Source organism: Nuphar pumila, chromosome 13, assembly GCF_984573655.1.
Source record: "Nuphar pumila chromosome 13, dmNupPumi1.hap1.1, whole genome shotgun sequence".
NCBI classification, from domain to species: Eukaryota; Viridiplantae; Streptophyta; class Magnoliopsida; order Nymphaeales; family Nymphaeaceae; genus Nuphar; species Nuphar pumila.
Window position 1 is genome coordinate 90,180,958 of NC_143261.1, and position 144,179 is coordinate 90,325,136.

At 37.1% G+C, this 144,179-nt stretch overlaps 4 protein-coding genes and 1 long non-coding RNA gene across 7 annotated transcripts; 2 read left to right on the top strand and 3 right to left on the bottom strand.

The window, feature by feature from the left end:
- The first annotated feature begins 3,156 nt into the window (after nt 1-3,156).
- On the top strand, nt 3,157-15,074 carry LOC149819112 (uncharacterized). 2 transcript variants are annotated; one of them, XM_089984651.1, is made up of 4 exons: nt 3,157-4,092; nt 4,270-4,402; nt 14,097-14,355; nt 14,494-15,074. In XM_089984651.1, exons 1-4 carry the CDS (start codon nt 3,555-3,557, stop codon nt 14,671-14,673), a joined length of 1,110 nt encoding a protein of 369 aa, XP_089840777.1. In that variant the 5' UTR covers nt 3,157-3,554; the 3' UTR covers nt 14,674-15,074. The 2 variants fall into 2 exon arrangements, with proteins under 2 accessions (XP_089840777.1, XP_089840776.1); XM_089984650.1 differs by having other exon boundaries at nt 3,157-4,402.
- Nucleotides 15,075-18,144: 3,070 nt separating this feature from the next.
- LOC149819113 (metacaspase-1-like) lies at nt 18,145-45,362 on the top strand. Its single transcript, XM_089984061.1, has 5 exons — nt 18,145-18,748; nt 21,881-22,211; nt 31,305-31,425; nt 44,650-44,856; nt 44,963-45,362. The coding sequence occupies exons 1-5, from the start codon at nt 18,379-18,381 to the stop codon at nt 45,020-45,022; spliced, it is 1,089 nt and encodes a 362-aa protein (XP_089840187.1). The 5' UTR covers nt 18,145-18,378; the 3' UTR covers nt 45,023-45,362.
- A 3,525-nt stretch (nt 45,363-48,887) lies between these two features.
- On the bottom strand, nt 48,888-75,516 carry LOC149819114 (eukaryotic translation initiation factor 4G-like). Its single transcript, XM_089985998.1, has 10 exons — nt 75,394-75,516; nt 74,968-75,202; nt 73,534-73,667; nt 73,229-73,369; nt 66,138-66,205; nt 65,940-65,996; nt 64,328-65,851; nt 60,919-64,253; nt 50,118-50,312; nt 48,888-49,496 (listed from the first exon to the last, which is right to left on the bottom strand). Exons 2-10 carry the CDS (start codon nt 75,159-75,161, stop codon nt 49,166-49,168), a joined length of 5,979 nt encoding a protein of 1,992 aa, XP_089842124.1. The 5' UTR covers nt 75,162-75,202; nt 75,394-75,516; the 3' UTR covers nt 48,888-49,165.
- A 21,517-nt stretch (nt 75,517-97,033) lies between these two features.
- Nucleotides 97,034-117,252, bottom strand: LOC149819115 (uncharacterized). 2 transcript variants are annotated; one of them, XR_016427438.1, is made up of 5 exons: nt 116,865-117,252; nt 113,361-113,423; nt 113,207-113,247; nt 99,469-99,550; nt 97,034-97,363 (listed from the first exon to the last, which is right to left on the bottom strand). It is a non-coding gene; the product is annotated as an uncharacterized LOC149819115 (long non-coding RNA). The 2 variants fall into 2 exon arrangements; XR_016427439.1 differs by lacking the exons at nt 113,207-113,247; nt 113,361-113,423.
- Nucleotides 117,253-138,259: 21,007 nt separating this feature from the next.
- LOC149819116 (FCS-Like Zinc finger 2-like) lies at nt 138,260-140,366 on the bottom strand. The gene is made up of 2 exons (XM_089985574.1): nt 140,087-140,366; nt 138,260-139,082 (listed from the first exon to the last, which is right to left on the bottom strand). Exons 1-2 carry the CDS (start codon nt 140,221-140,223, stop codon nt 138,893-138,895), a joined length of 327 nt encoding a protein of 108 aa, XP_089841700.1. The 5' UTR covers nt 140,224-140,366; the 3' UTR covers nt 138,260-138,892.
- Nucleotides 140,367-144,179: the final 3,813 nt, after the last annotated feature.

Genomic DNA, 144,179 nt, shown 5'->3' on the forward strand with positions numbered 1-144,179 from the left:
AAAAGATTGAATATTCATGCACATAATCACTTAATTGCTTCAAGGAGACCGTGCTCAAGATCACCCAGTGATGGGGTGCAGACTGAGAGTTATTTGAATGAGTTAGAACAACCTTATGTTATAGAATCTCCTCATGTGGAGATTTGACTAGTGAGCCTGGATGTGTGTGTCGAGTGCACATGAAATTAATTGATGAGCTTAATAATTAAATAACACACATAACCCATTCAAACTCGGGATCACTTTAGAGAGAGTGGTGGTAGACACGATCGATTGACCGTTGTTGCTTTTGGAGAGTGCAACGACTCTTTTAGTCCCCAGTCTCCGATTGAAGGCGGCCAGATTACCTCGTATCCTGGGCGATATGTCCTAAATCTCTGCAGAGTAGGAATCAATTTCGTATGAACCATTTGGTGATTCTCTTCATCGTGGATCGCTCCAGTAAAAACTTTGTGAGAGTTTCCAGATTTTTCAAATTGATGAGGCTAATAAAATACACGACAAAACATATAACTCATTGGATTGGTGGAATCAAAGTTAAGAACCTGAGAATGTACATTCAGGACAGAAAAAGAGAAACAAAAGATCAAGAATGGAATCATTGCATTAGTTTGGTTTGTGCATTAATTGTTATTACATTGGCATGATGCATCATACATATTTATTCTGAAAATGTAAATGCAAGCATGTTTGATTGTGTAATTATAAATTATGCTTATTTTGATATGTTGTGTTGAATGATTTAGATGTCTATATGAAAATGTGTCAATGCTTATTTCTATTATTGGAATATATCTGTATTCATGTATTTTAGTATAACCTACTGAGGTTGTGGTCTAATGCCTCTACTTTTATATATTTCAGCTAACGAGTAAGTTGGAGGTTGATGACAAGAGGCTCGAGGTGACACCAAGAGGATCACACTTCTTTAGGCCATTAAGAAGACTTGATACATTTTATTATTTAATCATTTCATTAAGTCCCGTAAACTCTAATAATTCATGAGATTAGTATTTGATTTATTTTAATGCAAATGATAGTTTGATTTAATTATTCTAGTCTTACATGTATGTATTAAAAACGGTATCCCGCTCAAGGCTTGAACTGTACTTTAAAAAGAGATTTTGTTGTTTTCTTGAAATTTGTGTAAAAGAGATTTACAAAAAAAATCCTAAATTTTTTCGATTTAAAAGATTGAGGGCATTACAAAACTAATCTCTTAACCCTCTGGAGCCCAATTTTGGATAGGATCAATGCCCACCTAAGGAGTGTATTTGGAGGACTGAGCCCACACCTAGATCAAGGTTGTTTGCATGGTTCGTCATCCTCGACAAGTCTCTTACTATGTTACTCACGATGACCTTGGGAAGAGAGGTTTTTGCATTGTGAGCATATGCTGCCTGTGGTTTCAATGTGGAGTCTTGGTCTATATTTCTTGGCAATGCTCATTTTTCAGGCCATCTGAAAGGGCCTCATGGCTACATGAGAGGGAATCATGCATTCGAGAATCATCTTTTGGCAGAGATGTTGCTTTTCCCGCGATTCTGTTGACAGAAAGACCGCTGGTATTTTATCTATTGGTTGTTTTTAGACATGGTCGGTGATGTGGCAAGATAGAAATGCACGGATTTTTTAAGGCCAGGTCCATGTAAGTGGATGTCTTGATCTAGCATATTTTATCTGATGTTTCATATCTCAAGTTGAGATCAAATGAGCAAACTACAGAGTGCAGGCCCCACATGATGCGATTGGCTATGTCAAATAGCCATGGCACTTAGCCGATCTCTGGACCTCTGCTCACTTGCTGGATTGAAGGTCCAATTCTCATTGGCCCAATGTGTATCTTCTTGTTTTCGTGTGACGTTTCTTAATCAAAATCTGTTTTGTCCTCTCTCTCAAAAAGAAAATCTCTTGGTTGACATATCATTAATGACAAGAGGGACCCTTATTCTTCTTTCTCTAGTCAAAAAAATGTCACCTACTCTCACTCTTTCAGTCTTTCTTCCCAACTACCAAAATTTATATGATGATGTTCTCCATTTCAGTCAAATAATTCTTCTTTCTCCATTGCTAAACCCAACTTGCCTATGAAAAAAAAAAAAGTCCTAAAATCATTCAGTTGACTTGATGCACAATGCATGGAGATAAAGTAAGATCTTGTGAGGGCTTCTGCAAATAGATGATAAGTTAGGCAACTGTTTGTAAATTATTTAACTGCTGTCTTAAGGTATAAAGCATGTCCTCGAAACAAAATTGAAAAAGTTGAAGGTGTCAGAGGCAACATTCAAAACGTAGGACCGTTTATTATAAATAATCAACAATCGGGTGGCTTCTTGTAATTTATTAAAAAAATCAAATATTTGAATGTCCAATGTGGCACTTCTTGAAATATTCTTCAAGAAGAGGGGAGTTTGTTAAAGGGGAGAGGGTACGGCCGTGCAGGGGACACTTTTTTTTTGTTATTTTTATTTAATATTAAAATAGACAAGGGCCTCGTGAGGTCTGATTGCGTGGGAGAAACTGCCCACAGTCATGGCTTCCTCGATATTTTCTATAGGAAAAAATCTCTTTTAGTCTTGAAATTTTGGTTAAAATACCCCCCGTTTCATGGTAAAATTACAAGATAAACCATAGGGTTCGGACTACTTCCTGGATTACCAGGGTCTCCTCCAGAGTCCAGACCAAGGACACTTCACCAAGTTCCGCTGGTGTCGTGTCTTCTTATGTTATGTTCTTAATAAAAATTTGCATGAAAATGGCGTGTCTCGTGTCATGTTTACGTGTTCATGTGACAGTTCTGGTGGGAAGCAGGGCAGTTCTGAGGTATAAGGGGAGGAGGTGTAGTTTGGACCAAGTGGAGGGAAGGGGTGGTCAGTGTGGGAGGTTGTGAGGAGGTCTGGTCAGCATAGAAGGTCAGGCCCGTCAGGGTCTGGGTCTCTTTGGAGCTGGTGCATCCTTTCCCTCTGGATGCAGCGGAGAGAGAGAGAGACAACAAAGGAAACATTGTAAAAAGCAAGAGAGGCTCAGGTTGGGGCAACCATATAACCAAGTGGGGGCGGGGAGTGAGAAAGTAGAGAAAGAAACACTGGAGAGAGAGAGAAAGAGGGTGGCGGGTGATGATGTTGGTGAGAGATCCTAGTGGTGGAAAGAGAAAAGAAATAGAAGTAAAATTCAGATTCAGATACAGAGGGAGGTTGGGGAAAAGAGAAGTGTGATAAACAGAGAGAGAGAGAGAAGTGTGACAAAGAGAGAGAGAGAGAGGGAGATTTCCATTCCTGGAAAAGACGTGGAGAAAAAGAGATCCCTTCTCTGCTGTGCTGCTGGTCAGAAAAAGAGAATTAGAGCACGGAGGGGGGGGGGGGGGGACAATGTGAGATTTGGGGCCTGGAATGCATCAGGAGAAGTCTGAATTGCAGATCGGAACGGAAAGCAGAGGTGTCTCCTCCGATTTCAGACGAGCACCGCCTCTCCACCACCACTACCACCTCCTCCACCAATATTACCACCACCAATAGCAGAATGATGCCCTAATCTCAACCCCCCACAAGAGGGCCATGACCAACTCCCCTTCTTCCTTCTCTCGGTCCCCCACCCTCTCCTCCATCCTCCCCACCACCACCACTTTCTCTTCCATCCGTTCGCCTCCGTTCTGCTCCTCGTCGGCGTCCTTCCTGCGCTTCCTCCGCCGCTTATCCTCCCACCACCACTACTACCACCACCATCTCAAGCCTCGGTTGCTCCTGCCCCCCTCCCTCATCGTCGCAATCCCCACCTTCTGGTGGTTCCTCAAGACCTCTCCTTCTGAACTTGGTCTCTGGTTCGACTTCTTCTCTGCCCTCGCCTTCGTAGCTGCGCTCCTCCTCTCCTTCCGCTTCTCCTTCCCCCGCCTTTCCCTCATCCGCCTCATCAAACCCGTCTCCTCCCTCCTCCCTTCCTATGAACGCCTCAAACCCAAGTCCTCCCCTCACTCTCCTCACGTCCGGTGGACCATCGGCTCCAAGCCTAAATCGGAGAAGACTGCGGCCGTCAACGCGAAGGAAGGGGTGATCATTTACAGCAGTGGAGACGTCTATGAAGGCGAATTCCACCAGGGTAAGTGCTCCGGGAGTGGCGTCTACTATTACTGCATGAGTGGTCACTATGAGGGCGATTGGGTCGATGGGAAGTATGATGGGTATGGGGTAGAGACGTGGGCAAGGGGGAGCCGGTATAGAGGGCAGTACAGGCAGGGGCTGAGGCATGGATATGGAATTTATAGGTTCTATACAGGTGATGTGTATTCTGGGGAGTGGTCCAATGGGCAGAGCCACGGCTGTGGCGTCCACACCTGCGAGGATGGCAGCCGATACGTTGGGGAGTTCAAGTGGGGTGTCAAGCATGGCCTCGGCCATTACCATTTCAGGTAGAGCAAGGAGCTCCTTTCTATCTGGTTGAAACTTCCCCATTTCACTGAGTGGCTATTGTCAATTCTTTGATGCACAATTTCTGTTTTGATTCTTTGATCGAGTATTGGAATGTTCTTGTTGATGTTCACGCTCTTCTGTTGTAGTGTTTTGATGCTGTTTATTTGGTTTTCTTGCAATATTGAAACTAACGAACAAAACTTTGGTTTGAATCATACCAGTCTCTATTGGGGGTTATTACTCATTTTTGTGCTTGCTGTTTTATTTTCCAGTTATTTGTTCAATTGAGAGAAAGAAAGTAAATTCTATTATCACTTTCAGAGGGATATCATGCCTATAACTATCCTTAACTGTTGATGTCTCTACCCTGACCTTTGACATTTGTATAATGCATTGTTCTTGTGAATCCATGAGTTCAATTGATACATCACAATCACCAAGATTGTCGTTAATTCTGATATGATATCTAGATCTACACTCTAATCTTTCTATAAAAAAAGGTTTAAGATCAATACCTGTGTATTCTAGAATATCTGATGATTGGAGATTATGGTAATCCACCATTGCATGGTCAAGTTGATTATGGCAAGGTTATAAAATGCGTATAAGAGCCTGCGCTGGCTGGGCCCGAAATAAGATAAGTATTGTATCATATTGTATGTAAAAAATCACATTTTTAACAAAATATCAAAAGAATTCAAAAAATTAGAAAAATTCTAAAAAATGCAAGATATTTTTTAGAGAAATAATGCAAGAAATACTGATATTAACTACAAAATAAAGTCATAATATTGCATATCAAATAATTATGAACTATATAAAACATCAAACATCCAATAATCATGAAAATATATTACGAATGACATGCATATTTCACAAGATAAACAAAGGTGTATTGCACACTATGTATCATAATGTATCATATGATACAGGTGAAATACACACTCGTATTGCGATATGAGTGTGCATCATATCACATGGGGCCACAGTTACGACACGTATCTTAGCATATCATATTATACGCTACACTACTTACAACATTGGATTAGGGTTTCTCAAGTCTTTCTTGATAAAGGAGGCTTCTAAAATATTGCCCGAAGAGGATGATCCACTCCAAAAACAATAGCTTGAAGGCATGTTTTTCGAGGCACTCAAAAATGAAAAAACACACAATCCTTCTTCTTCAAACGAGGCTCTGATACCATGTGAAAGTATCTTCAACAAGATACTACGATCAAGACCTTAATATTCTTGATAACAAATATGTGCACACATGCACAATAAGAACACTTAGAACACTTGTGCATAAAAGCACCAAATCACAAACTCTCACAAATGCACCAAAGGCATAAAAATACATATTCAAACTTTATTAGAGGCTTGGGCTTTGACTCAAAGCCATAACAATACAAGAGGGGAGAAGCCCTTATTTATAACCAAATAAGGAGCCACATAGGGGGCTCCCAAGAGAGTCGTTGGGAGCCCCCAACAGTCACATATGTGACCGTTGGAGGCTCCCCAGCGACTCTTTGGGGAGCCTCCCTATGTGGCACAAAATACAAAAAATAAAAAAGAAAGAAAGAAAAAGAAGAAAAATAAAAGAATTAAAAAAGTTACAATCATATTCCAAAATGGAATATGAGTAAAATAAGTATTTACAGAAATACCATTTTCGGGTGAACAATGAGACAAAAAAAGAAATATATATATTTATATATATAGAGAGAGATACATATACATAGTACATATGTATATGTCTCTCTCTCTCTCTCTCTATATATATATATATATATACGAGATTACAAGGTTGATACATAATTTAACAGTATGTACGTAACTTCACTAGGAGTGTATAGAGACTCTGCACCTGATTAGCAATGCAGTCAACTTGGGTGATAATGATTTTGACTCTATTTTGCTATGTTGTTTTGCATCAACTATGTGTTGCTGTGGCTTTCATTCCTTTTGGCATCTTGGTTGACTTCCTTTTTTTTCTTGATCACTTTTTTGGGTAGGAGGCATGTTTAGATAGATTTGTGTGTTGTATTTGCAATGCAACCCACTCAGATATTAATGATGTTGACTGTGTTTTTCCATTGTTGTTGTTTTGCATCAGTTATATGCTTTTGTTGTTTTCATTCCTTTTAGCATCTTGCTACACATCTTATTTTTTCTTGATCACTTTGTGAATGTGAGGGACGTGTTGAGTTCCTGTTCATCTTAATCCAGCTCTCCTATTTTGCTTCTTTGTCATTTTATGTTATCTTCGTTTGGATATGTTATATTTGAAATGTTTTAGTTCTATGTAAATTACTAAGTATGGTCTATATTTATCAGTCATTCCCAATATGATAAGCAAATTTTTCTTATCAGGTTTTACGCTTTTCTTTTGGCATTATTACTTTCACGTACTTAAAAGCGAAGGCCCCCGTGACTCACCCCGGTGCTCCCCAACACCAAAGGCTGGCCTCTCAAGTGCGCCACAAATGCATGCAAGCAGTCACTTGGAGGGCGTGCGGGTGCAATAACACAATCACGTGCGTGTACAATCACATAAAAAGATAGAAGGCAGAGAGCAAAAGAGAACAATAATGCAAGAACTTCATATAGCAAAAAGAAAGTGTGTACAAAGGGGTCCCATATCTCTTCGTACACAAGGGATCTTAGTGCAAACCCCATTGCAACACTTAGAGAGGGCAGAGAGGTATTACATCAAGTAAATAAATTAAACAACTTGGCAGTCTGGAACACACTTCCCTACCTAAGTTGGCACCTCATGCGCTTCATCGCCTTGATACGCTTTCGCTAACTCCGTCTGGTCCTGCCAATTCCTGACGAATTGATATGCATAAGGCACTTTCCCTTGTCCTTGAGTAGCAAGAGAGTAAGGAGTCAGCAGTTGTCCTGTTGCAACCTCAAATGGATTGTGGTCGGATGACTCGCTCTTCTGGAGATTGTAGCAGAATTAGGCGATATCAAGCAAATCCACCCAATCTCTGTGGTTGGTACTAACAAAGTGTCGAAGATATTCCTCCAGCATGCCATTGATCCGCTCAATCTGCCCATCAGCCTGGGGATGGAAACTCGTGTTAAAGTACAACTCTGTTCCCATCAAACGGATTACCTTTCGCCAAAGCTTTTCAGTGAAACAAGCATTGCGATAATTGACAATGCTTTATGGGATTCCCCAATGCTTGACCATATGTCACACGAACAACTTCGCAGTGTCAACAGTTAAGCAAGTGACATGAGCAGGTTTGAAGACAACATACTTCAAAAACCTGTTCACAACCACAAGAATTGAGTTGCACCCCCTATGCAGAAGGCAAGCTGACAATGAAGTCCATGGTGACACACTTTTGTGGACGACTCGACACGAGTAATGGCTCTAACAATACCGTCGTTCTCTGATTCATGGCCTTGTCTTGTTGACAAATTAAGCAATTGCGCAAGCATCCATCAACATCATCGCGCATTTGCGACAATAGTATGCACGCTCCAATAACGCCAATGACCTTTGCTCCCCTGAGTGACTAACCCAACACTTGTCGTAACACTCTTGCATCAAGATCCTTTGCAGTGTACCCCATCACGGGATGTACAAATGGTCTGGGTTTTTCCTTCCATTCACTAAAGTGATAAACTGTTGAGTCATTAGATCATTCCTCAATCCTTCTCGATCCTGTTGGAGAAGACCGCTCGTCGATTGGCTAGTGTTGTCTTTCCTTTCGTGCAGTGTTGGAAGTTTTGCCTTTCGACTCAATGCATCAACGACATTGGTCTTGCTTGGTTTGTACTCCAAGACCATGTTAAATTCTGCTAGAAACTCCTGCCATTGGGCTTGTCTCTGACTCAGTTTCTTCTGGGTCTGGAAGTAACTTGTCGCAACGTTGTCAGCCCGTACAACGAACTGTGACCCTAGAAGGTAATGTCTTTACACACGGAGACAATGCACAATAGCTAACATCTCATGCTTATGCATTGTGTAACATCACTCAACATCATTTACTTTCAAAAGCGATGGAATGTCCTTGTAGCAACACCTGTCCTTGTAGCAACACCTATCCAATCACGAAGTCAAACACATCAGTTTGCACTTTGATTGGCTTCTGACAATCAGGCAATTGCAGTAGGGTTTTTTTCATAAAGGTATGCTTCAACTTCTCAAAGGCCACCGACAAACATTAGTTCATAAACATGGTTTGCCTTTCTTCAGCAAATTAATGAGCGGGGTGACGATCAGTGAATGTTCTTGAATGAATTGTCGATAGTAATTGACAAGCCCCAAGAAAGAGCACAACTCGGGAACCTTAGCAGGCGGCTCCCACTCTTGAATGACCTTGACCTTCTGGTGATCCATTTTCAGCATGCCTCCTTCCACGACATAGACAAGAAAGTGTACCTCCTTCTGGCCGAATAAACACATGTCCCGCTTGACGTACAAATTGTTATCTTTCAGAGTCTGAAACACAATTTGAAGTTGTTGAACATGTTCCTCCATCGAGTTGTTGTACACAACTATGTCTTCCTGGTAAACTACGATGAACTTGTCAAGAAACAAGTAGAATATATTGTTCATCAGGGTAGAGAAGGTTGTAGACTCATTCATCAAGCCGAATGACATCACAAGGAACTCAAACGCCCCATAGTGTGTCACACAGGTGGTCTTGGCTTCATCTCCATTAGCAATCTTACCTGTCAATAACCTGATCTCAATTCTAACTTCGAGAAGATCCAGGCTTGTCCAAGTTAATCAAACAAGTCTCTGATCAAAGGAATCATATACTTCTTCACCGTCAATTTGTTCAACGCTTGGTAGTCAACACACAAGAGTTTTGACCTGTCGCGGTTTGCTTGAAACATCACAAACGCTCTAAGGGTATGTTTGACGGCACGTCCCGCGCATCGCGCAGGACAAAAAACACAAAAAGTACCCCTTTTTTAACAGACGTGGGACGTGGCGGACGTTGAATGCCATCCTCCGCATCCATTTTTTATTGTTATTTATGTTCCAGGTAACCCCCTGTTACAAAAACTACAGGAACGGGAAACGATTAAAAAAAAAAACATCGACGGGCGGGTTGCGCCCATCGATATGTCTCTCTCCACAGTGAGAGTGGCTCCTTCCATGGCAGAGCTCTGCCACCAGTCTTCCAACGTCGATGCGTCTCTCTCTCTCCACAATGAGAGTTTCTGAAATAACGCTTGCGAGACCTCCAAAGTTTAATCTTAATCTCACACGGCAGAGCTGAGAGAGAGAGAGAGAGAGAGAGAGAGAGAGAGAGAGAGTCTTCTCTATTCCTGACCTTGTTGAGAGAGAGAGAGGATGGACAATAGTTCTAGGGTTTCTGAAATCGAAAAAGGAAAAAGAGCGTGAGAAATTGGATCTCATCATTTGGGTTTTCTCCTTTTCTTTTTTCACCGAAAGTTGGGGTTTAGTTTTTGTAAGATCACGGTCTTTGGAGGGAGCTTTGGTTTTTCGAGAATTCAAGAAAGGACGAGAGCTCGTGATAGGGGATCGATGTTGTGCTTCGTTTCGAATCTTAAACAAGAATTTTGCTAATTATCACAACTGATTGTTTGATCATAGACCTAAAATTTGCCCTTTTTATGTAGTTTTGGCCATAAATTGCAAGTTGTATAATACAATAGTTTAGTGGAGCCATTTTGGTGGATTTATTTATCGGAAGATCAATTTTTTTTCTTTTGTGGCTTTTGGGGTATTGGTATTAGGATTAACGTTTTTAGGGTGTTGATTTATTTTTTTTGAGGAATATGGATTCTTGATGAGTTATTTTGTGGTTGTGGTGTGTTTTGGTTATTGGGAAAATCTTGATTTTTTGGCGTCAAACTGTTTATCTTAATGATTGGGAAAGATCGTGAAGTTGGTCGCAGAGTTCAGATTTCTGTGAATTGTTTGTGATCCTATTGCTGCTCTTGTTGGATTAAACATTGGGAGATCTCCAATTCGCAACAGAAAACATTTAGATCGTGGTTGTCAATGTATGTTTGGCTTGATTGGAAGTGTACAAAATTCTTGAATTTGGAAGCTGGGCGATGAAGAAAGTAAAGCATTTAGGAGGTGTCCCTGGAAGGCAGTGATTTTTTGGCATTTCTTCTTGGGTTGGAACATGCCCGAATTTGGTACTCGTGAGCAACGTCTCTAAAAAGTCGAAGTCTTCTGGGAAGAGTCTTGATTTCTCATTCTGAATGGCTGAAATACTAGGGTCCCGATCCTAAGGGGATGAATTGGTGAGCCTTGTGGATGATCCAGGCGTTTGGTACGTGGGAGATGGATTTGAGAATGGTAAAAAGAAGAGGATGGATTTCAGGAGTATCAACGATGTGTTCGACCGTGAAAGGTTCGAAGAGAGCCTGTCGAATCAGGTGAAGGGCTTCTTTCAGGCTACGACAAAAATGTTGCACGAATTCGGCATTGGCTATAAAGATATTCTGCAACAAACGCTTGGCGATAAGGACTCTTTCATAGTGAGGAAGTTTGGAGGTCCTTGGGCTGTAGTCTCTAGCCAATTAAAGTTTCTGAATGACTACTTGTCGGAAGATAAGGACCCCGTGCACGCATGGCCTGTCATTTTCTTTGTTCTCTTTCTTGCTCTTGCAGGTATTGATGAATTTAGTCTTTTGCTGATTTCAAGTTGCAATTTTGGGTACATGTGCCTCCGTATTTAATTTTCTTCATCACTCTTCTAAGTTTTTAGTATCCATGACTATCCAAGTTATCCGCACATCGTCATCAAATAACGAATATTTGGAACATAGCATTTGAGTACGGTCCAAACAAGCGTTGGACATGGAACAGTTGTTACGAAACAAACAAAACCAATATTTTGTTTCATATTTTTTGTTCATTTTGTCCAACCCTGGACAAGCCATCAAACATAGCCTAAAGGGTGCTTTGGATGGTCGAATAATTTCGGCTTCAAGCATGCGATCTAGTTACTTTCGTAGTCGTCATGCGGTACGATTTCATCGTGTGTGGTCGTGCACCTGACACCAACTCAATCTGGTGGTCTACCTCACATCGCGGAGGTAGCTTCTTCGGTAGTTCGACAGGCATCACATCATCAGACTCCCTCAATACGGACACTAAGGCCCCTTGGACATCAACAATATGTTTTCTATTTTTCGGATTGTCACCAGGAAGGTCGCATCACCACTCTTCAGACCTTTCTTCAGTTGGAGCGCGAACACTAAATGCTCGCAATCATGCAAGGTTGTTTCCCATCCTAAAAATTGACAGCCTTCAGATAAGGCATTGACACCGCCTTGTTGCTTCGCAAAAATTTCATTCCAAGGATAACCTTGAAATCATCCATCGGGGTTACAAAAAAATGTGGCCTTTCTAGACTAGCTCAGGATGCATACTTGCGCATCGCGGACAACCCCATATATAGACTTGTCTTTGGAGTTGATCGCTTTCATCTAGCTCCTTCTTTTTCAAGTCGCTCTACTTTTTCAAGAGAAACAAAGTTGTGCTTAGTACTCGTGTCTACCAAGGCCTTGGTAAGTCTCTTGTTCAAGACTTTCAAGTACATTAACTCTTTGCTTATGGGTGATTCGACGATAGGTGTCACCTTCATGGCGTTCATCATCTGCACGGCTCCCACAGTTGGCACTTCTACAGCGGCACACCCTTCTTAAGCTTGAACGATGTTCGCAACTCTGAGTTCGCGGTTATATGCATTCCCTTGACCACAATTCTTGTTAGGACACTCATTCGTCCAGTGATCACTGTGGCAGTGATAACAATCACGACGATGATAGTTTCGCCCTCTGTAGTTATTCTTGTGCCGATTGTTGTTCTGTCCATCTTGCCAGCCCTGATTCTGATGGTTATCACATTGTCGGTTCCCATTACCAACATTATCCCTATGATCATTCCTTTTGTTATCCCTCCTGTTGTTGTTACGGTCATTTCTGAATGGTTTGCCTTGAAATGCCGTGTTGCATCGATCAATCTCAGTCAATCACTCGGCAACAACAAGCTCCAAAATGAGATCTAGAGGGTCTTATCGATTCAACTCCGTAGCAGCCCACCTTGTAGTCCATGTATGAAATGATACTTACGCTCTCCATCGATCATATCCTCGATGTTCAACGTCAATGAGGTGAAAGCCTTGACATAGTCATGAATTGACCCTGTTTGCTTCAATAACAACAACTTGTTACAGGTTATTTTTTCCTCAATTCTTTGGTAAGAAATGATTACACAATTCTCACTTCAGATCGTCCCATGAATTAACCACAACGAGACCATGCCCAACATCACCTAGGCGGCATCTCCACCACAACATTGCATCATCTGCAAGGTATATTGTTGCGGTCCACAATTTGTCTGCATCTTCCTCGACTCCGGCAACATCGAGGTACTGATCCATCAGGTAAATAAAGTTCTCTAGGTCTAGATAGAGTTGAGGATTTGAGTTAGGATTCAAGTATTTATTGACTCACACCTCACACTATTTTGACAGTGCTTTAGAGAAGGATGCATGAATTTGTCATATTGAATCCATTTCTTAAGATCAAGAGGAAGTGTCACAAAGAGGCATCCTTGGATGCTGTGTTATGGTCATCAAGTCATGAAAACACCTGGCTATGCAGTTCCTCGGTTTCTTTTTCAGAATTTTCAACTTGAATCCTATCTGCGTGGATTCTTTACTTTTGCTCCTGGAATTCCCCTATCCTAATGGAATATACAGCAAAGCCTGTCATGCAGTAATATCTTGGTCATGGTTCAAGTCCTAGGGTCTCACTGTTGTGCGTGTGCATGCATATGGGCATGTGGCAACCTTGTGACATCAATGCCAGTCAATGTTGTGATAGTTTCCGTCTAGTTGGTTCCATTTTCATTGGATTTCTACTTGCCTGGACATTCAGCACTGAATGCAGCTAAATTGATGGATTTAGATTCTTGATGTCAAAAATTCCAGTAAGTTCTGGATCTCAAACAATGACTTGTTTATAGAAAAAAAGGTTCACGCTTGCTTTTGGAAAGTTTAGCTCGAGGTGGAATACTTACCATAGTGTGCTTCTATAGAAGAAGTTCCTCTTCATCTAAATGTCATTCAGATGCTTCATCAATTGTTAGTGTATTTTTCTTGAATAGTCCCTTGTGCTTGTCCTGGCAAGTTACCTCAGCAGCTTTGTGTGAAGGTTTTAGCATTTCTGTTATGAACATGCATGTTTATTCATCTTTTTCTCAAGCCAAAACTATGATATGTAGTCTTGGTTATTGCAGTATTCTTTTTCCTTGATATATTTGCTTTTGATCTTTGATATTCCTGTTGTAAATCTTCTACATGAATTTCTGATAGCTGATTTAAATTTCAGTTTAGCCTTCATAAATGGTTCTGATTGATTCTTCTATAAAATAACTGTCCAATGTGCCAGCATAAACATCTTTAGCATTTCTGTGTATTGCCTTTCTTGTGTTTTATGGTGTCATTTTTTTGATGTTTCAGGCTGGCTCTTCTTATTCTTCAGTCCATATGGTCTTCATTTATCTTTTATTTCTTGTCATAATCCTTTTCTGTGACATGGATGGCAAGATTTTTGTTTATTTATTTATTTTTATTTTATTCCATTCTATTATTGTTGTGGCCGTTGTGTGCTTGCATTTATTGTACATGTAAATAACTGTGCAGTGTGCACTGACCCACGCCATTTATGTAGAAATGGGGACACATATGCCGGAGAATATTTTGCAGATAAGATGCACGGTTTTGGAGTTTATCGTTTTGCAAATGGTCACCGGTATGAAGGAGCCTGGCACGAGGGTAGAAAGCAGGGTCTCGGGATGTACACGTTCAGGAATGGGGAGGCACGGTCAGGGCATTGGCAGAATGGTACCCTTGAAACACCAAGTACACAGAGCATGCATCCTGGATCTCCTATTGCTGTTAATCATTCGAAAGTGCTGAATGCAGTACAGGTAAAGAAGTAATGCTTATTATTATAATTAGAGAATAAAATTATACAAAATGATGAAAAGATTGGAAGCCCTGAATGATCAATAATGTGTGCCTTTTACTGCTGGAGTTGAATACGGGTATTGATTTCTCATTTTCAGGAAGCACGGCGAGCAGCAGAGAAGGCGTCTGAGGTGCCAAGGGTAGATGAAAGGGTGAACAAGGTGGTTGCCGCAGCTAATCGGGCAGCTAATGCTGCTAGGGTAGCGGCAGTCAAAGCTGTGCAGAAAAGAATGCACAACAGCAGCAATAATGATGATATATCAGCCCAGATGGTGTGAAAATTTTTCTCCTACAATATCTTCATCTCATCAAACAGTTAAACATTTTGTTGGGGATAAGCTTGGTGAGGGAGCAGTGGCAATCAAGGTTTTGCATGTGCCTTCACAAACTTCTTCAGAGTATGCTAACAAGAGTCTCTGCTAGTAAGCAACCCTCTTTTTAGGTGTTGTGCAGGTTGGTCTCTTTTCTTCCTTGTATAAATATAATGCATGAATGAAGCGAATGAGCAACTGAATCGCGGCATGAATGTGGAAGGTTGGGCACTTTTTCCTTTTTCTATCTTTATTTTTCCCTTGTAAAGAGTAGTAGATATATGCTGGCGCCTGGTAAACCCTTACCCAGTTATTATGTTGTATTGTACCAAGTTTTTCTCAAGAAGATCAAAAGTGTTGATTATCGATCATGCATTCCCTAATCACTGTTGTTGCTGCTGCTGCCATTTTTTTTTTGCGTTTTTTCCAATAGTCCCACCTTTTCTATATCTCTGACTTTTGTAGTCTTGCAATCATTCACAAATGAATAAGGAATGATTGGCTGTTTGCTGAGATATGGGTTTGGATGTGTGCGTAAGCTATCTGATTGAATACCCAATTCTGATAATGAGGTAGTTAACGTTCAATGGTTCTCCCCTGCTAAGTACTGCTCTCTCTCTCTCTCTCTCAAGTATGTTTGTGCCTATATGCATTCAGGTGCTAAAAACACCTCGTTATGTTGGATTAGTTACCAAACCTGTGTTCTTCATGTTCTCAGGCCTTTTAGGCCCGTTTGTTTCAAGGGAAGTGCCTTTCATATGAATGGCACCTAGGGCTGGTAAATGAGCTGAATGAGACGAGCTTGTGACAAGCAGAGCTGAGTTCGTGCTGGCTTGTTTATAGGAAAAATACACTGTTTTAGAGCTGGAAGAAATAGGATTACAAAAAAATATGTAAAATATATTTCTTATTATCTACCGAGCTTATATGAGCCGAGCTAAGTACCTATTGTTCATCTTCAGCTTGCCAAGTTACTTTACGAGATTAATGAGCTCTTTACGAGCTGAACATGAGTTGAGCCACAAGCAGCTCAGCTTGTTTCCCAGCCCTAGGCACACCGTTAGAAAGAGTCGTGCCAGCATGGACTGGGCGTGTAAAATACTCTCTAGTAGTGAAGGTGTGAACTTATTTACATATGAATTGGATATGGGCGTCGGAATCACTGGGGCATATACCTGTCAGGGTGGATGATTCCTTGGGGGTTCTGTAACTGTTTGTTTCACCCATGGTGAGAAAGGAATCATTTTCATACAATAAGGTGTTGTCTTTCTGTGAAACAATGGGCCCTTAGGTTGTCCAAGAGGACCTGAGCATTCATCGGAGCTTCAAGATCTGCATTTAGCTGTAACAAGAACACTGTAACAAGAAAACGAAGACGGGCAGTGACTTAATTGGTTAGTAATGTGAGACTGCATATCACGTGTTGAGCTTTTAAAGAAAGAGATATATGTTTCTCAAAAGAGGCAATTAGTTTTATAAATTAATAATGACCACTACATGAAAGTGACAAAGTGACAACTTTTATAATTCCACATTTCAAATTAAATCACAATTTCAAGTTTTTTAAGTAATATAAGATCAAGTTTTTTTGGGGGGAGTAGGGATGGGAGGGGGGTGGCCTCTTGTGAAACTAAAAGTGTTGGAGCTTTGTGGGTTTGAATTGAGCAAATACTTTAGTAGCTTATGTTTGCATTAATTAAGGATTGAACAAAACAAAGTTGTATTCATAATTCTACATTTAGCTAACTTAGATGGATTTTTTTCCCTTTGTGATGAGGAACCTGCTGAGGACCAGGAGTCACTCAGTGAGCCCACTTCAAAATAATAAACCTTGGGTGAGTGCAAAGGACATCCACCCAGAAAGCCATCAATATGGTATCGGAGAATCAATTCTAGGCAAGGCAGGGTTCAACTGCCTTTTCCAGAACTGCCCCTATCACTTTTTAAGCACCTAGTTTTATTCATAATTTAAAAAGCTTCACTCAACAATGAAAAAAGGACTTTTAGAGCGGTGGCAACAACCACTAAAAGTCCTTTTTTGCCCAGGGCATTACCGACGGCCAGAAATCGTTGCTAATGGATGTTTTCTTACAGACATCAACTCGTTCAACGATTGCCTGTTTGACGTTACGGGCAATCGTGTGTGTTAATATATATAGGGTTAACTTAATAGTTGCTCCAATGTGCAAACGACTTGGGAACTTTCACTTTTTTTGGGTCAAACTGATCCATGTATGTGATCTACATTGGTTTTCAGTGGGAACGGGCGTTTGAATTGTTGGAATCTGACCTGTGTCTGGTTTTTCTGGCTATGCAAAAATCAATGGTTTTAGGCATCGTGAGATCCCAACTAGATTGTCCCTATAATCTATTGTATTAAATATACTTATATATATATATATATATATATATATATATATATATATATATATATATATATATATATATATGAGTTAATCTAACATTAAATTAATTGTATTTAACATTTACTTTTTGTGGTCAAAAAATAACTTTAATATATTCATAAAATTCTTTTTTGAAAAGTTGTTTGACTTTTTATTTTTTTCCATGTTCAAAAGACCTATAATGCCCAATAAAAATAAACATGCATTTTCAAAAATATTATTTTAAAAATATTTTTAGTTATTTTAATACGATTGAATCCATCTAATGTTGAATACAATAAAAGTTCTTAAGAAGTTCATGAAAAACACATATCTTCATTTGGAAGAAGTTTTTTTTTATAAAAACATGCCTAACTTTTTGGTTTATTTACAAACACACATCTAACTTTTTAAAAATTGTTTGATAACTAGGCATGTATTTGTAATATCTCAAAAGTTAGACGTGTGTTTGTAAATAAGCTGAAAGGTGTGTTATTGTAAACTTTTCCAATTTTGTTTTATATTCAGCAGAGCTGATGACCATCCATCTCTAACATTTTTCTAGATGGACACTATACCCATATGGAGAAATGCCAAGATGTGTGGCTGTCACAATGTTGTTAGGATCTTTTGCCTGATGACCATCCATCCATCTCTATGCAAGCCTACGCTCAGCATAATCCCCTGAGCAGGAGTCCTAGTCTTGGAGTTTTACGCTGAGTTAGTGGGAGCAGGTCTTCATGCTGGTTGCTGTTTTTTCGGGTTATAAATAATAAAAAATACAGTTTTTAATATGCGTTCCGTGGGCCCTACCCCTACAGAGGCCAACGGAAACGCTGAAGCCTCTTTCCGCGTCGCCCCTCATGCTGCAAGAACTTTTTTTTTCGGTGGGGGGGTAAAGAGTGGGACCCACCTGGCTTCTGCCGAAGAAAAGTCCACGGGCTGCTACCCTTTCGCGTCACAGATACAAACGCGGGCGCGCGCGCGCGCGCGAGAGAGAGCGAGCGAGCGAGAGAGAGAGAGGGAGGGGGGTTTCCCGACGTTACCGACTTAGGCCGCCTTCTCATCGGCCTTCCTCTCCACGGTAATTCACGCGGCATCTCTCTCTCTCTCTCTCTCTCTCTCTCTCTCTCTCTCTCTCTCATTTCTCATTGTCTACAAAGAAGAGAATTCGTAACGAGAAGAAAAAAAAGGAGAAAAGGGAGATCACAGGCAAAAAACAAGGAGAAAGAGGGATCACAGGCACTAGCCAGTCGAGATCGAGAGAGAGAGAGAGAGAGAGAGGGAGATGTTGATGCTGGTGAACTGCTCCAACTGCAGGACGCCCTTGCAGCTGCCGGCCGACGCCCGCTCCATCAGGTGCGCGGTCTGCCACGCCGTCACCCACATCGCCGATCCCGGGGGCCTCCCCAACCCCCACCCTCCCTCTTCTTGGTCATCCGCCCCACCACCACCGCCGCCGCCAGCCGCCGTTGGCCCGACGCAGTACTCGCCGGTGCCACCGTCAGCCCACGGGCGGAAGAAGGCGGTGATCTGCGGCATCTCGTACCGGTACTCGCGGCACGAGCTCAAGGGGTGCATTAACGACGCCAAGTTCATGAAGTACCTCCTCGTCAACCGCTTCCACTTCCCGGAGTCCTCCATCATCATGCTTACCGGTTCGCCCTCCACCCTCTGTGAAATTCTTTTTTTTTTGTTGGTTGGTTATTGATTCGTCAATCTTTGTTGGCTCGTAAGATTTTTTGATGATTTTTAAGGTTTGAGTTTTGTTGGTATATTGAATTTTAGGGTTTTGAGTTTTGTGGAGTTGTTGAATTTTTTAGGTTTATCACTTGAATTGGATTCATAGAGATTAGGGGAGAGATAGGAGAATTTGGTTCAATTTGCTCGAATTACGGCACAAATTGGGTTTTAGATTCCGTAATATGCTTCTAGGATTCGTGATCATTGACCCAATGACTATAAGAAAAATCCTTGAGATGATACGAAAAGATGTGTTTTGTTTTGTGTTTTTTAGAATGGATGGTATTTCGGGAACAAAGGGCAAGACGGGGAGAGAGAAGTTCTTCTTACGGATTGGATTGGGTGAAATGAATTAAGCATGTAAAAGATGTTTTTGTGTTGAACTAAATGAGAAAATGCGGCTTTTGAGGGGGATTCAGAGATTGAATTTTGATATATTGTTATGGATGATGAGGATGACGAAAAGAGCGCCTTCTGGGGACATGACGCAAATTGTGGACAGATTTTGGAAATGGGCCTTTTGTTGGCAGAAGGCAACCTACTTCTTGTGGGTTATCTGTTCCTACTGGGGACATCTTGATTGCAGTAATTACTTGAATTTTTTTTACTAATTGCTAGGTCCCACTTGAGGAATGCAGTAATTTTTTTTTATGATTCTTGATGCTTATATGGTAATAACTAAATGACACCGGCTGGATCCAGTTATACTATTAATAATATCCCTACAACAGCATACAATAGCATAGCTTATATTACACAATAATGACAATAAAAATGGAAATTAACTGCTTCTCTAAACTCAGATAGTTTGGAAAATGCTTGTTCACTCTAAGCTTCCGAGTTAGCATATGAACCCTTTCTTTCTTATTTCTGTAGCAAATATATATCCCCTATTTGGTTTTCTTGTACATATGTCAGTGACCGTCTCAGTAACGTTTTTCTTCATAAATTATGGAGTTTTCACATGCATGTAATGTGTTTCCCCTATTTATCACATCATTTGTAATGAGTGGAGGTCAGTCATCCTTTCTTCCACATCTTCTCAAAGTGGTTGAGGAAAAATTTTAACAATTTAATTTTCCGGAGGATATCAATATATTAGTTGCTTCTTGGCTTTCTGTATTTATCCCTTTGGAGTTTGAGATCTAGTCAGCCACCATTAATGTATACAAAACCGTACGAAACTTTGATTTGGCTTCACTGTTTCGTTATAGCTCCCTTTCCTAGGCTCAATCACATAGCCTAGGATCTTAACTCACAATATGTTGTAACAGTTCTCTTAGTTTCATGAGTTAATGATTCTGAGGGGTTCTTTGGTGGCCCGTTTCCAACGTGATTTAGGATGGTGCGGCCACAAATCACACTGGGGCCACCAAACAAGAGACACGAACGGTGTTTCACCATTCCACCCCCTTGTTATGCTCAGAACAGGACAAGGGGAGCATACATAAAAAACGGCAGAGGGGTCTCTCTCTCTCTCTCCTTTATTTGTTCCTCTCTCTCTCTATCTCTCCGCCTTCTTCGTTCTTCTTCTTCTTTTTAGGGGTTTTTTTTCTTTGATTTTCTTTGATTAGGGCTTTGATTTTTCTTTGATTAGGGCTTTTGATTAGGTCTTTGGTTAGGCTTTTTTTCTTTGATTTTTATTGATTAAGGGGGTTTTCTTTGATTGTCATTGATTAAGGTTTTTTCTTTGATTTTGTTTGATTAGAGCTTTGATTTTTTCTTTGATCTTTTTAGGGTTTTTTTTTAAATAATTAGGGTTTTTTCTTTGATTTTCATTGATTAGGTTTTTTTCCTTTGATTTTTATTGATTAGGTGGATTTTTTATTTTATTTGATTAGGGCTTTGGTTTTTTCTTTGGTTTATTTATTGTTTAATTATGATTTATTTTCTTGAATTTTAGGGTTTTATGATTTATTTATGATTCTTGTCCAGTCGAAACTAACTTTGGACGTAGTACAGTTGTTACAAAACAGACAGAACATGTGTTTTGTCTGTTATGTTCGGCTGTTCTGTCCAATCTTGGATGAGCCACCAAACATACCCTCAATGGACAATATAGGACGGCTACATCACAAAATGGAAGCATTGCTATGGAATGTATAGTATCCTAAGAGCATTTGTAATTTTTTGTGTATCTCTTCCCTCATTTTCATCTGAAAATGCAACAGCAAACAATGACTGAACCTCATGTTTTTATTTGTCCATTGTGTCAATTAGGTTATTTGCTTTAGGCTATTTTCTGTATCATAATCAGGATATACTAGGGTATGATTAGCATCTGATTTACCGTAAAACTTCTATTGTACCTTGTGAATGTTCATAGTAGAGATCATCATGGTCCTGCTGCACAATGGTTCTGCATGAGCTCTTCATCTTGATACAGTGTTTTTGTGATAGTTAGTCATCTTGTAGATCCATCACATAGTTGAGCTGGTAATGAGTTTGCTTGTCATCTCCTGGGTTGTTTTTGGGAAATACTAGATTGGACCTAAGTTCATTTGGCTTCAGCCTCGTGTGCTCATGTACATTGGGTATATTGAATTTATTTTCTTATTGTAAATATTCAATTTCTTAATTACTGAACTTGTTTATTGTAGCACTGTAGCATGGGCAATGCCCTTCTCGGTTGTGTTTTCCTCATTTATTTTTTGCTTTTCATGAAAATGTAGCTTGCCCACAACTTTTATGTTAAAGGATAAACTAAGTGATTGTCATTGTATTTGCTATGTGAATTTTTCTTTTTGTATCCTTCACTTGATTTTTCTGTGGTAACAGTTGTTACTCTGGATGGTAAACAACCCCTAGTTGATGCTATTTGAAAGCTTTTTAATTGCCTAATGATGTTGTTGACGATTTCTTTAATTTGAATATCCATGCTAGCTTAAGCTTTTTGTGCTTGGCATTATGTATGAGAACTTGAATTAAATACTTTGCTGACATTTCAAATGTTTCATTTTGGAGGGAACATATTATTTGTAGTTGACCCATCCTTGTCTTTTCCTTTTCTTTTTCTTTTTCTTTTTTTTTTGAAAGCTGATCTGCAGAAGAAGCAACAGATCCTTTTAAAATACCAACGAAGCATAACTTGCGGATGGCAATATATTGGCTTGTGCAAGGCTGTCAACCAGGAGACTCATTGGTATTTCACTACTCTGGGCATGGTTCACAGCAACGTAATTACAATGGTGATGAGGTTGATGGATATGATGAAACACTTTGTCCTTTGGACTTTGAAACACAAGGAATGATCGTTGATGATGAAATTAATGCCACACTTGTCAGACCACTTCCTCGTGGTGCTAGACTTCATGCGCTTATTGATGCTTGCCACAGTGGCACGGTCTTGGACTTGCCTTTCCTTTGTAGGATGGGCAGGTGAGTTTCTAATATCTTCTGCATATTGCATTTAGTTTTGATACTTATTTGTACCTTCATATCTTCTTGCTTTTATTTTATCCCCTTCCTCTTTTTAACTTAAGCCTTTAAGGTTTTTTCTCGGCAAGGGTTTTTCTAGGAGAGATTTTCAATAATTTGTTTTTCTTGGGAAAATCTTGAGAGTTTAAAAAATATAAAAAATAAAAAGAAATATAAGGAAATAATAGGTATTCTAGGAAAATATAAGGAAATAACTTTGAAAAGATTTCAAAATATAGAAAGAAACAGAAAAAAAGGTTTAAATATATAAAAATAATTTTTTTTTAAAATATTGTGATAATATTGCAATATTATCGTGATATCTTTGTTTTGACGATATTTTGAAAATATCATGATATTCAGCTGACCTAAATTTGTCAATATTATTGCAATATTTTCAAAATATCAATGATATTGGTGACATGTATATATATGTATGCAAGGTTGTATGTATCGTGCCATATCGTACGATACATATCGTTACTTTTGGGGTTTACAATACAATATATACTCGTATTGCGATATGAGTGTGTATCCTACCTGTATCAGGTGTATCGTACGATACACCCATGTATCATGTCATGTCGTATGATACAGTGTGTGTCGTACGATACAGGGTATATCGTATGATACACTTTTGGCATACTTTAAACAGGCCAATTTTTTTTTTCATTTTGGGTTTTAAATACCATTTGAGGGTCAACTTCTCCATTTGTTTAGAGGCTATTAAAAGTGCATTTCCACTGTTTTTTGCACCCAAAGAAGTGGGTTAAGATAAAAAAAAATGCATTTCCACCATTTTTCACTTAAGAAAATGGGTTAAGATAAAAAATCTTTATTATGAGTAAAATTAAAGATTTATATCAAGATAGAAATCAGGCTCCACACTCCTCCAACAAAGATTGTTAAAATATTATGTCTCTTTTACCTTTTACTCAATAGGTGTCAGCCACCCTAATGGGCTAACATTTTTACTTTTCCTTTTTTTATTTACTTTTGCTTTTTACACTTTTTTTCTTTTTGACTGTTGTGAAAGGGACAACTCCATATAGTTGTTGGAGCTGCCCCCAACAGTCACAAATGTGACTGTTGGGTGCAACTCCAACAGTCATATTGAGCTGCACCTGTGGCTTCTTTTTGCATTATAAATAGGCCTTAGTGGCCCTTGTAAACATATTTTTTTTTGTGAGTGCATATGCAATATTGTAAAGCCCCTCTTGGGAACTTATGAATTGAAGTTCATTTTGTTTCATGCTTTTGTGCATGTGTATTTGTGCCTTCGTGCACTTGTGAGTGTTCTCCTTTGTGCCTTTGTGCACTCTTTGTATTTCTTGTATTGTGGTGTTACACACAATCTCTTTTTGTAGAGATTTTCACATGGTATCAGAGCAAGGTTGTTTGGAGAAAGAAATTGGTGTGATTCTTCTCAATATCAAGTGCCTCGAAAAACGTGCCTTCAACTTTTTGGTGATTGGAGTGGAGGCTCTTCTTCATTCAATATTTTAGAAGATTACTACAACAAGAAAGATTTAAAATCTTATTGTGGTACGTATTCTTTTCTTTCTTCTTTTCTCTCTAATGGGTGAGAAAGACTCTCATTTTTCTCTTGGTTTCAATCTAAATGGCTCAAATTATTATGTGTGGGCCGGAAATATGGAAGCTCACATCAAAGGGAAAGGGCTTTGGGGTTACATTCAAGGCTCAATTCTGGAACCCGAGCCTAAAATTACTTTGGTTAAAGAAGGGGAAATCAAAATCCTTGAGGGAGATGAAAGAACTAATGCTCTTGAGGAATATAGTATGAAACATAAGCAATGGGAAATGAAGAATTTCAAGATCTTGTCTTGGATTTTATCTTCCGTTGAGACAATGATTAATGCCAACATTATAAAGTTTAAAAAGGCTTCTCAAGCGTGGGAGTATCTTGAGAAGATGTATACTTCTAGGGACTTGTCCCATAAGTATTATCTTCAAAAGAGAGCGTTAACTCTTGTTCAAGATGATATGTCTATAAGAGAGTATTTTGCGGAACTCTCTTCAATTTGGGATGAGCTTGCCATGCTTGAACTCAAGTGGAGTGGAGAAGCCATAGAGCTTCGTCATAAGCAATTAGAAGAAGACCGATTCTTCAATTTTTTGAATGGGCTAAGGCCCGAGTTTGAGCAAATAAGATCTTCTCTCCTATCCTCTTTTACCTCTCCTTCTCTGTAAGATGTCTTAACTAAATTAAGTGGAGAGAAAACCCGTATGGGCATTAGCAAGCAAAATCCTAGTGTGCTTGCAATGTCCACAAATCAAGAAGAATGTGATGGTGTTAATGTCGTTTCTAGACCCGGTAACAATTTAAGAACATATAGACCTCCTCATTTTAAGAATCAAAATCAAGGAGGAAGAAGAGATTATAGCAAAATCTCGTGTCACTTTTGCAAAGAACCAGGTCATATCAAACCGGTTTGCCCAAAATGGAAGAAACTTCTAGCAATGACAATTACATCTCAACCATCCAAAGAGGAATCTTCAAAAGAAGCTCTATCTCTCAATCAAATTGTGGAGGCTCTTCAACCTCTTCTAAAGGGAGCTATTTTCAGTGCCGTCGTATCCACCTCTTCTCCTCTAGATAAAACTTCTTGGCTCTTAGATTCGGGTGCATCCTTTCATATGACCCCAAACATTTCATCTCTTTCCGAGTATTCTAAAAATGTGTCACCTTCTTTTGTTTCGACCGCGGATGGTACTTCTCTAGAAATTAAGGGAATTGAAAATTTTAAAACCCAAAACTTCTTTATTCAAAAAATTAGACTTATACCAAAATTAAATTTAAACTTGCTTTCCGTTTCTCAACTCACGGACCTTAGGTGTAACATTCAATTCTCATCTAATAAATGTTTAATACAGGATCACCGGTCCGGGAGATTGATTGGGGAAGACTCTAGGAAATGAGACTTGTACTATGTGGACTTTCTTCAAATTCCTAAAAACACCTTTTGTAATGTGGCCCAACATAAAGACATAAATGTTTGGCACAAGAGACTTGGTCAACCCAACATTACCAAGTTATCTTATCTACATTTTGTTAAAGATCTTTATAAAAATACTTTCTCTTGTAATGATTGTATTCTTGGAAAAATGAGAAGTATACCTTTTGAACCAAGAACTATGTTTAGTACTAAACCTTTTGAAATTATTCACTCAGATGTTTGGGGACCGACACCTGTCATATCCAAAGGTGGTTTTGTTTACTATGTGATTTTTGTAGATGATTTCTCACGATATTGTTGGATACATTTTCTCAAACATAAGCATGAAGTTTTTTCATGTTTTAAAACATATCATATGATGATTAAAAATCAATTTAATAGTAATTTAAAGATATTTAAGACCGATTCCGGAGGTGAATATCTCTCTAATGAGTTTAAGAAATATCTTGAGGATTGTGGCATTGTCCATCAAAGATCGTGTCCTAAGACCCCACAATAAAATGGTTTGGCCGAAAGAAAGCATAGGCATATCATTGAAACCACTAGAACCCTTCTCATTTCCCAAAATATTCCTAAAAATTTTTGGGCCGAAGCGTCTCTTGCTTCCGTCTATCTTATCAACCGACTTCCATCCAAAAATTTAGATAAAATTTCTCCATTTGAGATTCTATATGAAAAAGAACCTGATTATAATAGGTTGAGAGTTTTTGGTTGTAAGCGCTTTGTTCTTACCGATAAAAATGATAAACTCTCACCAAAAGCCATTCCTTGTGCTTTCCTTGGCTATTCGGAAACTCAAAAAGGATTTCGATGTTATGACTCTAAGAATGATAAATTATATGTTTCAAGGAATGTAACTTTTTTGGAAAATGATAGTGGTTTTGAAAAAAATGAATCTCATTTAGAAAATACTGATTACTCCTTTCTTTTTGACCTTTTATCTAAGAATGATGATATCTCTAGTGATGATGAATCAACATATAATAGTGAAAATGAAATGGTTGTGATCAACAATAACTCTAACCCTTCTACCCCTCAAGAAGAAAATGTATCTAGAGAACCCATCACTTATTCGCATAGAGATAGAAGCACATTTAGGAGTGCTATTGAACTATATAGTGAACCTAGTGAGACTATTTTCACTCATGATTCTCATCCTAGGAGAACTGAAAGAACTAGGACTCCCTCTAGATTCGTATCTTTTGATTCTTTCTCTCCTAAATATCGAGTTTGTTTGAGTGCCATAACTCAAAGCTCTTAAGAAAGCTAACACTTGGGAATTTTAATCTCTTCCCAATGGCAAGAAAACTATAGGATGTCGATGGGTGTTCAAGGTCAAGACTAAGAGTGATGGTTCTCTTGAAAGGTATAAGGCTCGTCTTGTAGCTAAAGGGTACAATCAAGAATATGAGATTGACTATGAAGAGACATTTGCTCCAATAGCTCGTATGGTTACTGTCAGATGTCTTATCACCATTGCTACAATTCGAAAATGGAATATTTACCAATTGGATGTCAAAAATGCCTTTTTAAATGGAGATCTTAATGAAGAAGTTTACATGGATGCTCCACCCGGTATGGAAATCCCTAAAAATAAAGTTTTTCGTCTTCGTAAAGCTCTTTATGGACTGAAACAAGCACCCAAGGCTTGACACGATAGGTTTAACAATGTAATGACTGAAAATGGTTTCACTTCATGCTATACTGACACTGCATTGTTTGTTAAGAAATCTGATGCAGGGATTGTTATATTATTGTTATATGTTGATGATATGTTAATAACAGGTGATGATATCAAAGGAATCAAGAGCATTAAATCTATTTAGACTTCAAAATTTGAAATGTCAGACTTAGGATTTCTGACATATTTTTGGGGAATTGAGGTTGCCTATTCTCAGAGAGGCTATTTTTTGTCTCAAACTAAACTTGCTTGTGAGATTCTTGATAGATCAGGAATCACAGATGACAAGGTTTGCGAAACTCCTGAAATAGTAGGTTCGAAGATGAAGATTGATGATGGGATTCCTTTAAAAGATCCCACACCTTACCGACAATTGGTTGGATCCCTAACGTATCTCAGCATTACCAGGCCTGATATTTCTCATGCAGTACATGTTGCTAGTCAATTTCAACATGCACCTACTACAGTCCATATGAGCGTCATCCTTCGCATCATCAGATACATAAAGGGTATAGTAAACAAGGGAGTATTTCTATCTTCTACGTCTGAATTAAGTTTAATTGTTTATACTGACTCTGATTGGGGAGGTGACACAAATAACCGTCACTCCACCACTGGTTTATGTATTTTTTTAGGTGAATCATTAATCTCTTGGAGATGCAATAAGCAGCAAAAAGTATCGCTTTCATCCACCGAAGCTGAGTATAGAGCCATGGCATCTACTACCATGGAGATTGTTTGGATTCGCAACTTGTTGGAAGATATGAATATTCAAGTTCAAGGGCCCACAAAATTATGTTGTGATAATAAAAATGCAATCTGCATTGCCAAAAATCACACATTTCATGAGCGCATGAAGCATATCGAGATGGACTGCCACTATGTTCGTGAGGAATATTTAAGAAAAACCATTGACCTTCCTTATGTTATATCAGAATATCAACTGACAGACTTCTTCACCAAGGCGCTGTGTTCCCCAAGATTTAACTTCCTTCTTGGCAAACTTTCGGTCGTGACACCCTAAGTTTGAGGGGGAGTGTTAAAATATTATGTCTCTTTTAACTGTAAACTGAAATACCCATCAGGGGTATTTCAGTCCTTTTACTCAATAGGTGTCAGCCACTCTAATGGGCTAACATTTTTACTTTTTTTTTTATTTACTTTTGCTTTTTACACTTTTTTTCTTTTTGACTGTTGTGAAAGGGACATCTCCATATAGCTATTGGAGTTGTCCCAACAGTCACAAATGTGACCGTTGGGTGCAGCTCCAACAGTCATATTGAGCTGCACCTGTGGCTTCTTTTTGCATTATAAATAGGCCTTAGTGGCCCTTGTAAACATATTCTTTTTTGTGAGTGCATATGCAATATTGTAAAGCCCCTCTTGGGAACTTATGAATTGAAGTTCATTTTGTTTCATGCTTTTGTGCATGTGTATCCGTGCCTTTGTGCACTTGTGAGTGTTCTCCTTTGTGCCTTTGTGCACTCTTTGTATTTCTTGTATTGTGGTGTTACACACAATCTCTTTTTGTAGAGATTTTTACAAAGATGACATCAAATAATCTGGCATAACAATGGGGCACTCAAGTAATGAGTGAAAACCGATTGAAAATCGACTGCAACTATTGCCATAATATTTTTGTTTATTTAGTATGAAAGTATGAGTTTTGTGGCATGTTCTTAATTGCAAGATATTTAATATTTTTCATTGTTCTTGTGAGATAGTTGATGTTTGATAATGTCTTATTGCAGCTCATGGGGACATAAATGTTTCATATGTGATTTTATGGTTGTATTTTGTTCAGTTAATCATTATTCATGAGATTATTTTTTTTAGAATTTTAACTATTTTTTCTGATTTTTCTTGGTTTTTTTTTTTTTGAATTTTTTGAAAATTCTGAAAATTTTTATTAAAAATTTATGATACGATACGGTGTTACTATTGGCCGACCGATACGGGTAACGATACGCTACTTACAACCTTGTATGTATGTATGTTGTATATATGTGTGTAGGTAGGTAGTATATGATATATAATCTTATGTCTTATTGTGATAAATGTTCCCTCATAAACTATGTCACCTGGGTACGGGAGCGGGTATGGGTACGAGTACGGAGGGTACGACACATCAATTCAAAAAACTGTGGGTATGGGGACATGGCCAAATATAATCTGAAAAATATATATTATATACACTGCCGGTCCCAAGCCCGGATAAAGGAGGAGGGTTGCGTTAGGCCAGTGACAACCAGCATAAAAACTTAGTCACACCCTATGTATATGAACCACTTGGAGTTTTGGTTCATATCGCCAACCCCAATTGTTTTGGGATGAAGGCGTAGAAGAAGAAGAAGAAGAATACATAATATAAATATAATATGGGACACAGCAAATGCCGTGTCCAGGTACCGGTACCTGTGTCGACACGGGTACGGCACCCAAGGTGCCGTGTCGCATTGACATAGCTCATAAATTGTGGTCTATAGACTCTATACCACGTTCTCCTTCCCTCTCTAAATGACATGGCAATTATGTGAGTGTTTGAAAACATGGTTAATCTATTTTTTATGTGCATCCAAAGAGGATAGTCATCCTGCACAGTTGAGTACATTGTGTAGGTGACGTGTTTTTTCCACTTGATACCAGATTCGCTTCAAATTCGTGATGGCACCATTTTTCATGGATGGTGGCACCCAGAGATGTTCACTTATGTTGGTAACATCATCAGAAAGCATTAGAGTGTACTGCACATGCTATGCACCCAAGGTCCCAAGTGTATAGAATTATGGCACAGACATAAACAGGGTTGTATGTCTTTATGTGTATTGTTTATGCATGTGTGCACATGCCTGTATTGCAAGAATCATGACTTCCAATTGCCACATAAGAGGTACGTTAATCTATTTTTTATGTGCATCCAAAGAGGATAGTCATCCTGCACAGTTGAGTACATTGTGTAGGTGACGTGTTTTTTTCACTTGATACCAGATTCGCTTCAAATTCGTGATGGCACCATTTTTCATGGATGGTGGCACCCAGAGATGTCCACTTATGTTGGTAACATCATCAGAAAGCATTAGAGTGTACTGCACATGCTATGCACCCAAGGTCCCAAGTGTATAGAATTATGGCACAGACATAAACAGGGTTGTATGTCTTTATGTGTATTGTTTATGCATGTGTGCACATGCCTGTATTGCAAGAATCCCGACTTCCAATTGCCACATAAGAGGTACACATTCACCTACAAAGCACCTTAAAAGGGGAAAAATTCTAGACCTCTTAATAGGAAATAATCGCATGTGCTTCCATTGCATGGCCTAGCGAAAGCCTGGATTCAATAGGCTCTTTCAAGTCAGTGGATTTGGGTTTTTGCTTTTTGTGCCAAGCTGTGTAACATGAGTACTTCTGTGGGCCTCTCGTTCCTTCATTGGTACTTAGGTACTTTGGATATGGATTAACTGAGTTTTAGGCTTGACTCAACCCATTTTGTCCATTTCATGATCCAATCAATGTGTAGTAAGCACTTGTAGTCAAAAGAGTCCAATGTTAAGTATGCTTTTTGATTATTAATTGTCAGCTAATTATATATCTCTTAACATTTTTTGGACCTTTAGTTTGTATTCACAGTCTACAACTCCATGTGTAGAGCATTTTGAAAAATATATTACAGTTGTGCATTTTTCTCTGTGTTTGTATATGTACCCCCTACCCATCCTTTTAGAAAAATCCTGTGTCGATTCGTGCCCCATATCTATGTGGCATAGTGCCAAGGCTTTTTGTTGCACTTCATTTTCTTTGCTTATTCCTTGTTCTTTTCTGATGTGTGGTTTCTGCTGTTCTGGTATAAATTTTCCTTTGTTGTACGAAAAATATAAGAAAAAAATGCATATGCTTGTAGGGTAAACTAATGCAAGGTTATCATAGAAAAAAATGCATATGCTTGTAAGAGAAGAAAGTCTAGTTGGCTATTCTCTTTCTTTTTCTCTCTATTATATTTGATATGTTAAATTTTATTGTCCTTTGAAAAAATGGAAAAGAGAGCATATCTAGTTCCTGGTTATGCACCTGAATGCTCATACATAGATGAATAGCTTGTTCTAGTCACATATGTAAATATTCTCTTTTTTATTTGTTTCCTTGCAAGAGCATTTGGATTTTTTTCCTTACAAGGAGAAAATGCACCAATTATTCATTTGTGCTTACATGTCTGAGTGTGTGTGTGTGTGTGCTTGCATGTGTTTGTGTGCTTTATTGGTCAGACCTTTATATCTGAGTCTTTCAAACGAATACCATTTTGTTTTCATTTACGTTGGTTGTCAAGATGTAACATCTTAGAGGTTTTGACTGGCTCAACGAATCTGGGGTGTCAACGTTTTCTTTTCATGTGCATAGAAGCGGACATTATGTGTGGGAGGACCATCGTCCTCGATCAGGTGTGTGGAAAGGAACAAGTGGTGGTGAGGCCATTTCAATTAGCGGTTGTGATGATCATCAGACCTCAGCAGATACTTCGGTACTTTTCATGCTAGCCAGTTCTCTTGGAATTGTTTCCCCATTTTTCAATTTTGCATTTTGCTTCTATATGTATTCTAATTGGTAATGAGTTTTTCTATTGCAGCTTATGGTTCTTCAAGTAATCCTTATGAAATCAGCATACTTTTAATTATATTAAAATTAAAACATGCATCTAAAGGCTTGTTAATTGTTACCCAGGACATATTTTGTTTCCTCATCTAGAATTGTTGCAATAGCGACTTAAAATTTATCTAGTTCACAAACATTTCTGTGTTCTTCTCTTTATCTGCTGCATTAAAAAATCTACTTGTGATATTTACTATCCATTTCTATTAGGTGGAAGTTCTCACTCGTGTTTATTGGGTCAAGATATGGTTGTGTTAATCATATTAAATTACGTGGTCAGTGTTAAAATATATGTAATTCATATATATGTATATGTTTATATACATATATATATGTATTATCTAAAATACCCGATAGGGGTATTTTAGTCATTTCACAAATACCCGATAAGGGTACTTGTTTCTTTTCTTTATTTTTTGTAAATTCTTTTTTCTTTTTTTACTTTTTATTTTTTATATTTTTGCCCACCTAAAAGGGGCCCCACCATGGAGTCGATGGGGCCCCAAACGGTCACATTTGTGACCGTTGGGGGCTCCCAACGACTCCATGGGAGCCCCTAGGTGGCTCTTCTTTTAAGGCCATAAGGCCACTCCTCCTCTCCTTTTTGTGTATAAATAGGGGTGAACCTCTCTTGTATTTTTCTCTCTTGAGAGTTCTCTTTCTTTTCAATAAGAGACATTTATATTTTTATGTTGTGTTGTCTCTTGTGGGTTTGGGTGTTAGCCCTTTTGTTTGTTCATTAGTGGATGTTGTAAGTGCTTAATGCACTCTTTGCTTTTCCGCATATTTCATTACATGGTATCAGAGCCTTGTGTATGCTCTTCTTCTTAATATAGCTAGTTGTGTAGCTATATTTTTTTCTTGTTCTATCTCTCTTCATTTATTCTCTTGTGAGTGATTAAAATGGAAGGAGAACAAAAGATTGATCTCTTCTTCAAGCTCAATGGCTCCAACTACATGATGTGGGCCGCCGCCATGGAGAACAACCTCAAAGGTAAAAAACTTTGGGGATACGTTATGGGCACCATTCCGGAACCACAACTCCAACTAACTAAGATGGATGGTGATCAAGAAAAAGCTCTTGAAGGAAATGCCCGCATGAAGGCCATTGAAGATCACCAATCTAAAGTGGAAGATTGGGAAAGTAAGCATGCCAAGATTCTTGCTTGGTTCATGAACAATGTGGAGCTCAAGATTTGCGCCAACATTGCCAAGTTTCGGATGGCTAATGAAGCATGGTTCTTTATGAAATGTATGTTTACTCAAAAAGACCTTGCTCGCCAATTCTTTCTTCAAGAAAAAATCCGGACTATCAAGCAAGGAGAAATGAGTGTAAGGGATTACTTTAGCACTCTTGGTCCCCTATGGGATGAACTATCTTTACTATAACCAAAATGGGTTTCTAGTGTGGATGTGGAATTAAGGAGAGAACAAATGAAAAAAGAGCACTTTTTCCAATTTTTACATGGGCTTAGGCCCGAATATGAACAAGTTAGATCTTTCCTCCTACATAGATCTAAGCCTCTTCCCTTGGAAGATGTCATAGCCGAAATATGCCAAGAAGAAACTCGTCTTGGCATGATTAAAGGAGGAGATGATGTCTTGGCCGTATCAAAACCCGGCAACCATATGAAAGCTTACAAACCTCCACATTTTGGAAGGCAAAATAATTATAATGGCAACTATAGAAAAGCCATTTGCCATCATTGTCAAAAGCCGGGTCATATAAGACCTAATTGCCCTAAGTTGAATGAAGCACCTAAAAATAAGGTTGCTTCCGTTGAAGAAGCTACTCAAAAGAAAGAGGAAACCATCAAAGGGAAGGAATCTTTTTCTCTTGCTCAACTACCGGAAGCACTACAAACTCTACTCAAGATACCATCAACCTCGGGTGCCGCCATAGCTTCTTCCTCTCCTCCAGGTATGTCTTCTTGGATCCTTGACTCTGGAGCTTCCTTTCATATGACCCCACTTGAAAATGAGTTTTCCAATGTGTAATAATTATAAAAACTCTTATGTTTCAACTGTCGATGGTACATCTTTACAAGTAAAAAGTTTTGGAACTTTAAACTTTTCAAAAGATTTCTTTGTGCCAAACGTGAGAGTTGTACCTCAACTTAATTTAAATCTCCTCTCTGTTGCTCAAATATGTGATCATGGATGTGAAATCTCCTTCTCAACTAATGATTGCTCTATACAGGATCTCCGGTCCGGGAAGCAGATTGGGCAAAGCCATAGGAGGGGAGATCTCTATTACATGAGCAATTTGAAACTCCCCACTAACTCTTTTTGTAACCATGTCCAAGATAAAAATATTGAAATTTGGCATCAAAGACTTGGACATCCAAGTTTCTCAAAAATATACTCATTTCCATTTGGAAAGAAATTTTGTAATGAGAAACATTTTGTTTGCAAGAATTGTATTTTTGGCAAAATGAAATCTACTCCTTTTCCAAACCGATCTTTTGTGTTCAAAAGACCTTTTGAGTTAGTTCATTCGGACGTTTGGGGTCCTTCTCTGGTCATGTCTAAAGGAGGGTACTCCTATTACGTTACTTTCATTGATGACTACACTAGGTATGCATGGATCTACTTTCTCAATTTAAAATCCGAAGTCTTTGACTTCTTCAAAAAAATTCATATGATAGTTAAAAATCAATTTTCAAGTAATATCTCTACTCTTAGATCCGATTCGGGTGGAGAATATTTATTAAATGAATTTTAAAATTATTTAGAAGTAAATGGAATTTGTCATCAAAGATCGTGTCCTAGGACTCCCCAACAAAACGGCTTGGCCGAAAGAAAGCATAGACACATCATGGAAACCACTAGGACACTCCTTATTTCCAAAGAAATTCCAAAGAGTTTTTGGGCCGAAGCGGCCTTAACCTCAACTTACTTAATAAATAGAATGATATCTTCATCCTTACAAAATACATCTCCATAAGAAAAACTATTTGAAAGAACACTCGATTTCAATAGATTAAGAATTTTTGGATGTAAATGTTTTGTCCTTACACATAAACGGGACAAATTATCTCCTAAAGCTATTGAATGTGTTTTCTTGGGATATGAAGAAAATCAAAAGGGTTTTAGATGTTTTGACTTGAAAAATAACAAACTCTATGTATCCAAAGATGTAACCTTTTTGGAAAATGAAAATGGTTTTGTGAAAACTAAAGATATTGACGAAAGTGAATATGCTTTTTTATTTGATCTTCTATCTCAAGAAGATGAGACTCCTCAAGAAGAGGAAATCTCTAATGAGTCTTTGAATGACCTAGCGGATATTCCTCTTGACAATGTTATAGATGAAAGTGATAGACCAATTGCAAACCTATGTTAGGCGTGGTCACCAAACTCAAATGAGCGCCTTAGAAAAATACTCTCATGGATCCAACATAGAAGAAACAACTTTAAGAAGATCCAGTCGGATCTCTAATCCTCCTAATAGGTTTGTTTCCTATGAGTCCCTAACTCCAAGATATAGAGCGTGTCTAATTGCGTTGCACTCATTTCATGAACCTTCACACTATAATGAGGCCAAAAACATTCCCCAATGGGTTGAAGCCATGAACTTAGAGCTTAGTGCCCTTGAAAAAGCAAAAACTTGGGAAATAACTTTGTTACCCACTGGAAAGAAATCAATTGGATGTAGATGGGTCTTCAAAATTAAAACTAAGAGTGATGGTTCATTGGAATGTTATAAAGCACGATTAGTAGCTAAAGGATATGCTCAAGAATATGGTATAGATTATGAAGAAACCTTCGCACCTGTTGCTAGAATGACTAGTATTAGGACTCTTATTGCCATTGCGTCAGTGAAAAAATGGCCTATCTATCAACTAGATGTTAAGAATGCATTTCTAAATGGCGAATTAAATGAAGAAGTTTACATAGATCCCCCACCAGGAGTATGTATTGGTAAAAATAAAATTATCAAACTTAAAAAGGCATTGTATGGTTTAAAACAAGCCCCAAAGGCTTGGCATAATAGATTTAGTAATGTAATGACAAGTTTGAATTTTCGTTCATGTTATACTGACACTGCTTTGTTTGTGAAAAGTGCAGGGTCTTCAGTAGTTATTTTACTACTTTATGTTGATGATATGATCATCACTGAAAGTGATGAGCAAGGAATTTATGATATTAAGAAAGTTTTAAAAGAACATTTTGACATGTCTGATCTTGGTTTCTTAAGATACTTTTTAGGGATTGAAGTGACGTACTCTCCTCGAGGGTACATTCTCTCTCTGGCTGCTGACATTTGTTTTAAATCTGGTATCTCCGATGATAAGAAGACAGAAACCCCGGAAGTCATCAATGCAAAGTTAAGGTTGGAAGATGGAACACCTCTCGAGGATCCTACTCTCTACTGGCAACTTGTTGGGTCTCTAACCTACTTATCCATTACTCGGCCAGACATAGCTCATGTTGTTCACTCTGTCAGTCAGTTTCAACATGCACCTACAACCGTGCACATGAGTGCAGTCTTAAGGATCGTCAGATATATCAAAAACACCATAACTAAGGGAGTTTTTCTTTCCTGCTCCTCATCACTTGATTTAATTGTTTATACTGATGCTGATTGAGGAGGAAATCCCAATGACCGAGTCTCAACTACGGGATTTTGTGTTTTCTTAGGTGACTATGATTTCTTGGAGATGCAAGAAGCAGCACAAAGTATCCTTGTCCTCAACGGAAGCGGAATATCGTGCTATGGCCACTACAACCATGGAACTTGTATGGCTAAGAAGTCTCCTCAATGATATGGGCATTGTCATCTCTACTCTTTCGAAGATGTGTTGTGACAACAAAAGTGCGATTTATATTGCAAGCAATCACACCTTCCATGAGCGTACTAAGCATATTGAGATGGACTGTTATTACGTACGTGATGAATACCTGAGAGGAACCATAGCACTACCTTACGTCACATCTGAGTACCAGTTGGCGGACTTCTTCACTAAGGCCCTTGCTGCTCCTCGTTTTTTGTTTCTCCTTAACAAGCTTTCGGTTATATCCCCGTAAAGCTTGAGGGAGGGTGTTAAAATATATGTAATTCATATATATGTATATGTTTATATACATATATATATATATATATGTATTATCTAAAATACCCGATAGGGGTATTTTAGTCATTTCGCAAGTACCCGATAGGGGTATTTGTTTCTTTTCTTTATTTTTTGTAATTTTTTTTTCTTTTTTTTCTTTTTATTTTTTATATTTTTGCCCACCTAAAAGGGGCCCCACCATGGAGTCGATGGGGCCCCCAACGGTCACATTTGTGACCGTTGGGGGCTCCCCAACGACTCTATGGGAGCCCCTAGGTGGCTCTTCTTTTAAGGCCATAAGGCCACTCCTCCTCTCCTTTTTGTGTATAAATAGGGGTGAACCCCTCTTGTATTTTTCACTCTTGAGAGTTCTCTCTCTTTTCAATAAGAGACATTTATATTTTTATGTTGTGTTGTCTCTTGTGGGTTTGGGTGTTAGCTCTTTTGTTTGTTCATTAGTGGATGTTGTAAGTGCTTAATGCACTCTTTGCTTTTCCGCATATTTCATTATAGTCAGTGTTGTCGGCATTTGTGGAGAATGCAAGTTGTACTTGTACAGTTGACCGTAGTTACTGAGATCTCCACAACAGTGCTGCAGTTTGTGACCCATGATCTGGCATTCCACATGTTCCTCTTCTTTTTCTCAAGGAACCTACTGTAGTAAACTAGGAATGTGTAAACATTGAATCTCTGTCACAGGGATTCGGCCAGACAGGTGCCGCACCTGCGTCGATGCGACGCGGGTGTGGGTGCGGCACCCGGTCAACCCGACCCTGGGTGCGGTCAACGCACCTAGGGTCATTTTGGTCAATTTTTGGTTTTTTTTTTTAAAATTTGCCCTATGAAAGACCCACGCCCGGGGGAACCCCCGGACCCCACTTCTATATATATATATATATATATATTTTTTTTTTTTTTGCCGCACCCCCGCACCCACACCCATGTGACATAGCATTGAATTTGTACACACACACTCCATCTCTGATGTTGATCACTGTTTCAACTAGTGGAATCTCACCTGCTCAACCTCACGCTTCTTCAAGAAGATTAGACCAAATTGATGGGTTTAGCATGGTTCATTTAGTATAAAACAAAAACATGTTCTCCGCTGGACAATTTGAATGTGAAAAGTCATTTTTTGATTATTATATTTTCTACAATTTAAATTGTTCATTTTTATCCTTCTTTAAAATATAGTTTAATATTTAAATTTATCAAAACATGCTCAAAGTAAATGAACCATGATCATATTTAGTCAAAATGCATCAGTAACAACTAACAAGTAAAAATAATCATCAATATCAAATTTATGGTGCGCATATCCATGTGTATGTGTGTGCCCCCTACTTTTGTAAATGTTAACGACTTTCACAAATTCTTTCTTTTCTCTTAACAAAGTTTGAATTACTTTGGTAGTGTCTTGGAGTATCTGGCATTCCCAAGGGCATTTTGGTAATTTAAAATATTGTGTAAAAAAACCTTCTTTAGCAGAAGGGTACTTTTATCTAAATGGATTTTTAGGAATAAAAATGCTTGGTGAACTTGCATCCACCAAAAGCAGTTCGTATAAAAGCCATGGCGGCCTTTGTTTGGTATGGTGCACTTTTTGGTGGACCTTGTTAAATTATGTATATATAAATATATATATACATATACTTATATATATATACATACGTATATATATAAGTATATATATGTATATATACATAATATATTTCTTTTTCTTTTTCTGTACAACCAAAAACCCGATAAGGGTGTTTTGGTAAATCACCATGTATTTTTTCCTTTTTGCATTTTTCCTTTTTTCTTTCTTTTTCCCTTTTTTCTTTTTCTTTTTTTATTTCTTAGTTTTACTTTTGAAGGACCATAAGGGGCCCCACCTATCTAGTCGTTGGGGCCCCAACGATCATATTTATGACCGTTGGGGCTCCCAACGACTAGAAGGGAGCCCCCTTTATGGTCCCCCTTTAGCTCTCCTCCTCTATAGATAGAGGAGGCTCCCACTTGTAAAAGTATTGGGTTTTCACCTTCCTCTTTCTTTCTTTAATAATATTCAACTTATGACTTTAAGTCATTTTCTACTTTTGTGAGTTTTGTGTATGCGCTTTTAGTGTTTGTGTTCTTGACTCTTGTGGTCACTCTTAAAGAGTGTTCTTGCTCTATTGGTGCTTCCGCCCCTCTTCATTACATGGTATCAGAGCTCGGTTGGTGATTGAGCTTCTCTTTGTTATCTCGGGACGTGTGCCTCTCAAGCTTTTGAAGAAAGAAAGAATATTTGGTGCCAATGGAACGTGATTCTAAAGTTGAGCTTTCTTTTAAACTCAATGGGTCCAATTATCTTATGTGGGCCTCCGCTATGGAAAATCATCTAAGAGGTAAGAAATTTTGGGGTTTTGTTATGGGAACTACTCCCGAACCCTCTCTTGTTCTCACTAAAATCGAAAATGAGGTTGAAAAAACTTTAGATGGCGATGAACGCATCAAAGCTATCAATGACCATCAATCCAAAGTTGAGGATTGGGAAAGTAACCATGCCAAAATTTTGGCATGGTTTATGAACAATGTGGACCTCAAAAATTGTGTTAATATTGCCAAGTTTAGAAGGGTCAATGAGGCATGGTTCTTCCTTAAGGGTATGTATACCCAAAAGGATCTTGCTCGACAATTTTTTTGTCAAGAAAAAATTCGTTCCACCAAGCAAATGGATATGAGTGTCCGGGACTACTTTAGCTCTTTAACCCCTCTTTGGGATGAACTTGTTCTTCTTGACCCTAAATGGGTGGCTCCGGAAGACATTGAGTTAAGAAGGGAACAAATCGAAAAAGAACACTTTTTTCAATTTCTTCATGGTCTTCGACCGAAATTTGAACAAGTTAGGGCATCCCTTCTCCATAGAAGTAAAGCCTTACCCATTGAAGACGCCCTTGCCGAAATATGCCAAGAAGAAAGACTTGGCCTAAGCATTAAGAGTGATGAAGTTTTGGCCGTTAGTAGGCCCGGATCAAATGTAAAAGCATATAGACCTCCTCACTTTAACAAAAATAATGGGCCTAGAAAGGGAGTGATATGTCACTATTGTAATGAACCGGAACACATTAGACCGGTTTGTCCAAAGCTTAAAGGAAAAGTAGCCGCGGTTGGAGAAAATTCTCCAAAGAAGGAAGAAGAAAGTGCCAAAGAGGGAGATATCAAAGAAACTCTTAATCATATCTCCGAAGTTCTCCAATATCTTCTCAAGACTTCTTCTTCAACATCCGGAGCCACGATTGCCTATTCTTCATCACCTCCAGGTATGAATTTAAATGGAAAAATTTTAAAATTAAAAAAGGCCTTATATGGACTTAAGCAAGCTCCTAAAGCTTGGTATGACAAGTTTAGTAATGTATTATTAATCAATTTAGGATTTACTTCTTGCTATACTGACACTGCTCTTTTTGTTAAGAAGACAGGTGACTCCATTGTTATGCTTCTGTTATATGTTGATGATATAATCATCACTGGGAGTGACAAAAAGGGGGTAAATAATGTAAAGTTTATGTTAAAAGAAACTTTTGATATGTTTGACCTTAGATACTTGAGATATTTTTTAGGAATTGAAGTAGCTTATTCTGCACGAGGATACATCCTATCTCAAATGAAATTAGCTGCAGAAATTTGTACCAAGTCAGGAGTATCTGATAAAAAGAGAGTTGAGACTCCCGAAGTTATCAATGCAAAACTGAGACTTGAGGATGGTGTTCTTCTTGAGGATCCAACCCCCTTCCTTCAATTAATTGGATCCCTCCTCACCTATCTATCCATCACATGCCCAGATATAGCTCATGCGGTTCATGCAGCAAACCAGTTTCAGCATGCACCCACTTCGGTTCATATGGCGGCCGTAATGAGAATTGTGCGATACGTCAAACATACCATCTCCAAGGGACTCTTCTTATCCTCTTCCTCATCTCTTGAGTTAACTGCTTTTACTGATGCTGACTGGGGAGGAAATCCCAATGATCGTATCTCAACTACTGGTCTTTGCATTTTTTTAGGTGAATCCCTCATTTCGTGGAGATGCAAGAAACAACAGAAGGTCTCACTATCATCCACTGAAGCTGAGTATCGGGCCATGGCAATGACAACTATGGAAATCGTATGGCTCAGAAGTCTCCTTGGTGACATGGGCGTCCTCATTTCCTCTTCCACCAAGCTCTGCTGTGATAACAAAAGCACGATATATATTGCAAGCAATCACACTTTTCACGAGCAGACCAAGCATATCGAAATGGATTGCCATTATGTTCGAGACGAATATCACAGAGGAACTATCACATTGTCATATATTACTTCAGAATATCAACTGGCTGACTTCTTCACCAAAGCGCTCTCAACTCCACGATTTATGTTTCTTCTTAGCAAACTTTCGGTCTTCTCCCCGTAAAGTTTGAGGGGGCATGTTAAATTATGTATATATAAATATATATATACATATACTTATATATATATACATGCGTATATATATATAAGTATATATATATATGTATATATACATAATATATTTCTTTTTCTTTTTCTGTACAACCAAAAACCCGATAAGGGTGTTTTGGTAAATCACCATGTATTTTTTCCTTTTTGCATTTTTCTTTTTTTCTTTCTTTTTCCCCTTTTTCTTTTTTTTTATTTCTTAGTTTTACTTTTGAAGGACCATAAGGGGCCCCACCTATCTAGTCGTTGGGGCCCCAACGATCATATTTATGACCGTTGGGGCTCCCAACGACTAGAAGGGAGCCCCCTTTATGGTCCCCCTTTAGCTCTCCTCCTCTATAAATAGAGGAGGTTCCCACTTGTAAAAGTATTGGGTTTTCACCCTCCTCTTTCTTTCTTCAATAATATTCAACTTATGACTTTAAGTCATTTTCTACTTTTGTGAGTTTTGTGTATGCGCTTTTAGTGTTTGTGTTCTTGACTCTTGTGGTCACTCTTAAAGAGTGTTCTTGCTCTATTGGTGCTTCCGCCCCTCTTCATTACAGACCTTCCGCAACACCTCCTCTTCCATGGAAACTTTACTGAAAAATAATAATTGTGAACCCTAAACATGCTTTATGGACAAGGGTTTCTATTTGTGGTTGCACCAATTGCATGCACTTTCTGCACACACACACACACACAAGCATTTAAAAAACCAAACAAAGTTGCACATAAATGCATTGTGCATGTCTTAGGTGTGAACTGCATGAAGACCAGCCATTTTGGAGGTTTTTTTTTTTCTGAAATCTGACTGTTAGATGTGATCTACATGCTTTGCTTTTGTAGGAATCAGCTCTTGGATCATCCAATTCTGACATATTAGCAGGTTTTTTGTAGGGCTTGAGAATGAGTGGCCTGCAGTTTTCATAAATATTTAAGGATCAGAAAATCATATATTTTCATTGAAAAAGCACAATGCACGGGTTGATTCTTAGCAAATGGGCTATGCCGAACACATCTGCAGGGTCAGATTTGTGAAAATATACCGGAATTGCTTTATACACACTTTGTGTGTATTGGTTGTATGCAGCCACTCCCAATTCATATATATATATATATATATATATATATATAGAGAGAGAGAGAGAGAGAGATTGTTCTCAGAAGTTATTGGCAAAAGAATATCCTGGGAGATTTTAAAAAATCTATTTTTTTCTCGGGAAGATATGTGGTAGCTAGTAAAGAAATATTATATGTTAAAATAATAAAATGTTACTAAAAATTTGGAATAACTAAGTTAAATAAGTAAAACATTAGTCTTTGATGTAAGTTGATCATGGCACATGCAAAAACTATGTCACAGGGACTCGGCCAACTAGGTGCCGCACCCGCGTCGATGCGATGCTGGTGCGCCACCCGATGCAGTCAACCTGACCCTGGGTGCGGTCAACGCACCCAGGGTCATTTATGTCCAACTTTTGGATATATATATATATATATATATATATATATATATATATATATATATATATATATATATATATATATATATATATATATATATATATAATTTTTTACTGCACCCCTACACCTGCACCCGCACCCGCACCCATGTGACATAGTGCAAAAGAATAGTCCCATATCAAGTAGGTGGAGGAGGGAGTGACCCTCCTCTATTTAAGAGACCCTCTTCACGTGGGTTCTACCACCAGATAGAACATCTCTTAAAGGTTCATTATTAAAGTTTTTGAAGAGTAGCCAAGCAAAAGGTCTAAGCTGCCCTTGAAGAAAAAATTTGCTTTATGTATTCTGAATGTGTAAAGTTGCAATAATATCACAATAACATTGCGAGAAATGAAAAAGTGGCAAGATTTTAAAAATCTCGGGATATTATCGTGTTTAATACGTCTTTTATATATATGGTGTGGTTAAAAACCTCGGGAATGTGTGAGTTCTATCTATCTATCTATCTATATATATATATATATATATATATATATAGAGAGAGAGAGAGAGAGAGAGAGAGAGAGATATAGACAGAGAGAGAGAGAGAAAACATGTACAGTTTGTCAAGTTTGGCTCGAGGTTGAGCCTTCTACTTCTTTTTTTAGCATCATAGAGATCAAGGTCTAGCAATCCATCATCATTCCTATAGGCACCTTGCTTTGCCTTTCCCTTGTCTTAGAAAATTATTGATAAATTGGCCATGTGGATGGCAAAAAAAGGCCTTGCATTTCACACCAAGTTTTCACCTCTAAACCGACGGGCAAAAAGAGAGAATCAATAACATGCTGAAGGAATATCTGTGGCACTTTGTCAGTACCAATCAAAGAAATTGGGTTGATTTACTTAATGTTGCGCAATACTGCCACAACCTCCAAAAGAGTGAGTCATCCGGCCATAGTCCATTTGAAGTTACAACCGAACAACAGTCGCAGACTCCGCATTCACTTGTTGCGCAAGAATGTGGCAAAATGCCTTATGCATACCAATTCGTCAGGAACTGACAAGATTAGACAGAGTTAGCAAAGGCGTATTTGAACAAGGCGACCAAGCGCATGAGGAAATGGGCGGATGAGAAACGTCGGCCAGCAGAATTTCGTGTTGAAGACAAGGTGTTGGCGAAGCTCTTTCCCGATCACACAACTATCTTTCGAGGCCTCATTCGCAAGTATGACGACCCTTCACCATCGCCAAGCGTGTTGGAAACTTGGCATACCGGCTGGATTTGTCATCAAAACTTTTAAGTGCATCCGGTTTTCCATATATGCAACCTGAAGTTCTTCCATGAAGATGAAGGAGACCCTCAACGGAGCATGCCTCAACGTGCTCTCATTTTGCAGCGCACACTATCAACTGTCAGCATCCAAAGTAGAGATTCAGAAGTCATTCTCAACCATTCCAACAACTATCTTGTCGAAATAAAAAAGTACCTAATGCAGAGGAAAGGTCCACCAGAATGTGAAGCCACCTGGGAGAAAGCTACCCACATATTTCATCATCATTAGCTTGTGGATGTCTACCATGAACAATTGGCATCGAGGACGGTGTCAACTTAGGCGAGAAAGCATGCTCCGGATCGCCATGTTTTCACCTTTTTATTTTTGATGTATATACCTCTTCGGCACTCTTCAATGCTATAAATAACCTTTTGGCTTAAGAACCCCATGTATCGGGCCCCTCTCCCCCTCTTTATGTGCTCTACTTACACGTTATTATCTTTGGTGCATAGTGCACCTCTATCCACATATTTATTTACAATGTGCCTATCCTTAGATTCTAACAAAGGGGAACAGATCACAGATATTCTGGGATCAACTTTGGTCTGCTAATGAAGGATTTGTCCCTTGTTAAGTGGCAGCTAAGCATGCTTTTTGGAAATGTAAGGGAGGGGCAGAAATTGTTACTACAGTTTTGGTTTCTTACGTTTTCAGTTAGCTTTTGTTGGATCTGTCATTTTTGTTTAATGTATTCACCCCATTTATTCATATGCTTTTTGACCAAATATGGTTGATCTGTCTTACAATGCATCTCTGCTTATACGTCTAGCAAATCTTACACTTATTAAGGCATATCTTATATGGTACCAGGCTCTTTCCAGAATTACATCTACAGGCGCCATGACGTACTGTTTCATTCAAGCAATTGAACGTGGAGCTGGAACAACATATGGTAACCTATTGAATGCAATGCGAACTACAATACGCAACACAGACACAGGAACTAGTGGTGATCCTGTTTCAACCCTTCTAACAATGCTTTTAACTGGTGACAGAGGATCAGGTGGTCTGACGCAGGTGACAAGCTAGCATAATATATGATTGATTTTCAGTTTTTCTCACAAAGTCGTAGTTTTTGTTGTCTAAGCAGGCTAAACTTGTATCCTCTCTTTCTCTGATGCAGGAGCCACAGCTGACTTCCAATGAAACATTTGATGTGTACTCGAAGCCATTTTATCTGTGACTTGGATGTTTAGTTTGCCTAGAGGATCCAATTTCAGCAATATATCTGGTGACATCCATGCTTTTTGTAGATTCGGTTTGAGTGCAAATTGTTTTCTTTTCTTGATCCTGTCTTCAACTGAATGCCTTAGCCAGTCTGTTTTAGTATTGCCCAATTCTTATGTATATGTTTATTATGATTGTTGCCGTCGGCAGGTTGTACTTAGGCATGTTGACGTTGTACAATGAGATGGCCGCTAGGGTTGATGAACCTTTTATATATATATATATATATATATATATATATATATATATATATATATATATATATATATATATATATATATGATTCCTTTATCATACTTGGCCTTCTGTCCAAGAATACCTTCTCTGTAAATTTGATATTCATACTTACTATGTTTAATTCCAGAGTTGTTTTTTACCATCATGTTGAGATAGGCATCACCCATTTTCATTATATTTTTAATTTGTTTTTTTATAAACCAATAAAAAAACCATTACCGACTACACATTAGCTGGCCTGCACTTGATAAACCCTCGAGGCCTTCCCTGCAGCCCACTGGGGAATACACCCCCTGCTTTGACCTTGCAGCCGGGGATGCCACCCGTGGCTTCTTGTGACATCCCCGTTATTCACAAGCTGCCCCTATCTGATGAGCCATATTAGGATGTATCAAGTACCGATGCAACTGTGGTCAAGAGTAATGCATTGGATGTAAAAAAACAAAATTGATCATATCTTTCCTGTCGTGCTTAGAGAAGCAGCTGAAGAGATGTGAGGTTGCACATGATGGTTTTTTCTCCATAATCTCTCTCTCTCTTTTCCAAATCACCATCGACTTTGTGCAATGTGACTGGTTTCGTTTGCACATTATAAGTGGACATGCCTAACAACTCAAAACAGCAAATTTCATGTTTGCAATGTCATGTAAAGCTGTCAAACTGATCGGGTATCTGGCCCATCAAGGTGTCCCCAAGCCCACCCAAATAGCCAAATATTTAGTTGATGGATTCAGTTTTGTCAGATTAAGAAAATGAAGTGCCAAAACCGAAGCTGTGTAATTTAAAGAGCTTATGTTCATTAAAAATACATATAAAATACTTGGGTCAATCCAGATTGGGATGGGTATATAACAAAAATAATAACCCAGACCCAACCTGGACTCTACTGTGGTCAGCTTGGGTTGACCTGAACAATATTCGGTTCAGCATCTTTGATGTCTATGTCTTGGCATTCGTGTTCTGCATGTATACAGGTTTTTTTGGCAATGCAAAAATCGACAGTTATAAAATGCACCAATTTTTTTTTACTCGAGAAAACATATTTTTTTATAAAAAAAAACATGATTCAAGGGTCAGTTCCCACAAAATGAACCATGATGAACACATCTATGAGGTTAAATTGAGTTGAAACGATTTGCATCATGAGATTTCAACTGATTGTACCCACAATCGACCGTATTAAATATATATCCATATTAAATTACCATATATTTATCGTTACACATCAAGAAGGTCCCGAAAACATCAGATCCACCATATGCTTTCAATACATCCTTCCCCCTAAAGGGTGCTGCCATTCGTGATCGTGAATGAAAAGATTTGGAGAAATGGTGGCCGATCATTTCTTTTACACTGTATAACACTCTTGAAGAAATCAACAGCATCGTACACGTACCAAAAGGTATGAAAAGCATGGGTACCAAAGGTCTATGCACGACAAGGATCTTTGTGTTAGCCAATGTTTGCCACCCTGTTTGAAGGGTCCCACCTTAGAAATTTGAAAAGATTTGACACAGAAGAACAGGCTCTTCCAGGCTTGGATAAACCAACCACAGAGGGTTGCAAGTTGTAACATCCCATCAAGTCATGATCTACAGTACCACTTAAAATTCTTATTATGTAAACCAATGCAAATTATGCAAAGACCAACCATGGATGGGAACATGTCACCCATCCTGACCATCTGATCCAATTATAGACTCAAGACTTAGAAATCCTCTACAAACACACACTGACAAAAATTCCGTTAAAAAATAAATACATGATTAAAAAGGTTGTGTTTCCAAACATGAATCAGAAAAAATAGAAAATGATTGTACCGTCTTCTAAAAATGGCGCTTTCTTGCAAAAACCCACAAATATGTCAAAATTCATTGCATATCCAAAACAATTGATTTCTAACTTATTTAAGACCATTTTATCCTTCATAACATATTTGTGCAAACTTTTTAATGTTCGCACAAATATGTTGTGACCTTCTTGACGTTCCCATTGCACAGACATTTTGACGTTCACTCGTGAACCTCTAAATATATTCGCACGAACCTTCTGACATTTGCACAAATATGTTGCAAACTTTTGAATATGGATAAATTATCGAGATTTGAAATATATTTATGCAGACTTCTTGAAGTTAGCAAAAATATATTGCGAACCTCTAAATATGGTTAAAATCATCAAGGAGATTCGTTATATATTTACGTGAACCTCCTCATAGTTCACACAAATATATTGTGAACCCCTGAATGTGGTTAAAATCACATGGGAGAATTGCATAATATCTAGGCAGACCTCCTAACATTCTCACAAATATATTGTAAACCTTCAAATATGGTTAAAATCATCAAGGAGATTCACAACATATTTGTGTGGACCTCCTCATATTCGCTTAAATATGTCATGAACTTTTAAATTTTGGTCAAAATCACTAAAGAGATTCATAACGTATTTGTGTGGGTCTCATCACGTTCGCACAAATATGTTGTGAATATCTGAATATGGCTAAAATTATCGAGAAGATTCACAATATATTTACACAGACCTCCTCACATTCGCACAAATATATTGTAAACCTCCACGAGATTAAACTCACTAAAAAGATTCACATTTTTTTTAAGAAAAAAACCGGCGTTAGGCATATTCCCACCAATTATAAAACTCATATCATTGGGTTTTGAACTTGCAATGTCCCAACACAAGGTGACATGCACTAACTACTACTACCAAACAAACAGAGCCTCCATTGGTGAGAAGATTCACACTTGCTATTACTTTTCGCTTTTATTTGTGCAAATCTCCTAACATTTGCATAATTATTAGGAGAAACTTCGAATATAATAAAAATCATTGAGAATATTCGCATAATAATTACTCTAGTCCACATTCGCATAAATCACCCAAGAATCACAAAGTTGAAGGATCACACCTAGTTAAGGTTCTCTCAAAAGGCTATGCAAGGTTCTCTCGAAAGGCAAAGAGAGTAAAAAAAACACAAATATTTATAAGTCTGAAATCATGCAACTACAAAATTTCAGAAGTTACGTAAAGATCATGTGAATCTCTTCAGTTTATTTTAATCATATTTACAGATTCACAACATATTTGTGCAAACTGCAAAAAGTCCACACAAATATGTTGTGAAGGGTATAATAATCCAAAATAAATTGAAAATCAATGATTTTAGACATGCAAAATTTTTTGGCATAATTGTGGGTTTTTACAAGTGCGTGCCATTTTCAAATGACAATAAAATCATTTTTCAAAAAAAAAAGAGTAATTTTTATTACAAGAGGTAAAAAAGATAAACATGTCAGACTTTTCCATGAAATTTTAGGCCATAAGTACAGGATTTAAATTTAAGACTGAATGTTATTCAATCCTGAAATCCACTAAAATTGGATCCATAATTGAGTCTCCAAGCATCTCTCTCTCTCTCTTTGCACACTTTGAGACGCAGGGGTTCATTTGTTTTCTTGGTTTTCTAAGATAAGATGGGGATTTTTTGCTAATGATGGTCGAACTTCCAACGCGTGCTAGATGAGCAAAAAACGTATGATGCAGCTTCTTATTGCATGGTGCAGGAGTGAAACAGTAACCAATTTAATTACCCATATCAACTGTAATCACGGATTCAACTTCAAAAATAAAAAAATGCATTTGAGTTTGGCTGGCCTCAAAATCAGCTTAGGAATGACCTCTTCTTGGAGTGAACTGTTCACGAAGACACGACCAAATGGGAGCGAACAGAAGAACAAGACATGCCAAGAAGATTTTAATACATTAGAGCCACGAACAAGATGATCATCTGAAAATTGTAGTAACCTAACAAGTAGGCATCGACGAGTATACATAGCATATTCTTCTAAATAAAGGGAATAAGCTTCGTCTTTTTTTGGGGATCCGGAGGGAGGAAATCTTCCAGCCGAACATCAGAGTCTCGACAGATTTCATTCAACACAGTCTCACCTTTCTCCTTCTTTATGACCTCGCAAATGCTACCAAGGACATCCGATGCAATTCCAGTTTCCGTAAGGCAACCGGGCTCCTCACCTCCTTCATGCATCAATCTTCCTACATCTTTCAAAGTAATAATTTTTTCCAAAATTACTTTAGCAAGAATACCACCAAGGAATTCAGCTGCTTTAGGTGCATCATATATGGCATCAGGCAAGGTAGCAAAAACAGACTCGAACCTGGAAAGGGAAGAAAACACATTCAGATACAATTTCAAAGCATTTAAAAATCCAGGAAATGCTAAAACATAAATACTTGACATTCAGGCTTCTCAGGTCCTGGATAGAGTAGGGGAGCTCAAGACCAACACAAGATTCAACAATGGTGTTACCATCAGCAGGGACATGGATGCCACTCATCTCACGATGAACAGCATTCAGACCACCACAGGTGGGATCCCCATCATTTGGATGGGCCCCACCTTTTTCTCCGGCGCCGTCCATGCTCTGGATGGACGACATTGGAGGATTTAACAAGGGCGGCTGACAAGGGACCATCAGCATATCGTTAAGATGAACGACAACATCCAAGGTGCCCCTGACTGTGTCAATGACAGGGGCAACCCTAAACTGGACTGCATACATGCAACAAAATAATGTTGATTTCAATAACAAAGGATTAGGCTCAAATCAAGTTTGAAAGGATTAGGTGTCACTCAGCAAAATCTGCCGTAATCAAGTAGCCCAAACCCCATATGAAACCATCATAAATCTTGAATCAAGAAAGCTGCAAAAGTCATTAAATCACTAAATTCACTCAACTGACATACTAGAGACAGGGTTCTGGAGTAGACCACATACCCTTTGACAAGTTGCCTTTGGCTGAGCAAGTTATTCCTTGACTTGCATAGAAAAATAAGAAGTTTTGTTAAACGGTCCCTCTCCATGTCGTTTCTTTCAAAAGAATCTGTCACCCAAAGCGACAACATAGTAGGGTAGAAATTTGGTGCATTCAATTCTTTGATGCATGAAGCAACTTCTTCCTTGTCATTTGCACTGCAGGTGAAAAACCAATTGCAGATTAGTAAAGATTCAAAAATTTTCAAGGATGCTGCTTGAAGTTCAACATTAAAAGAGCTGCATGGTCAGTGAAAAGAGAACCACCTTAACTACATTTCACACAATTTTGTTGAATAAAAAAAACATATATACACTTATCATCTTTAAGCATCAAAATTCAATGACAATTTTCTGTTGAAACAAATAGAATAGTATACATAATCTGATCATCTTATCACAATTCAATGACATAAAAAACACAACAAAAACACAAGTTGTAAAACTTTTTAAGTGTGGAGTCCAATAATTGTTCATCTGTCCAATGTCATGTGTAAGTCAAAAGTGCTAGGCAGTGCATTCCTAAAAAGACTATTCCAAAACTAGGCAGGGGACTAAGTAGAATAGTTGGTACCTCAATTAAAAAAATACAAAGATATACAAAATTTGCAAATAAAATGCTAAAATTAACAATAAACATGTATGCAACATAAAAGCAATCAACAATAAATAATAGACAAAAAACATCACGCAATCAAATAACATACTCAAAATCATGCTTTCAAAATCATGTAAAATCATTATATTACATAGAAAATGGGGATTATCCTGACCCCTTTTTCATTAGGTCACCATTAGAACCCTCCAAAAATCATAGTTTTAGGTGTTTATGCTCATTCCAATCCGTTAGGCATGTTTATCGTTGCCTACTTAATAGAAAACATGTATTTGATGAAGCATCTTTATGCTTAGATGTGTATTTCAAGGAGGTAAAAAAATAGATGGTTGATACTGTACTAAAATTTGATGATGAAATATTCACATTTTTACATCAAATCAATTTGAAACAAAGCTTGCTTCTTAATAAATAAGCAATGATAAACACATTTAGCTGTTTGAATCAAGCATAAAATACCTGAAACTATGAATTTTGGAGGGTCCTAACAGGACCTAATGAAAAAGGGGCAGGATAATCCTCATTCTCTATTACAAAATCATGTATACATCAACTAAGTACACATGCTTTCAGAATCATGACATATTAACAAAAAACATGCTTTCACAGAAACATGCATTCAAAGAAACATCATATATATATGATTTCAGCCAAACATATATTTATAATCAGAAGAACATATAATCAGAGCAATATATGTATATAACTATATATAAATATACACATTATAACAACATAAATTTATATATATATATATATATATATATATATATATATATTCAATGTTTCTCTCAATCCATCTGTCACTCAACCGAACAGGAAGAAGAGGGAAAGAAACGAAGAAGCAGAGAGAGAGAGAATGGGGAGGAGGGGGTAGAATTTTTAACTCCCCCCCCCTTTTTCTCGTATCTTTTCTTTAAACAAAAATAAGAAATTACTAGGCTGTCACCGGGCAACCTAAGTGGCATAGTCAGTGAAAAAAGGACCTATGCAGGTCCAACGCCTACATGCAGTAGACTAGGCATTGAACCTGCACCTAGGGCGACTAGAAGACTAGTTACTGCTTTTGACTACATAGCCAATGCCATCGAATTACATATGATAAAGGTGCAAGACTTGATTGATTAGCCACCACCAGGATTTGCATGTAAAACTTGTGAAAGATTTTAAATGGGATAGCACATTATTCAATAGCATAGATTGTATAATCCGTCACATATCAAACAATAAGCCTACTTCGGCTAGTCAATAGACTAATGTTAGTTGTGTCTCACAGTTATGACCTTCGTTCAAAATAAATAATCAACTAGTTATCTACAGAGTTGATATTCAACCAAAAAAAAAGTTCAAAAATGAATGCACCCGGTGGAGCAGTGTTATCAATATCGTATCGTATTGTATGATACATCGTATTGCAGTATCATTGGTCCATGCGATACGATATACCCCCTTGAATCTTTAATGTGACACGATACGATATTCAGTTATTTTAAATTTTATTTTATTTTTGTATTATGTGATTGTTATAATTCATTAATTTGTTTACTCAAAACCTTTTTTTCGTTATCTAATGTCCCTTTAATAGTAAATCTTTTCTTTTTGTTGGTTGTTAGTTTGTTACGATATTGTTTCACATGTTATAGTAGTACATGTGAATGTTTAATTGTTCATAATGCTTAAATTTGGTTTCTTTTTTGCTATTTTATTCTATAATTCTTTTTATTTTTTGAATTTTTTTGTGATTTTTAAAATAGGATTTTTTCCGTATCTTACGATATGATACAATAACCCGTATCGCCAGCCCTTCTAATACAGGTTCCGATACGATAATTACAACATTGCAGTGGAGAACATCAAGAAGACAAAAAAATCAAAATTCAGACATATAAATGGCAAAAAAACAAATAAAGTTAACCTTGGCTCTAAATAACTCGAAATAATCCTGCTCAGTATCAACATGCCACATTCATCCCATGACATCAATGAGGAGTTGAGCTCAAGCCTGGTGTTCCAAACGACAAAGTCAAACAGGTGACTAGTAATTGGCTTGCAACAAAAGGAAGGTCACCTAGATTAAATGTCTAAAAGAACAGCCCTGGGGTCCTCGCTAGCAGCTTGAGAACCGCTTGTTCACAGGATTGCTCAAGCTTTAACAATTAAATGAAATGAACACTAGTCAAACCAACAGTTTGCTCCAATCTTGGGTTTCCTTTCTTCTTATACAATAAAACCTCAAAATCATTGTCTTGCATTTGTATGTTGACAAGTTCCTTTTTTTCTGAGTGGGCCAACTTCTGCACTTTAACCATAGCCTCCACTTCATTTTCCATCCAACTTGAGTTGTCTAAAACTTTTATCTTAAGTCCCTTTTCTCATGGGGTTTCCCTTACATTCCAAGATTCGTGTCTCCATCTTTTCGTATTATAAAGATTAGTATCACATGACAACTAATATACACCACCTAATCTTGCAAAGAAACACAAGGAAAAATCCACGATGCCACGCAATTCTACCCATGAATACACTTCCCTGCAGGCTAATGATAGTTCCTCTCAAAAGTACGCGACTTAGATAATCAATATATACCCATTTGGAGTCTCTTCCCCTCTAGCATTGACCTATTAATTGTTTCAGAATCCAGTAAATAGGTTTTTCATATTACAGAAACCATGTCCAAGTTTTTCTTCCCTAAACTCAATGAATTGTGATCATGAATACAATTCAGCTTTTAGTGGTATTTGACTCTTTTAGAATGTTCAGCAATACTCATAATACCTTTCCACAGTATGCTCATAGGGCACGCTTGGAAGTGGGAAAACATGTAAAAAATTTATATGAAATGGGAAAAACAGGATCTCCCTATGCACTTCCAAACAAGAAAAAAAAAATCATATTCTTGTATGATTTTACCAACCATACACATGGAGAATTTCTCTATCTAAAGAGATGGAGAAATAATAGTGAAAATTTTCATATCTATACATCCCATGCTTTTCATATGATATGAATGTTCAGATTTTCTAAGGGATAATTGCATCACTTCCAAATGTGGCCATAATCTTATTACCTCTATAATGAAAAACTTGGAAATCTCCTTTCTTCTTATACTCACATGGACATTTCACTTAGCATGCATATCCTGTGTCGTCATGACACAACATAAAACTGAGAGACACCAGGACACTGTCAAACAAGTGTCGGGCATAGTTAATATTGATCCATTAACTTCATTCAATTTCCTTTTCTGATTTTGATTACTTGTTTTTTTGTTAACTTGCTTTCTTTTTCTTTTAAAATTTGTCTTCAGCTACATTTTTTCAATTTACTTTTATTATTTGATGTTCTTAATTATAGTGATTTAAGATTGTTGTTCAAGAGTTTATACTTGAGATCAGTGTTGTGAAAAGCGTTGAGTCGTAGCGAGGCGCTCCACCAAAATATGAGGCGAGGCGTAAGCCTCGAGGCGCAAAGCGTAAGCCTCAAATTTTTTTTAAACTTAAAAAAAACTATAAAAATGATCTAAAATTATAAATAAATAAGAAATGCTTTATTGATGAAGCGCCAACCAACACGAAATAAAAAATCTCAAATAAATACAAAAAAATATGAGATTAACATGTAAAAGTAACATTAATGCAACAACTTGATCTATATAAGTATCTAATTGCATAAATGTGAGCATTCATTCAATAAAAAACTAACATTAACAACAAAATGCATATTAGCACTAACAACATCATGTCGTAATTAAAAAATGCATGCTAACATTAACAACCAAATGTTAATGTATTTGTCCAGAATTCTTCAAAATGAGAGTGTTAACATTCACAATTACAACTGGAAGTCCCAAAAAACATATAAATGGTCAATAGCTCTATGATATGAATTAAGGCCTAGGCTCTTGTTGTGTCTCGTCATCATCAATATTTAAGTCTTCAATATCATCATATGAAGAATCTATATAAATAGGTTCTTCTTCATCTTCATTCTCTGACTCTTCATCATCTATACTTTCTTCATCCACGTCCTCAATTACTTCTTTTGCTTTTTTTTTTCCTTCAATAAAAAATCATGTATTAAATATTTATATTATGTAATTAAAAAAATACATTTATATTCATAGCTAAGTAAAAGGAATATAACTTTACCTCGATCTCTTGAAGACATGTTTTGCCTAGAACCACTTTGTGAAACATGAGGTGAAGTGACTTTTTCAATAGGCACATGCTCAATGGCATTTATGTCGAAGTTCGGATCCAACCATGAATCATCTAACCAATTGGGATCACTTGGCAACACTGGATCTTCCTTCTCCACAATCCACTCATCGTCTGAGTCTATATGATCTACACATATAGGGTCTTTGGTAGCCCTCCTCTTCATATTTCTCTCTTAATTTCATATTATACATTACAAAACCCAATGCATTCATCTTCTCTTGTTCAAGTCTATTCCTTCGTTTTGTATGCACCTATAATTTCAAATCATTGATAATCAAATATAAGATAATTAAATTTATAAAAATGTATTTCAAAAATAAAATACAAAGTCACAAACCAATGAGAAAGTACTACAATTCCTCTCACAGCCTGATGCACTGCATGTCAAACTTAAAATTCGAATTGCAAAATTCATCAACTCAAGATTTTCGTGCCCAAATGAACTCCACCAATCAGCTGCATTCAAATAAAATAATAAAAAATTGATAAAAAACATTAAGAATGTCATAATTAACAAAAACATAAAAAAATATTGACAAATAACAACATAATTGCAAACTTACCGGGACTTTTTAATTTTCTTGTTGTAACAGTTGCCTCTCTGCCAAACAAGCCCTTTGCCTTTTTAAATGCATCGATTTGTGTTGAAATTTTCAACCGAATATTTGCATCAGAAACTAATTTTTCAACACAATCATAAAAGCCACTCATAACTTCTCCATCAGGGTTAAAGTTGTCAGCATAATGAAAATGTGGATTTAAATAATAGGCAGCTGCATGCAAAGGCTTATGAAGTTGCAAGTCCCATCGTCTATCAATGATATCCCAAATAGGTTTATATTTTATTTCGACATTGTCAAGGTTTGAAGCAATTTTCTCCTTCGCTCTATCCATTGTCTCATACAAAAATCCCATAGCAGGTTCGTTTGCATCAACGAGTCGCAACACTTTCACAAGAGGTAGTGTAGCTTTAATTGCATATGATAGGCAACCCAAAACTTATGATCATTAAGAACAATATAAGAAATGTTCTTACCACCAGATTTCTTATAGTAATTAGATGTTCTAAAATTTAAAGATAAGAACACCGACTTTAACTCTTTCTTATAACATCCAATACTATGAAGTGTAAGATATGTTGTGGCAAAACGAGTGACGGCTGAACGCAGAAGTTCTTTCTTCTTTGTGAATTTTCTCATTAAATTTAATATCCATGCATGACTATAAATGTATCTTGTAATTTTTTTTGGCTTTTTCACTGTATCTTTAAAAATTGATATCTTTCCAATATCTTCTAACATAAGATCCAAGCAGTGCGCTGCACATGGTGTCGAAAAACATGTTTTTCCTGCTGTTAACATATTTCCAGTTGCCACATAATTTGGTGAATTATCTGTAATGAATTGCACCACATTACTTTCACCAACTTCTTTAACAACTGTTTCAAACAACTTACACAAATTTGCACCAGTTTTTTCCATGTCGCTGATGTCAACGGACTTCAAAAATACTGTTCCAAATGAGTTGTTCACAAGAAAATTAATTAAGTTTCTTCCTTTTCCATCTGTCCAACCATCTGCCATAACACTGCAACCAACCTTTGGCCAGTCTTTTTTGAACTCTTTCAAAATTTCATAAGTACAATCTACCTCGTCCTTCAAAATCCACGTTCTGATGTCTTGATAAAAAGGCGGTTTGAACCCTCGCCCATAATTTGCAATAGCTTCTACCATTGCACCAAAATATGGACTATTGCAAAGATTAAATGATAAGGCATTTGCATAAAAAATCTACTAATGGCACGGCATACATTTTTTTCATTCATACCTTTTGAAAGTAGTGTTTATTGTGGTTTGCCGTGCTTCTTTGTTCACAAAAAGGTCCATAGGACCACCTGTACTTGTTTTTGCATCACTACATGATCCACTAGTTTTTTTATTCACATTATCGCCTGTTAATGATCCAAAATAGACAGTTCTCCTGATATCCAACTTGTTTTGTTCTAACTCTTCTTTCTTTTTCTTCTGATCCTTTAGATGATTCTTAAAAAATCTTTTCACATCAGGTGGAACCGCTTCGCACATGCTTACACCATGTTTTGTGTCAGCTAAGTGATGTTTTAGCCCATAGATGCCTCCTGTAGTCTCTTTATGACAGTAATTGCAAATTACATGTCCTACGAGATTGGGATCTTTAGTAGGATTTGGAACTTTAACTCCATGATCCCATCCTACATCTTTTGCCATTGTTAACTGCAAAAATACATAACACAAAATATATATTAACATCATGCATTTTGCTGACCACATTACATGAAAACAAATGCAAAATAGATAATCCTGGTGTATAAGCTATATAGGAATCCTAGAAAAAAACATAATTGAGCAACAGGAGCTACGTTGCTCATGTATGCCAAAGTAATAGAAACAAAACAATGACGACATACATAGCCCTTATGTAATGTAACAGACTAATATGCAACATGCTAACATAAGGCATAATAGTCAGGAAGTTGCAAATATATCAAAATATAATGTGAGTTGAAAGGTCCTTTAAGTAATTTGTCCAGCTTAACCAGGTTTGGTCCGTTGCAGGTTTTGTAAATGAAACCCATGATTGTGATCTCTTTAGTTCTTTTAGTTAAAACACATACCATATCCAAAACTAGTCATGTTTAGTCAGATTTTTAAAGAAATCTAAAAATCAGCATCATGTATTACAATAAAACTTCAACATAAGTATTAATGTACTGCATTTTTTTAACTAGTCTCACTAGTATTAATGTATCTAAAAACGATAATTAATAAATTAACAATGATAATTAATAAATTAACAACTAAATTCTAATCTAAATACAGGAAATAAAATTTCTGAGATTGAAAATAAACTTAACAAGAGAATGTAACAAGAAAATGATGGCAAATGCAAGCAAAACAATAAGACACCCGATGCAGAGAACTATTAGTAGTGATGCAAACACAAATTAGCAACTAAAACTAAAGATACAAGTTCAGCAATCCACAAAAATGTATTACAATCCTAATCGATTCAAACAATCGATTCAAAAGAAAGAGACAGGGGGCTTCACCCCCTTGTCGATCGACCAAGAGAGAAAAGCAGGGGGGAACCCCCTGCCCACGAAAGGCAACGACAGGTGGCACTGCCCCCCTGTCGATCGACCCCAAAAGAAAGGCAGGGGGTAACCCCCTGCCGAAGAGAGGCGATGACAGGGGGCTCTGCCCCCTGTCGGTCGACCCATCACGGAGAAGAAGAAGCAAAGAAGGTTTACCTGTCACCGGAAAACGCAGAGGAAAGGCGGCGGCGAGGATGTCGGTCGAGGTCGCTGGAACGGACGGCGGTGGCGGTGGCGGTGAGTCGCTGGCGCCCTCGCAACAGAGAAAAGACGGTGGTGGTCGGCGGGTCGTCGATGCCTTCTCAACAGAGGAAAGAAGAACGTGGAAGAGGCGATGACCGGCGGCAGGTGGTGGCCGGCGACAGCGATCGCGGGGGACGAGAGGGGGAGGAGTGGAGAGAGAAGGGGCGAGGGCTTTTGCCCCTCGCCCTGAGGCGCCTATGTCTTTTTTAAAGACACAGGTTCTCGATCCTTCGACAATACGGGCCTGGGTCCGAGTCAGACTCGGGTCCGGGCCATCGGATTTTTTAATGTGCGCCTCACAGTGAGGCGCACCTCGCCTCAAGGCGTACACCTCAAGGCGTACGCCTCAAGGCGTACGCCTCAAGGCGTACGCCTCAAGGCGCCTCAGGGGTACGCTTTTATGGTATTGCGCTTTTTAAGTGCGCCTCAAGGCAAAAATGCCCTCGCCTCGAGGCGATGCGCCTTGAGGCGCGTTTTTAACAACACTGCTTGAGATGATATTCACGTTCTATTCCTTTAGATTAAGAACATATATGCATACATGCATGCGTGCGTGTGTCGCGCACGCACGCATACATACATACATACATACATACATACATACATACATACATATGGTTAAGATTTTTGTCGGGTCGCAATGATATCCAAACGAGTTTCTTTCAAATTTTATGATGTGATCTACATGTTTTAGTTAGCAGGAGTCAACTCTTGGATCATACGATTATGAGTACATGTCATGAAAAATCAACAGCGTACAATGTGTGATATCTTTTGGGATCATAAAATTGTTTCTTTTTTCTGTCGAAAAAAAAATGATCCAAGAGCTGGTTCCTAGCATTTGGACCATGTTGAATCCACATATGAGGTCCAAGGGTCAGGTCGACATGACCAAATGATACCTCCCACCACACACACACACATATATATATATGGTAATGATAAGGTGCTCACGGAGTACCTACTCACACCTAATAGAAACTTTAGATTTTCAAATTTCTCAAATTTTTTGTTGATCAAACCCTATGTCACATGGGTGCGGGTATGGCTACGGCTGCGACACGGGTGCAGAGTAATTTCACAAATTTTGGACACGGGAACACGGCTATATATATATATATATATAATAAGATTGTAAATTTTAAAGCAAAAATAAAAAAGTAATTTTATTGAAGTAACAACACAAACTTACCAAAATATAACACATAAAGAAGCTTGTGAGTGTGATAACAACAAAACTTATCGTAAATCCGACCCGATATCGTCTTGGATCCGGGCTGGGTTCGGATTTGGACCCGACCCGAGTCCAAATTAATTTTAATAAATGGTCAAAAATAGACTTGGTCAAAGTTGACCGAGTCCAAAATGTGGATGGACTCGGCCCCGACGTGCTGACCGAGTCCAACACTTAGTTGCCCGTGTCCGCACCCGTGTCGGGGCGTGTCGACCCGAGTGTGACGACCTTTTAGCCAAGTCCGTGTGACTTAGATCAGACCTTATAGATATTATCTATAAGCATTATTTAGTAGAAAACAAGTTTTGGATCATGTGATTATAGCATACATGTATGTCTTTTAAGACCTTTAAAAATCAACAGCTCACAATGTATCAAATTTCATGACTTAAAAAATCCTATTTTTATGTCTTAAAAACATGGTTCAAAACATGATTCCTATCAAATAAACTATGTTGAGTACATCCATAAGGTTTAATTGAGAAGATACAACCTACAACCATGATTGCTAGTATGTGGGAGTAGGTATTCCCGGAGCATCGTAGCATTACTCATATATATATATATATATATATATATATATATATATATATATATATATATATATATATATGCTACAGTAGTTTGTACCATGGTTGCCAGTCGAGGAAGCGGGAGCAGGAAGCAGGAGCGGGAAGCGAGGCACTTTCAAAAATTTAGGAAGCAGGAAGTGTGGGACTACTTAGAAGCGAATCACGAACCGTCTCGGAAGCGAACCGGAAGCGAGAGGGAAGCGAAAAAAGAAGAAAAAAAATAAAAAATAAAATGGAAAAAAGAGGGAAGCGTGTTTCCCATAAAAGGGAAACGCGCTTCCCAAAAAAGGGGACACTTCCCCACGCGTTTCGGAAGTGCGACGTTTCACGCTTCCGAAACGCGTATCGGGGAAGCGCGCTTCCCCTATTGTAGGGGCACTTCCGGTAACTCTGGTTTGTACGTACAACCTAGTAGAGGACACCAAATTTTTCAACCTTTTTTTTTCAATTCTTTGTGGATCTAACCATATCTATACAGTTTGTTTAGTATAAAATAGGTTTTGGATCATGTAAGCAAGTTTTTCAATGGATTCAAAAAAACGGCCCGCAATGCGCTAAAATTTCAATGAAAGATAAAAAAATGTGTTTTCGCTCCCATATGTTCTTTTGCATGCATATATGGTCAATGTGTACCTAAACTAGGCATTAAGAAGCCTTGTACTCCCAAAGTAACTAATGCATTGAGCATACGACTAATATTTAAAAGCAACTGACCTCACTAAAAATAAAAGGCGAAAAATATGGTACCTATAAAATTCCTTGACTGCAGAGATTGATTTTTCTCTTAGGCATTCTTCCGACAACTTCTCTGATGAGTTATGTGCACCAGTTGAAGAACTTTGAATATTTCTTGCATCCCTGCTTATACGATCTTGAGGATTTGATTGATTGTAAGCAAGCACAGACATGGGCTTATCAGGCAGAAGACCCCTAGAATTGACCTCCTCCCTTGATTTATAAGGCACCCAATCTGCTATAGAAGCAGTACTGGAACCATTTAGACTTGTTACTATTCTTCTGGCATCCCCACTGCTCATTGCAATATCATTTGTGGACCCACTTGACACTGATGTCTGCCCTCGCATAGACATCCCCTTAGCAAGACCACCCTGGGGTCCAAGGGTGATGGAATCATCATCAGTGGACCTCTGGGGCAAGGGAACTGACATATTCCTGCTTTCAAGAATATGTCTATCCTCCGTGCGCACGTCTTGGGTACCGAAGCGCGAAGACACTGGCATCCCTCGGATGGAGCCCATCTGCTGTCCCCCTGGAGAAGGTAATCCAGTGGACCCTCGAGGGCCATAATCAATAGGCTGTCCTCTCCTTGCTGAAGAACTAATGCCAGAGCCACGAGATGCTCTTCCTGCCTGGGCTTGCCGCTCCTGAGCTGCATCACGATGCACCTCCTCGATTTTCTTAGGCCCCTCAACTTTCCTCCTTTGCTGCCATTTGTTCTTTCTGAGATCAATAGTGTCCCTCAACATGAACCGCACCCTAGAAGATAGCTTCTGATTAGTTGATAGCTTATGAATTCTATCAAAATATGCATCCATGTGCACTTTGGCTATGGAATGATCAATTATAGCTCCGATTGTGCTCATTAACTTGCACAAAGCTTCAACATCTTCTTCATCAGGATTCTCATATTGACCGAACAGCTTATTGATGCATTCATGCATTATTCTCTCAGTCAACATCCTTTTCTTGTAAAGCTCACCAATCAGCCGAATATTACCCAGCATCCGCTTGCGGGCCTCAATCCGCTTTTTTTCTCTTTCCTCTTCAGATTTTTTCACCTCACCTTCCTCCCCAACTTTATTAGCTTCTGCTTGCTCCCTTTCCCCCCTCTGAAATTCCTCTTGACATTTATTCAAAAGCAATATTCTGAATGTTACCTTTTCATTATCCTCAACCAGATCTGGTAATGCTCCAGCAAGATGGGAACAGAAATGAGCATACATCTCACAGAATGTTGGTTCCATCAAAGCCTTATCAAAAATTTGGGAGATAACACCGGTAAGAGTAACAACATTGTCAATGTTAACTTCTTTGACTTGCTCAAATAGCTTTTCAAAATTTTGAGGAGTCAGCTTGTTAAGAATGGCCTTCAGTTGTCTCTGCTTAGCTTCCTCTTTGTCAGAGACTTTGCCAACCTCATATTTTTTTTCAGCTTTGTGCATGACTACCAATTGAGCATGGGGGGAAGGAATCAAGCCCTTCTGAACTGGAGCAGCACGCTGCCACCTATCAGCATCAGCATTTAGCCTTGGTAGCCCACCTGGAGAAGCAAGAGATTGCATGGGCCCAGAAAGGATTCCACTTACATACTGGCCTGCTGGTTGCCCACGTGGATTCTTCAAGACCCCCATGTTTGCCCCTTGGCCTGGACGAAATCCACCAACTGCAACACCATAAGCAAGGTCCGTACGTGCAGGTCCAAAAGGAACAGTTAATTTGTTCCATCTATCCTCCTCCATGTTTCCACTCCCACGACGGTCCAGTCTAGATGACCCACTTGGTTGCCTATCAAATATTCTTCCACCCATATGATGTGGATCACGATCAACAAGTGAGGAAACATTAATTTGAATGATCGTTACCAGATCTGCTATATCTGCTTCAATCTCAAATCCTGGAGGAAGATCTTTATATTGCTCTGAAAAGGTCATTAGGAAATCTCTGGTGTATCTTTTTTTACCTACAGATCCACTATCACGGTCCTCATTCTTCTTACTGTGCATCTGTTCGGTTGTTTCCAATGTTTTTAATCTAGGGCTAGAGATTTCAGCTGCTTCTTCCCAATCATCTAGTTCAGATTTGCTCTGACTATCTTCATCTTTTGCAGGAGCATGCTTCATTACATCATCTGCAGGCATCTGCCTATCATTAACGCACAGGGAGGGGGCATCCACATTTTCTGATATAGCAACATCTCGCTTGTCTTCTGATGTCTTATATGCCATGTAAAGATCAGAAGTTGCCCCAGCAGCATCCGCTTTAGAAAGAAGTTCCTTCTTCTTCTTTTTCCCAGAAACATTCTTTGCCTTGCTCTGTTCCAATGATGTCTTATCCCTGGGGCTTGACAAAGTATTCAAATTTGCACCACCACTTAAGAGTTCTGTGCCTCTAGCTTCATGTTTCCGTGCCACTTGAGAGGAACCCGGAAGCATGATAGAAGCTAACTCTCGATTTGAATTAGTGGATTCTGATGATGATGTGATTTCTTCACCAGACATCTTGCCCTCCCTTTCTCTTTTCTTTTCATTTTCATCTACAGACAAATGAAGAGCAGAAGACAAGTCAGCTTCTAGAGAATCTGAATCTGTTCGTGACGTAGTTGCAGAATCATCCAAGCTCTCTCCCTGCCCCATAACTTCAATGAAATGAGGAGTAGAGGAAGATGCCAATGCCTCTTCAGCAGTATTTTCTGCTTCAATTTCTAAAAGGTTTGAAAGAACCTTTTCATCCACATTGTTAACCACTTGTTCCTGGTGCTTAATTGCATCTGTGCTCTGGTTGCTATCAGAACATCCTGTCGAAAGCATGCTTATCGATTCTTGACTTTCCAATTCACAACAATTAGGCATTTTTCTTGTGCTGTCCTCCAATTGTGTTGTCCCATTGATATGGTTTCTCATCACAGAATCATGATGTCCATGATCCTCTTCCTTTAAAGAAGAAGAAACCAAATTTTCTGGAATAATTTTCACAGCTTCAGAATCAACAGAACCTGATGGCTCCCCAGGACTTTTCTCCCCTATACCAGCAATAGTTGGAACTGAATCAGATGCAATAGAGCTGGCAGTCCCAGAATCTTTTGATGCTTCTGTCACTCCTTTTAATTCTATGACAGAGTTTTCCAACGAAGCAGATAGCATTTTACCATCTTTTACTTCAACCTCTGAGGAACTGCTATTCTCCGACTTGAAAGATGGAGAAGGAGGTGGAGTGGAGGTCAGAATCCCATCTGATGCAACTTGCATGGACTCAGTAATTCTGGCACCATTCCCTGAATTCATATCACCATTCTTTGATGTTACCAAGGCAGCAGACTTCAGGTTACTAGCAGAATCACAAGCCTGCAGAACAAATGCCCATTAGTAATGAAAAACCAAAAAAGAATAGAACATTGAAAACATCAAGATACATGTACCTGATCCTGTGACTCAGAATGGCGCTGCTCCTTTCTGTTCGGCTTCCTCTGATCCCTAAAGGAATCCGACTTTTTAAGAGGATCCCACTTGCGTCCTTCAAGATTAGTTGAGACATGTTCCTCAGCTAAAACATCAGGATTGGGTGAAGAGACACTGCAGGATTGCCTCTGCTTTACAATGACAGCAGAAGGTGCAGCATGTTTAACCATAGCATGTAATGAATTGGAAAAAGATGGTGTTCCAGAAACAGTTTTTGGCTGTTGAACACGACTCTCTGGCCCAACATCACTAGGCACTGCTGAAGAAACAGTTGTAGGTGGAAGTTGTGCTAATATCCCTCCCATTGCAGAAGAGATCAGTCTTGCCCCATCAGTGACCCTTTGCAAATGTGAGGAGCCAGATTCATCATGATGCCTTGAAAGCTTAACTGGTTCGCTTTGAAGAACAGCACCTTTATTGGCAGAAGAAGAATCAACAGATAATGCAGAAGTGGAGCTCCCAACCTTTCCTGAAATTGAAGCTGTAGGTGGCTTCACAGTTACTTGAATCACTGACCCTGAAGTAGCTTGCATTGATGACCCAGACTTAGTCAGAGGTAAGGAAGTGTTCTGTGCAGCAGGATTTGAAACAGATACAGTAGGGCTACCATGGGTAATTGGGTAATTATATCTTGGGGCTGAAGACCCAGGCGTAATCTGAGCATTAGTTAAAGGATGGGTAGCCTGACCAGCATAAAGGATAGGAGTATATGAGTTAGGTTGCATTGCCGAATAATAACCAATCTGATGAGCAGGTGGGAATGAAGAAATGGGCTGCTGTGACTGAGGGGGAACAGCTGCATGAGACCTAGCAAGTTGCACTGTCTGCCCTGAGGATGATGCATCCACAAAAGAATCCAGTCTCAATTCTTCATGAGTTTTAGGGTCAGTTATCTTAACTGCCTTGCGTGGTGTAACAAATTTGTTGACTGTCTGTTGAGGATATTGAGGGGCCATGCCCAAGCTGCTCAACTGAGGTGCACGTTGGTTCATCTGTGGTGCATAGCTCAGTCCTTGACTCTGATGAATCATCCCTTGTGCCTGCAGTGGATGGGATTGCAAACTGGGAACAAATACCTGCTGCTGAACCTGCACAGCATTACCAGCAGAAAGGGGCAACTGCATTTGAAGTGATCCAGAAGAAACACTCTGTGACTGTTGTGGATTTGGATTACTAAATTGTGCTGGTACTTGAGGTTGTTGAAAAGACATTGACATAGACCCGCTGACAGGAGGAAGAACAGAAGGCTTTGCTGCAGAAGTTTGAGGTGGCACTGGAATCTGGAGTGCACTAGCATCCCTTCTTGGCTGTGAAGATTGGTGAGTCTCAGCAACATTAGTAAGTTTAGCACCCACATCTTTTCTAAGCTGTTGTTGTTGGTGCTGTTGGTGCTGTTGTTGCTGTGGCTGCTGCAATTGGTGTTTTTGCTGCTGTTTAGCAGCAAGTGCTATGGGCATAGGGTTAGGCCGACTATCATGGCGTGCCTATACAGCAGTAACAGATGGAGCTAAGAAAAGGAAATCACACACACACTATATATATATATATATATAGAGAGAGAGAGAGAGAGACCTGATCACGCTTTTGCTCATCCAAATTTGGTGGTGCAGAACTGGTCCGTGCAGGTATCTGCACTAGAAAATTGCATACATGGAATGGCTAAAATAACTGTAAAAATAAGTGTACAAAACTAAAGAACAATAATGTAGATGACCATATCCAAAAGACACTGATATAAATCTGTAACAAAGATAAAGTGTAAATAAAGACCTGAATCCCATTCATAAAAACTGGATTTATGGTCCCAAATTGAAGTGGAAACGTTTTCGAGACATCTCCTGTCACAACCCAATAAACAATCACCAGCAGTTAGCAAAAAATTGGAGACACGTGAAAATAGCAAGCAACATGGTTGCAAGACAAGAAGCTGGCATAGATAATGCCAGCACAGTTCTAAGAGGAAAAATCTGCAGAGCTTTTTTCTATTCTGAAAATGAAAATATTTCAAAATTTTCAAAGGAAAAAAAGAAAAATGAAGCAAAAAGTAACAATTATATAGAAAACATAGACGCAACATGAACAGTCATAAGTTGTAACATGATGGAATAAAGAAGCACACACACTTGCATGCCCACGCAGCCACAAAAACATATAGATGCACTGATGCACATGCCCAACGGGAATATGCATCAGTGTGTGCATCACATGTGCACTCAGACCAGAGTTTCCAGTCGAGGAAGCAGGAGCGGGAAGTGATTCGGGAAGCAGGAAGCGAGGCACTTTCAAAATTTTAGGAAGCAAAAAGCGTGGGATGACTTAGAAGCGAACCAGGAATCGTCTCGGAAGCGAACCGGAAGCAACCTAGGAAGCGAACCGGAAGCGAAAAAAGAGAAAAATAAAAATACAAAAAAAAATGAAAAAAAGGGGGAAGGGAGGGGGAAGTGCGCTTCCCATTTAAGGGAAGCGCGCTTCCCATTTTTTTTGTGTGCTTCCAAGCACGTTTCGAAAGAACAACATTTCGCACTTCCCCACTCCCTATGGCGCTTCCGGTAACTCTAACTCAGACTGCCACAAGCACGCCAGAACACATCCAATCAATTAGATGTTGATGCTCACCGATGAGTCACTTGATTGTTTTTTATAATTTTAACACGTATAAATTATTAAGTAGAGGACACGTAAGAATGACAGCTAATGCATAAATCAAGTCATCCGTGTCACTGACCAAAAAATTAACTAACCAACTTGTCAATGTTCAATAAAATCAAGGAGTCAAGAATTTCCAACGAAGATGCTCAAGCAAAGCCCTCAAGGACTTTTGTCTTTTGGTTGTTACTTTTTAAACTAAATATCACTGAACCTTCAAGAACTTGACAATATAGACATCAAGATAAACCACTTAACCAATCAACACAATGCAATATACAAATTTACTAACAGAATAAGGCAATTTATATGGAATGATAGGTAAGCATCAGGCCCACTGGCATGCCTCTGTTTGCCTCTCGTATGTAAGATCATACCCCTCATAAGCATTAGGAATACATCGTGACCAGGCCTTAAGGCCATTTATGACCAGACAGCCAAAAAAAAGTGCTCTTCTGTCTCAAACGAACATGTTTACACGTTACAACAGAATGTTACAAAATCATATTGTAATACATGATACAAAAGAATGTACCTAACATAGTTATGTATACTAAAGCAAAGTCAAAGTCGGTGATAGTTATGATGGTCTAACAAGTACAGATTTGTAGGCTTTAGTCATTGTTGTGTTTATTTATGTTGTTAGGGGTATTTCAGTCAAGTAAAAAGTTGTAAAGAGGGAAGTCGATCCCATATAGCATATTTTACCCTAAAGAATGAAAATATGAGATTTTCTTATTCTCTCCTTGCTTTATTCTTGTATTAATAGATATGATATGATTTATCATAGTATCAATACCCCACACGATAGAATGCTTAACCAAAAGTTGTAAAAAAATGACTATTAGGTTGTATCAAACCATCTCGTATGATACAAGGATGTATTATATTGTATCATTGGCTATGGTACCTGGATACTCCATTTTGCCCTTCGTACCTGTGTCAACATGCGTGGACACCTGGACATGCCATTTTACCCTCCGTACATACAAGTTTGTATTCAATTTATAATTTACAATTATATTTTCAGTTTATAACTTTATATTTTCAGTATATAATATATATTTTAGATATAGCATACATATTTAAATTATATTCAGTTTATTTTGAATTTATTTTGTATTTATGTGATATTTAATATATATACATATATATATATATATAGTCGTGTCCCCGTACCCACATGTTTTGGAATTGCCGTGTCGTACCCTCCGTACCCATACCCGCACCGGCACCTGTACCCAAGTGACAGATCATTGGAATAGTCAATATCATATAAGAGTCAATGCTTGCCAGAAATTGCATGTTTCTAGAGAGATTTTTATCTCATTCAGCCAGTTTTGGTCGGGCCTTTGAACACATTTACACTTTTCGAATAAGAAGAAAAAAACATTTATTCCACAGATTTGAGATCACTTTGCCCCAAAATTTTGAAGATTTTCATGGCTTTGCCTTAAACCAGCCCCAGAAGTCATTTTTCTGCAAGACCTGCCTTAATCTGCTCCTAAGGTGCTAAATTTGTGCAAGATCTTCTCTAAATCGACCCATGGGTGCCTCATCTGATATGAAGAAAATTAGAGCTATGAAAATAAAGGCATGATCTTCGTTTTTAAAGGTATAAGAGGATCCGAAGGCTCCAAACCACAAGAAAAGAAGTTGGATGACTCTCTCTCTCTCTCTCTCTCTCTCTCTCCTACCACCTATATAGATCTTTTCCTTTAGGAATTTATTCTGTTTATTTGTTTCTTCACCTCAATGAATCACAATATTAAAAAAGCAAAAAACTAATATGAGTTTATAACTAGGCTTCTTAACATAGTTTTTTTCCAATAATCTTGACCTTTTTCAACCTCGTTCTTTTATAGACCAATCACACAGTCAAGAGTGCAGTCATTCCCCAAAAGCACAATTTGGAGTTTTGGCCTCTCCAAGGGCATGGTTTTCGTGTGGGTTGTCTCCATAAATAGGACAAATGTCCAAGAAAACCTAAAATAAAAGGGAAGTACTTTGTGAGTATCTACCACCTTTGTGTGACTAATGAGGAATCAACCAACCATCCATTCTGATATTGCCCTTCTTAAAAAAAAAAAATTTGCAAAGTTGGACATCAGTATTTTACTATTAAGGGCCACTTGCGTGATCTCCTGATGGGTTCATCAATCTAAGGAAGAGAAAGAAGTGAAGGTTAATTTGGAAATTAGTGGATCTTATCAGCACCATTGTTAATTTGGCGTGAAAGAACAATTAAGTGTTTGGAGGGAAGTGCTCTGAAAAGAGATCAATGAGAGGTAATTTTTTATGTAATCATAATTCATGATGAAATACATAGATTCAAGCAGTGTTATCAAAAATGCGCCTTGAGGCGCAAAAGGCACGCCTCGCCTTGAGGAGCGGCCCTCTGTGCCTCAAGGCGCAAAATTTTTTTTTTTTTACAACAAGATTTCTGAGACATAATCAACAAAGTTTTTGTAGGTTAATCTCATATATTTTCCAGTTATTTCAGTTATGTAATAAGTTTATTAGTATATTACTATATTTTAACTTTTGTTGGTTAATCTCGTATATTTTTCAGTTATTTCAGTCATGTAATTAGTTTCTTAATATATTTTAACTTTTGTTGGTTAATCTCATATATTTTTCAGATATGTAATCAGTTTTTTAGTTAATTTTATATGTTAATCTCATATTTTTTAGAATAATCACATATATTTTAACTTTTGTAGGTTAATCTCATATATTTTTCAGTTATTTCAGTTATGTAATCAGTTTCTTAGTATATTTTAACTTTTGTTGGTTAATCTCATATATTTTCCAGTTATGTAATCAATTTTTAGTTATTTTTATATGTTAATCTCACATTTTTTAGAATAATCTCATATATTTTAACTTTTGTAGGTTAATCTTATATATTTTTCAGTTATGTAATCAGTTTCTTAGTATATTTTAACTTTTTTTGGTTAATCTCATATATTTTCCAGTTATGTAATCAGTTTTTAGTTACTTTTATATGTTAATCTCAGATTTTTTAGAATAATTTCATATATTTTAACTTTTGTTGGTTAATCTCATATATTTTCCAGTTATGTAATCGGTTTCTTAGTATATTTTATCTTTTGTTGGTTAATCTCATATGTTTTCCAGTTATGTAATCAGTTTTTACTTTTTAGTTACTTTTATATGTTCATCTCACATTTTTTAGAATAATCTCATATATTTTAACTTTTGTAGGTTAATCTCATATATTTTCCAGTTATTTCAGTTATGTAATCAGTTTCTTAGTAAATTTTAACTTTTTTTGGTTAATCTCATATATTTTCCAGTTATGTAATCAGTTTTTAGTTACTTTTATATGTTAATCTCACATTTTTTAGAATAATCTCATATATTTTAACTTTTGTAGGTTAATCTCATATATTTTTCAGTTATTTCAGTTATGTAATCAGTTTCTTAGTAAATTTTAACTTTTTTTTGTTAATCTCATATATTTTCCAGTTAAATAATCAGTTTTTAGTTACTTTTATATGTTAATCTCATATTTTTTAGTACTTATTTGAGATTTTCTATTTCTTATTGGTTGTTATTTCATCAATAAAGCATTTCTTTATTTATTTGTATTTTTAGATATTTTTTATAATTTTTTTAAAGTTTTCAAAAAAAATTGAGGCTTACGCCTTGACTCGGTTTTTGGTGGAGCGCCTCGCTACGCCTCGACGCTTTTCACAACACTGGATTCAAGTGTCATGTTGCAAGTCATGACAACTCTATAAAGCAATGTAGCTCTCCTAATATTCCAGTCAATGTTCGTACAGAAATGACAGCTAGCTTACAATAAATGAATAGAAGCGGGCAGCCACTGCCAGAATTCATACCCAATTTTGAAGTAGAAATTTTTGATAAAGATGAGCCACCACCAACTTCAAAAATCAGAAAAAAGTTCTCAAGGATAAGAAAAAACAAGGAATAGAACCAACAACGAAATGTTAATGATTTAGCTTAGATATTTTTGGAAGCAGTCTATCAGCTATCAAACCCAAATATGTTTTATGTACTCGTGAACTACAACCCTATAATTGTGTAAATATTTTTGTTTTAATTCTTTATAAGTGTGTATCTTTATTTATTTATTCATGTTGATTTCTTTGGCTATTCATTGTTATGTATTTTTTTATTGTTTTACTATTTTGTTTTTCATTTGTTACTTGTTAGTTACTACAATTCAACATGTTCTAGTCTATGTCACATGGGTGCGGAGCAATTTCAAAAATTTTGGACACGGGGACACGGCTATATATATATATATATATATATATATATATATATATATATATATATATATATATATATATATATATATATATATATATATATATATATATATTAAAATATATATATAACAATAATAAGACTCAATCAAAGTTGTGCCCATTAGGAGACACGACTATATATATAACAATAATAAGACTCGGCTATATATATATATATATATATATATATATATATATATATATATATATTTTAAAAAATATATAAAAAGTTCAATTTTTTTTTGTTTTTATACAGCTTTTGGCCTAAAATAGACAAAAATAGACTCGGTCAAAGTTGACCGAGTCCAAAATGTGGACGAACTCAGCCCCGGTGCGTTGACCGAGTCCGACACTTGGTTGACCGTGTCGGGGCGTGTCGACGCGGGTGCATCGACCTTATAGCCGAGTCCGTGTGACTTAGGTTCTAGTAGTTTACATCTAGGTTTAGCTGATCTTCTAGTAGTTTTAATGTTCACATATATTTTTTAAATTTTCTAATTTTCTTTTTTTTGTCATATATTTTTATACAACACAATACACCTGAATTTTAGACCCTTCGGTTATGCCCTCCAGTATGATTTTTTCTCCAGTATGACTTTTGCAATATTGTTACAACCATGTCTGCCAATTAGGCTAAATACTCCTGTTTCTTCAAAAGATAAATCAACTTGAATTAAATTAAATATTTGCACTTCTTCAAAAGATAAATATATAAAAATTGGCCTAGTAAAATAAAGTGGTGATCACCAACCATGCTCAAGGTTCAAGCAAACCTTAATCTGACTAATTGAAACCAACCTACAACCAGCCAAACTTCCTGTTTTATAGCCTGAACTAGAGGCTGATGAAGTCCTACGATAATAAAAGGATTCACCTGAGCCATTTCAGCCTATCAAAAGAATAGCAAAACTCCATGGAGTCCATCAAACTCAAAATAATAAAAGTTGTGTGATTTCCCAAAAAGATTAAAAAAAATCAGGCATCAGACATGCAAAACCTGACAAATTACCCACAAAATTTAGAAAAACAAAATAAGAAAGGCAAACATGATAAAAACACCTGTTGCATGTCAGCAAAGTCTGATTGAGGTAGTTAGTGCTATGATCCTCAAATCAGACCTGAACCTGCTTCCTAGCCTGGGTTGAACAAACAAAGGTGGTGATGAAGTTGAGACCATGGTTGCCAGTCGAGGAAGCGGGAGCGGGAAGCGATATGGGAAGTGGGAGTGGGAAGCAAGGCACTTTCAAAAATTTAGGAAGCGGGAAGCGTGGGATGACTTAGAAGCGAATCACGAACTGTCTCGGAAGCGACCTAGGAACCGAACCGGAAGCGACCTAGGAAGCGAAGGGGAAGCGAAAAAAGAAGAAAAAAAATAAAAAATAAAAAATAAAATGGAAAAAAGAGGGAAGCAAGGGGGAAGCGTGCTTCCCATAAATGGGAAGCGTGTTTCCCATAAAAGGGAAGTGCGCTTCCCAAAGAAAGGGGACGCTTCCCCACACATTTTGAAAGTGCGACGTTTCGCGCTTCCGAAATGCGTATTGGAGAAGCACGCTTCCCATGCTGTAGGGGTGCTTCTGGTAACTCTGGTTGAGACTCAGATATTTATGACTATCACTTCACATGAGTCACATCAAGGAATAGTTCTTCAATGTGCTGGACAATAATCTGCCACCTAGAAATGATAGTATACAAAGTACAAACCTAAGTTACCAGGAAATAGATTCTCCCAAAAGTGTCGTGATCCACTATTCGAAAGGAATATACCATAAAAGCAGCTGTATGTGTGTGAAAGCATTATGCACATGTGTAGAGAGAAAGAGAGATGGCAAAGAACATCCATAGAAAATCAACTGAAAATATTGACACAGAAAAAAAAAGAAAAAGAATTCAATGCCTTAAAATGAGCAACACCTGATGGAGCATCCACTGATGCTGATTCTGGTGACCCAGTACTGGAGTAAGAGGAAGGAACGTGAGGTAAAGGTTGTGCAATTTTTGCAACAGAATGATCAATCTGCTTAGTAACACTTGGGTTTGCTGTTCCAGAGGATCCTGCAAGGATACTTCATGATGGTCAATCACATAACAATAATAGACTTTTGTAAATGATAATAAAAGGAATATAGAAGATTCTGCATTAAGCTCATAAAACCAACTTCCATGAAAAAATGTTTCCTTCCAACCAAAACATGAAGAATGGACTACAAGAGAAATACCAGGCAAAGGAGCCACAGCCTTCTGGTTATGTGGGAGTATGCCATTCTGCAGTCCACGACTTATATTGGCTTCAGGATTTGTTGCTAGGTTGCTCACCCTTGGTTGCCCTCCTTGTCCATTATTCTTATTGAAACTAACCAAGACAAATAGATAAATAAATAACTACAATTTCAAGATCATCATCAAATCCCAGAGCATTAATCCAGCTAGACCAAAAAATTGTGCCACCGTTTCCAGTAAAGAAATGGAGCACAGACACTAATAAGAACACAAACAAAGGCAAAGAAAAAGGGGCTGCATTGCAAGCAATTTCTGATTCATACAGACAATAGCATAGATACTTCCACACATACATGTAGAGCATAAGTCAACAGGCACAAAAGAAAACTCAATAACTCAAAATAAATTTGATTTAAAATTCGAATATAGAAACCAGTATTCAATAATTTTAGGTTTGTCAAGAAAGATGATGCACGAGTGCCCTACAAAAGAGGAACTCAAATATAGACCGCCTTAGGATCCACTGCATTAAGGAAATCAAAATGGAGTATCTTGGCAAGAATAGGGAGTACAAGAAACTGAGAGAAACAATTATAACAATGCTAATTGAAAGAGGTAATAGTTAGTGTTACTATCACCCAACAAATTTTGTCAAATCATCCGGGATACTGAACAAATGTAATCAAATTAACCTGAAGAAACAGAAGTTCCACTTCAACTGTGCTACAAACTCATACCCACTTACAATAAATTACGTAGAGCTTACAGTATCGATGATCACAATCCCATATTTCAATATTTCAGTCCCATGATAGTAAATTCGTAAATACAACTGGGATTAAAAAAAAATTGCAAATTCATACAGATAATCATTCACTGTAAAATCCAGTCCCTTCCACCGTCCCATTCAAACCACCTTTCTTACATCCAAAAAAGAAAAAAAAACACAGAGATGATAAACCAATTGAGTTAATCCTAAAAAGCAACCAGACCAACTTCAACATAATACACCAATAACAGTAAAATTAGAACAACAAAAAGACCGTATCGCAATATTACATTCAACTGGCCATGAAAACTTTCCATCACCAACCGCCAAGCTCAACCGAAAATTAGATCACTGAGAAACAACGAAGAACAACACCAAGCGGCTGAAAACCCTAGAATACAAATTGCATGAGAGAACGAAGGCGTATTCGAAGGACTATAATCTCAATAACCAATGAAACCATCCACCAAACCCTAAAGCCAAAACTTTCCATTACCAACGGAACAAACAAGAGCAAAATTCACATACGAAGTTTTTGAAACGAACTAATCCACAGACACCACCAAGCTAACCCTCGAAAAACCAGACCCCAAATTCCCATCAAATCAAAATCCTCAAACGATTGAAAATAAGGTGGGAGAAGGAATAGGATAAAGACAAGAACCTCCTATTGGCGCTCGCGGACGGCAACGAAGAATTGGAGGAAGACGGAGAGGTGACGGAAGAGCCCGCGCCTACGGCGCCGCCCTTTACGCTGTTCGCGTTGTGGAAACCCCTCTGGTTCCCAGGGACACTGGATCTTCCAGATTTGCGGGTGTGCGGTTCGCCTTTTTCGACCCTGGATTGATTGAGGGACATAAATCCGAATTCTTCACCTCCCTCCTTTCGATTCTTCGCTTCTGCAACCAGAAAAACCAGATGGGTACCCTTAATTCCAACCAAATGAGCGACAACCAGCAACGAAACGGAAGATGGGAGAGGAAACCCTAGAACCGCGACGTGGGTGTTCCGGGTAAGATGGGAGATCGTTGGGATCAGATGAGAAGGGTTGGGAAATCCAAGAATGCAGTTAGATTTCGATTGCCCTCACCTGAGAGACAGAAAGAGAGATAGAGGTGACTAAGAGGTGGGAATCATGACGTGGAAGAATCAGGCGGTCGAGGACGAAGGCATTGTGTAGAGAGAGAGAGAGTGTGTGTGTGTGTGAAGAGTGAGACGAGAGATAAAAATACAAGTTGATATATGTAGAGAGAGAGAGAGAGAGAGAGAGAGAGAAGGGGTCTCGGTTAAGAAAACAGCAGTCGGTCAAAAAGTTTAGGTTTTCAAGGGGAAGCCGAAAGGTTGGGGTGTTCCCTTCCTGTATTTATATCTCAGGGTTACCCCTGACCTTTTTCCTTATTTACTGATTTGTCACTTTTACAGTTTTATTATTTGATTATTGATTTTTTTTTATCAATTTCTTCAAATTTTCATTTTTTTTAATGTTTAGACTTTAGAGCAAGAAGACATTTGATCTGTTGATTGATAAACATTCCATGCTGGTTCACAGCATATACACTAAACCAGCCAAATACCATATTTTATATTTCACAAGGACACAAGATTCGTCACTGTGTAATATAATTTTCATGGTAGTGTACAAGAGGACACGACACATGACACGTGAGTATGTTCGTGTATTCCTCACCAAAGTTCTCATGTCTGTGAACTTGTCCCTCTTTTCAATGGCGAGAACCTGCCTAACTTGGTTATCAGTCCCTACAAGAACAGCCACAAGTACCCCTAGTCCACATATCACACACCTAAGAACAAGTTCTGTAATCTTCAATCTTCTCTCAACCAACTCGTGATTTGGGATTAGTGGTGATCTGGGGTGTTGAGTTGGGGTCGAAAAGATGAGGTCTACAGATGCAGGTAGTCCAGGGAGTGTCCCAAACCATGGTTTTCCTCTCCCTCAAAAAAAAAATTCACCTGTCCAAGTCTCAAACTGAGTCCAAGATTTGAAAGCTTGGCAAATGAGAACAAATTGGTGTAAAAAAACCCTACCCCCCCCCCCCCCACCCCACCCCACACACACACACACAGGGGGGGCTTTGCTTGTCTGGCAGGAGCAGTTAGTGCACGTCACCTTGTGTTAGGACGTTGCAAGTTCGAATCCCAATGGTATAATGGTTGTATAACTGGTAGGGGTTTGTTTAACCCTAGCTTTGTCTGTCTAAGAAAAAATTAAAAAAACTTCCCCACCAAGCAGTTCCCCACACTTCAGAATTGTAGCCTTAAACCATCTTCAATTAAAAGGAGGTTGGATTCTATAGATATCAGGTCCTTATACAAAATAAGGGCAGAGTGGTTAGAGTGAAGGGTCACGTCACACCACACCACAATGGCATGTTTAGTGTTGGGGATAAGTCAGGGTTTCCATTTAAAGGGGACACCACAACACATGGTCAATTTTCAATAAAATTTTCATCAGTTTTTAATAATATTGTCATAAAAATCTTTCAAATTATTACAAATTCAAAACGTATTTATTATCAAATAAAAAAAGTAAAATAGATGCAATCCTCGTGTCCTATATTTCAAAAAATTTGCTATGTGGTTCGTGCTTGTATCTTTGTGATATGACATTTTACAAAATCATGTACTTCCCCATGAATTGACCAACTACCACTAAAGCCTTATTAAAAGGGACTTGGTCAAATGCCAGTGCATTAACACAGTACATGCCTTATTTTGTTTGATCAACATTTTTGGCAAAAAATAGCTCAGATTGAGATCCCAGATTGTTCAATTAGAATGTGTGCTCTCAGATAAAATGGCTTGTTTTGGTGGTCACTCACTATGTTGGTTTGAAATGGTCAGTGTGGATGTTCAAAGTGACAAATGGTAGTTGGGAAATAGGGACACTTTGGTCATCTAAATTGAGTTGAGATCAAGCCGGAGTCAGTTATAGCTTGGTAGTGCTGGTGCATGGACACGGTAGCCTCTCACCCGCTTCTCACTCATGCATTGTTCTCACTTGATTATTGTATTGTCTTTATTCAAGGCTCTCAAACGCATGAAATGTCATTGCACGCTTTTAGTGTGCTGCTGCACTTGATTACCACCCATCTTTGGGATACAGCTTGTCAGCTGTGGGGCCCAACAGCAGATGGTGTCTGATCAGGTGCAGCAGCACCTTTAAAAGTGTACAATCACATCGCACCTGATCTCAGTTCACGAAACATGAACCATTATTTGGGATGTGGACTGCTCAGATTTCAGTTGGATATTCAACCGAATTCAATCTGTTGTAATAATCGGATTTACCTGACTCACAGCACACGTTATTACACGAGTAACGTAACCAAAGATTTGAACATGGGTCACTTGAATGAAAAGCCAAGCAAAGAACGGTTATTAGTGCTGTCAATGGGTCAGGTTTGTGTTGGATCAGGGTTTGCCCAAACCCATCCAAACAACAGGGTTAGGGTACCAACCCGGGTTATATCAAATTTCTCAAACCGGACCCGTATAATTTAAAGGATATTCAAAACTTATATCTACACTAAAAAGTTACATACAAAATGCCTATGTCAGCTGGGTTGAGTCGGATACCTAGCCAAAATTATATCCCAAATCCAACTCACACGTTACTGGAGTACGATTCAGGTCTACCCATGTAATGTTCGGGTCAGAATTTTTTATGCAGATACCCTGGTATTCGGATTGCTGTCCAACAAAACCCAACCCATTGACAACCCTAACCACCTTTTAGAATAACGGTTCCTTTGATAACAATGCCGGAGCAAGTAGGACGAAAAAAAGCCCCAAATGGGTTTGGCATAGTGGGATGAAGCTTAAGCTGCTAAACATGTGGTCTAGGTTCAAATCTCATGGGTGTCATCCCTTACGCAAGCTGGAGCGTGGCGACACCCTGTGGGCAAGGGGTAAGCCCACGGAGTTTTACATTGTGAGGACAGTGGCAGCGCTAGCACGACTAGGTTTCTGATCATGGGTGTGGTTTGTCCGTGTAAATATATAAAACAAAGCTATATCATTCTTTTTAAGTGGATATGGATCGGGCCAGGTCAACCCAAACCATGTTCTACGGATCACCTAGACCAAAGATTTGGACCCAAATTTCATTCTTCATGGGTCGGGCCAAGTTGAAGAGGAACTTAATTAACCCGATACAAGCACCTCAAGGTTGGATTTATTTTCAAACTGACCGGACCAAACCTGCGTCAAACCTATTGAAACCATATAACCCTAGTACCAAACAAATGTTGGCTCCATCTTATCTTGACACACCTCAATGTCATAAATCTGGTTCTTAGGAAATTCTTGGCAAGGAAAATATCATGATAAAATTAAAAAACTATCAGGAAAGTATCGACACAAATAAAAGTACAAAATAACTAAAAATGTATAGAAATGTGTAAAGAATAGAACACTAAAAGCGTTTATGTATCATCTTGTGAAGATATCATGATAAACTAGTGATATTTTCAAAATATTACCAATATTTGTCCATAATTATAGTAAACTTGGATCTTGACGTAACCCATGCCTGATCAATACATAAAAGTTTCGATTCTTAATTGAATCTGGAAACATACTAAACTCTGGTTTTATCAATTCGACCCGAACCACATCTGAATCTAGCCACTATTCAATTGCCAATTTCCCATAGACGTGGGTGAAGATCCAATTGTTATCACGATGGTATTGAGTGGATCGGCGAGACCCTACTCCTTGATAAGGATGCAAACGGATCATGATATGGATTGCATCGTTGTTCTTTTCAATCCATATCTAATTTTTCAAGTAGCTCATTTGAATCCAGATCTGGATCCGATTTAGATATGACAAAGCCTAAGTCTGGATCTGACGTTTATACAGTAATACGGATCCTCTAAAAATTGTCGAAATCATAGGTTTTACATCTAAAAGAATAGATATGAATTTGATCCAGATATAAGTGTAGCAACAAGAGAAAACATCGATCAAAATCCAAAGAAAATCAGATCATTTGAGTTCCAATCCCGTTTAGGAAATCATTTGAATATTATGCTAAGATCTATATTAGAAAAAAAAAAGAATAGAAAATGATTGTACTCTACAGGTAATTTGACCCAATTCTATTAAACCCCGATGTCAAAAATTGCAAATATCTAACATCGTTATGACCTTTTTACCCTTCGCAAATACAAAATTTAGGCCTTTTGTGATAAAATTTTATTGTCTGTCGGCTATGTCCAACACTCACTTAAATCCAGAATCGTCGCAGGTTTTTTAAGCGGAAACTCACAAACTCACATAAATTTATTTACAAAATTTTAGTGAAATTCAAACCACCAAAATCACAAATATCCTACTCTTTCGCATATAATTAATATTTTGCATAAATATATTTATGCAAAATCTCAAAATTACATAAATTTATGTGCCAATCTCTAGATATCGCAAATATGGTACTTAAATATTTATAAAATTGTGATAAATATGCGATATTTTTTATTTTTTTCAAATTTTTTGAATCATATATAAACCCATCAATTTCATAAGTAGCTTACTTTTTTGCATATATTGCACGGTCTCGCATGAAGTTATTTGTGAATCTCCAGATGTCGCAAATAATGTACTTAAATATTTGTAAAATTATGACAAATATATGATATTTCTTATTTTTGTAAATTTTTTGAATCATATATAAACCCTCCCCAACATGATGATTTTTGCATAATCTAGGTTTTTTTTTGGATTTTCTCCCCAACCTGCTTCCCTTCCAACAACTAATTTCAGCAATTATTTCCAACTCATTTGCATATATCATACTTGTTCACATATACGTTCCAAAATCTCGTAAAGTATATTTACAAAAATTCTACTGATCGGCAAAAATTGAACAATTTTGTCAAACTATTTTTGTATGAAATCAAATAACTTGAAGTTTAACAATTACAGTTACATTCAATACAAGGGCTTTATTACAATGTTACAATCAAAGTTTAACTTGATTCATTCAATTACAAAGTTTAACTTGATCCATCCAATTATAAATGTAAGTTTAACTTGATATAATACAAAGGTGCATAATTGTCCATAGCTCAACTAACTGGATAGACTTTTTAAGAATCTCTTTAACCGATGTCTTCACCTTTTCATTGTCTTTCACAGCCTTAATAGCATTTTCATTCATATGCTTGTAGAACTTTGGTCGGTCTTTTTGCAATGGTATTTTTAAAAGATATTTTTCACTAAAAGATTTAGAAAATTGATAACCAAATAAATAAAAATCGTCTTTCCACGAATGTGGCAAGTATGGGTCGAATCTTCAGGGAATGTTACACTAACTAATTAATTTATTAATATCAAAAATGTTACAACTAAGTCAAACAATACAATACTAATTAAGTTACAAACTAAAAACAAAAATTAACTAAAAATAGGTTTCTAAAGTCTTCTCCAGATCGCCAAGGGTATTTTTGTCTTTTCACTACAATTGCATTTGTACTCTCATTCTGAATACACCTTTTGACATGTTGTAAACTTATCAACCTAAAACACAATAAAATACAAAATTAGTATACAATTATGATAAGTAATTCTTTCTAATTGAGCTGATTTTTGGTCCGATGACAGTGGACACATCAATGAAGAGAATATAATAAAAATTTCATAAAAACTTAGAAAAAATCACATAAAATAAAGAGTGCAAAATACAGCAAAATCTGGTTTTAAAGTTCAATGCACTATTCACTTGAAAGAGTTCAATTTATGCACTAATAAATCAAAACTATTGCAAAAACAAACATCTACACTTCTAATGACATTAACTAACAGTAAATACACAAAATAATTCAATCTAATCATGAAAATCTAAATTACATAAAAAATACAAGTTAATTCTAAACTAAAATTCTAAATTACATGCAATTTCTAAACTAATTTAAAATTCAAAACAACTATGGATTCAACTAACTCCACTAATGAAGTTATCTATCCTAATTCAACTAACTTAATGTAAACTAATTAATTAAATTGAAATAGCACAATTGAATCTAAATCAAACTTCCTAGATTAATAAAGATGCTATACTATCTTAATCTAAATGCTTGAACGAGAAAAGACATTAATTGAGTTAACTAATTTGGCATTAAGTGGGTCCCATATCATACTTGCCTTAAGAGAAATTCTTCTCTTTCAAGGTCAAACCCACCAACCTCTAGGGCCCAAACGGTTTAGAAATGAATAAGGAATAAGCTATTCTTTCTAAACTTGATCAAGAAGGCTTTTAGGTATAGTTTGTAATTCAAGTTTCATTGCCTAATTTGGACAAGAGGGAAGATCCTCTTGGCTGGATTCTTAAAAGAGTTCAACCCTTTCCTTAACTGAAAATCATGAATTTTTGGAAGACCCACACACTTGCCAAAATCACCATAGCTTGAAATTCCAAACATGACCTATATCCAAAAGTCAAAAAACTTAAAATAAAACTATCCTAAACTGCAAATTTATATACTACGCTAACCGATATCTAAATTAATTGCAAGGTTAAATATGGAATGCAAGAAAAAAAATCGAAAATGGCTAATTATAAAGAAAACTTATAACAATTCTATTTTAACTAACTAACTAACTCTACCTAGATGCAATGAACCTAGACCCTAAACACTTTCCTATCCTAATCATATAGCTACAAGCTGCTGTAATGGCTGCCTTCTTCTGTGAAGGAGACGACAGCCATACAATTAACTCGAGGAAAATGATTTTGCCTAAGATAAAGAAAATAATTTTTATGAAAAAGGAAATTCCATGAACTACACCAAAATCGAATCTAACCCTATGCTAATCACGAATTAAAAGTATACCTCCCCACTGATAACACGCAACTCCAACTGATGGAATCACAAAATAATAAACACAGAAAACAAAAAAAAATTTATGAAAACCACAAGAATTGGCTAGACAAGATCTAGCCGATTTTGTAAGTTAAATACAACTAATGACTCAAAACAACGTTTCTCACTCCACTAAACTCGATCTTAAGACTAACACAACAGACTTAGAGATGCTAAAACCAGATCAACAAAAGAAAAAAAATCAAAATATTAAAATATGAAAGACATAAAAAGCCGGCTAGACTATGTCTAGCCTATTTTGAAATTTAACCCAAAATGACTGATGCAATGACTTAATACCTAAAAAAAGACTCTAACTCTATCTTAACTACATCAATATAAATAGTAGACAGTGGTTTGCTGTCAAAGAAAATCAAAAAATAGAATATCAATCGGGTATGACTTCAACACAACAAATGGGATTTGATCTATGCTAAAAGAAAGGAAAAGAAGAAGACTAACCTCTAGGGTCGTCCGACGAATGGAGGGGAAGGAAGAGCGGCTAGTACTTGAAATATCCACCCACACGTCCACCATGGTTTGTGTTTTCTGCAGTAGCTGCACCCAAACAAGAAGCTGATTTGAAGAAGAAGGCGGAAGGTAGAATCGAGAAGAAGCCGAGGGAGGTAGAGGTTTGGTCGTCCCTTAGTGGTGTAGATGGCACACCAGTTGAAGGAAGCTTTGTCTTCGATCTGCAATCCCTGCAAAAACACCACAAACACACAGCAGCATACAACCAAAAGAAAGGAAGAAAAAGAAGGAAAAAATGGAAGAAGAGAAGAAAGAAGGGAAATCGTGAAAGAGAGGGTGAGAGAGAAACGGAGAAGAAGGACTAGGCGATTTTCCAAGGCAAAAATGTTGAAACCTAAAAACATTCACTATTTAAACTACCTAAACTATGCCCTAAATCAAAAAGCCGCCTAGCTAAAAAGTTAGTTATAGCTAAATGCCTATATTCTATGTTATTTGCATTTAACTACCAAAACGAGTTAGAAAGAGGGGGGTTTCAGAAAATATTTATGAAAAACTCTTTAAATCACGTGGATTTGGGATATTTAAGGTTTGGATCCAATTCAAGATCCAAATTAGGGCTCTTGGGTCAGAACTGAATCCAGTCCACCTCGAAATCTGATCTAAAACCCTAAAAATGCGATATTTTCCTCATTTTAACTATGATTCGAGTGAAATTTGAACCAAGACCTCTTTGCATCTAAATGCATCAATACATGGGTTCTAAACCATTAAAAATATGTGAAAATGCATGAATTTAATATAAAAATGATATGCATTTTACACATCATCAAACTTGATCATATGATTCCTTATATATATGACATCTTGCTGAAAATAACTCTTTATTAGCAAATAACTAACTACAGTGAACAACTGACATATAAACATATACATGCATAAAGTTCAATATCTAGTTTATGCTCAAGTACTGCATAGAATATATGACAAATATACCACAGTCATACTTGTAAAATGAGAAAATACCAAGTAAAAAACATGTACATGTATGAAATGAGTTAACAAACAAATACAAAGTAATTACTTTTTCTCATATTGAGGAATATCCTCCATCCTCTACGTCATCCAATCTTTATAACAGTCGATCCCAAATTGCACTAAAAAAAAACTTCAATACATATGCACGAAAAGGAGATAATAAATATACATAAAAAAGCGAGTACATTATTGAGTAAGTTATGGTATCTAATATTTGTTTGAGGTTTTTATGTACTAAATATGTGTTCAACATGAAATTGTACAACCTGAAACCCTTTTTTTTCATGTCCATTTCCCAAAGAATTCAGTGTTCATTACCCCAATTGAAAGAAATTATGAGTTGCAACATAAATCTAGTGTAACCAAATTGTGCATGTGAAATTTTATTTGCAAGTATATAAAGCTGTGTAAAAACATACCTTGTCAGCATCAACAAGATGATATGGCAAATCGTTGCTCTCCAAGCAATCAATTGACCTACCTCGTTGCCCTTTTGTTACAACCATTTATTATGAACAAACCATATTTACTAGTTAGTTTTGTTAATCGGTAGTAAAATAATATAAATATCACTTTTATAACTCACTGAGAAATACAGGGTAAGGTAAAGGGTCTTTGGCAAGTGGTCTCTTTTTCTGTCCTCATTATGAGCCACTTAGAGTCTTTCTACGAATCTTGCTAGATGTTATATAGTAAATCCAGTATGATAACAAAAGAACAAACAAAATTATGTGCAAACATAACAAAAAATAAATAAATTAATGTGCAAAACTAATACTTTATGTCACTTATCAAGAGAGTTTCTTTCCCAAACTCATACTCTTTCGGATCTGGGGTGCTCTGTTTTATAGCTTTTGCTTTAGCATGTTCTTAAAAATAAAATAAATTGTATACGATTAATAGCGAATATACACACATAATTTGAGATATTGCTTATACCTCATGTATATTCAGTTGTTCCTTGCTCTTCGAAACTCGGTGTAACCACCCCAACTCATACCCTTGAAAAGTATTTTTTTTTTTATAATTATGAAAATCTTCCCAAAGACCCGGACCTTTATAGTTCCACCACAACTAGGAAACTCGACAAACCACAAGAGATCTTACACCCATCATTTCAATCCATAACAAACCAATTTTATTAATTAAGAAATAATAGAGTCATGAGACAATTGCCAAAATATTAGAGTGCATGAAAATTCAAATGAAAAGAAAAGAGTCACGTTGTCCAAAGAATCTATTAAACAGCCATGTCGTCCCCTCATGAATCCTCTTATGAGCGAGTCGCCTCACTGAGCATCTAAAGCTGGAAAAAAAAACCAAAAGTAGAGTGTCAGAATCCAAAGAATTTTGCGTATGAATCCTTCTAATGAAATAAATAAGTATAAAGAATACATATAAGATTCATGCAATAATTTAAAGGGACAATACTAGAACAATTTTCATAACTCATTTATTACAGTATAGATAATCGACATATAATATGATGCAATATCATAATATCAACTATACACCACAAGAAAAGAAATAAGTAAATATGCATGATCTAATGCATAACAAGAAAATGTATGATATCAATGCATATGCATAAGTAAATTATTATCTTTATTAAATCTACTTATTATATGCACGTCCCTATTAAGATGTACATAATTTAAGTTTCTTTTTTTATTATTGTTGCTCGCAGATACTCAAGACAAGTAAGAATTTCTGAGGTCAAGTAGAGTTTTCAGGGTAACTTAGCACCCAAGTTGTATTTTATTACTGGGTTTCAAACCTAGCCCTCGACCGATGTCAAGAAACATCACCATCCATCAGAACATTAGAAATTAGTATCTAATGTTGGGACAACAGGGACATCATCATCCATAAATGTCACTTTCATGGTATACCAAAACAACATTTGTGTCTACACACCACCCCTAGGCAAAGTGGCGGAAACTCCCTAAAATTGTGGCCAGGAGAAGAACCTCAATATCGGGTTCAGGGCTAACAATAATGCACACGAAATTTTTGTATCCTCACGGTTTCCCAAAATGTTAACTCTAAGAGTCTCATTCTAAAGACAGGATATCTCAGAATGTATATTATATTGTTCTTTTTTTTATCTTATTATTATTGTTCATTCATTAATTTATAATTTATCATGCAAATTTTGTAACCCAAGTTTGCATATCCAAATGCGGGGTTCATTACGGGACTACGGTCTGCCGAAAAATATAGAATAATGCAATATAGTGAAACAATATTATTATAATTTTTGTGACGCATTAAAACAAGTAAAGAATGAGCAAACCAAAGCTCAAGGCTCATCAGGCCCACAATGATCTATTATGTGATCATCGATGCATCAAATACAAAAATTATAACATGTCATGTATGCAACAAAGTCACATGCTTTCCAAGGCACATCCACATATGCCAATTTAACCATGTGCATGAAACAATAATAGTCATATGCAAGTGCACGAGTCCACACATTCAGGGTAAATGTATGCTTTTATTCAATACACATATTTATGTCAAATGCATGCTTTCATTCATGAATCTATTCAATTTTAACATGTGAACATTCATGCAATTACATACATGCAAAACATATCAATTCAAGTGTGCATACATACACAAAACAACCGTGCAAATAATACTTTCAAATAAGCACGATCTTCTAAGTATAAGCATGTGAATATCTCATTCTTTTACATGTATAAAATCAAATCCATTACCAATCAAAAAATTCTAAAATTTATCATGTTTGCTGAAACTTTTTCCTTTCATTCGGGCTCAATTGAGCCCAACAATGTACATGGAAAGAAAACTTGTCATAGGCAAAAATTCAAAATCATCTATGCATAACTAATCATACATTGCACATGAAAAAAAAATTGGGATATTACAACATGCAATAAGAACCCTTTTGCTTAAATTTTTTTTTTGACTGCTATAAACTCCAAAACATGCCCAGCCGACTGTCACTCGGCTGGGGTTAAAACCAAACCTGTACCCAGCCAACAATCAGTCGGCTGGGACTGGCAGCCACTACACAGGCCCGACCGGGCCTGTGGGCATCCTGCCAAGGCTTGGCAGCCAGTCGAGTACCACTCGACTGGGCTGCCAGCGAACCCAACAATTAAACTAAAAGATGGTGCTTTTGATTTTATACAGGAAGAAGGATACTAGCATCCTGATTGATTGTTAAACTTCCATACTTCATGCCAGTAGTTGGACACCTTCTCTCCTTTATAATTCAAAGTTCAAATACGTAGTGCACGTACCTAGTTGCATACACACAAAAGTTTGTGCATTTAGATTATTATGCCTTGGTGTTTCCAACACTCCCTATCTCCCATGGAGAATAAGCACTTGTAAACATAGCAAAAAACAACATTAAAGGCACTTGAATTCATGCCTTTTTATTATCAAATGGTAAACTACATATTCAAATAGTTTGCAACAAATGGACTTGGAACATGCATGAATGCCTTCAATTATAAGGGCATTCAATATGCCTAAAAATTTATCAACATCAGGTTGTGCTCTCTGATTAGTGCTTGTAAACATAGCCTCGGCTGCCCCCCTGCGTCTCGACAGGCCTGTCAAGGCGCTACCAGTCCGCTGACCAGACCGCAACCCCCGAAAAGAAAACTTTGTTTTTATAAAAAAAAATTTGCTGCCCAGTCGAGCCACTCGACTGGGCTCCAACAGTATGATAGGTCGGGCCAGCTTAATGGATTCAACTGGGCATGCGGCCTATCAAGGTGTGCCCATACCTAGTCACGCCTGGCTAGCCGAGCTGCACTCAGCTGGCCTACTGCCCAGGCCTGCATACAACCCCTATTCCTTAACAGCCTGTTGCTCCGCCGAGCCCACTCGGCTGGGCTCTGCGGTGCAAAACAGGTCTGGCAAAACTTGACCAGCCCATGACTATAAATATATAGATATATATATTTCTTTTATGCATATAAGAACGTATTATTAAATTCCAGCTATGCATGCATGTACACCTTTATACTCAACTCAAGAACACATGCATGATAAGAATTTCTCAATATGATATGCATGCATAAACAAAATTATTTTCTCTCCTAAAATAACACACATCCAACGACTCATTAAATGGAAAATCAAAGGAAACCAAGTCTAACATAGAACAAGCATTCAATAGGCTATTTTACCATGAAATAAATTATGTTTTGGCATAAAAAGAAACATATACAGAAATTTTATTTTTGAAAAGATGAACGGAATCAAGAACACATCCATGGAAATCGATATTCATCAAAGCAACCTCTAAATAAACACTCTTACCACCAATAAAAATTTGGTTTTACCATGTACAAAATTTTATTTCATTGCACTACAAGAAATCTTTGGATTAGCGACAATCGCTAATTCATCGCAAATCCATCGCTGAACAGTTTAGCGACGGATAACTTTCATCATAATTTTCTAGTCACTAATTAACGACGAAAAATATTTGTCGCTACTTTCGTCGCTAATTTGTGATGAATTAGCTAATGTCATGATTCGTCGCAAGGTCGTCGTTAATCCGCAGAGATTTAATTTTGCGACAGATACACATCCGTCGCTAATTCCATCGCTATTGTAGCGACATAATTGCGACGAATATAATCCATCGCAAAACATCGACCGATTTAGTTTTACGACAGATAAATATTTGTTCATAATTTGTCGCTAAATTGGAGGCTGATACTAATTAGCAATAGATATTATCCATCGCTAATCCATCAAAAAAAATTTATTTGAAATATAAATATCGAGAAAAATTTTCCCGTTATACAATTTATATATCCTGTGTATAAAAAATAAAGTACACAAAAAAATACATATACAAAGCAACTGACACAAATTTAACACAAGATACAAGGTGAAAAATTTTATCGATCCACTATAATCCTCGTCAAGTTTTAATTATTTACAAGTGAACATTTACAAAGAGTTTCTTTTGAAACAACAAGAAGGTGCAATAAATTCAACATATGAATCTAATCATCACCAAGATTCTAAGCATCATCTTCTTCATTGTCTCGATCTGCCCCTTCATCCATGCCTTCATCAGCTTCTCTATGCTGATTATCTTCAGCATCCTACAAGAGAAAAAACAATGTTAGTATTGATAAACAAAATATAATGAAATAAATTATATGCAATGCACCTAATCTAAGACAATCAAAGTAACATGAATGAATTACACATAGACTAGCTAGCAATAAAGTGAAGGACATTAACAGAATTCAAATATGTGTTCTAAGCGTGACAGAAAAAAATTCATAGTGATTCAATCATACAGATATGTGTTCTAAGGTTGTCAAAAAAATATCATAGTGATTCAAGCATGCATATATGTGTTATAAGGTTGTCAAATAAATGTCTTCTATATCACAATCATGCTTATATGTGTTCTAATGTTGCCAAAAAACTCTCATAGTGATTCAATTATGCATATATGTGTTCTAAGGTTGTCAAAAAACTTTTATAGTGATTCAAGCATGCATATATGTGTTTTAAGGCAGTCAAACAATTTTATAGTGATAAAAATCATGCTTATATATGTGTTCTAAGGTTCTAAAAAAACTTTCATAGTGATTCAATCATGCATATATATGTGTTCTAAGGTTATCAAAAAACTTTTATAGTGATGAAATCATGCTTATATGTGTTGTAATGTTGTAAAAAAACTTTCATAGTGATTCAATCATGCATATATGTGTTATAAGGTTGTCAAAAACTTTCATAGTGATGAAATCATGCTTATATGCGTTCTAATGTTGTCAAAAAACTCTCATAGTGCTTCAATCATGCATATTTATGTTCTAAGGTTATAAAAAACTTTCATAGTGATGAAATCATGCTTATATGTGTTCTAATGTTGTCAAAAACCTCTCATAGTGATTCAATCATGCACATATATGTTAAAAGGTTGTAAAAAAACTTTCATAGTGATTCAATCATGCATATATGTATTATAAGGCAGTCAAAAAACTTTCATAGTGATGAAATCATGCTTATATGTGTTTTAATGTTGTAAAAAAACCTTCATAGTGATTCAATCATGCATATATGTGTTATAAGGCAGTCAAAAACTTTCATAGTGATAAAATCATGCTTATATGTGTTCTATTATTGTCAAAAAACTCTCATAGTGCTTCAATCAAGCATATATGTGTTTTAGGGTTGTCAAAAAACTCTCATAGTGATTCAAGCATGCATATATGTGTTTTAAGGTTGTCAAAAACTTCCATAGTGATGAAATCATGCTTATATGTGTTCTAATGTTGTCAAAAAACTCTCATAGTGCTTCAAACAAGCATATATGTGTTCTAAGGTTGTCAAAAAACTCTCATAGTAATTCAAGCATGCATATATGTGTTCTAAGGTTGTCAAAAACTTTCATAGTGATGAAATCATACTTATATGTGTTCTAATGTTGTCAAAAAACTCTCATAGTGTTTCAATCAAGCACATATGTGTTCTAAGGTTGTCAAAAATCTCTCATAGTGATTCAAGCATGCATATATGTGTTCTAAGGTTGTCAAAAACTTTCATAGTGATGAAATCATGCTTATATGTGTTCTAATGTTGTAAAAAAACTTTCATAGTGATTCAATCATGCATATATATATATATATATATATATATATATATATATATATATATATATATATATATATATATATATATATATGCAGTAAAAAACTTTCATAGTGATTCAATCATGCATATATATATATATATATATATATATATATATATATATATATATATGCAGTAAAAAACTTTCATAGTGATGAAATCATGCATATACTAGCTTAAAATCTAACGACATGAAACTTTCATACCTGACAGACACCTGCAGACGAAGATCTCCTGTTCCGAAAAAAACTGCACAACTCATTACAGACAACATTGAAAATTGTTTCATGTAAATAGTCATGCACTGTGTCCTTAACAAGTTGGCGGACACCATCCCAAGAATTAGCCGGGTCAATCGGACGATTGGAGTTGATGCTGGCGGGAGAACTCTAAGAGCACTGGCTGGAGGAGGCAACGACTGGCGTGGTGTTCATATTACTCTCAAACCCGAACACGACCCTTTTTTGGTTCATCGGTTGCAATCACCCAAGTTGTAGGATCAAAAGGCAGATGCTGAGTGGAGTCATCGCTATATCGCTCTACCATCTGTTGCTCGTATGACTCTTACAAAGTAATGAATACAGTACGAATTAATAATTACAATGTTCATGGTAACTTATATATTACAATGTTTATTAATACAATAAATACATACCGTTGTCGCTCTCGCCTTCTTTGATACGAACTATCTCGTGCTCTTACTTTTATGTGTTTCAACAAACACATCCTTGTAAGGCACAATGCCTCCTTTTTCTGCTTCCTGTGAGGTTAAATGATAAAAAAATCATTTAAAAAGTATGCAACAATACTTATAAATTTGATAATATATATAATGATGAGTTACCATTTTCTTCAGGTGGCTCCCAAAAGTCCTAGATCCACCTGTGTGTAGATGGGCATCAGACATCTTCACTCGGTTTTTGTAGGCTTTGTTGTGCGGTTTTGAAATTCATGCCCCGCCAATTTGTCGCACATTGCATCCCAAAAATCTGACATGATAGTAGGAGGGCCATGACCATTCCACTGCAGTGGATCATCTATCCCACCAGATGCTTTTATTGCTGCAGTCTTTATATTGTGCAGCATGTCTGCAAATTGACTGACAACCATCTTTTGCCACACCCGTCTCGCTTCCTGCTTCTCCATCGCAGTCGCGAAGCGATTCAAAGCCTACAAATAATTTTAGAAAGTTAGTAGACATGACTAACAAAAAATTAAATATAAAACACATTAACTATGATAAACGATTATATACCATGAATGAGGACCACAATCTATCTAACACTTCCTTCGGGTACTCTTTCTATAGAGCGATCGGTCCTAGAAGATGCTGAACTAGTGACTGCCTAATTTCTTGTATTACTTCTTGTGGCTCGAACCTCGCGCTGCACATAAATTGATGCACATTAACTATCGACTGTTGATATACACTATTTGAATGAGTCATCGTGTGTCAGACTGAGAAGACCCTGCATCTGATGTTGTCTTGTGACGTGTATGAATAACTGGTGTAGGTGGGTCATGTGCAGGCGAAATATCATCTATAGAAAAATGAGTTAGAAATTCATACAATGCACATTTAAACTAATCAAGTATATAATTAGTTAAATGATATACCTATCGAAGCAGCCCATGAAGATGAAGGCTGAGACTGGCTACCATTGGGTGCTCGACCACTGTAACCTTCACGAACCATATTCTAATAAATAAAAATTTTATTTGGATCAGTTACACAACTCTATATCTCCATGGATACATAATCAAATAAAAAATAACTTCATGCAATACATTTAAACATTGCAATACATTCAAATCATTGCAATACATTCAAATCATTCACATCAAACATTACAATACATTCAAACATAAGGTATGTATTACAAAATGTATTTTACTAGTTCGAGTATGCTTTTTCATCACTTGTTTGACTTTCATATTCTTCTTCTTTCTCCTCCTCATCTTCGTCTTCTTCTTCTTCTTTATTGGGCGCCCATCCACTTGGTATATCATTTGGATCACATTCTTTCATACGTGTGTCATCGGACAATGGAGATATGGCATGCATACCATGTGCAACATCGTGGCCATAAGAGAAGTCATACATATCATCTGATTGATAGTAATCACCCACTTCAGCAATCTTGTCTTCGTGTAACTGATCATACTCGGGGTATAGTTTAGACTTCACCTTACAAACTGTCTACCATTCATTTCTATTTGACTTCCTTGTATTCGAATATGAAGTACAATAAACTTATTGAGCTTGCAAGGCTAATATGAATGGTTCATATGTTCCAAACCTTGATTTATGATTCACCTCTACAATGCCTGAGACTTTGTCGACTCTTGTTGTTGTGGAATCAAACCAATAACACTTGAATAAAGTTACCCTATTATTTATGCCTAAATAAGTCAACTCCATTATTTCTTCTATAACACCGTAGTAGTCATGTTCATTTTCACTATAGTTGCTACCCTTGACACACACACCACTATTCATCGTTGACTTGTTTACACTGTAGTCTTTTGTATGAAATCGATAACCATTTATGATGTACCCGTTGTAACAATGCACAACTTTAGTCAGACCATTTTCTAAATCACATATTTATTGGTCATTAACATCACCACGATGGACTTACAAGCATAAACAATGTCTGTGATCACGACCAATTAAGTAACTTATTGTTGTTTACACGAAAAGAATGTATGTCATCGTCCTTACCAACTCTTTCAACAATGCCACAAACTTATTTTCACGTTCTTTTTGTACTTCTAAATCAGTGAGATGTGAAAGTTCTCTTCGCAACTCCAGATCAAATCGTCTGCACTTAACAAATATTTATATTATCGAACCATGTACGCACGTATAAAACTTAGTATTACATATTAAGTATACTTACTCGATGTAGGGGTCGATCGTTGAGCGATTAAAAAGAATATAGATTTATGTTGCGTCTTGCTCTCGATCTTCCAAGAGTCTTGACCGACAACTACCAAATGCATGCCTAAGTGGTTAAAATATCGACAGTTTGTCAGCTACAGTAAATTATTCTCCATCATCATTATGAGGTGGGCAAGTGTAACGTGTTGGAATGTGAGGTTCAAAGTACATAGATGAGAAATTTGAAATTTCTTCTAAAGTGTACGGCTCACAAATAGAACCCTCCACTCTTGCTTTATTTCAAACCTTTTTTTTTTAGGTCAAACATGCATCTGTCAATAATATACATCTCGCAATACAATAAATTCTCAATAGCATTAAAGAGAAAGATATAAAAAAAATATATCTTTCAAATGGATACATCCACCGATATTGCACAGGATCACCAACCTTAAGTTCATATGGCAAATGTATGATCATATGTTCCATAACATCAAAAAATGTTGGCAAAAATATCTTCTCTAGCTGACAAATAGTAGTGACGATAGAATCCTTGAGATTCTTTACCTCAATTACTACAACTTTCGATGCACACAATGTTCTAAAAAATCTACTCAACTTGGATAATACCTCTCATATAGGTTTGTCTAACATATCACAGAATGTTAGAAGAATCAACCGTTGCATAATGACATAACAATCATGGTTCTTCAACCCATATAATTGTCCCTCGTCTATCTTCACAACTCGAGCAATGTTAGAGACGTGTCCATCTGAAAATCTCAACTGTCTTAACCATTGACATACCTGATTTACTTGATCTGGTCCAAGCACGTACCTTGCCTTTGGTTTCAGTACTTTGCCATTGTACTCCTTGAGTTCCAATTCTGGTCTTTTACATATTACTTTTAAATCCATACGGGCCTTCGGATTATCCTTCATTTTCTCTTTGATATTCATTATTGTATTGAACACATTATCAAACATATTTTTCTCCATATGCATCACATCCAAATTATGTCATATCAATAAGGTCGGCCAATATGGTAGTTCCCAAAATATAGATTTCTTTGTTCAATTGTGATCCTTCTTAAATCCAAGAGCGTCGGATTACGGGCACATGTTAGTCCATATAAAAAGTATCGCAATCGTCTTAAAATCTCTATGCCAAACAACCTTGTAGGTGGACCTTCCATTTCAGTTGCGCCTGCTCGAAACACATTCCTTTGTCGTCGGAATGAATGGTCATTGGGTAGAAATCGACGGTGATAATCAAACCAGCACGACTTCCTTCCATGCGCCAATCTAGAAGATTTTGTATCATCCATGCAGTACGGACATGCCAACCTCCCATGTGTTCTCCAACCAGATAACATACCATATGCAGGGAATTCACTGATTGTCCATAGAACATCAACCCTCATATTGAAGTTTTGTTTTTTGTGGGCATCGTACGTGAGAACACTGTCATCCCACAGTATTTTCAGTTCATCAGTCAATGACCTTAAATATACATCAAGATTTTGGCCCGGAGAGGTCAAATCAGGGATCAATAGAAACAAGAAAAGATTTTGACGCTTCATACACAAGTTTGGAAGAAGGTTGTATGGGGTGACTAATACTAGCCAACACGAGTATGGAGTTGATCTATCTCCAAATGGATTAAATCCATTTGTACATAAACCTAGCCTAACATTTCTCACATCCATTGCGAAGTTTCATATCCTCTATAGTGATCCATCGATCATGTATAACATCAATATCGTCTACTGTTTGGGATAGTTTGATAATTGGTAAAGGACTCACCTCGATAGATGGTGCTTGGGATACATGCACATTTTCTGCAAGATTCACATCATTTCATTGATCAACTACTTGTTTAATTGATCATTTATTAACTTTGTATACTTCTAACTAAACATCACTACTGGTTAACATTGATTATATATCCTCCTCAATATTTATCTATATTTCTTAGTTGTTTGAAGAATAACTATACCAAAGGCTCAATAAGTTTACCGCATATCCATTTTTATGAGACATTAAAGCTGCAAATTCCTTAAAGATAATATTTTTGGAGACCAGCAAAGATTTCTAATTAGTGTAATCAGACCTACGGTAGTGTACTTTAGCCCTTTTAGATGTCATCATTGACTGTTTACAACAACCACAGTAGTGCATTTTAACCATTTCAATACTTGTGCATAGTGAACCCTAGCTCCATTATACCAATACAAAAACAACAAATATTAACTAAAGGATAAACAAACAATTATAAATCATCTACAACAATACATAAATTTTTATGCAAAAAACCTTAATTATAGTAAATCCTAAATGTTAAATCCAGTTGTTGAAGACGATGACAACACAAGAAAACATACAAAAGCATCCATAGCAACAACCAAATATGAGGATATTCAATTATCGCAAATTGGATTTGTTCACACCCCTGATTGTAGGTTGCCATATTAAACAGAAATACACATGAGGATACCCACATATATATTGTATGAAACTCACCTTTCAAAGTTGTAGATGAGAAAGTCAATCACAAGGATGATACTGCAACCTTCTCAAAATACAGAAATCCTTGCAAGGGTTCTACAGAGTTCTTTGCGGACAAAAACAATAAGAAAAAATCCTCGAACAAAAATGAGTATATATATTATTCAACAAAATCGTAACTATTAAAAAAAATTACATATAATAAAAGTTTCACAAATATTTAACTAGCATATTTGTGATTTTGTTGGTTCCCGTTAAGTGGAGTTTCAGACATAAATTTATGTGATTTCAAGATATATGCGAAACAATATGATATTTGTGAGAGGTGTTTCACAAATATATTTATGTGAAATATTGAGTATAAGCGAAAGAGTAAGATATTTACAATTTCGGTGGTTTGATTTTTACCAAAATTTTGCAAATAGATTTATGCAAATTCGTAACCAACGATTTGTCGGCGGTACAATCTTACCGTAAAAAAGGTCTAAATTCACAATTGCGATGAGTAAAAAAAAGTCTAACGATATCGAACATTTATGATTTTAGACATCAAAAGAATATAAAAAATTATAAAGTTTTTAGAGAATAAAGTCAAATTACCTGTAGAGTACGACAATTTAAAGTGTCTGGTTTTAGATGCCATTCTAAAAGCCTCCCTCAAATCTAACAATAAACACATCCAAGACCTTGCCCCAAAGGGGTTTGACATAATGAGATGGGGCCTATGCCACCAAGAAGGCGGCCAAGGTTCAAATCCCATGGCATCATCCCTTGTGCAGCCAGTAAGTGGCAACTTCCAGTGGGCAAGGGGTAAGCCCAGAGTTATACGCTGACACGACAGTGATGGTAAGTACTATAGGTAGAGCCAGCACAGCTTGGTCAGGATGCTGAGGCGGTTTCTCCAGTGTAAATATAAAAAAAAAACACATCCGAGACCAGACCAGGTGGGACTCTAGGGCCAGATCAGAACCTACGATCCCTTGTCCAAGAATTTTACATATAAGATTAGTTTACAAGTACCAAAATAAAAGCCCCAAAGGGGTTTGGCGTAGTGGGATGGGACCTAGGCTGCTAGGCAGGTGGTCTAGGTTTAAATCCCATAGGCATCACCCCTTGCGCAAGCCACAGCATGGCGACTCCCCGAGGGCAAGGGGTAAGCCTACATTGTTTTATGCTACCAGGACAGCAACCATAAGTACAGCAGGAAATCAAGCACGGCTAGGTCTCTGATCCTGAGGGTGGTTTCTCTGCATAAATATAAAAAAAATTATCATAAAACCTAAACACCATTTCCAAATATTTCATAATAACAACAAAACTAATAACCTCTTTAAGAGTATCAAAGGTCTCATTCTCACTCTGTTTTGCTAAAAACTACAATTTACATCACGGAAGATTGGCACCTCAAATATCAGCAAAGACCCTGGCTAGAGAATGAGGAACTTAAACCACAAGACCACAACAATGAACACCAACTGAAAATGTCACCCACATCAAACAGCAATGACTTTTTTAAGAGACTCCAACTTCTTATCAACAAGCTCTTTAAGTCATGCTTGCAAGTCTTCAGAAAGATTAGTACTATGCTACTAACGTAACGTCCTTTTCGCCATCCTTCACTATACAGCATATCACAATCAGCAGTTAGCCTCCCGATTATTGCATATAAAATACAAGTCAGCATGCTGGACAAGTCTCTAACATGCAAAATATTTTTGAGTTAGATTCCATGTCTAGGACTTGAGAAAGTCCACATTGAACTATACTGAGGAGCAAATGAGAACAAATGCAATCCTGGCTTTAAGGTGCATATAGCTAAAATACATAGTAAGAACAAGAAAACCATCTAATTTCAACATTTAGATTTATATTGGGCAGAGTCACTTCTCCAAAAAATAATAGTAACAAATTTATTTACCATATTAAAGATATCAGAAACAACCAAAGTGATGATGATGAGGAAGGTGGCCATACGCGAAGAAGAGAAGCTAGAATTTGGATATGTCCACCATCGATTAAAATTGGAAAAGGCCCCAGAATAAATGAACATGCATGAACACCGACAGAACCCAACAAGCAAAAACAGAAGTCAAGAGGCAAAACCCTGTGCAATTTTTTTTTGAAAAAACTCATTTCACAAACCAAGTGTCCCAAGCCAAATGACCAAAAGAGTGATTCAGAAATCACTGAGAATTACAAACTGCAGAAATCAAATCGTCACAAAAATTTATGACATCTATTGAAATTTTATTCCTCAACACCGACCCCATATCCAAGCCATATCCGTTCAGCACACGTACAGGGGCTCAAAGGGCATGTCCCTGTCGCATCCCTCCATCCATTATATATCTAAATCTATCAATCACGTCTGTATTTTAAATTATTAGAGTAGGAGATATTATCTTATTCTTTATTTCTCAGAATTAGTCTGTCTTTTTATTTTTATGTCATAACATGTTGCAGAGATAATGGGTTTATTCATTATTTGGAAGACAATAGCTTCCTCTCCCAACATTAAGCTCTAACAATAAGGAACTATAGGAATAACAAAGAATTCTTTATTTCCCAGGGCCAGTTGAGCCTATCTTTTTACTTTCTGTCATAACATGTTGCATATATATAATGGGTTCATGCATCTCTTAACTCGGTATTTGAAAGACAATAGCTTCGTCTCCCAACATGAAGCTCTAAGAATAAATAGGAGCAAAAACTATGGTCAGTCTAAATGCTTGTTGATAAGGATCATCACACTAAATACAATAGTATGTCCGGCTCTTAACCAGGATTCCTAGCACTAGCAATCTAGTTATAAGGTAACAGAAAGTTGGTTTTGATATTTCTATGAATATTTAATGCATATGATACATTCTGATTCTAGAATCAATAGATGCTCTTAGGCACAGAACAGGTAATTTATTTGTTTGGTGACTGTAAACAGTGCATAGTTTTATATAGGTATAGTGATTTGAAAAGGAAAATTTTCAGCAGCCAAGGCACCTCACATTTAGTATGAATAAGAGCAATCCTATGATAGGTTGCTTTGCAAAACTGCATTATTCAGATCCTAGGGTTGGCTGAGTAGGTTCCATGTAGAAGAATGAATAAGAATAGCTTTGCAGTTGATTACTTAGGGATGACCTCTTCGGAATCACAATAGCTCATCAGAGAAGTGGGGTGAAGAGTTCTCTACACTGAGCTAATTGGGACATGGTGGGATTGGACTACTGAAGTAAGGAAGACCTAACTATCAGAAGAAAAGACAATGAACACTGAGTAGAGACATTAGAAATAGGACACAATCTATGACGAAAAAGTAAAGGATGCAAAAACTAATGACATACACAAGTAGGTATTAGCAGAAAACCTTAATAGTGGAGATACCATGAACATGGAACTGTTCTTTAAGGGATAATGTAGCTGGAAAGCTGCTGTGATAATTTCTTTAAGAACAAGTTATCAAGTTGAAGATGATAATAGAGAAATTTTAAGATGTCTAGAACTACAAATTCAAGCCATTTCAGAAACTAAACTGCAGAGTATGCAAAAGTTTTCTGATATGACCTTTTTGGCTTTTCCTTTTACACAAATGCATCACATGCACTTAGAGAATGCAGGAAAAGGGAACAAATACTCCAGAACCGAAGGAAAAAAAAAATTATAGAACAAAAAAAAAACACAAGAAACGAAAACTTCAAAATTATGACATCAGTGCCTGTAAAATAACCTTTCCCAAATGCTTGCACATGAATTCCATGCGGTTGATTAATGGAGATTAGCCTCCTCTTCTACTTGTCTGCTGGAGAGCCCTAACATGCAAAAATAATTGTGAAGGTAAGGGGAAAAACTACCCTCATTCGAATTCAACTCAAGAAATGCAATACTTAAAGTTGGCCGAGTGATTTGGTCCCACTTCAATTATCAATATAAATAGTCGATACTTCAAAAAGCAAGAAGACCATACACCATCAGCATGAAAGAAACCATACTTGTGTGACCACTGTATGTCCTAAACTTCGACATGAACCTTATCCCAATAAATATGAACACCACAAAAGTCAATACTTAACAGGTTGAAGCCAGTTCTAGTAAGCAACCACATCGAAATGAAAAACATGAAACCCTTTTGGAAATCCATCAATAAGATTTAGGAGGTCCACAAAAAAAATTTGCCTAATAAGAGACCATTATAAATTGGGCCATCTAAAATTTAAAAATTTAAGTGCCCAGATACCTGAATGAACCTAATTTAGCTTGAGCTACTCTCAAATTAAGCAATCCATAAACTTTTTTTTTTGGTTTCTTGACAAAAATAAATAAATTCAACTATTGGTAAGCATCCCGTTGATAAAGCTGTTCTTGTTCATCGTACTTTAGCACTTGTTTGAAATATTGATGTTGATTCCACGAAGCTTAGAAAGAATTTGCAACCTTCTTAGAGTTCACACATGTAGGCAATGTTAAATCATCTATCATCAAACTTATGAAAGTTTATTTCCATTCAAGAATAGTCAAATCTCATCCAGAAGATGAATGGTCTAGATTTTGATTTACCAAGTATACACATGCCACTGAAAATTAGTCAGGAGTTCCCTACATGAACCAGAAAGTAGGATTATCAAAGACAGGGCTCGCTCAGACTTAGATTGCTTTGACAATTATAAAAATAAAACTACCAGCATAGAGAAATAATATTTTTTGGTATATAAAAAGTAGAGTTCTTTATAATAAGGAAAACAGAAATTTTGGAAAATAAAAACTAAAAGACCAAACCCCCCAAAATCCATCCAATCAAGGAAAATTTCACCTTATAGAGTGAATTGCTATCCTAGAGATTCTTATACAAACTAATTATCCTGATATAAGCAAAAAACTCCACCAGGGCCACCAGCACCACCAACATCCCCATTCCCCACCCTAGCAAATAAATAACGAGCTATGTCACATGGGTGCGGGTGCGGGCGTGGGTGCGGGTGCGGGGATTCGGCACTTCCAAAAAACCCGGGTGCGGGGGTGCGGCAGGGGCAAAAATGTAATAAGTAATATATATATATATATATATATATATAAAGGGGGTTGGGGAATAGGCGGGGTTTTTTTTTTAAACTTTGCAGCTGTCAGGCAGCTGCTGTCAGCAGCTGACAGGCAGCTGCTGCAGCTGTCAGCAGCTGTGCGTGAAAAACTTACTTTATGCTAGTCTGTCAGCAGCTGACAGACTAGCATAAAGTTTTTTTAAAAAAATTTTGAAGCCCATTTGGGCAATTTTTTTTTTTAAAAATGGACATTAATGATCCTGGGTGCGGTCAACGCACCCAGGATCGAGTTGACCACACCCGGTGCGGCACCCGCACCCGCACCCACGTCGAGTCGCGTCGACGCGGGTGCGGCACCCTCCTAGCCGAATCCCTGTGACATAGATAACGAGAAAAAGAAGTGGACAGAATTACAGGAACTTCCCTAACTAGATACTGTTGGATGAATTTGAAACCACATGCCTAGCATAGACAACAATAACTTGCAGATGTCTTTGCACAGGCAAAAGACAAGTTCATATTCTAGAAAACAATAATAGACCATGATTCTTCCATTACTTGTAACACAAATCTTAACTTTGTGGGTGGAGAAACACTATTGATAAAAATAATAGAACAATTATAAATAACTTCTTCATTATGGTATGATAATAACTGTTAAGAAATCCAAACAAATATAAAAAGGAACACAGAAACTGGAGACATTCTTCTTTGATAGAAAACATAGACTTACTACATGAGATCAAAGCTCATAAACTCTGAACCAAAAGGTCAAACTAATTGAAACAAAGAATTCACCAGGAAAAGAGAATTTCGTGATTAAAAGCGATTTTCAAAATATTTTCACTCTTAACATAGAACTGGTGGCATCCCTAAAGTGCATCAGGGAAAAGGGCAACTTTTTTTAACACTTCAAAAAGTTATTAACAATACAAAAATCCCTGATGAAATCCACATATTAACTGAAATAGAATCAATGTCACCCATCAGGATTACACAGTTGAACTGGACAAAATGTTATCACATTAAACAAATTTTAGGAAAAAAACAAAAGCATACTAAATTAGTAACAGTGAACAAAAATTGATGATAGAGTGATAGTGTTCCGGACCGCCATGTTTTCACCTTTTTGTTTATGATGTATATACCTCTTTGGCACTCTCCAGTGCTATATGGCTTTTTGGCTTACGAACCCCTTCTATCGGGCCCCTCTCTTTCCCTCTTTATGTACTCTACTTACAAGTTGTTATAAAAGAAGTTTTATGCATCCATGCTCTCTTTGTGTTTGTGCATGCGCGTACTCTTACTTCCGCTCCTGTGTGTGTTGTGAGTTGCTTGTGCGCTTAAAAGGTCAGCTTTCGATGTTTGTGATTACCCGAAGTTACGTCCCAGGGACCTTCGCTTCTAAGCCCATGGTAAGTTGGTACCAAAGCCTTGTCGACATTGAGATTGACAATGGCACCGAAGAGAAATGTCATGACTCCTTCAGGTAGTATGGTTCCTCTTGAAGAAGAGTTCATGGTTGATGACCGTGTGTCAGCTATTGCGCGTGATGTCGCCGAGCTCACGGGGACAGTGACCAATGTGGAGAAGTTGGTTAATGGGATCTGTGCTGATTTTACGAATCTGAACATGGAGATTAAGACGATAGTAGAGGGGGTGGAAGACTCTGTGGAAAGTCTTGCCACTAGATTTGAGAATTCAGTGGATGACCTTGCCACCAGGTCGATTCAACATCATGGTTGCAGAAATGGATATTATTCGATGGAAGAATAATTAGAAGTGACAGTTGAGGACTGTCTCAACTGGTGAAACTGTGGTACGTGAGAATAAGCCTCGTATCAAACTACCTGAGCCTGCAAAGTATAGGGGGACTCAGAACTCAAGAGGCCTCAATAACTTTATTTACCAGATGGAGCAGTATCTTGATGCTACTAGAATAGAGGAAGACACAGATAGACTGTGCACCGCAATAATGTACTTTGCGGATGAAGTGACTCTTTGGTGAAAACGCCGTTTAGGCGATGTTCGACGTGGGTGAGTTGCAGTAGTCTCATGGGAGGACCTTAAGAAAGAGCTACATGACTTCTTTTTGCCCAAGAATGAAGAAAAATTGGCCTGCAATAGGTTGCTGGCATTGAAGCAGACAGGGTGAGTTCATGACTATGTCAAGGCATTCTCCTCGATAATATTGGACATCAAGGACATGGGTGATGCAGATCGGTTGTTCTACTTCGGCCATAAAACTCATTCGGCATGATCCTCCAACTCTCACTGCAGTGATTGCTGTTGCAGAAAAGCTTGTCGAGCTTGATAGGAACAAGACGACATTTCAAGGTAGACAACATGAAAACGATTGTAACAACAATAATCGAAGGGACAATCGAAGAAACGATAATACGCAGAATGCTGGCCGTAAGAACCAACAAAATCAAGGCGGACAGGATGGTCAAAATAATAACAACAATCAGAACAAGAATAACTTTCAGGGCGACAACTATCGTCATCGTAATTGTCGTATCTGCCATGGCGATCATTGGGCCGATACGTGTCCCAACACGAATCGCGGTCAAGAGAATGGAGATAATTGCGTGCCCTAAGCTGCGAATGTCGTTCAGGGTGAGGAAGTTCATCAACCTGCAGAGGCACCAACTGTTGGAGCAATGCAGATGACCAAGGCATTGATAGACACAGGTGTTACGCATAACTTCATATCGCGTGAAGAAGCAGAACAGTTGGGATTGCAGTGGGAAAAGAAGGAGAGCCGCATAAAAGCAGTTAACTCCAAAGCAAGGGGCATCTACAGTGTTGTTCGTGATACGCCAGTGCAAATTCATAACTGGTCAGGAAGGACCACATTATCAGTCGCACCTATGGATGATTTCAAAGTCATCATTGGGATGAAATTTTTGAGAAGTAACAAGGCAGTGCTGATGCCTCACCTTAATATTGTCAGTTTTGAGTGTGAGAATCAGCCCTGCATGGTTACCACAATACCGACAGTGAAGCCTCGTGGGCGCTTGGTGTCTGCACTCCAGTTGAAGAGAAGCATGAAAAGTGGTGATGAAACTTTTTTCGCCACAATCCGTGCAATAGATGAAGCAGGAGAAACCGTTGATGTCTTAGGGGGCCCTAGTGCCCGTATTGAAGGAGTTCGACAATGTTATACCCGCCGAACTGCCGAAGAAGCTACCTCCGAGGCATGAGGTAGACCACCAGATCGAGTTAGTGCCAGGTACACGACCACCCACAATGACTTCATATCGTATGGCAATTCCTGAGCTACAGGAATTACGCAAGCAATTTGATGACATGCTTAAAACATGGATCATCTAACCATCCAAAGCTCCCTTCGAAGCGTCTGTGCTATTTCAGGCAAAGCACGATAGGTCGAAGCGTCTGTGCGTTAACTACAAGGCACTGAATAAAATGACTGTAAAGAACAAGTATCCATTTCCTTTGGTTGCAGACTTGTTTAATCAACTTGGAAAGGAAAATGTCTTCTCTAAGTTGGACCTAAGATCAGGTTGTTGGCAAGTAAGAGTTGCTGAAAGGGGTGAACCAAAAACCACTTTGTAATGCGTTATGGGGAGTTTGAATTTCTTGTTATGCCATTAGTCCTGACGAACACGCTCGCAACCTTCTTAACCCAGATGAACAAGATTTTTTTCCCGCACCTTGATAAGTTTTTCGTCGTTTACTTGGATAACATAGTGGCGTACAACGACTCTATTGAGCAGCATATTCAATACCTTCAGATTGTGTTTCAGACTCTTAAGGATCACGAGTTGTACGTCAAGCGAGAGAAGTGCCTATTTGGTCAAATGAAAGTTCACTTCCTTGACCATATTGTGGGAGGAGGTAAATTGAAGATGGACCACAAGAAGGTTCAAACTATTCACACTTGGGAGCTGCTTGCTATGGTTCTCGAATTACGTTCTTTATTGGGACTTGCCAATTACTATCGGTGATGATAGAAATCGTGGTTCCCTGTTTCATACACAAGAGCAGACACCACCGAATGGGAGAGAGAGAAGAGAAAGCTGCAGGATTTTCCCCAAATGAATTTCATCGACTGTGGTATTGGGCTTCACGTTAAATACATGATGTTACAATTACTAGGGTACGAAAATACCCATCATACAACAAATGTAAATTACAAAATGCCATTAGTGACTTTAATGAACATGTGCTAATTAGAGTGCTAGTTGGATGAACTCAAATTGGGTTTAGATAAGATCCAAACCCAGTCGTGTGTACACACTTCTTTTCATCCTTCCTCAAGTTGTACATGGTTTTGAACCATGAACAACTTGCCTTTCAACATCCAGAATCGGTCCTTGATAAGCCCTTTGGTAAACAAGTGAGCAACTTGATCAGTAGTCCGAACAAATTCTGGTTCAATTTCCTTCTCTTCGACTTTCTGTCTTACAAAATGTTGATCAATTTCAATATGCTTGGCACGACTGTGGTAGATAGGATTGAATGACATGTTGATGGCACTTTGATTGTCACATAGGAGAATACATTTAGATATTGATTCTCCTACTTATGTCAACAAATGTCTAATCCATGTTACTTCAGCTGTAGCAGCTGCCATTGATCTGTATTCAGCTTCTGTGCTTGATCTGGCAATAGCCCTTTGTTTTCTACTGCTCCAAGATACAAGATTTAGGCCAACGAAAATACAGTATCCTGACACTGACCTACGCTCATCTGGATCTCCTGCCCAGTCTGCATCTGTGTAAACAAGTTCATGCATGTTATGTTCATTCATACTCTTTCTGTACAAAAGACCATCTCCAATAGTTTCCTTCAAATATTGAAGAATGCGTTTAACAACTTCCATATGTCCAATACACGGTTCATGCATAAACTGAGATACCTGATTGACTGAATAGACAATATCAGGGCGAGTAAAAGTGAGATATTGAAGCATCCCCACTATCCTGCGATATCCTGTAGGATCCTTATACAAATCACCATCTCTAGAACTGAGTTTCTGATGAAGTACACTGGGTGTGCTTAGAGGCTTGCAATCTTTCATACCTGCTTTGCTGAGAACATCAATGGTATACTTATGTTGGTAAGTGTCATGCCTTCAATAGTTCTGTCAACTTCTACTCCAAGAAAATATCGCAGTTTACCAAGGTCTTTCATCTTGAACCTGTGGTTCAGGAATTCTTTGACCTGCTCAATGTGTTCAGCAGAGCTACCTGTAATGATTATGTCATCTACATATATCAATAATAAGGTAATTGTGTCGTTATATTTAAATATGAAAAGTGAATGATCAAGAAACGAACGACTAAAACCATATTTCTCTATTTCAAGAGAAAAACTGTCAAACCAAGATCGAGAGGCTAGCTTCAAACCATATATAGCTCTCTTTAATCGACACACATATTCTCTGGAGTTCCCTTCTGCATACCCAGTGGGTTGTTCCATGTACACTTCTTCCTTTAGAGTTCCATGTAAAAATGCATTTTTTACATCCAGTTGACTGATAATCCACTGATGTTCAATAGCCAATGATAGTATGATTCGAATAGTACCCATTTTCACAACCGGACTGAAGGTCTCATCATAATCTTGTCCTTGCTCCTGAGTGAATCCCTTGGCAACTAGTCTAGCCTTATATCGCTCAATAGTACCATCCGGCTTATACTTTATTTTGTACACCCACTTGGACCCAACTACATTTCGATCATGTGGTCTGGGAACAATCTCCCAAGTGCCACATTCATGAAGAGCCTCCATTTCTTCATTCATAGCTTCAATCCATCGCTTAGAATTTGCTGCTTGATAGAAAGTCATGGGCTGATCTTCCTTACCTAGAGAGGTTAAGAAGAGTTGAAAATTCATAGAAATTCTGCTGCAAGCCTTTTTGAATGATAAAACTGAGGTAGAAAACCAGAACTATTTACCAAGAAACTGTTCTGAATTAGAGTTTGATCAAAGAGACACGTTACTTTAAAATTAACGTGTGTAATTTCAGAATATGAGGGAATATGGATTTATAACTCTGGGATAGAAACAGACAGTGTGAAACAGAGAAGAAGATAGAGAAAGATCAACTAATGTAATATTAGTTAATCAGGACAGCAAGATCTGAATCTGATATGCAGTCAACTTGTAAAAAAAAAATTTAACGTGACCCTATTCAAGCCTTGGAATCACGCAAAGATCAAATGATGTGAATCTGATCTTGCGTGAGTATTTGTGCTGTTAACATATAAGATCACGTGCAGTGACAAGTCAAAAGGGAGACAAAAATATGATAATGTGAAGAAAATAGAGAGGAAACAGTGAAACAGAAATATGTAGAGAAAGAAACAGGTAGGCTAATGAAAGAAGGTTGTTCAGCAAACAGTGAAATAGAAATATGCAGAGAAACAAGTAGGAGAGATGATTCAAAGGCAAGTGAGTGGGAAGAGACTTTACCGGATGAAGGAATAAGATCCTTAAGCTTGGATCTGTAGCTCTGATACCATGATAGAAATCATGGTTCCCTGTTTCATACACAAGAGCAGACACCACCGAATGGGAGAGAGAGAAGAGAAAGTTGCAGGATTTTCCCCAAATGAATCTCATCGACTGTGGTATTGGGCTTCACGTTAAATACATGCTATTACAATTACTAGGGTACGAAAATACCCATCATACAACAAATGTAAATTACAAAATGCCATTAGTGATTTTAATGAACATGTGCTAATTAGAGTGCTAGTTGGATGAACTCAAATTGGGTCAGTCATGTGTACACACTTCTTTTCAGGTGATTCATCAAGCGATATTCTCAGATAGCCATGTCGTTCACTAATCTGCTAAAGAAAGACAGGTCATGGCTAGGGTCTAATGCATGTCAGGATGCTTTTAAGGAGTTAAAGTGTGCCCTGACAGAAGAACCTGTGTTAAGGTTGCTAGATTGTCAGCAACCGTTTGAAGTGCAGACTGATGCGTCTGACTTAACAATTGGAGGGATGTTGCTCCAGGAAGGACATCTCATTGCATTTAAGAGCTGAAAGCTGAATGGCGTCGAACGTCGATACACGGTGCACGAGCGCGAAATATTGGCAGTCGTGCATTGTCTAAACACATGGAGACACTATCTTTTGGGGGTCGCAATTCGTTGTACGCACTGACTACGTTGCGACGAGCTACTTTCAGACTCAGAAGAAGCTGAGTCCAAGACAAGCCCACTGGCGAGATTTTCTGACGGAGTTTGATATGGTCCTTGAGTACAAGCCTGACAGGTGTCATGTTGTTGCTGACGTCTTGAGTCGGAAGGCAAAACTTGCATCATTGCTCTCTTGGGACGACAATATTAGCCAACCAATGAGTAATCTTCTCGAGCAGGTTTAAGAAGCTTTAAAGAATGATCCAACGGCCCAACAACCGATCGCGTTGGTAAAAGAAGGAAGGAAGCAAAGATTTTGGTTGGAAGACGATTTGCTCCGCTCCACAGGAGATCGTCTGTATATTCTGCGGCAGGATACTCTACGAAGGCACTTAATGCATGAGCGTCATGATACCATCTGGGCGGCGGGTCACTCGGGACAACAAAGGACTTTGGCGTTATTAGAACGTGAGTTCTATTGGCCACAGATGCGCGATGATGTGGATGTTTATGTGCGGACTTGCTTGATTTGCCAGCAAGATAAGCCCATAAATCAAAGACCTGGTATACTATTGGAGCCCCTACCAGTTCCAAGCCGTCCGTGGGAGTGCATAACCATGGACTTCATTGTGAGCTTACCAAAAGCTCAAGGTTACATTCCTATCTACGTGGTTGTGGACAGGTTTTCAAAGTATGCCATTTTCGTGTAAGCCCCTGCAACCTGGGTCAACTGTCGATACCGCAAAATTGTTCGTGCGGGATGTGATCAAGTATTGGGGAATTCCCAAAAGCATCGTCAACGATCGTGATGTCAGCACAAGTTTTCACCCTCAAACCGACGGGCAAACAGAGAGAATCCATGCTAGTGCCAATCAAAGAAATTGAGTTGGTTTACTTGATGCTACTCAATTCTGCTACAACCTCCAAAAGAGTGACTCATCCGACCATAGTCCATTCGAAGTTGCAACCGGACAACAGCCGTAGACTCCACACTCTCTTGTCGCGCGAGGATGTGGCAAAGCACCTTATGCATACCAGTTCGTCAGGAACTGGCAGGATCATACAGAGTCAGCAAAGACATATTTGAACAAGGTGACCAAGTGCATGAAGAAATGGGTGGATGAGAAGCGTCGGCCAACAAAATTTCGTGTTGGAAATATGGTGTTGGCGAAGCTCTTTCTCGATCGCACAACTATCTTTCAGGGCCACCACTGAGGCCTCATTCACAAGTATGACGGCTCCTTCACCATTACCAAGCACATTAAAAACTTGGCATACCGATTGGACTTGCCATTAAATTTTCAAGCGCATCCGATCTTCCACATATGCAACCTGAAATCGTTCCATGAAGACGAAGGAGACCCTCAACGGAGCATGCCTCAATGTGCTCCCATTCCGCAGCACACACCATCAATGGTCGGCATCTCAGGCAAAGATCCCGAAGTCATCCCCAACTGTCTCGACGAAGTCAAAAAGTACCTGGTGGAGTAGAAAGGTCTACCGGAATGTGAAGCTACCTAGGAGAAAGCTACCCATATGTTTCAGCATCGTCAACTTGTGGAGGACTACCATGAACAATTGGCATCGACGACGGAGCCAACTTAAGCGGGAGAGCGTGTTTCGGACCGCCATTTTTTTACCTTTTTGTTTTTTATGTATATACCTCTTTAGCACTCTCCAGTGTTGTATGTGGCCTTTTGGCTTAAGAACCCCATGTATCAGGCCCCTCTCTTTCTCTCTTGATGTACTCTACTTACAAGTTGTTATAAAAGAAGTTTTATGTATCCTTGCATCATTGCTCTCTTTATGTATGTGCATGAGCGTACTCTTGTTTTCACTCCTGAGCGTGTGTTGTGAGTTGCTTGTGTGCTTAAAAGGTCTACTTTCAGTGTTTGTGATTACCCGAAGCTACGTCGCGAGAGCCTTCGCTACTAAGCCCATGACAGATAGCCTCTCAGCATATACTATGGACTCTTGAGTTTTTCATCGGGATATTTAGCACATATGTTGCGTGAAAAGATGAAACTTATTGCAGTTAATCTAATAAACTGCAAAAGAAATTACAACAAAATGAGAAAGGTAAATAGCATAACCATAACTTGTTTCTTCTCCTAATACATATCTTGGAAAAATATGAAAAAAGTACCTCTCAAATAGATACTTGAATTATTGTGTGCATCCTTAAGATGACCCATCATACCTGTAGATTACCGCCCAACTGAACCCCAAATTATCAGAAAAGACAAATTTTGGAAATGAAAAATATTCAAAGATCCCAATTTAAAACACTCATTTAGCATTTCTAGGTGAATTGTAGGAGTCAAAATTGCAATTTCTCTTAAAAATGTAAATGTATATACAATGTAAGAGTGTGTATATATATATATATATATATATTAGGTTAGTACCAAACTAGTAAATAGTAACTAGGTTAGTCCTTTTTTTACTTTTTCAGATACCTTTAGCTAGAGAGGCATTGGAGAGAGAGCCCAAAGGCTCTATTAGAGCCGTTAGGACCTCTCCCAATGTCTCTCTTAAGAGCTCTTTTATGTGTGTATAAATGGGGGTGAAACCCCCTCGCAATTGCATTCTTCTTGCATGGTCTTAATCAATAAAATATTATTTTTATTCCTTGTGTTTGCCCCTTTAGTGGGTGTTTGTGTGTGAGCCCATTTTGTGGCTTATGAGTGTTCTTTTGGTGTTTTGGTTCATTTGTCACGGGCATAAAATTTTTTGCAAACTCGCAACGCGCCAAATTGCCCAGTCCAACGGCCAAAAGCCGCATACTAACACTTTTCTATGTGCCGAATCATTTTATAGGCCCTGCGCACCACCCCGTGCACAACTGCCTAGCGAAAGCTGATCAAGCGCATCTCCTCATGCGTATTCTACCTGATTCATGCCATTGGCTCCACGCATCATTCCTTAGCGCATGGCCACTATGCTCGATGAATAACCAAAGAGGGTCATCGTCCAAGCTCCAAGGGGTGGCGCTCACACCAAATCGAACAACCAATCAATCCAAACCGCAACGACGCGCCTCTAAGGCTACGACGTGACGTCATGATAACTCCGTTAAGGAGGGCTCTCATAGAGCTGTTGGGAGCTCCCCAACGGTCACAGTCACAGTCACATTTATGACTGTTGGGGAGGGTCCCAACAGCTCTATTGGAAAGACCCTCTTATCCCTAATCAAATGGGGAAAAATAAAAAGAAAAATAAAAGAAAGACAAAAAATGTCCCTAGTGGACATGTCTATTTATATAGAGAGAAAAAGACTAAATTGCCCATAGTGGGCATTACAAAAGACATATATATATATATATATATATATATATGATATCCATATATTTTAACAAATACCTGAATTGTCCAAGATATTCCCTTAGGAAAGAAACCCATAGGTTGTTGATGGATCTATAAAATAAAGATTAAGAGTGATGGAACCCTTGAAAGGTACAAAGATAGGTTAGTTGCAAAGGGATACTCCCAAGAGTATGAAATAGATTATGAGAAAACCTTCGCACATGTTGCTAGGATGACCACAATTAGAACCGTAATAGCCCTTGCCTCTGTGAATAAATGACCTATATATCAAATGGATGTTAAGAATGTGTTTCTTAATGGTAAATTGGTTGAAGAAGTCTATATGGAGACACCGCCTAGTATAATTATTTCTAAAAGAAATGCTCTGGATGGCCTTAAACAAGCTCCAAAGGTTTGGTATGACAGGTTTAGTCAAGTTATACTTGATGTTGAATTTTAATATTGTTTAACTGACACAACTTTGTTTGTTAAGATTTCTGATGCAGGTATTATTATTCGTCTTTATGTAGACGATATGATCATCACAAGAAGTGACAAACAAAGAGTTGAAAACATTAAAAGACTTCTCAAAACACATTTTGAAATGACTAATTTGGGGTTTTTTAAGTATTTTCTTGGTATAGAAGTTGTTTATTCATTCAAGGGTTATTTATTGACTCAATCTAAATTTGCTTTAAATATTGTTGTTAGGTCAGGTATTTCAGATGATAAGAAGGTTGATACTCCCGAAGTTGTAAATATTAAAATGAAGATTGATGATGGGGAATCACTTGAAAATTCAACGCCATACAGACAACTTGTCAGAGCTCTGTCATATCTTTCAGTATGCTCTCAGCACTGTTCATATGGGAGCAGTTTTGCGTATTATTAGATATATCAAAACTTATATTTTTCGAGGACCTTTTTTGTCTGCTTCTTCCTCCTTAGACTTACTTGCTTATACTGATGTTGACTGAAGAGGTGATCTAAATAACCGACATTCAACGACTGGTTTTTGTGTATTTTTAGGTAACTCGTTAATCTCATGGAGGTGTAAGAAGCAACAAAAAGTTTTTTTTCTCTTCAAATAAAGCAGAACATCGAGTCATGGACCATGACTACAACCACTATTGATGTGGTCTGGCTAAGAAGATTGCAGGCTGGCATGGGCGTTCCAAGTACAGGAGCATCACGACTGTGTTGTGACAACAAAAGTTTCATCAACATTGCCAACAACCAGACCTTTCACTAGATTGTCACTATGTACGCGAAGAATACCTACATGACACAATTGATCTTCCCCACGTTATTTTAGAATATTAATCGGTGGACTTCTTTAACAAACCTCATGCGGCTCTTAGATTTCACTTTCTCTTAGACAATTTTTCGGTTATTCAACCGTAAGTTTGAGGGAGAGTGTTAAAAATGTAAATATATATACAATGTATGTGTACGTTAACATATTTGTGTACACACACACACACACACACACACACACACATATATATATATATATATATATATATATATATATATATATGTGTGTGTGTGTGTGTGTGTTAGGTTAATATCTAACTAGTAAATAGTAACTAGGTTATTCCCTTTTTTACTTTTTCAGCTACCTTTAGTTAGAGGCATTGGAAAGAGAGCCCATTAGCTCTATTGGAGCTGTTGGGACCTCTCCCAATGTCTCTCTTAGGAGCTCTTTTATGTGTGTATAAATAGGGGTGAAACCCCCTCTTAAATGCATTCTTCTTGCATAGTCTTGATCAATAAAATATTATTTTTATAACTTGTGTTTGTTCCTTTAGTGGGTGTTTGTATGTGAGCCCATTTTGTGGCTTGTGAGTGTTCTTTTGATGTTTTGGTGGAACTCTTTGAGTGTCCACCTTGTTGTTTTGGTGAATACATTTTGGAGGATCTTGTTTCCTTTCAATTTCCACCCAATTCACAAACTTGTTAGCTAGTGTTATTGACTCAAAAAGATCAAGAAACAAGCCACTGACCTTGGAATATTGAATTTCATGCTTGCAGTTCCTTCCACAACCTACAGGACATAAGCATGAAAACAAAAAACAAATAAGAACAAAAGAGAGATAATAGGAGAAAAAACAAAGGAAAAATATCCATTTTGAAAAGAGGAAGAGGAGTAGGGAAAACCTGTATGAGTAATTTGGCCCCATCAAGAGGAAGACAGCCATCCAGGAGACCTCACCCACTTGCCTGAAGATGTGAAGCCCAATGAAGAAAAACATCCAGTTAAAGAAAACGAGTTACCTTTAAGGTTTTCATTCAAAGAATTGGAGTCCGACCATGAAAAATCAGAAATCAAAGACGAACTAAATGGCGTGTGGGATGAAATAAATTTTGTTTCAAATGCGAAAATATTCATTTTCCTTATTGACATCAAATGAAGGTGAGAATTGATTAAATAAACTTTGGATTGTTCTTCCTTCCCCAAATTACAATTCATTGTTTTTATATTTTTTTTAGTTAATTGTTGATTTTGTTAATCATTAGCTTTGTAACTTTTTGAATGATACGTGATGTAAAAATGTCACTAATGTTTTATAGTCACTGATCTTTCTGATATTTTTTAAAAATATCACATATTTATTGAAATTTCAAGGTCAGCCCATATTGTCCAAAGATTTTCATAATGTTACAATATTGTCATGATATTTTCTTGAGATTTTTTTGAGATCTTAAAAAAATATTTTTTATATATTTTAAATACATGTTTTTTGTTTTTTCTCTTTCATAATTTTTTATTTCTTGAAGAGCATTTCAATGATCCAAAATATATATATATATATAGAGAGAGTAATTATTGGATTAGTTGATGTTGATTCCATTGCTAGACCAACTATTCATGTTGAACGAAGTATGTTGGCTTGTGTTTTTGGCATCTATAGGTCTTTTATGCAATATCGCCAGGAATATAATCATATCACATGGACACAGCTGCCAGCTACAAAGGAGGCCATTTCACTGGGTTATTCATTATGAATTGTTAACACTTCATGGGAGTAAAATTAGATGTACATATATGACAAACAATTACAATAATTTTCCACGGATTTGCATAAGTTAAAAAGTGATTTGGATGGTCAAAGAGTTGATTCCTACTAAACTAACATCTATCTCACATCTTTATGCTCATATTCCAAAAAATAAAAAATTGAAAAATTAACCCTCCACACTATATGTATGGGTAAGGGGAACCAATCATATATATATATATATATATATATATATATATATATATATATATATATATATACACATGCATTTTGGTACAAATTTGTTTCATTTGATAAGAATTTTATATTTTACATGCAGGAACAAAAGTATCATATATGTTTTTTCTTTCATAATTTAAGGATGAAAGTAGTGGAATCTTTCATTTTGGCTTGATTTTCTTTGATATATTTTTGTTCTTGTTGCCATATATTAAAGTAGTAAATCAAACATGAATTAAAGTAGTAACATTTCAGTTTTCTCCTAGCTGTTAAACAACCAATCGCTGACTTCAACCTTAAGAGTGACCGCTTGGCTAATGTGTCTTTATGAAAGGTGCACCATCACAGCTTGCTCAACTTGATCTCGGTAAAGAACCCTCTCTTTAGTCAATTGTTAACATAGACATGTGTTTTTAAGTATGGGTTACAAATATGGTACAAAATTCATTATAATTCCTATGTTCTAGTGGGAATAGAAACATGAAAGCAAAAGTCCCCGAAGCAGCCATCCCCAAAAGCAGATTTGACTAGGTGTTCCATGGATGTCATAATGATCAACTTCAAGGAATTCATCTATGTAACTATTGCACGTACACATCCACACATAAGTATTTTCTCATAGAGAAAAATAAAAAAATAAAAAAGCATAGATTTTATAGTATTTTTCTTGCAAAAATATAAAGAAACAATTAGAAAAGTTTTAAAATTATGAAAGAAACAAAAAATAGAAAGCATGTACTTAAAATATATTAAAAATATTTTTTGAAAATCTAAAAAAAATCTTGAGAAAATATCATGACAATATCGCAGCATTTTGAAAAATCTTTGGACAATATCCACTAACCTTTAAATTTCAATAAATACATGATATTTTCAAAATATCATAAAGGTTATAAAACATCAATGACATTTTTACATCACATCATAGGTGATAGAAGTAGCAAACATGTAGACTTCTTATCATTAAAAAAATTATAAAGCTAATGATTAACAAGATCAACAATTAACCAAAAAAATAAAAAATAAAGAATTGTAATTTGGAAAAGGAAAGACAATCCAGAGTTTATTTAATCAATTCGCACAATTGTCTCATATCAATCAGAAAAATGAATCTTTTCACATCTAAAGACGAAATATAGTTTATCCCACTGGTCATTTAGTTTGCCTTATGAATCTGATTTCTCATGGTCGGACTCCAATTCTTTGAATGAAAACCTTAAAGGCAATCCCTTCACTTTAACGGAATGTTTTCTTTCATTGGGCTTGACATCTTTAGGCAAAAGATCCCTCTTTTGAGTAATAGTGTCCACAAGAAGATCAAAAAGTAAAACATCCCCTGGAGCACTCGCATTCTGATTTAGAGAATCTTCATTATGGTTCTCCTTTTACCCTGTGTCAGCACAACCATCATTATCATTGTCACAATCAGAGGTATCATCATTATTGACATTTAAATAATCACCAGTATCATGCTTCTATTTTCTAGAGAATCATTGACAAGTTCCATTGCCAGAATCATGATATTTTTTTACTTATTATTGTTATTTTTTATATTTCTAAAGCCCCGGGATTTATCACCAAACCTATAATATCACGAGAAATAGCCTCACCAAGATAGCCGATACAGATATTTGTGACTATGATATATATAGATGGAAACCTACAAAATGGGCACGGTGCTAAATGAAATAAGCTATTGGATTTTTAATGTTTTTTTGAAATTCTGACCATATAGATGTGATATACTTGCTTGTTTTTATAGGAATCACTTCTTGGAATATTTGATTACATAGAGATTACAGTATCAATGATCACAATCCTAGATTTAAATATTTCAGTTCCATGATAGCAAATTCGTAAATACAAGTGGGGCTAAAAAAATTTTGCAGATTCATACAGATAATTATTCATTGTAAAATCCAGTCCCTTCCACCGTCCCATTCAAACCACCTTTCTCACATCCAAAAAAGAAAAGAAAAACACAGAGATGATAAACCAATTGGGTTAATCCTAAAAACCAACCAGACCAACTTCAACATAATACACCAATAACAGTAAAATTAGAGCAACAAAAAGACCGTATCACAATATTACATTCAACTGGACATGAAAACTTTCCAACACCAACCGCAAATTAGACCACTGAGAAACAACGAAGATCAACAACAAGCGGCTGCAAAACGCTATAATACGAATTGCACGAGGAAACGAAGACATATTGGAATGACTATAATTTCAATAACCAATGAAAATATCCACCCAATATTTCCATTGCCAACTGAACAAACAAGATCAAAATTCACGTACGAAGATTTTGAAAGGAACTAATCCACAGACCGCCCCAGCTAACCTTAGAAAAAATAGACCCCAAATTCCCATCAAATCCAAACCCTCAAACGGAAGGTAGGAGAAAGAGAAGAACCTCCTATTGGCGTTCGCGGATGACAACGAAGAATTTGAGGAAGACGGAGGGGGGGCGGAGGAGCCCAAGCGGACGGCGCCGCCCTTTACGCTGTTCGCGTTGTGGAAACCCCTCTAGAGCCCAGGGCCACTGGATCTTCCAGATTTGCGGGTGTGCGGATCGCCTTTTTCGACCCTGGATTGATTGAGGCACATAAGTCCGAATTCTTCACCTCCCTCCTTTCGATTCTTCGCTTCAGCAACCAGAAAAAAACAGATGGGTACCCTCAATTCCAACCAAACGAACGACAACTAGGCAAGAAACGGCAGAGGGGAGGGGAAACCCTAGAACCGCGACGTGGGTGTTCCGGGTAAGATTGGAAATCGTTAGGAGTAGATGAGAAAAGTTGGGAAATCCAAGAATGCAGATAGATTTCGATTGTTATAGAGAGAGAGAGCAAAACAGTTAATCTCAAATCCTCGTATCAGGGCTGTCAATGCGTCGGGTTTACCCGGACCAAACCCTATACGGTCGGGGCATGATGACAAATAAGAAGACCCGATTAAGATTTGGGTCCGGATTCAAAGGTCCGATTAATATATGGACTCGAATACAGTTTGTGAAATTTTATATCAGACCCGGGCTCGAACCGAGTTCCCATTAAGACCCGCAATTTTTCAATGTAAAAATAATATAAAAAATATTATTTTATCAGGTATGGTCTGGGTATGTTTCATGTAATTTTTATCAGATCCAAATATGATTTCTCTTATAGTAAACCCGATTAGACCCGATATCATACCCAAAAATCTAATCTGAGTCTGATTTTACATGGGTCCGAACCAAACCCGTTGACACCCCTAATCAAACCCTGAAATCAGCACGAGGATTTGATATAAGTTATTTGGCAGCCGGGTCCGATGCCACATCAACATCTTCTCAAGCCACGTCAGATCCTCGGATCTGTGATTCACACTTTTAGTGTGCTGCTGCACTTGATTACCACCCATCTTTGGGTACAGCTTGTCGGTTGTGGGGGGCTCAACAGCAGATGGTACGTGAGCAGCACTCTTAAAAGTGTGCAATCACATCGCACCTGATCTCAGTTCGGGGAACATGGATCAACCCAATTCAATCAGTTGTAATAATCGGATTTACCTGATTCACAGGAGCATACGTTATTACACGAGTAGCATAACCAAAGATTTGAACATGGGTCACTTGAATAAAAGCCACAACGGTTATTAGGGCTGTCAATGGGTCAGGTTTGTGTTGGATCAGGGTTTACCCAAACCCATCTAAATAACAGCTCGTAGGGTTAGGGTACCAATCCGCTTTATATCCAGTCAAGAAAACCCCCAAACCAGACCCGTATAGTTTAAAGGATATTTAAAATTTGTATCTACACTAAAATGTTACATACAAAATGGCTGTCATCTGGGTTGGGTCGGATACCTAGCCAAAATTCTATCCCAAATCTGACCCACATGTTACTGGAGTACGATTCAGGCCTACCCATGTAATGTCCAGGTCAGAAAATTTTATGCAAATACCTTGGTATTCGGATTGCTGTCCAACAAAACCGAACCCATTGACAACCCTAACCATCATTTATAACAAAGGTTCTTTTTTATAACAATGCCGCAGCAAGTAGGACGAAAAAATAAAAGCAAACTATATCATATTCTTTAAATGGACATGGATCGGGTCAGGCCAACCCAAACCATAATCTAAGGTACACCTAGACCAAAGATTTGGACTCAAATTTCATTCTTCCTAGGCCAGGCCAAGTTGAAGAGGAACTTAACCAGATACAAGCACCTCAAGGTTGGATTTATTTTCAATCATTTATGACAATGACCTAAGGTTTACGTTTAAGATTTGTGGGCAATTGATGCAACTTTTTCAATAGAGTATTTTAGAAATATATTTTCAATAAAAACGTTTGTGCAAACAGTGCATCAAATAATAAAAACTGGCTCGCACGAGTAATGGAGTATGTGTCAAACTCAGGAAACGAAAAAAATACTTTGTATTCAACAGAAAAACTAAACTACTCTTTATTGCCCTAAAAAAAATAAAAATAATTAATTAATTTAACTAAGAGTGTTGCCCCTGCAGAGGGCCTAAACAAATAAATAAATGGTTTTATTACATACCTAAATGAATTAAATAAATGAAATCCTAATCTAAAAATAAGAAAAAAAGTCTTCAGTGCTGGAGCTTCTAGTCCTTCATTTCTTCTTCTATGCTTTAGCTGCTTTTCTTTCTTCTGAGGGCCTGAAGGGCCTTTTGAAGAGACCTTTTAGGGACTTCAGAGGGCTCTTCGAAAATACTTTTGAGGGCTCACCGCACATCTAAATACTTTCCTGCAAGAATAAACAGACAAAATACAAAACAAAGAAAGAAAACTATGAGAAGATCGCAAGTTAGTTTTGAGGAAAATCATAAAAACACTAAACAAACTATAAATAAACATTACACTAAAAGACAAAATATTTTTAACTAATTTTATAACTAACATGAACTAAGTTATGAAACTAATTAACTAAAAGACAAATTAGCATAACTAATTAACTAGCGAATAAGAAACAAATTATTGAATAAACTAAGAACAAATAACAAGAAATAAATTAAACTAACAATAAAACATGAAAATATTTAGCATAAAAACTAACCAAAGTTAAAAAATAAAATTAATTAACCAATTAATCAAGCAAATAATAAATTGATCTATCTAACAAAAATCAATAATTTAATTGCAAGAAAATAAAATTGGTTAATGTAATTAAATCAAATAATTGAAATCTAATAATTCTAATGTCATAAAACTGAACCTAAATGAATTTAATTGCTAAAAAAAAATAGATTTAATATTGAATTAAAAATCAACTAATAAACAAAAAAATTAAAACTACCTAAATCGGCTAAGAGGATCTCTACCTAAAAAATGATAATTAATTAACAAGTAAATTATGATCTAAATACGGAAAATATAAATTCTCAATTTGTAAATAAACTCAACTAATTGCTGATAACAATGATTAATTCTACTCTAATTTGCTAAAATAAAAAATTAAATTAACTATCTACTCTATCTATTGATTTCTAATATAATGGAATAACGAATTAAAAATTAATTAAGGCTAAACTAACTAATCTAACATGCTGGAAATAATGAGACATAATAAAAGACATAAATAAATGAGTTTATAAAAGAAAACATGCAAGAAATGATTAAATCTACTTATTGCAATTCATAAATTAATAAAAATAAAAACCCTAATCAGCTAATATTATTAAATCTAATATAAATTTAAGTAAATTAATTTCTGAAACTAAATTAACTAAATCTAAGAAAATAGCAACAACTATCGTGAAACAAGATTAACAACAAAAAAAACAAATATCTATTAGCATGTAGATCAAGAAAAAATGATTATTTTATGATTTGTTTTATTTTTTTTTTCTTTTTAAGTTTTCAAATGCAAGAAACTAAACTAAACTAGATTAAATCAAATGAATATGCAATGAGATGATTTATGAGATGCTAAAATCAAAACTATGATAAAACAAGGGAAAATAATATGCTTTTTACCTTGCTGCACCCAAACAGACTTCAACTCTCTCCCCGGCAACGATGCCAAAAATTTAATGTAACTTTTTCAATAGAGTATTTTAAAAATATATTTTCAATAAAAATATTTGTGCAAACCGTGCATCAAATAATAAAAATTGGCTCGCACGAGTGGTGGAGTCTGGATCAAACTCAGGGAACGAGAAAAATACTTTTATATTCAACATAAATAATAAAAATGTTTTTTTCCTCTCTCTATCTCTTCTTTGCCTCCCCTTCTATCTTTCTTCCCCCTTTTTGATCGATCGATTGCCTACCTTCTTCCTTTCTTGCTTCTTATGCTTTTCACTCCTTCTAAACTCCGTCATCGCCGGTTCCTCACATCCCCTCTACCGAAGAGAGAGTTGAAGTCCGTTTGGGTGCAGCAAGGTAAAAACCATATTCTTTTCCTTTGTTTCATCCTAGTTTTGATTTTTGCATCTCATAAATCATCTCAATGCATATTCATTTGATTTAATCTAGTTTAGTTTAGTTTCTTACATATGAAAACTAAATAAAAAAAGAATATCTATTGGCATGCAAATCAAGAAAATTGATTATTTTATAAATTTTTTATTTTTTATTTTTTAAGTTTTCAGATGCAAGAAATTAAACAAAACTAGATTAAATCAAATAAATATGCAATGGGATGATTTATGAGATGCGAAAATCAAAACTACGATGAAACAAGGGAAAAGAATATAGTTTTTATCTTGCTGCACCCAAATAGACTTAAACTCTCTCTCCGCCAGAGGAGATGCGAGGAACCGACGATGACAGGGTTTAGAAGAAAGAGTGAAAAGCATAAGAAGTAAGAAAGGAAGAAGGTAGGCAACCCGTTGATCAAAAAGGGGAAAGAAAAAAAGAAGAGAGAGGGGCGCATGATCCAACAAGGGGAAAACATTTTCCTCTCTCTTAAAAATACTATTTATATTATGAAAATTAGGTTAACACATTTTTTTCAGAAAACTCCAATATATTTTAAAAAATTTTAAAACAGTGTTTCTCAAAAAAATATGCTTCACAAAGCTACCTCTCCTAAACCAAATGGACTGTGACTTAGACATTTCTACACTAATTAAAACACTAATCAAAACGTCCTAAACAAAATCAAGCATTGAAAAATGCAAAGAAGTATTTAAAAACACAGTTTTTTCTTTATTTTCAATTTAAATGCAATTTCTCAAAAATACCTATAAGACTGGGTTTTTAACACGATTTTTCAACAGATCATGCATAAAATTGAATGAATAAAATGCGAAATATATGCATGATCAACAACTTCAAAAAGCTTTGGGGACAAAACTTATGTTTAGCATGACTTTTCACCCACATACGAACGGACACTCGGAGAGGACAATCCAGACCCTAGAGGACATGTGCTCTTTTGCATTTGAGCGAAAGGGAAATTAGAGTAAACGTTTGAAGTTAGCCGAGTTTGCCCACAATAACAGTTATCACTCGAGTATTAGTATGATTCCATATGAGGCTCTATATGGACAACACTGTAGGTCTCTTATTTGTTGGGGTAAGATTAGTTTGAGCTATCAAGTCACCAATATCTCTGCAGTACTATATTGATCAAGTACAGTTTATACAGAAGACACTTTTGACAGCTTAGAGCCGTCAGACAAGTTACGCATATTCGAAGCACCAATAAGCCATATTTGAAGTTGGAAATTATGTATTCGTCAAGGTATTGCCAACCAAGAGTGTATTTTTCTTTGGCAAGAAGGAAAAGTTAAGTCTAAGGTATGTAGGACCTTTCCTCATCCTCAAGAAGATTGAGGGCACAACTTATAGGCCAACACTCTTGCCTTAATTTTTAAACATTTACAATGTTTTTCATATGTCAATGTTGAGGAAATATGTGCCAAACCCGACACATATTATTCAGTACAATGAGGTAGAAGTGCAAAAGAATCTCATGTTCGAGGAGCGTTTGACAACGATATTGGATCGATGAGAGCAAGTGCTACAAAATAAGACGATCCCTTTAGTGAAGGTACGATGACAACACCATGGATTCGAAGAGTGTACATGAGAGTCGAAAGTAGAGATAAAAGCGAAATATCCAAGCCTATTCGGTACGTAACCTTAACCAAATTTCGAGGATGATTTTTTTTAAGGAGGGTTGGATGTAATACCTGCAATTTTTTGAGAAATTTTCATAAATTTTTAGAAATGTCTTTATATGTGATAAATTGACAATGCTAATATACACTAAGTATTATATTGTATATTATATAAGACTTAAAAAAAAGAAATATAAATAGCCAATTTAATCAAACGACAAGGGGTCCTATCGACCCTAGTGAAAATTTTCTTTAGAAATTCATTTCGAAAGAATCCAAAATTTTTGTTAGAAAAAAAATAAAATTTAACCAGCCAAATTTTTGGTTTAGAGACATTCACCTACATTTGAAAATAATTTTAGTTACATTTAGAGTCATTCTATTTAGATTTAAATTCTAATTTTGAAAGAATTGAAATCCAAAATATTGTATTTAATTCATTAGGAAATAGTTAATTGAAATGGAAAATGCAGTTCAATTAAATTGAGTAAAGTTGTAGTAGTCCATAGGTGAGCCGTCCCATCCTATGTGGCACATCATTTTCAACTTAAAAAAAAAATGAATTTAACACTTTAAAATCACAAGGTCTTAAAAGTTACCTAAAATCAAAAGGAGAAAACCAAAGTCAAAACTTACCATATTCATAAGGAAGCCTCCTAAGAGGAGGGGGCGTCCCATCCTAGAGACTTCTAGGATGGGAAGGCTGGAACAATCAAGAAGAAAGAAATGTGAAATGGAAAAAGAAAAGAAAGAAAGAAAGAAAAAAAAAAAAAAGAAAAAAGAAAAATTGACTAGTCAAACTTGCTTGCCAAGCAAGCAAGTTGACAACATGGGATATGGAAAGGTTGAAACCCCATGGCGGTCGACCAGACCATACCCTCTTATTTTATATAGTATACTTTATATAATATGAGATATACACATGATATATATATATATATATATATATATATATATATATATATATATTACCCAAAGCTAAATAAAATATAATGAAAAAAATAAAATAAAAAAGAGAGAAAAGAAAATTAAAAGAGGTAGAAGAAAGGAAACAAAAGCATGGATTATATTAAGGCCTAAGATTAGCCCAGCCCTTGACCTAATCCCTAAACCCTATAAATAGATAGGAGGAACTCACCCCCTCCCATTTTGCCTATCTTGGAATTGGCTCTTCTTCTCCCTCTAGCTCTCTCTTTCCCCTTTTTTCGTCTCCTCTCTTTTCCTTCATCCTCTTGTGGTTTTCCTCTTGTCCAACCAAGAGGTGCATCTACGTACATGATTGGAGCATGAAAATTGGTCTTGACACGGTCACCATATGAAGTGGATGGCCGATTTGCTTGTAGAATTGGTTTTGCAACCAAAAGAGGTGTTTTCGTAAAAGAGGTGAAGGGTTCTATTCTTTACACGTAAATTGAAACTCGTAGACATGAGTTATTCTGATTTTCAATAAGAACAAACCCTGTACCACAACCCCCATGCACGAGATTGGTGTTGGGTTTGTCGAAAACTTAATAGAGAGGGGTTTTTGAAAGAAAACACCTCTTAAAATTTGTTTTTGTCAAAATCTGGTTTTTGAGTTCAATTTAACCCAATGTTAAAAGAAAGATTTTTTATAAAATCTAAACTGATCTAATTAAGAAGGGTTGATTCGGTCTTTCCCAAGAAGAAATTGGTTCCACCCCCTAAATGATTGAATTACTGAAAATAAAAACAAACAAAGTTAGGCAATGCTTGTTATGAATTTTGTCAGAAACAAAAATCATAAATTCTTGGAATTCATGCAATGTTTATTGATTTATTGCAAAATTTTTAATTAAAATTTATAGTTAATATTTATGAACATGTACTTTGGTGCTTAGCGTATTTTTTGTTATTTTTATTATGAAAAAATATGCATTGTTATGTGTGCTATTGTAAAAATACTGAAACTATTTATGAAGAAATAGGGTTCAGAGAGACAGATCAATTTTCTGACCTAACAGCCATAAAAATGGAATTTATCCAAAGTAAATCATATAGAAATGATGTGTTGTCATGTGTGGAATTTTATTTTGAGTGTTCATGTAAAAAAAAAATGAAAATATGAATTAAAGTAGTCTACTTTAGCTCACCTGAATGCATATTGCCCGTTAATACATCTTTTTGGCCTGACATTCGATCAGTAAATCATTTGTATCTCCCTCATCCGACGAAGTTTTTATGAACGCTTTATTGCATTGAAAAACTAACAAAATTTCATAGCTGTAAAATTTTGAGCTTTGTTCTCGGACTGAACTCTGAACCATAACAGTCGGAACAGAAAAGCGCAGGTGTGCACTAAACCTGTTGTATCTTTCTCATTTGGAAGAATTTTTATAAATTATTTATAGCATCAAAAAGCTGACAAAATTATCTATAACTTGTAAAACTTTCAGCTCTGTTCGATGAATATATACTTTTTTGTGACCTCCGTAATAGTCAGACAAAATTAAGTTTTTACAAGTTCTTTACTTATCCAAGATTCAGTTAACTTGTATTCATAATTTCTATGTATTTTTGTGTATGCTTTTGTGAATAAATATCGTAATGTATATGAATTGCTAAGATTAGTTTTTGGTAGAAAATTAAGTGCTAAATATGAGGCATGCATTAAATAAAGTGTTGATGCACTAGCTTGCCTTTGTGGCTCCTCGCTAATAAAGGAGACAAATAGATTCTGCCTTGTGAATCAAATGCAATTGTTAATGGTTCATATATGTTTTTTTTATATGAATGGTATGTACATGATGATATAAATGGTTGGATGCATTAGTCGTTAAAAATCATTGTTTTACCTTGCATGTGTGTTTAAGTTTGAAATGAAAGAAAGGCATATGCAATGATACTTGAAACGTATGTTTTAAAAATATGCATCTATGGGCCCTGAAGAGGTCGAATCTCTGAAGTGGATTTACATGTGATTCTTGCATGAAAATTAATTATTTTAAAAAGTCTAACCATGTAATACTAAATATCGATGCTTACAAGGAGAGAGTAAGTGATACTAGTCTGTCTTTGTGGGTATCGTATTTGAGTACATAATGTTGTTCCCCTTCAGCCACGAAGATAGGAGAACCCTCTATATTAGACTGTAGCGTGAAGGCACAAAATCTCATGAGTAAAGTCTGATGCATCATGATAGTGGTGTTGAAAGATTCTCTTGCTCTTGTCATCCTGCACTCGGCACTGGTGAATGGTGCCCAGGCAGGCCAAAACCACTCTTGTTTGAAAACACCACCTGTGCCGTGACCCCGATCCAGGATTACTGTCTGTGTTTGTACCCACAGGAATAAGAACTGTAATATAAATTGAATGTGTATTTAGTTAGACATGGCATGCATCATCTAAGAAAAAAACCCAATTAAAGATAATAAGTGACTTATGCATATAGTCGACTCTTGAAATGGTAAGTGCATGCATTTTTAACTGCTCAGGCATATTTAAATGTTCATAGTTAAGTGAATGTGTGGTTGAGAGCATTTTGTAAATGTGTGCTTGAATGCTCTGTAAGAATTTTATGAATGTAATTTTGAGGTGTTTAATCTTGGTTGGGTGTATGAAAGATCAGATTAATACATATCTACTTGTTTTAATTTATGTGTTTTGAATAGCTCTACCCTACTAAAACTTGATTATTTGAACCTTTTAAAATTAAATATTTTTTGGTAGTGCATGAGTAACCGAGCGATGACAGGAGCTTGTGACGGGGACCGAACCAAGCTTTTCTCACTCTTTCGATAGTTTTAGACTGCGAGCATTTATGAATGCTCAAGACTCTGATTATTGTTTAATTTAAAATGATTGTTATTATTTGAATTTAGAATGTAATGGACATTGATTTAATTATGAATGTTTAGTTTTAAATTCAATGTGTATTCGAAAAAGATATGATCAAGAAGTAGTGCACCAAAGTTTTTATCCTATTTGAAATTCCATTGCAATTTTGTAAACCATTTTAAAAAAAGTTACATGATTTTCATGATAGAAAACTTGGGGTGTTACATCAAGGGTCAGATGTGCAAAAAACATTAAAACTTTTAAATATTACAGTTTTTACTAAGAGTTCCTTACCCCATTGGAGTAGCAAATATTGGCTACAATCGTAGATACCAAACCCATGAAAAACTCTTATTTTTTATAATTTTCCCATGAATCACATTTTTTAGATGTGCATATGGAATTTTGCAGGAGTTGAAAATCAATAGCTTCCAAAGTGTTGAACTTTTTTTTTTTTTAAAGGCAAGCTGGATTAGGCAGACCCCTACCTATACAACGATACCATTGGTATTTGAACTTGCAGCGTCCCAACACAAGGTGACGTGCACTAGATGCTGCTACCAGCTGACAAAAAAATGCACTCACCAAAAATTCGTAATTTTTATGTCCAAAAAATATGATGCAAGGGTTGCTTGCTACTATTTTGACTATGCTGAATACATCGGTCAGTTTTGGACAACACTACCTGCTCCTATGAATTTTAGCCAAGTGGTTTGGAAACCACGAGTGTAGACAATATTTTTCACACACATACACGTATCCTACCCAAGATATTATAAAAGCAAAGCATGGTTGATAGGTGACAATTTAATGCCTTTTTACTTTTTCTTAATTGACGTTTTTTGTCATTTTTCAAAACAAAAAAAGGATTTTACATGACATTTTTGTATTTTTTTAAACCTAAAGGGTTACAATTTGTAAGCAAATCACCTCTCTCTCTCTCTCTCTCGTAAAATCTCTTCATTATCACTCACCTTATCCAAAACATATCTGTCTCTTTCCACAACAACTCCATAACTTACTCTTTATATAAATCCCCCTCTCTATCTCATAAAATTTCTCTATAAATGTGGTAATACCCACAGTTAACATGTAAAACGGAAAAAATCGTTAAATACTGAATGCATTATTTGAAAGATCTCATATTCAAAAAGATGACTTGAGAAAAACAACATAAAAGAACGAGTCACAAAAAAAACGGCAAACAATACATAGGTGTTTAATTCGGTTTTAATTTTATAAAACAAGGCAAAAAAATGGATATCTATATCTATATATATATATATCTATATATATATATATATATATATATATATATATATATATATATATATATATATATATATATATATATATATATATATGAGATATTTCAATGAGAAACAAGTTAGGATATAGGTAAAATGAAATTTAGATTCAAGAATCATTATGATCCGAACCCAAGATCCGATCTAAATGGATCCATAATTGTGTTTTTTTGAAAAGTATTTTACTTAAATACATGTTTTTGTGTTCTAAACACTTCCCTCAAAAGAATGCATTTGTTTGCCATTTTTTTTTAAAAAGACAGAGTTTCAATTGCTTTTTTCATTTTCTAAGTTTTATTGAAAGGAACATGTTTTAAAGGGAGTTTTGCTAACTATCATAATACCACCCTTCACCTTCACACTCTCCAATGAAATCCATCCACATATCTCTCTGTGTAACCAAAAGCAGTGTTTTTCCCTTATAAAATTATAGGAAATTTGCCTCTATTACCATTTAAATATTCAACAAAGACATTGATGACACTAGTTTTTGGGCATAATATCGAAATTAACTGTGAATTAGAAAAATATAACAAATTTGGCCAATCGATTTTTTCTTGATAGTTTTGCCTGTTTATCGCCTGAAAAATTAATCACCCACTTTTTTGTAAGTTGTTGCCTAGAAAAATGAAGAATGAAGTAAGTTGTCACCTGAAAAAATCAAGCATTATGCAAATTGTAGATTAAGAAAATCAGACATGTAAGTTAACAACGACTAAAAAAGAGGCGTCATGACAAAGGGCAAACTGTAGCTAAACAAAGTAAAATTGACCATGTTCGTCATAACTTCTAGGTAAGATGGCCATGTTTGTCATATTTTCTAGGCAAATTTGATAGTAAGCAGATGGACATGGGTCGTTCAGATCCAGATAACACCCACGATAAGGATGGTGTCAACTCAAATGAAGATAGAATGCAAATTGAGGATAACGATAAGGATGACGTCAGCTCAAATGAAGATAGAATGCGACCTGAAGATAACAGTAAAGACTTTCTTACCACTCATAATAAGGAAACGTGTGGATCAGTTACAAATGTGAATAAAAGTAGAGCCCCATATGGGTTGTTTGATGATGTGATCTTATTTTTAGATCACGTTGGGAGTTGGTAAAATTAAGATGTAAAACTCCCAACGTATATATATATATATATATATATATATATATAGTTGAGAAACCCCACTCTCGAGTTATCGAGTGGAGTTACCATCGTGGATGCAGGTAGGGATGGCAGTGGACCTGGGGAAAGCGGGGCCCCGCCCCGCCCCGTCCCCGCCATGATCCCCGCCCCGACCACTTTTCCCCACAATATCCCGGCCCTGCCCTGCCTCATCCCCGTTTGAACGGGGGATGGAGGACATGAAACAGGGATGAAGGCGGGGATGGAGGATAAAATCCATTCCCCGTCAGGGATGGAGGCGGGGGTGGAGGATAAAATCTTGAGGCGGGGCGGGGGTGGAGACCTTGTCCCCCGCCCCGCGCCACCCCACTGCCATCCCTAGATGTAGGTGCCAGTCGCACCGAACCATGTTAAAATTTGCTGTTTTGTGTAACTTTCTCTTTAAAAATTGACTTTATTTGTCATATTTTCTAGGTAAAGTGACTTGCTTGAAAAAACCAAGCACATCCCAAAACCTGAGCTTGCTTATGGTGGATCAAGACTAACGTCTAGAGTATGGCACAATGGAGCAAGTGATCCAAGTCATCTGAATATCAACTTCCCCATACTAGATCAAACCTACATTAAATTCATTTACCCATACTAGAAGTCTATTGTTGTACCATTCAAGGTTTCTCATGGCCGTCGGCACCAAATCTTGAGCTTATGTCAATGGCAACAAGCAGCCTCCCCTTTAAATATTTAGGTTTGTCTGTGTTTCAAGGTAGTCTTAAGTCTAGTCATTGTCAGGGTTTAATGGCAAAATTAAAAAAAAAAAGATCGAGTCTTGCAGTGGCCACTTGCTTTACATGGCAGTGGGGGGTTGTTCTTATAACTCAGTCATTGTTTCTTTTCCCATTTATTGGATGATGCTATCAACTCCCAAAACCAGTGATTAACAAACTGAAATATGTGATGATGAAATTCTTATGGGGAAGTTCTGATCAAGTCACTAAGATGCATTTGATGGCTGGGATGCAGTTTGCAAACCCCATAATTAAGGGGTGTTGGGTATACGACGGCTTTTGGAAGAGAACTTGGCATTGCTCTCGAAAGGCACTTAGAAAATTGCAAGCAAGAACAAGGATCATTGAACCCTATTTATTCAAATTAAGTATTTGAAGACAGGCTCATTGTGGTTTCCGTGGAAGAAAGGTCATTCATCTTGGGGATGGAAATCCGTAAAGCAGGGTGTTGGAACAGTGAGTGAAGTTGTAATTTGAAAAGTTGGTGGGTGGGTCATTTTCCACTCATTGATCTCTTAGAGAGGAACCTTTAGAGCGAGTTAGTGTGATCCCAAAAAAATCATTATGTGAAAGCTAACAAAAAATTTATGTTGTTGAATTTTCTTTGCACGTGTTAGACAATTTTTATAGTCATTTTATCTCATGAGTTGCCTACTGGCCTATTATATGGTTTTGTTGGTTTTAACTTTATTTTTGACCTCTAAATTAGATTTTCTAAGGTTTTTGTTCAAAAAAAAATTTAAACTAAAGGACTTTAACTTTTCAACGAACCAAAAAATTAGATCAATACAACGTCAGAGCAAAAAATTATAATAAAAACAAAGTGATTTGTTTAGTAAAAAATATATTTTTAGATAAGGCTTACTTTAAGCACATAATTGGCCATCTGACCGATCAAATTTGATTAAAGTTGAGGATGTTAGCTTTTTAAGATAACAAAAATCACCTCAAACAAACATCCGAATAGAAAGTTATGATCGAAATAAGTTAGCCTATTAGGTTTATTTTACTTAATTTCGATGACGACAAGTAAGCTTGTCATTAGCGTTTTTGCCTAAGAGTGTTGACAATAACCTAGGTTGTCGTTAGAACTCTCTAAAGTGTCATTAAAGATTTTTTTTATCAAGAATTATCTTTAGAGTCAGTTGTCGTTAGAACTTTTTTTGGCTTTGAATTGTCGTTAGAGCCACTTGTTGTTAAAGTAAGTTGTCGTAAGCATTTTGCCGATACCAACTTAACGTCAACCACTTTTTTTTCGTGCCTTTGGGATGAGATTTGCCTTCTCAGCTTTTCAAAATTGTAAATGGAAGGGCATCCTTTTCCAAATCTACTTTTCTTAAGAAAAATACCTATCCAAGGCAATAAACCATAGATGAATCATAATTGTCCATTTAAAACAGTTAATTTAGGATTCGTTCATTTCAATGGATCTTGAATACCTAAAAAATGTATCCAGATTCATCTAAAAAACTATAAATAAGGAGTTTCACCTCCTATTTTAGTATATGAAATTCGTGTTTAGACTCTATTAAATTCTCTACAAGACTTAGCCTAGCTTAGTCTATCTAGCCTAACCGATCTAGCTTAGCCAATCAAGTCAAAACTCAGCTTAGTCTAGGACCAAGATCCATATATAGTCTCACTCGTATTTTGGACTCTGTGTCTAGTCAAAGTGTTACTCGTGCTTGTCAACCGTAGAAAGAACTACTTAAGCTCGATGTGAGATTTAGCTTATTTTGATATTGATTTTTATTTATTTTAATGTATTTTCTTATATTTCGATAATCTAACCTTTCATATATTGTTTGCTTCGTGTAATTTTTGAGTTTTGATGGTTTCTACCATCTAATTCACTCTTTTTTAGGATTTGCAAACAAGGTATAAATCTACGCAATGCCGTTTCTCCAAAAACAGTGATGAAAGAGTTTCTGGTTAGGCTAATTCCCATTCAATGAAAAGAGAAATGCTTTTTACCTTAAAAAATGTATCCTATATCTTCTCAAATTCAAATTTAGTTTTAGAATTTGTCTAATTTTTTTTTTCTTTGTGAAAAACTTGTCTTTTTAAGCCTTTAAAAATTAAGAGATTCGCATCAGAGTGAGAGATAAGATGATTCAACCTTGTGACCAACTCATTGTTGTGTGGTATAGAGGCTGATCAATTGGAGTGGACAATATCTGAATCATTTAATTCTACGGTGGAGTGAGAATTATCTAGGAAGTCCTTACTCTCAGATTTGCGTTTGGTGGAAGACTACTACCATCAGATGATTCTACATCTTGGGTTTCATTTGGAAAATAGGTGTAGTTTGTGTACTGCAGATGAAGGGGGTATTGATCATCTGTTTGTGCACTGCCATGTAGTTCATCAAATATGGCAACAGGTGGACCTTAGCTTTGGTATTAAGTGGCATCCAACAGATTCTCTTTAGCGGTCATTGAAAAGATGGGCTAAGGTTTGTATTCCTTATTAGAAGATGATAGGGCTGTGTTGGCTTCTGGTCTTCCAACTAATGACGAGATTCATTTGGGAGATTATGAACTGCACTATTTTCAATGAAGAGCATCTTGAAAGGTCTACAATTGCTATAAGAATCATTAACAGACTTGGGGAACGATTTCTTCCAATCATGAGGAACTCTTCTCACCGATGACAGGCCTCCTCAGGAAGGCTGGATAAAGTTATTAGTCTATAGCTAGTTCCAGTGCATATGGCGGGTGGGATATGCAATCAAGAATAGTGAGGGTGTATTCTTAAAGGTTGGATGGACTGTCGGACAATCTGGTATGAATACCTGTGAATGGGTGTGGTGGAAGGCAATTCTAGAGAATTTTCAAGCTCCTACCTCACAATTCATAGCGGAAATTTTCAGGAGAGATGTGAAGATCATGAATAAAACTACGGGAGAGACCAGTAGCTGGAATCAAGATGAGTCGTGATTGTTGTGGCTCCGTTCCAAGTTCTTTAGGATTAAATTATATGGACTCCCAAAGAGTGTAATTACACTCCGGTGCATCTTGCACAACTAGGAGTTCTTGGGAATGATGGAAGTTGGAAGGATAAACCACCTAGTTCGATTTTTAATTGTGATGTGTAAAAAAAGTTTCCCAAAATCTTCAAAAATCATTAGGCAACCATGCGTTAAAAGTTCTCAATTAAGTCAGTTTTTCAGGTCGAAGGCACAGACAGAAAGACACACACAAAGTCATGCCTCCATGAAGAGGCACAAACAGAAAGCCTGAGAGAGAGAGAGAGAGAGAGAGAGAGAGAGAAAAGGCTGACCCATGGTTTTAAAAAAACTTTGCTTGGATAAGCACAAGGTTCAAACCAGGAGAGAGAGAGAGAGAGAGAGAGAGAGAGAGAGAGAGAAGGCTGACCCATTGTTTACAAAAACTTTGTTTGGATAAGCACAAAGTTCAAACCAGGAAGGTATTGCAAAATCTGTGGTGCAGGCGCCCATGGAATAAGCGGCTTTAGCCAACTCCATAAAACAGTCATTTGACGTCTGCATCCGTCTTTCACTTTTCTGCGTTCCATTGCACACAGGAATTGTGGGCAAACAGTTCGTGAAGATAGGATATAAATGGTCTGTTCTGCTTCACTTTTGTTGAGGGACACCTTTTTCAGATACGGATCTTCAGACGCCCATGCTTATCTGATCGTATATTTAAATATAGCAACCCCCAAGTGCAGATGGTTTTCCCTGAATCCAGATAACTTCGGATTTTAATTTATCCAATTTGGCAAACTCCATAAGAAAGCAGAAGGGCCTTAATTAATCCAGTATCCGATCGAGGACTATAACGTTGACATCCTTAACGAGTGTTTATCAATCTTAGTTATGAAGAGAGAAAGCGGTTGATCTGTAGTTATTTGAGAAATGCCCATCTAAATGGGAAAATTAACATTCCATACAATTTAGAGACCAATTAAGGTTCTGTTTGGGAGCCGTTACTGTCACTGAAATGGCAAATCCTGGAACACCCGAATCCAGAATTTGCTAGACTTGGGACTTGCCAACACCCAACTACCGTTTGGGAGCTGGTATTTAGCAGCAGCAGATTGGAGTTGGCATCTCCTTGCGAATGAACAGCTGCCAAACAAATGAAACTAGGACGGAGTTGAGAAGAGAGATCCATGTTGACTTCCACTCGTCCCCCTATGTCATCCATATCTTTATACCTCATTTCGGGATCTCACTGATGAAAGCTGTTTTAATCAAATCTGACCTCATACATGTGATCCACACGGCTCATTTAGTGAATATCAACATTTGAATTGCCAAAATCTGACCTTTGTATAGGATTTCCTGATGATTCAAAAATCAACGGACATAAACATTCCAAAATTTGTTTTGTATTTCCCATTTAACCCTTTGATGTCAATTCTCCCAGTGGCTCTTAACTGCAGTCATGGTTGAACCACTGCATGCAATTTGTTGTAAACGTTTACACATTTTTGGTATTGGCATATTATGACTAGTCTTGCTCTGTCAACGGGTTGGGTACCCGACCCATCAGGGTCCAAATGAAAAAATATGGGGTTCTGGCTCGGATTTTGGTTTTGCTGGATCACGGAAATGAAATTCCAACCCAAGATATGTAAAATTTACAAAATTATTTTTTCTAAAGTTGCATATAAAACACTCGGGTTGGGTTGGGTACTCGGACAAAATCATAACCCAAGACTGGCCCGTATATTGATCGAGTTGGGACGTTTGGGTCGACCCAAATATTATTCGGATAGGCACTTTTCATATCTATACCAAAAAAATTTGGATTTGGGTTAGGTCAAGTACCCGATACCAGTGGTGGAGCCACATTGAAGTCAGGGTCGTGCCCACCCTGACCCCAAAACACCCTAATAAAGGGTTCAGGTATCCACTTCTCTCTCTTTCTCAACCCAAAAATCTCCCAGTGGATGTGTTTGCTGGGCTGGTAAGCAAACCGAGCTTGGCTCGTTAAGGCTACACCCCTGCTCTTTGTGAGCCAATCGTGAGTTGGCTCATCTGTTATAAAAACATATTTTTTTAAGTTTTTTTTTAAACTTGATAATATATAAAATATATGTATAATAGATATAAATATATATTTAATACATGTACAAAACATATATAATATGTATTTTATGTATATAATATATAATATATAAAATAACCTATACTAGTCAAGCCAATCAAGCTTGCCATGTTCGTGCTCAGCTCATTTACCTAAATGAGCTAGCTAATGGCTTAGCTCACTATGCTCAATTTCTGAGTCCAGCCGAGCAGAGCCAAATGGCAAGCCGTTCATGTCGTCTCCTAGCCTTAGAATTTGTGCCCACGCTAATTCAGATTCCTGGCTCCGCCTCTTCCCAATACAAACCCCACCCATTGATAGGACACAAGCCGAGTTCGACCCCCATATTGGACCAGCTTGGCTCAGCACATTACAAGAAAATGGTTGTTCAAGCTCAAGTCGAGTTCGAGCTGAGCTTAACTATCTCTGTCCATGATCAGCTTGGGTCGAGCTTGAGCCAAGTTGGTGTCAAACTTAGCATCTTTTGTTTAATTTTTTTTTTCAAAAAGTAGAGAAAGGGTGAGATTCGAACTCACGGACTCATCTATAAATGACCAGCGTCAAATGCATCAGGGTAAGACTTTTTTTTTTTAAATATGTTTAGTTTTTTTTGCAAATAAAAGATATACACAAAAGCAATCTCGCCTAACTGAGTTTGATTGCCTGGTCAAGCTTGACTCGTTTGGGTACTGAGTCTGCTTCCTTACTCAAACTTGGCTCGTTTATTTATGCTGACCAGCTGGAGTGGAACTCAAACAAATGGACCCCAAACCACACCCGGGCAAGGTTGTCTTCTTGTGCTGCCTCACATATAAATATTATCTTTAGACCCAAGGGGTTAATTTGGTGTAGTGGGATGGGGGCCTAGTCTGTTTCACGGGCAGCCTAGGTTCAAATCCCATGGGTGTTAACTCCTGCCTAAACCCAAGCTTGGGGTAAAGGGGTAAGTCCTCGCTTGGTCTCTGAGCTTTAGGTAGAAAAATGGAAAAATTTAGAAAAGGTCACCAATGAAAACAGTCTCAAACCTACCAAATGAAAAATTTAGAAAAATGGTATTTAGAGCTTCAAAATTTTATGAAAATTGTATATCGTTGATTTTTGAAACTTATAAAAACTTATCCATGCATCAGAATCAAATGCTCCAAGAACTGATTCTTATAAAAACAAGATCACATATGTATGGTTGAAATAATAAAAAGAAAAAACATCAAAAATCCAATAAAATGTCCATTTGGTAGGTTTGAGAAGTTTTTTCATTGAAAAGGCTTTTAAAATTCTTTATATATATATATCTCGGCTAGGTCTTAGGTGGAGAAAGAAAATAAGACAAAACCCAAGACCGTGTCATAAAACTTACCCAATTATAGGAATCATTTAGAAAATAAAAAAAATGGAACTTTGATGGGGTCACATCCTTTTGATTGAGACAGGTGAATGATACAAGAGTAAAATCAAAGGCAAGTGATCCTATATGAGGCGATATTCATTTTGGTTTTGGCAGGTTTGGAGATGAACCCCCTTTGGTCTTTCCAATCACCAACCACCGATGACAAAGCCCTTTAGTCCCATTCGGCCTTTGTTGTCAAAAGGTAACTATCAACGAAAGATGACATGTATACACTGCCACATCATGGCACACAGTATGGAGGTATCCATTGCATAATTTAAGGGTCCAGATCACATGCTCCCCTTTTTTTCCTTAAGTGAGGACCACATCAAAAACCGGATACTCTGTCATTATATATATATATATATATATATATATAGAGAGAGAGAGAGAGAGAGAGAGATGCTGCTAAATGAAACATGCTAAATGGGTTTTCTCTGTTCTTCTGATAAATCAATTGAAACTACCAAAAAAAATACCCAAAAGGACAGAAAAACCCATTTAGCATGTATCATTTAGTATCTCACATGTGAGCAGCTACCAATTTCACTAGGATACGAGAATTGAAAAGACTAGAATTAATGGGTGAACCTTGGTTGTCATAGATTTTTTTGTTCTTTTTTTCTTGAATCTAACCGTACGGATGTGATATACATGTATGGTGCTTTAAAATCAATGGGTCATAATTTTCATAAATATTCAATCATTCAAAAAATCACATTTTTTCATTGAAAACACAAGACCAAATGGTTGATCTAAAAAATTCTCCATGTCAAAAAGTGTTGAAAATACCCATATTTTTCAGTTTTCATATTCTAGTGACTATATATATAAAAGTAATGGGCTCGTGCTAAACCAATTTGGTGCTAAACCGCATGCTAAATGTGTTTTTCGGGCTTTTTTCATTTTATTTTTAAATTCTGACCGTACAGATGAGCTATGTAGTTGATTTTAGAGGGATCAGCTCTTGAAGCCTTTGATTTCAACCTTTTGGTAGGTTTTTATAAAGTTTGAAAAATCAACCGTCCAAAATCTTTGTAAATTTTGAGGCTCCAAACATCATTATTTACATCGAAAACACATGATCCAGGTGTGCATTCTTAGTAAATCGATCATACCCAACACATTTATGGGGCTGAAACAGCATAAAAAGCACAAGAGAAGCCCAAAAAACCGATTTAATTAGCACGCACGGATCCATTTTCCTATATATATATGGCCTTTCAATGAGAAAAAACAAAAAGGCAAAGAAAATTGACATGATAACTCACGAGAAATGGACATAGATGGCAGCATAAGAGTCCGTTACAGAAAGCTGTGGTCATGTTTGAGGTGATCAGGTGAGGATAAACTATCACAACTGATAAAACAAACAGAGGTTACAAGTTTTCACAAGATTCAGAGCAAAAACAATCGTAGCGGACAATCACGACCAGAATTTGTATTATTTTTAGTGTTTCAGTAACCTTGAGGAGAAAGCGTTGCAATTGTGATTTACAATAAGATGATCTTGGCAAATTTTAAGAATCACAAGGCAAAACAAACAAACAAACAAAAGATACATAATGATAGAATTCATGCACTAGGCTTAAAATGTCTCACAAAGAAAAGGTGAAAACGATGGGGGAAGAACAGTACACAAAATTACAGTCACAAGGGAGATCAGGGAATTCAATTCCACTCATCCTCTATGTCGCCCCCCATCTTCATACCCCTCTTAAATCTTATGATGAAAGTTTTTGTGATCAAATCCGACCTTATAAATGGCTTCAACACGGTAGATTTAATAGAAATAAACCCTTAAAGATTCAATACGGTAGTATACGCTACGTAACATCCATCTATCTATCAGTCTCTGCTGAATTCCCACTTCCAAGCAAGTTTGTGCTTAAGTGATGCAATCAGACCAACAGCTGCAGGGTAAGGTACTACCCATCGTGGTAGAACCACAAAGATTGGACTAAACACAATTCAGACCCAACACAGAATAGAGCAGGCCTAGTAGGAGCACTAGGTCCACTCAGGCCATGAAATCATCATAAACCAACCAGGCCCATGTGCGGACCAGGACCAAAAACAGCTGGGCTGGGCCGTGCCCTACGTACCCATTTGTTCAGGTGAACACATGCATCCTTATCAAGAGATCCTTTTCAAAGAGAATTATCACGTTAACAAAAAGCTGCCGAGAAGAACCAAGTTAACCGGTTAATTTGACACTTTGTGAAGATTAAAGATAACCATTTCATTTTAGGATATAGCCAAGCGATGGGGAGGCCGATTGGCAAAGTATGGAGGCAGAAAATAATCAAAATGTCCTTTACTCCCCACCACCAAGACGCACATGACTTAAACTTAAAAACGAAGGACATAAAACCAGAATGAAAATAGAGATGAACGTTAAAATCAGAATCCATGCAGAGATAAGACTTGAGCATTCCCCGCCCCGACTTGTCCTCCTCGATCCCGGTTAGTAAAATAACTGAGAGCAACTCACAAAGTGACAGGCAACATGAAAATTTTCACATAAAGGGAAGGGTAAAAAGGACAAAAAACGCTTTCAACTAACAACCCTATACAACTTCGACTGTCAGTGCTTCGCGGAAATGACGAAAATGTCCAAATTACCCGTCATTTGCTCTTCAGTAATTACACCATAAAAAAGACAAAAGAAGAAGAAGAAGGCATCCTCGTCCACGCATAGCTTTTTCATCCCCGATTTGCCCCTCATCTTATTCAGTAAATCCGGATCGAGGAAAAAAAAAGGAACGTGGTTGCTCCGGGACGTCTTCTCCCACCTTTCTCTTCCTTACTCCGCTTAGCATTCCCTTTTCTTTTGTGTACATACACGAGGATACGGTGGCGGTGGCGGTGGCGGTGGCGGTGAGAAATGATGTAAACACCCTTTCATCTATGCAGCGGCGACTGTGCTGGTGCGAACGCGGAGGTTTTCGCTTCCGGCGGCCGGCTCCTGCTGCTCCACAAGAGAGGCCTTGCTCTTCTTCTGGATGGTCTTCACGGAGCTCCACATCTTCTCCTTCGCTTCGTCGAACTCGATCTGCTCTTGCCTGCACTCCTGGCTACAGAACGGAGTATCCCCTCTGAAAAAAAAAACATGACAGAGTGAGACAGAATCCCAGTTTTAGCCTTAGAACCCCCAAAGGACAATTTTGCCATCTTTTAAGAGTGGTATCCAGAGGTTTTATATCTACGATTGAGACCTCCGTGATCAGGCCAAGCACTTTACAAACCACCCCAAACACAGAAAATCGCTACCGCCAAGAAGCAGCAGGTTTGAATATGCTAAAAAAGAATCCATTTCTGATGAGAGCAGACCTTTTTGAATATATATTCGAGAATGATGATTTTTTTGTGTAGAACAAAAAACACGAAAAATATTTATATACTAAGAGCACGTTTGAAAGTGAGAAAGTTGTAGAAAAACTGATACAAGGTGAAAAATTCTTACGATTTTTACTCTTCCAAACGAAAAGAGACTTATTTGAGAGAGTTCTTTTTTTTCTAAAAAAACACTTTTATCATAATACACATTCCTTCCTTTCGAAGAGGAGCTAGAGAAATATTTTTTAAGAAGAGAAAATGACGATTTCCACTTCCCACCACCCATCTCACATCACAATCTCACGGTCACCACCACCACCCACCTCTCTCGAAAAAACAAGCTTGAAAAGCTCTTCCTCCTCCTCCACCACGACCACCGCCACAACCACAACCACCACCACCACCACCACCACCATATCCAACACCTTTTCCTCCATTTTTTATTTTTTATTTTCATTTTCATTTTATCTCTCATGCTACCTAAACAAGTGAATTTTTTCATTTAAAAAAAATTATCATATCAAAACTTCTAATTAATAGGCAAAATTTTCTTTTTCTACAAGAGTTTTTCTTGCTTTCAAACTTGCCCCTGAGTGATTTATGTGTTTGTATCGCCCGATTACTTCACAAAGTTCTCAAGCCTGATCACTGGATCTAAATCTGCAATCGTGAAGGGACCCTTAAGGCCGTGAATCTTCCCTCCGACTGTACTGCACGAGTGGTTTCCTTGGTTATCGAAAAAAAAAAAAGAACATGGTCTAACCTGTACATATAGATATCATCTCCATCTCCAAGATGGCGCTTGCAGAGGCGGCACACTTTAAGGAAATGAGCGCGACCGTCGGATCCGAGATCGTAGAACTTTCTCGACCTCGGGGAAACCATAACTCTATAGGCCATAGAGATTGATAAAAAAGAAAGAAAGAAATGAGAGAAAAAGAGAAAGAAGACAGGAAGCAGATAATAACACCCTCCAGAGTGAAGCGGAGTGGAGAGAGAAGTTGGGTGAGTGGGAATTTGGAAAGACGGAGGGTTCGGGGTAGATAAATAGAGAGCGTGGTCGGGCTAAACCAGGCGGGTGCGAGAACAATACAATGGGTGGTGCACGAAAAGCCCTCTACCCGTGAGCTTTCTCTTTTATTGGGTCTTCTATAATTTCTGATGGGTAGATTGAAAATTATGGAGGCTTGCGCAATCATCCCCATGAACTGCCTCATATTACAAGAATGTCATGCATCAAAATTGGACGATTCGAGAACGTTATTTTTTTCATAGTCCTAACGGTTAGATTCAAGATTTTTTTTTTATTAAAATCAAAATTCACATATTTGCTTTCATATTTTCAGTTCTTATGTTCTAGAGATTATATGGACATAAAATATGAAAAGTAGAATAGGAGAATTAGAAATATGAGCATTTTAAATACTTTTTTTTTTTTTACAAATCCAACCATGTGAATGCCAGTGAATTTGCTAGGAATCATCTATTGAATAGTATATTTTGGGTAAAAATATGATTTTTAAATGTTTGAATATTTATGAAGATTATGAGTCATTGATTTTAAAGCTTTAAAAAAATCTCATTTATTCATCGACATTGGATGATTCAATTCAGAAAAAGTTTTTATAAAAGAAAAAATGTAGTGATATTTATACAATTAGATTCAAGAGAAAAAAATAAAAAATTCATGAAAATCACAGTTCATACATTATCATATTATAGTTATTATATATATAGATAAATATTGGCTAATGAGCTAGAAATCATAAGTGCAAGTTGTATGAACACAATCTAACCACACATACGTGTTCAACATATTTTGTTTGCTAAGGATCAAGCTTTGGATTGTGCTTTTCTGAAGTAAAAATGTAATCTTTTAAGTTATAAAATTTTCACATATTATGGGTCATTGGTTTTTTGACCCTTTTAAAATTCTAATTATTTGTCATAATCACATGATTAAAAACAAGTTCAGTACTAAACAAACAATTAATGTAGATTGAACTAGAAAAAATAAATAAAAAATTTAATTTCTACTCATTAGTTATGTACCTTCATTAGTTCTTAAAGCATTTGATTCCTATGAATGGATAGGTTTTTATGAAGTTTCAAAAATCAACATTAGATAATTTTTATAAAATTTGTACTCAAAATAGTATTTTTTTCATCCAAAATGCATGATTCATGTGACAAATTCTAGTCAATCAATTATGCTGCACACATATCTAAAGTTAGAGTTTAGAAAAAACAATAAAAAAATGATAAAATATTTTTTAGTGAGTAAATTTAATAGGTATATTTTTTTCTGTCTTTTCATATATATATATATATATATATATATATATATATATATATATATATATATATATATATATATATATATTCTCGTCAGCACAATTTGTGGCCGGAGGTTGCATGAGTGTCACATTTGTTATTCTTGGCGTCAGTTAGGGCTCTTTTATTAAAAAGACAGTGTGGTAATTATGAGCAGAGGTGTGGGCCAACTCTCAATTTTGGACGAATCCCAGGCAGTAGCGCCCTCAAGCCCCCATCCCCCTTTCACGTGACGCTGACGTCACCGATAACCGGTTCCTCCCGGTAACTTACGTAGGATGAGAGCCTGTATCTCAGGGGGATTGACGGAACTGAGTCGAGGTTCATGGCAAACCGAAACGGTTTTTACGGCAGGCGGTTCACTTACAGGAGGTCGCCCACATACGTATAGAAAGGTCGGAGTGGAACCAACTGTTGGAGTGGTTCCAAAATGAAAGCTTGAACATCGTATAGAAAGGTCCACACAAGACTCGGGTTTAGCTATTGTTCAGGTCGGAGTGGAACCAACTCAGGCAATATTCGGGTTGACCTCTTTTATGATCATACGTGAATGTCTGGGTTGGTACTTGACAACACAAACCGACCCATCGTCGACACTATATATAAGGTGGTTCCACACGACTCAATCTTATCGAGGCATTGGCCGCTCTGTTGTCTGATTCGATATGCAAACAAAAGATTGGGATTGAAACCGACTCGACATCACCGGAAGCAGCCGGTGAATGGCTAAGGTCGATGACGTCAACCAGAGTTGCGTGCTCCAATTGGAGGGAGATGGGCCAGCCTAGCTGGCAGGCATGCCTCTGGGTACGATTACCGAGGACATGGTTCCCCAAAAAAAACAGCAGGTTGCAGTAGATGAGGTCGCCACATACGTGCCACTTATAAGAGCCGTCCATCTGCTTGGCACCTAGTCATCGGGTCATCTCAGCCGTCCCATGCTCTCTCTCTCTCTACTTTCTCTCTCTTGCCCGCTAAGTGGAGGGCGTTTTGACATGGGGTTGCCCTAGAAAGTTGGAACCGCAGTTTCATCGGTGATCCAGAGGCGCGAATGGATCGGGTTATCACGACACTAATCCGAATCTGAATTTGAATCAGACCTGGGAAGGGATAGTTGAAGCCTTTTCCAGAGTTTACATGGCAAAGAGAAAAAATTGTGGGTAATTCAGGAGAATTGCATCAGTTGGGGTTTTCTTGTCTGAGCAAACCCGATCCATTTGCACGTCTATTTGTTAAATGGCAGCAATAATTGATGGACTATCCTTTTGTAAGATTTTTTTGTTTTTTTTAATCCTGTTCCTGCTCGCCCTTTGATTAGTGACAGTAAATGTGGTTTTCTTATGCCCCAACTGCAGCTGCTGTCTGGTGGGAAATCATCATTGGTCCACTCACACGTGAGAATCTGGGTTTTTCAGAAATCATTTTCGAAACCAAAGATCCAGCGTTTCCTAAACCTGTGAGAAACTTTTAAAAATACATGAAAAAACCATTTTCCATCAACTAAGAAACTAGTTTCACATCACATGAGAATATTGTTTCCCATATTTAAGAAACATGTTTCCATATGTTTCTTGCTTGTTTCCCTTAAACAACAATTTTCTTTTTCCAATAAAAATTTGAAATACGCAAGAGATTCAAAATTTTAAGTATTTTATTATAAAAACAAAATTGGTTCAGGTTAATTAAGAACTCAAAGATATCATCTAGACACATTGAAGGCCTAGAGGACAGAAGACAGAAGGTCAGGTATTGAAGGGTGCCCCCAACATGGGGATAGGGCCAAAAGAATGCCTTGGATCGTGATCATCCTCGCAGCCAACGGCTTCTCAAAACCATGGTAAAGCACCCATTTTCATGGTTGTTCATCATGTCATGTCATGTATATATATATATATACATGATGATTTTTAATATTTATTATATTTATTAGTTTCTTTTTTCTTATACAGGCATAAATTCAACCCTATAAAGACATAACATTTACACATACATTGATCGTACATTTTACATATATTCAACTCTCAATAACTCCAACCCTCCATATAATGCTTTATTTTATGACGAAGAGTCTTTTACCCATAACCTGGTCACTTAATGGTCCCCCATCCCCAACCCGTGAGGCAAACCTTGGGTGGAGTAACTAACATCCAAGCCTTTATGAAGCCCACCACTTATCTATGCATTTAAGATCTAAGGCATACCCATTGCCGGATGTATACATTATGCATTTAGGATCCAAGGTAAACCCATGGCCGGATGTATACGTACATATAGGGGCGGCAATCGGGTAGGGTCGGGTCGAGTCAGATGTATACATACATATAGGGGTGGCAATCGGGTCGGCGGGTCAACATACCTCAACACGAACATGACCCATTTATTAAACGGGTCGGATGTGGCAAACACGAACACGACCCATTTATTAAACGGGTAATTAACCCGACACAACATGGTTAACCCATTTAATAAAAGGGTCTCGGCCGAAGATTTCACCGCCGAGCTCTGCATGAGCCTCACAACAG

What these genes read in the sequence shown, in the direction of transcription:
- LOC149819112 (XM_089984650.1), top strand. Translation starts at nt 3,555, where the DNA reads ATGACCAACTCCCCTTCTTCCTTCTCTCGGTCCCCCACCCTCTCCTCC. An exon ending in CTCGGCCATTACCATTTCAG is followed by an intron (nt 4,403 to 14,096) that starts GTAGAGCAAGGA and finishes CCATTTATGTAG; the next exon opens with AAATGGGGACACATATGCCG. An exon ending in AAGTGCTGAATGCAGTACAG is followed by an intron (nt 14,356 to 14,493) that starts GTAAAGAAGTAA and finishes TCTCATTTTCAG; the next exon opens with GAAGCACGGCGAGCAGCAGA.
- LOC149819113 (XM_089984061.1), top strand. Translation starts at nt 18,379, where the DNA reads ATGTTGATGCTGGTGAACTGCTCCAACTGCAGGACGCCCTTGCAGCTG. An exon ending in CTCCATCATCATGCTTACCG is followed by an intron (nt 18,749 to 21,880) that starts GTTCGCCCTCCA and finishes GCTGATCTGCAG; the next exon opens with AAGAAGCAACAGATCCTTTT. An exon ending in AGACCTCAGCAGATACTTCG is followed by an intron (nt 31,426 to 44,649) that starts GTACTTTTCATG and finishes ATATGGTACCAG; the next exon opens with GCTCTTTCCAGAATTACATC.
- LOC149819114 (XM_089985998.1), bottom strand. Translation starts at nt 75,161, where the DNA reads ATGTCCCTCAATCAATCCAGGGTCGAAAAAGGCGAACCGCACACCCGC. An exon ending in ATCAGTGGATGCTCCATCAG is followed by an intron (nt 66,206 to 73,228) that starts GTGTTGCTCATT and finishes GGGTTGTGACAG; the next exon opens with GAGATGTCTCGAAAACGTTT. An exon ending in ATTCTGAGTCACAGGATCAG is followed by an intron (nt 64,254 to 64,327) that starts GTACATGTATCT and finishes TTTGTTCTGCAG; the next exon opens with GCTTGTGATTCTGCTAGTAA.
- LOC149819116 (XM_089985574.1), bottom strand. Translation starts at nt 140,223, where the DNA reads ATGGCCTATAGAGTTATGGTTTCCCCGAGGTCGAGAAAGTTCTACGAT. An exon ending in GATGATATCTATATGTACAG is followed by an intron (nt 139,083 to 140,086) that starts GTTAGACCATGT and finishes TTTTTTTTTCAG; the next exon opens with AGGGGATACTCCGTTCTGTA.